Source organism: Erinaceus europaeus (assembly GCF_950295315.1).
Source record: "Erinaceus europaeus chromosome 6 unlocalized genomic scaffold, mEriEur2.1 SUPER_6_unloc_12, whole genome shotgun sequence".
Lineage (NCBI taxonomy): Eukaryota > Metazoa > Chordata > Mammalia > Eulipotyphla > Erinaceidae > Erinaceus > Erinaceus europaeus.
In genome coordinates this window covers 99,289-243,467 of record NW_026647117.1, presented here as the reverse complement: position 1 = coordinate 243,467, position 144,179 = coordinate 99,289, and the positions used below count along the sequence as shown (strand labels likewise).

General features: G+C 44.3%; 2 long non-coding RNA genes and 2 other non-coding genes across 4 annotated transcripts in view; all 4 read left to right on the top strand.

The window, feature by feature from the left end:
* The first annotated feature begins 52,571 nt into the window (after window positions 1–52,571).
* Window positions 52,572–52,678, top strand: LOC132536131 (U6 spliceosomal RNA). Its single transcript, XR_009547802.1, has one exon. It is a non-coding gene; the product is annotated as a U6 spliceosomal RNA (small nuclear RNA).
* Window positions 52,679–65,077: 12,399 nt separating this feature from the next.
* Window positions 65,078–65,184, top strand: LOC132536129 (U6 spliceosomal RNA). Its single transcript, XR_009547800.1, has one exon. It is a non-coding gene; the product is annotated as a U6 spliceosomal RNA (small nuclear RNA).
* Window positions 65,185–72,932: 7,748 nt separating this feature from the next.
* On the top strand, window positions 72,933–100,984 carry LOC132536120 (uncharacterized). The gene is made up of 3 exons (XR_009547792.1): window positions 72,933–72,991; window positions 99,613–99,745; window positions 100,871–100,984. It is a non-coding gene; the product is annotated as an uncharacterized LOC132536120 (long non-coding RNA).
* A 40,076-nt stretch (window positions 100,985–141,060) lies between these two features.
* LOC132536124 (uncharacterized) overlaps window positions 141,061–144,179 on the top strand; it is an 11,513-nt gene continuing 8,394 nt past the window's right edge. The window contains exon 1 of the long non-coding RNA XR_009547795.1: window positions 141,061–141,222. This is a non-coding gene — a long non-coding RNA (uncharacterized LOC132536124). The remainder of the gene's footprint in view (window positions 141,223–144,179) is intronic.

The following is a 144,179-nucleotide window of genomic DNA, read 5'->3' as shown; positions in this document are numbered from 1 at the left end:
GGTTCTTGCCCCTGTGCCCACCTAAAAAAAGGGAAAGCTTCAGGAGCTGGAAAGCAGATCTGTAGGCATCTCTCCTTCTCTCCCCTCTGTCTCTCCCTCTCATTTTAATTTGTCTCTAGCCATTAGGTAAATTGAATCATTATCAGGAGTGAAATATATTGAAACCTAGTCAGCACATAGTAGAAACCTTTCCTCTCAAATCAATACAGCAAAAATCTGCAGCCTCCACCAAGACTGTGCTGCCAGAAGAATGAAGTACTGCCATTGTTGGGATGTGATTCTCTTGTCCTGTTTTAAACAACCAGAACGCCATGTGTCTCACACAGACTGGTTGCTAGACTAATCTCACATGGCATAGGCTCACCCAGACTCATGGTGTAGATGAGCAGTGTCCAGGAGCCTGGTCGCCTTTGTACAACTGGCATCAGTGAGGAAGAATGCGCCTACCTCTAGCAGAACAGGGACCAGGATGGAGGGTCACACTCCTCCCTCTCCTCCTTGTTAATCCCTGTATGGTTGTGGGTGCACAGCACGGCCATGAAGCAGGAGAACTGAGTGCGGGTGGCCTCCTCCTTCTGGTGGACCAGATGGACACAGTCCCTGATATCCTACACTGCCAGGTTCACGGGGATGATGGGGTTGCCCAGGGCATAGTTGTAGAGTGACACCTTGTGGGTGGCCCTGTCCCCATAGCCCATCAGATAGTCAACCCTGAGCTCAGAGGCGGTGAGGTCCAGCAGAGGCAGCCATGAGAGGGCCCCGTGCAGACGGGTGGACACGGAGCTCTACCAGATGCTTTCCACATATTGCACGGCGGTGACAGTGTCACTCCTCTGGCCCACAGCCACGAAGATGCTCTTCTGGTGGCCTCTGCCAACAGAGCTGACCAGGGTCCAGATAGAGTCACCTCCAGCACAGATACCTGTGAACATAGCAGTGGGTTTAGCAATGGACAAAGGAGGCACTCCAGAGATCAGAGCAGAGGCAGTGAGAGGATGAAGGACTTGGAGAACCAAGGGGCTGAGGGTCCACTACCTCACTGACACCATTGCAGAGGGACTGATGGGGAGAGCAAACCCAGACTTAAATCTAGGAGACGATTCCCGCATATCAGCAGGAAAATGTTTAATGAGGAGTTGAGACAGGAGACCAGGAGTCCCTAATTTTTACTGAATTTGAAGGTGTGGGACTGGAGTTGCCTTTTTAATTGAGAACTTAAGAACTTAAGAGGTTTCTGTAAACTTGGCACTGGAAGTTATCATGCTGGGTCATTGTTAATTCTGGTGTATATTCTGATCCCATTTCCCCAGGGAGTTTGGTTTTCAGTGTCCTGAGCTTGTTTTCAGGAGGGGATAGATGGCCAGAGAGGTGGCACTTGCAACAAAGGGTGCAGTTCCCCTCTCCCCTGCTGACCTGACCTAGGGAACTGGGCTTGAGGAGGAGCTGACCTGGGGTGTCCTCTAGTAGCTGCTCCAAAAGGAAGGACTCCTGGCAGCTGGAAGCTGAGCTGGAGTCTTCCTGTTACTGTGACAGGTCCTCAGTCACGGGCGGTGGTGCCATTCCATTTTCATGGTGATAGTCACAGTCTGTGTGGAGAGAAATCCAAGCATAGATTCAGGCTGAGGTGCCGTGATGAGCCCATTGTGATCCCAGAATGTGCCCACAGCTTAGCAAGGGAGTTGTGTTTTTCTTGGAGACGTGCATGGTTTCTGGGGGCTACTGGGTTCCTTCCAGTCCTTTGTCCCCCATGGAACTGGTTTTCAGGGTTATGAGTTTGTTTCAGGAAGGAAGATCTGACCTGGTAGGAGGCATTTACAGGAACCCAGGGGGTCCCCTCTCCTCAGATGGTCTCCACATGCCAGGCTGGGGGAGTCATCGGCTTCTCGTGGAAGCTCCTCAGTGGCTGGCATTTGGCCCACTTCATGCTCCTGCAGATGTTTGCCATCTAGATGGAGAGAAACCTCAGTCTAGGTCCAGGCTGACCATGACCATGAAGAGACTCACCTCATGTAGAATATGACACATGGGCCTTCTCCTGGACCTTCTGTGCTAAGAAGGCTGTGTCTCTGTGTCCCTGAATCTGTCAGGAGACCCTGCCCTCCCATGTGCCCAAGAAAAGAGTTGACAAAATAAAGAGGAAGATGCTCTTATACATTCCTGTGCCTGGAATGCCATGAATTCCTCATGAGGAAGAGCTCTACAGAGCAGCCCAATCTGCCACAGAGAAAGAAGTAGAGAAGCAAGGACTATCCCTAGAGCCTGTTACAGAGCAGTGAGCTGGTCACTGTCTACTGAATGCACGGAGGCCTGTTGCCTGCGCTTTTCCCTGTCAGATGGTATTGAAGCGAAGCTGGAAACCATTTATTTACTCTGAGTCTTTGCAGTTACTATCTCACTCCAATAAGCTTCTTCTCAGATTGCTCTGACACTCACCGGCAGGTGGCTCTGTGGTTTCCTCCATCCTGGAACTCACAGGTCCCTGATCATCTTTCTCAGAGTCCTGGAAGAGAAAGAAGTCAGGGTCACAATAATCATTGCAGTGAGCAGTGGTAGAGCACATTTCCCAGCAGCTCTGTTTCCCCAGAGAGAGCCCTGTGTCAGTAGCAAAGCTACTTCACCCCCGGGGGGTGGTGGGGTGACTGGTTTAGAGTCTACACTGTAGATTTGAGTGAATCCTTGGGTTTTCAGTGCATTTTCAGAAGTTTATTGACAAGGATATGTAGATTTCTTCCTGCTTGCTCTCAAGTCTCCCTTGCTGCAAGTAGGACCCAGGGACTTGAACTCAGGTCCTCTTGCATGGTGACATGTGCACTCTACCAGGTACACCAGTGTCTCCCCCCACACCCTTTCTTGCTTTTTTCCAGTTAAATAAGGAAAACTGGGGTCAATATTTTCTCTTCACTTAAAAGTGTCACCCTGTCCAGGGATAAATAATCCACTGAAAACGACACAGACCACTCTGTATACACAACAGTCAATTGGGGAAAAAATCCATGTGAATAGAAAAGCTGTCTCCTGAAAACAGTTCAGTACAAGAGCCATCAAGTATTGACACAAGAAGCCTTCTGGAAAAAATTGTGACATTTCAGGTGCCATGGTCTCTCCATGTTTAAGTCAAATTAATTATTGTTGCATATAGTCCCAGCTTCCTTTTCTGTGTATACACAGACCTGTGTGTCTGCAGGAAAATACACTTTCCTGTCTGGTACATTCTGGATTCTTCCCTCAACTCTAGACCTCTTTCTGTCCAAGGCAGGAGCTTGGAATGTACGTTCTAGTCTTAGACACACTTACACTGATGTTGTCCTCCGCATACTCCAGGATGGCATCTTCATAGTCCATGTTCTCACTGTAAATGTTGCTAATCAAGTCCACAGTGACCCAAAACAAAAGAATACCTGTTAGGTTGTTTTCTAATCAACTTAAGTTTTAGCTGGTTACTTCAGTATTTTCCACTACTTTTTCAAGATAATCAACTTTTTAAAGATATATGCAAGATCTAATGAGAGAAACAGTATGCAAATGTATTTTTGGAGAATGGACAGATACCAGAAAAAGAATGAAAGCTATGTTGTCAGGCCTCTGAGACTTGGGCTGCAGATCCTGTCCTCACAGCTTTCCTGCCTGGAGTCCAGGCCAGACCCTCCCTGGCCTGTAGGGCTGGCAGATGCATTTGCTTTGAGAGCCACCCAGTGAAGAAAGCTGCCCTTAAGTCAGTGAAGTTTAATACATAGTCTTGGGTGATGTTAGCTCCCATCACAGCATGGAAAGAAGGGGGACGAGAGGGAGCGGCACTGACTGCTAGGACTCTGCATTCTGAGAACTTAAAGATTTGAAATACCATGGCCTGGGAAGTGGCACAATGGATAAAGTACTGGGCTCTCAAGCATGAGGTCCTGAGTTCAATCCCCAGAAGCACATGTACCAGAATGATATCTGGTTCTTTCTCTTTCTCTCTCTCTCTCCTCCTTTCTCATTAATAAAATAAAATATTCTTAAGAAATGATTTGAAATATGTAAACTAATGACATACCTACAAAGCTCTTTAAACCATTGCTCCATCCTCTCAACTGATCTGAAATGCAAGGGAAGAGGGGAAATCCAGTTAGAATGCATAAAATTCACACAAACATATTATGAGTGCTGGTCATTGATGTAAACATCAATGTCGGTCATTATTGGTGGGACTGTGTGAGTCAGGAGGACTGTCCTGGTCACTGGGTGTGAGGGAGCCCTGCGCTTTGACAGACAATTTGCTGGGTTGGCAAGGAAGTTATCTAGATGGAGGCTAATTGGGTTGGGGGGTAAGGCGGTTATGCTGGTGGTTACCTGCACATTTTACCAAGCACAAGGACACAGGTCCAAGCCCCTAGTCCCTATCTGCAGAGGGCTTAGCAGTTGCATGTGTTTGCCTGAATCAGAGCCACTAGGGGACAGTTGAGAGCACACAGATGTTTTTGAGGGGGTCAGAGCACGTTTGGCTAATAGATCCCCAGATGGAGCTGTGTTACCCCCTGAGAGTCATGAGGAGACAGGGCCGGGCTGCAGTCTTACTGAAAAGAGACAACGAATCGGTGTTCAGCCCAGCCCAAGACCAGCAATAGGCGGACTCTTGTGAATTTCTTGGCTTTCTTCAAGTTGCATATAACCCACATGTCCAGCAGGGGCACCGTGTACTTGATTCTGAAGTGACCCTTGAACCTGGAGAGGGAACAGAGCACACTGCAGTTAGCTTGTATCAACAGCATTCTGGGAGCAGCTGGGTTTCTCCTGGGGAGATGGTGGGTGTGTTTCTGTGGCTCCTTCCCCTCTGAGCTGAGCCTTGAGAGCACAGCAGAGGGAGGGCTGGAGCCTGAGAGCTGTGTGCTGACTGAAGCCCAGCCCAGGATGTCACTGAACACTCCTGACCAGTGGGAGGAAAGCAGCCATTTTCCTGAACATTGTAGAACAATTAGATACCCCCCTATATTTATGAGCTCGCTAAGAGAACCTTTCACTCAGTTAGAATCTTTCCATATAGTGTCTTCTTTGTTAATCATAATGATCCATGATCATATTTCCCTTATTAATCATATAAAAATTGTAATTAACTTATTAGGTAATTATTGTAACCCTGAAAGTGCTTGAGGATACTCATGAAATAAGTCATGCATTATAAGTTCCGTTAAATACATTTTCTATGAGAATGAAAGAAGTAAGATGTATTTTCTTTTTTTTTTTTTTAATTTTTTTTTTAAATATTTATTTTATTTATTTATTCCCTTTTGTTGCCCTTGTTGTTTTATTGTTGTAGTTATTATTGTAGTTGTCGTTGTTGGATAGGACAGAGAGAAATGGAGAGAGGAGGGGAAGACAGAGAGGGGGAGAGAAAGATAGACACCTGCAGACCTGCTTCACCGCCTGTGAAACGACTCCCCTGCAGGTGGGGAGCCGGGGTTCGAACCGGGATCCTTATGCCGGTCCTTGTGCTTTGCGCCACCTGCGCTTAACCCGCTGCGCTACAGCCCGACTCCCCAAAGATGTATTTTCTATGTCACTTTGTTTTAATTGCCACTGGGGTTATCACAGTGGCAGCCTGATGAATCCACTGTTCTTACTGATCATTCCCCTGTTTCTGTGTGTTTGTTTTTGAGAGGACCGAGAGAAATTGAGAGGGTGGGAGACTGAGTTGAAAAGAGGAATGAAATCTTTAGCCCTAGGGTGTTGCAGCAGGTTAAGTGCATGTGGCACAAAGTGCAAGGACTGGCATTAAGGATCCTGGTTTGAGGTCCTGGCTCCCCACCTGCAGGGGAGTCACTTCACAGACAGTGTAGGAGTTCTACAGGTGTCTACCTTTCTCTCCCCTTCTCTGTCTTCACCTCCTCTCTCCATTTCTTTTTCTCTTATCCTACAACGACGACAACAATAACTACAACAACAATAAAAAAACAAGGGCAACAAAAGGGAAAATAAATAAATATAAAAAAACAAAAAAAAAGAAAAAAATCTATAGCCCTCCTAACTGCTTCCCCTCTGCAAATGAGGAGTGGGGATTGAACCTGGAACCTTGGGCATGGTAATATGTATGCTCACTGAACCAGGTGTGCCACCAGCCAGCCACCCAATCTTACTTTCTAAGGGCTTTTCATACATTTTTATAAGTTACAGGAAAAATATATAGCTCAAATAAAAAGTGCACACATTTATAATGAGTCAATAAGTGCAGCAAGCAAGTAGAAAGAAAAAAAAAGACACCATAATCTATTTAATCAAATAGTTTATACTTAGACCTAGATACCTCTTCACCCACTTCCTATTTCACTTCCTCAATCACACTAAGGCTAAACTTGTCAGACAAAGTAAGGACAACAAAAGCTGAATAAGGGCAAGAGACCAGCAGACTTCAATGGCTCTTTTGGTCACCACCAGGCCACCCCATCATCTGGGGCCCATGTGGGGGAATAGTGGGATTCCCACATAGACAAGATGGGCCTTGACCGCTGACAGAGACCTCCCTGCACTATCACTGGTCACCTCCATCAGGAGCAACACCATAAACCCTCTTGTGGGCCTCTACAGGACCTTGCCCTCAAAAGGGAACAGCAGTGGTAGAGACTGCCCCGCTCTCCGAAGGGAGGCTGGGTCAACATACTCTGACACTGGAGGAAGACTGGTCCTGAAATGAGTGCAGCCTAGAAATGTAAAGGAATCATGTGAGATAAGCCAAAAGGGGAAGGATGAGTAGAGATGATCTCACTTGTAGGCAGAACATAAGGTTCAACAACAGAAAGGAGAAACACGTAACAAAACATTGACTTGTTTGGTATATTGAACCAAAGGGAAGGACTCTAGGGAAGGGAAGGGTAGGGAGAGGGCTAGGTTGGGGGTGGGATGATTGTGGAGTCCTGGAGCATGATGAGAAAGGACCTAAGTCGATGAAGAGAGTGTTTTCAGACACCTATTAAGATGCAATGAAAAAATTACCTTTGTGTCAAGAACTGTACCAAACCATAAACCTCAAATAAAATTATTTTAAAAGATAAAAAGTCAAGTTGTTCCCTGAAGACCCCACCAATGTGTCCTGGAGCTCCACTTCCCCAGAGACCCACCCTAGTAGGGAAAGAGAGAGGCAGACTGGGAATATGGATCGACCAGTCAACGTCCATGTTCAGCAGGGAAGCATTTACAGAAGCCAGACCTTCCACCTTCTGCAACCCACAACCCTGGGTCCATGCTCCCAGAGGGATAGAGAATGGGAAAGCTATCAGGGGAGGGGATAGGATATGGAGATTGGGTGGTGGGAATTATGTAGAGTTGTACCCCTCCTCCCCTATGGTTTTGTTAATTTATTCTTTCTTAAATAAAATATAAATTAAAAAAAAGAAAAAAAATTAACCACTCAAAAAGTCAAGTTATTTAAAACTTGCTTTCTTAGAGTTCTATTCATAATCTTTCACTTAGAGTTTGCAAAACCTAAACAGCTGATTATATACTGTGTCCATCATAAAACCGGCAGAGGCTCACAAGTACCGTGAGAAGGACCATGAACATGAGCAAAGGGAACTGCATGGTGGGAGCTGTCACTGGGTGTCTCTCCTCTCTGTTCCCTTCCCCATCTCCTTCTCTGTCTCTCAGGTACGTTAAAAGAAATTTGAGGGTGGTCTGTAGACACTGTAATGGTTATGCAAAGATACTCTCATGCCTGAAGCTCCAAAGTCCCAGGTCAATCCCCCACACCACATCAGCCAGAGCAGATCAGTGCTCTGTTTAAAAAAAAATTGAGGAAGACTTTGCTCAACAGTGTAGTCCACTCACTGAATTCATTGCCTCGTGTCACACAGAATAAATTCAGTTAATAAATCACTCATTCCCTCAGTCCCTGGTCCCTGTCACCATGTGCAGTCTGTGAATGCAAACACTTTGCAGAAATTTAGTGTGAGTGTCTGTGAGTTGTAGGAAGCAGGTTCTGGCTGTGGGTTGTCCTGTCTCCCTCGGGTTGAGCTGGAAGGGCAGACACATAAAGGAAGAGCAGGCTGGGGAGGGTCTTCCAGGCTGGGACCCCGCTGGCCTGTGTCTCTGCATCTCTTCTTCAGCCTCTCCACCCTGGGTGCCCTTCCCTAGGACTCAGGCCCTGCCCAGTCTCCCTGCTTCCCCTCTGCTGCCTGCCCAGTGCTGGACAGAAACCTTGCAGAAAAGCCACCTCTTCTGTCCTCAGGGCAGCAGAGAAGAGGCAGCTGTGGAGTCAGGAGGAGGGGGAGCAGGTACGCACTTAGTGTTGGAGATGAGCAGCACGTTGGAATATACGAACATTTGTCTTTTCTGCCACCTCCGACCCTTCTGGACTTTGGCAGGGCCGAAGAGCAGGATGCCTCCACGAGGCACCACTGGGATGTTCTCCTCTTGCGGGCTGCTCTCCTCTTGCGGGCTGCTCTCTTCCACAGAAGACATGCAACACAGAAGACACAGGGCAGTGTGTCACTGGGCAGGCAGGACACAGGGGCTCATGCTGATACCAGCACTCACAGCATGAGTCTCACAGAAGAGTCTTAGTCCCTCAGAAGGACTCAGCACCCCGATTCAGGAGTCCTGAGCTACACAGAACTATGATATTTGATATGATATTTGATATTTCCTATGATATTTGAGGTCACTCAGGGCCAGTGGAGATGGAGGGCAGCTTGAAGGACAGGGCACAGGGGCTGTCACTTTAGTGTCAGGGGACAAGGAAGCAGCAGAGTCTCCGGACCTGGGGAAAAGGAGACTCTAAGAGGGAGTGAGGGGGAATGAGGGTTGGGGTCCTGGTGCTTGGTGCTGGGGAGGGAGCTGAATGGGGGGTGAAAGTGTTCTGCAGACACCTCTCACAGGGAGATGAGAAATCTTACCCTGTGACAACAAACTGCACTGTATTGATTTAACACTGGCCCACAATATAAAAATCAAAATATATAAGGGGATGCTAAGAGGTCAAAGGAGAGAGGATGAGTAATATTTCAAAGAACCAGCTCAGGGCCAAGGCCTAAAGGCAGCACAGTGCCTAGAGTATTGTCAGGAAATCATCAACCCCAAGTATCATGTGTAGTTTTTGCCTCTGTGACTCTGCTTCACTCCCTACCCATTCCTACCCCCCTTTTCTTTCCTCTTCTCTACTTTTCTTTTCTCTTTTTCTCTCTTCCTCTGTCATAAAAATAACAGACCCATGTGGGATCTATAAAGGTCAGATTGCATTTGCATCCAAGAGTGTGAAGAGGTCATTCAATTGTGGTCTCACATTAACATACACACTTAAGATAACAGAATTATTGAAAACTGACTCTAATCTTTAAGTCAGTCTTCACTTTGGGGCTGAGGGGGGCAGGAATTCCACAATCAGCAAATAATAAATCAAACATCCAAATGTTTTTCAACTCAAGGAAGTACTAAGTTCTTCGTGGCTGTGCCCTGAGTAAGCCCACAGGACTCTGATCCTAGCAGTTCAAGTCTGCTCTCTGGCATCAGCAGGAGGGAATCTCATGAGCATAAGTAACCGTTCATGAGACCAGGGCTGAAGGTGAGGATTCTGTCAGTGGGCATCATACAGAGCACGTCCTGGGACTGCCCTCCTCCTGCTCTTCCGGTCACACAGGGCATGTGAACAGACTCTACCTGATGCAGGACAGACAGCCGAGACATGCTGAAAGCCTCGAAGACTTTCTGGTAGACGCAGACATCCTCTAATATTCACTCCTTGATGCTCAAGAGAGAGCTGGACACAGCACTGCTTTCACTGTCAGCTCAGTCACCAAGACTGGAGATTCTACTGTAGCCAAGGTCACTGGGCTGTGATGTCAGCAGTCAAAGGTCAGCTTCATAATTGACCAGCTGACAGCATGACTGACTCCCTAAGCATGTTGCACCACCCTCTCTTGATTATTAAAATAGTTTTCTTTTGAGATGACTATAGACTTCCAGGCTTTTACTGAAAATAATAGAATTGTCAGAAGCCTTGCCCCATTTCACACAGTAGTTATATAATTATATAATTCTAAACAGAGTATATATCACAGCAAGATATTTAAATGGGTGCTTTCAGAGACACACTATTTCCAGGAGCATAAGTGAGTGTGTGTGTTTGTGTTTGTGTGTCTCTGCACAACTACAATGTTATCTCCATAAAACCACTTTTAATATAAACAATCCAATAGCAAAGATCTCAATGGTGTTATGTTTGAATGAGCAGGAGTGTTCTCAGACAGTATCCTAGCAGAAGTGACTTTATGGGCCCAGCAGAAGAGCCCTCACACTGCACAGTCCCCTGCTTTTCCTGTGCCAGATCCAGGTTCAACTCAGCCCTTACCAGATAATGGAAATAAGGGTCAGTGCTGTTTTGTTGCCTTTCCCTCTCCCTCTCCCTTCCCCTCTCCCTCTCCCTCTCCCTCTCCCTCTCCCTCTACCTCTACCTCTACCTCTACCTCTCCTCCTCCTCCTCCTCCTCCTCCTCCTCTCTCTCTCTCTCTCTCATAGTCTGACATTCAGTGGAACTGGTTAATGGCACCATGAATTGACTGGTCCTGTCAGTCATTTTCCATTTGTTTTTCTCTTCTGTTTTATTAGATTGAGAGAAATTGGAGGGGGAAAGAGAGAAGAGAGAAAGATAGACACCAGCAGACATGTTTCATCAGTAGAAACTGTCCCCAAGCAGTTTGGGAGCTAGGGCTGTGCACTCAGGTTGGGAGCTAGTATGTGCACCCAGCCCTATACACCACCACCCAGCACCTTGTTGTTATTTGTGATCTGTCTCCCTCCTCTACTTAAAGAAAGGCAAACCCAGTGCAATGTCACCCCAGACATCACAGCATATGAATGCTCCATTGCACCAGGTACAAGGGATGTCTACATTCTAAGCAAGGGAACCTGGGAAGCCTGCTCCCACTGACTCAGCACATTCTGTGCCTGGGCACCTGCTTTCCGCAGGGTCTTCCTGCGTGACTGCAGTGATGCTCCCACAGACACAGAGGCTCCATCCTGAGGCCCAGAGGGAGGACCGTGGGCACCATGTGGGCAAAGCTCAAGGTGAGGTTGGCCTGATCCGGACCATTCATCAGCTTGCATCTGCATGTTGACTGTTATCCCTGTGGGGCATCAACAAGATTGTGGACAGGAAATGGGTGAGCTGCCACCCACTGAGCTGCTGCCCCAGAGACCACAAGACTCCACTTCTGTTGTTAAAATTTGGAGGCTCCAGCTGGCCGGGCTAGCTTCACGGGCGGGTAACAGAGATGACCAGAGACATACGGCTGGGCAGGGAAGCTGTATTTCTTTATTCAGAAACAACGATTTATAAACTAAACCAAGCTAATCAACAAACAGAACTCTGTTGCCTCTTTCCCCCGCGGCAGCGCCAAGCACTCTCGAACTCTGCAACTCTGGAACTATGGAACCCTCTTGGGGTTCCTTGGGGTGGGGACAAGCGGGCCCGTGAAACTAGAAGGACTGAACCAATTTTCTTGGAAGGGGGAGAGCTAGAACAAACCAATGTAAAGCATACAACAATTCCCCCTTTTCTTTTTAACTAAATGACCACAGTATCAAGGGTGTGGGGTGAACAGAAACCTATATCATACAGGCATTTTTTAAAAAGAAACTGGCACAAACATGGAGAAACATGTAAGCAAGTAACAAGAACCAGTGTGTTGCCAAGGGAAGGCCTGAGGGGGCCATTTTTTTTGCCTCTGTGGGCAAAACTTTATCAGCTTAAAAAAACATTTCTTGCCTCTGGGGGGTGTACATGTCTCGATGGGCATTTGTATGGGGGCGGGGAACGGCCTAGAGTCCCAAAGGCAGCTGGGTGCAATTTACTTACTATGAACCAAAACTTGTTATTAGCATATCCACAGCACAATCTAAAATTTCTAATAGAGAAGGAAGTTGAGACTTTTACATATCAACATCTTTTTAACCTTTTGTTACACCTATTCAAGATGGAGACACACCCTAGGTGTGCACAGGAAAGGAAACCTCAGGCATGATAATAATTAGCATAGCCATTGTGTAATCTACCATTTCTAATAGAGAAGGTAATCGAGAGTTTTACATATCAACAAGTCTATTTAAACTTTTGTTATACCCATTCAAGATGGAGACACACCCTAGGTTTGCGTAGGTCTTTAGACCAACTTAGTTAAAATATATTGATTGTTAACTAATTTTTACCTCAGACTTTAAATATAAGTTAATTTTATCTTTATGAGAATTACGTTGAAAACCTTTTTCATTTAACTTTGACTAGTAAGAATTTAGCCTTAAAGTTACTGTTTACCAAACTTTAAACATACACATAAACATGGTCATTAATGCACAAGGAGAGAAACCTTTGTTACAAAGACATGTCATTTCAAACACGAATTTAGATATGTACTGTCTTAGTTGTTGGGGGGGGTGCATTGTCCAGTGGTGGTCTCTTGGGCAGCTTCACTTCTAGTAATTGCAGGTTGCGATCTCTGTACAAATCTCTGTGTACTCCAGCTTGTCTGTTTTCAGACCAGACCAGCAGCTGGAGATCTCAGTCCAGTTTCGGCAGGGAGTCCGGGTGTCTGGGAGGTCCGGGATCATTCCAGAATTCATAGCACAAGGGTGGGCGGGCCAGCCTTGTAGAAGGCGCGGGCCGAGGTGCCCAGGGGTGGCGGCCATGATAGGCTGCCACGGCCCTGCCCCATGGCCCTGCCATGTCTGCTGCCCTGTTCGCAGTGGAAGAACAGCGTGAAGGGATCACATGTCCAGTGCCCTGCACCACGCGGTGGAGAGCTGGCTCCTGTGGGCTGACCTCAGGCTCCTGCGTGTTGGCATCAGGCTCCTATATGTTGGCATCGGGCTCTAGTGTGTTGGCATCGGGCTCCTGCGTGTTGGTGTTGGCCTCCTGCAGGCTGCAGGGCTGTGGGGCTGCGGGCGCGGTGCGCGGGGTTGTCTGGGCGCAGCCGGCTGGCTGGCTGTTCCACCAGGTGGAAAAGGCAGCTCCGTGCCTCGCCTCTTGCCCGCTGACTCTTCCCGACTCATCTGGCTGTTTTGAGTGTGCCCGAGTGCGTGGAAACCACAGAGTGGTCCAAACATAAATGTTCCAGAAACAGCAAAACAGTCTCGTGAAGAAAGAGCAGAGGCCTTTGGAGATCTCTTCACAAGCAGAAGAGAAGGCCATAGTACATAGGTAGCCAAATTGTCTTCACTTATCTGAGAGATGCGCAGGTCAGGTCCACATGGGCACCATTTGTTGTTAAAATTCGGAGGCTCCAGCTGGCTGGGCTAGCTTCAAGGGCGGGTAACAGAGATGACCAAAGACATACGGCTGGGCAGGGAAGCTGTATTTCTTTATTCAGAAACAACGATTTATAAACTAAACCAAGCTAATCACCAAACAGAACTCTGTTGCCTCTTTCCCCTGTGGCAGCGCCAAGCACTCTAGAACTCTGCAACTCTGGAACTATGGAACCCTCTCGGGGTTCCTTGGGGCAGGGACAAGCGGGCCCGCAAAACTAGAAGGACTGAACCAATTTTCTTGGCAGGGGGAGAGCTAGAACAAACCAATGTAAAGCATACAACACACTTCTGTCTCCATCATCACAGACCCCTGCCATCTCTGAGGAGAACCCAGATCAGTGTGTCCTCAGTTGAAGTGAAGCTGGAAACTCTTTACCATTTATGTCTCACTCTAGTCAGCCTCTTCTTAGATTGCCCTGACACTCACCTGCAGGTGGCTCTGTGGTTTCTTCCCTCCTGGAACATACAGGCCCCTGATCATCTTCCTCAGAGTCCTGGGAGAGAAAGAAGTCAGGGTCACAATAAGCCTTTGCAGTGAGCAGTGGTACAACACATTTCCCAGCAGCTCCGTTTCCCCAGAGAGAGATCCCTGTGTCCAGAATCAAAGCTACTTGACCCCTGGGTGTGACTGTGGTTCAGAGTCGACACTGTAGATTTGAGTGAATCCTTGTGTTTTCAGTGCATGTTCAGAAGAGTGTTGACAAGCATATATGGATTTCTTCCTGCTTGCTCTCTAGTCTCCGGATATACACACAGGTAACTCCCAGTTGAGTGAGTAATTTGTCATTTAAAATGTTAACTATCTAATCAAATGGTTTGAAAGAAAAAAAAACCCACACTCTCCCCCACTTGAGGAGAAGTATTGCCTGGTGTATGAAGAAGCAGTAAAATGTCATCAGTTCTGTAGATTCAAGGCCTACCCTGACATGATACAGATGCTCAAATTATGTGAAAGAAGAAATTAAATAAAGGAAAGTGGGCTAGGAGGTGGTTCAGCTGGTTGGGCACACACCTTACCAAGTACAAGAACCCAGGTTTGAACCCTCACTCCCTACCTGTAGTGGGGAAAACTGACTCTAATCTTTAATTCAGTCTGCACTTTGGGGTTGAGGGGGGCAGGAATCCCACAATCAACAAATAATAAATCAAACATCCAAATGTTTCTCAACTCAAGGAAGTACTAAGCTATTCGTGGCTGTGCCCTGAGTGAGCCCACAGGACTCTGATCCTAGCAGTTCAAGTCTGCACTCTGGCATCAGCAGGAGGGAATCTCATGAGCACAAGTAACTGTTCATGAGACCAGGGCTGAAGGTGAGGATTCTGTCAGTGGGCATCACACAGAGCACGTCCTGGGATTGCCCTCCTCCTGCTCTGCCGGTCACACAGGGCATGTGAACAGACTCTACCTGAAGCAGGGCAGCCAGCCCAGACAATCTGAAAGCTGCGAAAAATTTCTGGTAGAAGCAGATATCCTCTACTCTTCACTCCTTGATGCTAAAGAGAGAGCTGGACACAGCACTGCTTGCACTGTCAGCTCAGTCTCCAAGACTGGAGATTCCGCAGTAGCCAAGGCCTCAGGGAAGACCAGCATGCACTACACACCTGCACTGCCTCAGACCTTCTACACTTCTCAACCCTTCATTACAGTTACACATTTATTTATTTATTTATTTATTTATTTGTTTATTTATTTTGCTTTCAGGGTTATTGCTGGGTCTCAGTGCCTGCACCAAAAATCCACTGCTCCTGGTTGCCATTTTTTCCCTTTTGTTGCCCTTGTTGTTTATCAGTGTTATTATTGTTGTTGTCATTGCTGTCATCATTGTTGCTGGATAGGACAGAGAGAAATTGAGAGAGGAGGGGAACTCATAGAGGGGGAGAGAAAGACAGATACCTGCAGACATGCTTCAGTGACCATGAAGCAACCCCCGTGCACGTGGGGAGCTGGGGGCTCAAACCAGGATCCTTGTGCTTCATGCCATGTGTGCTTATCCTGCGTTGCTACTGCCTGGCCCCTATATTTTCAGTCTTTCCGGTATTGTGGCCCACTTACAAATGCATCAAAGGCAGATTATAAGCACAAACTACAAGCAGTGCAGGAACTAAAATCTGTGGACATTCCCCATCAGTGACTGCGAGGCTGACCTTGGCCCCTTCTGCCAACTTTGGGGCCCCAGACTGCCCCAAGCAGGTGCTGGACACTTGCATCTGGCTGAGCACAGACCCACGGCTTTTGTACATGCCTGGCTCTCGGGCTCCTGCTCTGGCCCCTTCCCCAAGACTCAGCCCTCAATGGGCGCCCAAAGAGGACTCTACAACCCGCGGCTTTGCCTGCAGGTCTCCAGAGATTCCCCTCTAACCCCCACTTCCTCACTGACAGGAGGCTCCAGGACTGGAGTTATGGGATTTGGGGACCTGAGCATGAGTCCACCAGGAGTCGCAGGGCACCGGGACAACCCATATCCCACGGGAGGATGAGGGGGTGTGCTCCAGGATGGGGTCTGTGACATCAGAACATGGCTGCCCTGATGACATCACTGCATCCCTCCTGGCTTCTGGCAGGTTCTAGGCGCCTGGGCTTCCTGAGAGCACAGACCAAAGGGCACCTGGTATGACCATGAAACATTTTCAGTTTATGGTGAGTTGTTGGAGTATTTCACTTGGGATCAGTCCAGATGATTTACGGGCATCTGTCAGTGACTATTTTTGTTCAGAGGATGGTAACATATCTAGTCAGGCTGTTGATGCCAAGATCTCCTATATTGTAAGGGAAAGAAGATGGTGAGGATAGTCATTTCTGAAACTCCAGCAAGTCAATTCGTGGTAATACCCCCATGCTCCACTTTTTTCTTTAGACTCAGAATCTCATACAGATACAAGTTCAGTTTCCAATAGCTCTTAATCCAGTTAGAGAGACACACAAAGAAAGAGAGGGAGAGGAAGAGATAGATTGAGAGAGAGAGACTTAGCACAGAACCAGAGCTTTCCCTGGGGCCATACTGTTACCATGGGGTGTTCAAGATTGAACCCAGGCTGCAAGCATGGCAAGGTATGTGCCCAATCTGTTGAGCTGTCTTTCTGTCTAACCCACCTCCTGTTCTTTCAAAAGATGTGGAAAGATGTGTGTAATCCTCAAAAAAAATTAAAAATATATGTTGTATATGGTCCTGTTATCCTCCTTCAGGTTTCTTACCTGAAAAAATGCATAAACAGTAATTCAAGAGCCACCTACATCTCCATGTTCATTTCAGCATTATTTACAATATGTGAGAACTGAAAACAAACGATTGCCTATAGAAAGGGGAGTGGATAATGAAAATGTAGTCTGCATACACAATATATATTCAGATCAAAGGAAAAGAAGGCCTGCTGGGAAGTCCTTCCCTGGGAAGATGACCTCATAAATGTATCCTGTAACCTCATCTCTCCTGAGCCCTAACCCACTAGGGAAAGATAGAAACAGGTTGGGAGCATGGATAAACATGTCAGTGTCCATGTCCAGCAGAGAACAATTACAGAAGCCAGAGTCCATGCCCAGCAGAGAAACAATTACAGAAGCCAGACTGTCCACATTCTGCACCCCAAAAAAGAATTTTGGTCCATACTCCCAGATGGAGAAACAATAGGAAAGTTTCCAATAGAGGGGATGGGACACAGAACTCTATTGATGGAAGCTGTATGGAATTATTCTCCTATTACAATTATACCTTTTACAATCTAGTAAATCTAATCACTAAAAAAACATAAAATATATAGTCAATCCATATCTGTGACTTTGAGAGAACTATTATAATTTCCACTGGAGGGCTGTGGGGACCCAGAACTCTGGTTGTAGGTAGGAACAGTGAGGAATTTTTACCTCTATTATCTTTTAATTTTGTAAATCACTATAAAATCATTGATAAGCATAAAAAAGCAAGTAGATGAGCTAAATAAAACAGCAATATACTTCTAGGCTCTGAAAAACAACTATATGGTAAAAGGAAAGTGTTGGTGAGTGATTGGAGAAGCACACCTTTGATTGTTTTTGTCTTTGTGGAAGAGAATACTCCTTGCTGTGGAGTAAGTGAAACAGGGAAATTGCAGGAGGGAGAGAGATAAGAACCTGCTGGCCACCTGTTCCAGAGCCTAGTGCCTTGAGGAGCTCAGGCCCTGATGCTTTTCTGCTGGTTGTGTTATTCCACAGGGCAGGGAGGGGTGGATCTGAAACCCTGGTCATACTCCTTTGCTTTATCCTTCAAGAATATGTCTCAAAGGAAAATATCCTTTTCTCTTGAAAAAAGAAACCAATAAGGGCAAATCAGCATTAGTTTTGCTGCATTGGGACCATGGGGCAGCTAGGAGACTCCCACCTAGTGGTACTGAGAAGAAGATGACCATCTCACACCGAGATTTGTTCCTCACATCATTTAACCCTAATTTGAATGACCTCGAATGTACACCTAAGTGAACAGCAAAGTAAAGAACAAACACCTCATCACAGACCCCTGCAAGTGTTAACCTGGCTTTGACCTAGCACGTTATGATTGGGCCTTCCTCAATCGCTATCGAACAGGCCATGGCCGGTGCGCCGCTATGTCCCATCGCTGGGGAGACAGAGACGATCTGAACTGCCCCTGCAGCTACAGACAGACTATGATCACATAGTCAACGACTGCCACATCTCCAGATTCAAAGGAGGTCTCGAAACTTTACATGAGGCTCAACCTGACGCTGTTGACTGGCTATGGAAGAAGGGCAAACGCTAGAAGAAGAAGTGAACAGCACAACTGTAGTGCATGGAACTCCATGAAATTACCTTTGTCTTTTTGGTACTTTTTTTCTTCCCTCAGAAGTGCGTTATATTTCCCTCATTTGTTATTCCAGTTTCTACATTGTGTTTCTAGAAGAATGGATTCACTGTGAGTCCTGACTTTATTGTGCATTTCAGTTCAGGACACTGATGTTTTACATGAGTTGCAAAAAGAGTCCTGATCCCATACACAACAATCCTGGTATCTTATTTTTACACTGATAGAATCAGAGAAGGTTGAAAGCAAAGCCACATGGCCCCTCACCTTCTAAAAGAATGAAGGCAGCAGAATCCATCTGCTTCTATAGATCCAGCATTCACTGAATGTGTGCAGTGCTCATGTCTCTACTAGAGACATAAATCGAAGGCAACCACAGCACATGAGAGAGTTGTCTGCAGGAGGAAGTAGCTACTGTGAAAAGAGGAAGTGTTCTGGCTGCTTGGGTTTATGAAGGCTCTTTCAAGAGGAGGCTGGTGGGTGGAAGGGCTTCCAGAAGAAAGTGCCTGGGACATAGCTGTCCCAGGTGGGAGAGGAGCTGCAAGCAGTGCTTTTGAAACAGCTCGACAAACACTGGGGGTTGGAGGAGCACGGGTGTCATGCTGAAATGAGTATTTTTCTAATTTCTAAATCAACTTTCCCACTGATTCTCCACCAAATAAAACCTCTCCCAGAACACAGAGGGGCTTCCCTCCAGTCACCACTAGTAGCTTGGGCCTTTTTTTTTTCTTTTTTATTTAAGAAAGGATTAATTAACAAAACCATAGGGTAGGAGGGGTACAATTCCACACAATTCCTACCACCCATTCTCCATTTCCCACCCCGTCCCGATAGCTTTCCCATTCTCCATCCCTCTAGGAGCATGGACCCAGGGTCATTGTGGGTTGCAGAAGGTAGAAGGTCTGGCTTCTGTAATTTCTTCCCTGCTGAACATGGGTGTTGACTGGTCGGTCCACACTCCCAGTCTGCCTATTTCCCTACTAGGGTGGGTCTCTGGGCAAGCGGAGCACCAGGACACATTGGTGGGGTCTTCAGTCTAGGGAAATGATTATAGTATGTTTACTTAACATCTTTCAATGGGATACCAAAATAATTTTTTTTCTCCTTGTGGTGAGAATACTGAAGATTTACTCTCCCAACAGCTCTGTTATCTTCCATACAACAGTGTTCACTGTGATCACCACAATGATCATCAGAATGTCTGATCTCAGACAGGAATCTTTATTTTTCGACCACTTTTCTCCTATTTTCCCTTGCCCTGTCTCTGGTACCAATAATTTTTTTTATCTATTTTTCTTTCTTTTCCATCACCTCTGGAGCTTTAACACTCTGGGGTGACTTTTTCAGATATAAAGAGCAAGTTGGTGGCCACATACTGAAGTTTCCTTTAATTCAGTGGGGCTGAGCTCAAACCTGGGTCTCACACATGATAAACAGCACAATATACAAATGAGCTACTGCCAAACAAATCTGATCTCTTCTCCTAAGAGTCTGGTGGTGGGTGGTGGTAGTGGGGTGTGTGTGTCTTAGATTCTAAATATAAATCAGATCATGCAATCACATAGAAACGTGCTTTTATATCTAAAGCTCTGGAAGGAACTGGTATCAGAGCCAGTTTTCATTTTTGTCATCTTCAGAGGACTAGGTTGTTCCATCTGTCTTCTCCACTAAATCCCCTAGGCCCTCTGTGTCACAGTGATCCGTATTCTTGCCACAGTCCTCCAGAAGCACCACTTTTTTGAGTCAGGCTTGGGGACTTCGTGCACTCCTCTTCTTCCTCTCTCCCTTTATAACCCAGCCAGAAAAAATAATAATAATACCATGTGTTTTACTTGCAACACTTCTCATTTCCAGTTTCTTTTTAAAAACTAATTTTATAAAATTATATATGTCAACAGCGGTTTAAATCCACACCATGCCTACCACCAGAGTTCTGAATCTTCAGTCTCTTCACTGCAATCCACTATAGTTCCCCTAAGGTTGTAGACATGCGCTAACCATCATCTCTACAACTATCTGTCTCCATTTATACACGATTTCTCCCATTTTCTCCTGATTCAAATCTCTGTTCCTCTCCAAGCCATTCATGACAAAATAACTACCTCCATATGCCCTTCTCCTTTTCCTTATTTCTCTCTGGGTGCTGATGGAGATGGAGATCAGAATCCTCTTATCTTCATCTTACCACTTCTCCCCCACTGGGAGTACAGATCAGGGTTGTTTTTGGGGTGCAGAAGGTAGGGGTTCTGGCTTCTGTAATTGCTTCTCTGCTGAACACAGTCACTGGCAGGTCGAACAATACTCCCAGCCTGTACCTATCTTTCCCTAGTGGACCAGAGCTCTGGAGGTGGGAGCATCCAGGACACATTGGTGAGGTCATCTGCCCAGAGAAGTCAGGATGAAGTCATGGTAGCATCTGTAACTTGGTATCTGGAAGGTGATGTGGCCTAAATTGAGACAAACTAGTTATTGAACAGGAACCAAAAAGATAGGATTAGAGCAGATGAGATTAGGAATTTTAGGGTAGAATAAAGCTAGGAAAACCATTTTAGGCATGTTCAGGGGGCACACAACTACGGTAGTTTTGCTTGAGTTTGATAGCTAGCCTGAAGTTAGAATGAATATTGTCTGAAAGAATGGTGTCAGGTTCTGGATGACAGCATGATGTCGACCAGACTTCCCTGGACTGAAGGAAGACCCCACCAATGTGTCCTGGAGCCTGCTTCCCCAGAGACCCACCCTACTAGGGAAAGAGAGAGGCAGACTGGGAGTATGGATCCACTAGTCAATGCCCATGTTCAGCAGGGAAGCAGTTACAGAAGCCAGACCTTCCACCTTCTGCACCCCATAGTGACCCTGAGTCCATATTCCCAGAGGGATAGAGAATGGGAAAGCTATCAGGGGAGGGAATGAGATATGGAGATTGGGTGGTGGGAATTGTGTGGAGTTGTACCCCTCCTATCCTATGATTTTCTTTATGTCTCCCTTTCTTAAATTAAAAAAAAGTAAATAAAAGAAGAAATCCCAGAAAAAAAAATGGTGTCAGAGTAGAGAAAAGGGCTAAAAAGTTGGATTAAGGCAAATGATGGATAAAATGAACTATCTCTATCCATCTGACCGAGGGCCCATACATATTTGTACTTATACTTTATATTTACATTTATACTTATATTTATAATATACTTATATTTATATTTAGCACCAGAACCTGTGTAACCTCTAAGTCCCTGTTGGTCTGAGATCACAGCTCATGGTCACAGCTGGGAACATTGCAGGCTGCACTCATTTCAGGACACAGTGTTTTTTGAGTGGCAGGGCAGGATACCCCAGCCTCCCTTCAGAGACTGGGGCTATCCCTACAGTCACTGCTTTATGGTGAAGACAAGGTCATAGGAGGGCCAACAAGATGCCCTTCTTGATGGATTTTTTCCAGGGGCTGGGCTCCAGGGCACTGTGGTGGAGGCCGTAGCCCCCGAGGGACATGCGCCCAGGGCCCTCTCCGGTCCCCATGTCCCCACTTGCCCTGTGGGTCCCCGTGCAGCAGTTGTCTGTTTGGAGGGACTCGGGGGGTGGGGTGAAGGAGGGCGGGCCAGGGGCCTGGGCTGGGGCGCAAGGTGGGAGGCAACAGGGGCTGAACGCCCCCCTAGGCGTGCAGGGGGCTGGCCCCTCTGGGTGGAGCTCGAACAGGCCGCCCCCAGTGCTCAGGTGCCTCCCTGGGCGCTGAGTGCGCAGGCGCCAACAGGCTGGCAGGACTGAAACCTGGCTAGAGACCGGTCAGAGTGCGTGGCGGCAGCAGCAGAGGCAGCGCTGGACCAACAGGAACCCTGACTGACTGACCAACGGAGGCTCGAGTCTCAGAGGCAACGGGACTACTACGCCCGCCTAGGGGCCCGCTAGCCATGTGGCCCAAAACCTGCTGAGCCTGGAGCACTCGAGGATGTCCGCGCTGAGGAAGGTGCGACTGTGGGGCCGGGTTGGTCTGGGCGCGGACGCCGTGGGGGGAGGGGATAGCGGGTGGCGGGGTAGGGTCCCCGCGGAGCGCGCGGTGTGGGCGGGGGACCCTGCGCTAGACTGCGTGGGGGCGGGAGCACGTAGGTCACTGCTCCTGAGCCAGAGCGAGGTTCCCCGGCACCTGTGCGTGGGACCCCGAGTTGGCAGCGTGGCCCCACGCCCTGGCAGCACTGAGTGCCCGGAGCCAGCGCGCGCATCCTGCACCTTGGCGGGTCCCTGGGTCCCGGGCTCTGGGGTGCACGGCGGGCGCCAAGTGGGGCGCCGCGTAGGTGCGATGGTCCCTCCTCAGCCCTGTGAGCCCAGTAGCAGGGAGACCCATGGAGGTGCTGACCAGCGAGAGGGCTACATGCTGACTGGGACTCCGGTTCTGGCACCTGAGGGGCAGCCACCATGGTGGTGGTGGGGCAGGCGGCACATTGCACCCCCCCCCCCACCTCCTTGGTCAATTCCCTGTGGTGACGCTCTCTGGGACCCGCGGGAAAGGAGAGGCATGGGGTCGCTGGTGCGGGTTGGCCTTGGCTGTGGCGACTGGGGTGGAGGGGGAAGGCGTGCGCCGACAGGGGGTGGCCAACGCCCTGCTCTCCAAGAGCAAGTGAGCCCGCTGGGCTTTTTTAGGGGTGGTTGCTAAGTGAAGACCTACCTGGCACAGGATTTTGTAACCAAGCCTCCCCTGGCAGCTGCTGTCACCTCTCGCGCCCCTTTGCTCTCTTGTGGGAGAAATAATGATGTGATGAGCACAGCCCTGCATGCAGAGGCCAGGGGGCGGCGGGTGCGGCCAGGTGGGCTGGCTGGGGTGTGTGTGTAGGGGGGCCACTGCCCACCGCCTCGCCCTACCCACCCGTGCTGCGCCAGGGGAGTCAGGACGAATTAGACTTGGGAAGCCTAAAGGAGAGAAGAGTTGCAAGAGGTGGGGAGGGGGTGGCGAGCTCTGGCGAGGTAGCAAGCAGAGGGGACCTGCCAGCAGTGGCCCAGGAAACTCTGGGCTCGTCCTGGATGGGGAACCCCACCAGCCTGTCGCTCTCCGTGAAGGTCTTGGGATTCGGAATCCATGATTTATCAGCGGTGGCAATCTTGTATGGATTAACAATACGGCCATTGCCTGCAGAACCGTCTTCAGTGTTGATTGATTCTGCCTGGGCTGCCTTAGGGAGATTGAAGTGCTGTAGAGTCTCCATCACCTTTGGCTGGAGTGCACAGGGGAGGCCACCTCACCTGCCACTGGACTGGGGGTGGGAGGGGTTGCGGGCTGGGGGACTTATCTGTTCTCACCCAGTCATCAATTTGGGGGTGGGGAGGCCTGTGCCTCTGATTGACACTCAGGGACTTTAGTCTCCTAAGTCTTGAAGACTCCTCTCAGCATAATCTGAGAGTGTCCCTGTGGCATATTCAGAGATTCCAAAGCCCAGTTAGCAACAAACCCCCTTTTAGCTCCACTTTCACCCCTGGGAGTGACATGTTTAGATTTGAGGTTGAGTTGCATTACAACACAATTTTCAGTTTACCTGCTTTATTTTCCTGGTGAAAGAAAGGTAATAGGTAACCAAGGCATAAAAAAGGTAAAATGATAAAAAAACATGCTAATATTTGGCAGGTCAAGTTGTTATTCTGGGTTTTCAAAAAATGTCATTAATCAGAATTTTCCAGTAGCCAAATTTTCTTGTACAGGTGACTCAGATTTTGACTCTAATAATACTTGTAGAGTGTGCACCATTTCCTTTAGATGGGGTGACTTTTCCATTGCCTGCAAGAGAACAAATGAGCATTATTTTGTACCCCACATCTGGCATTATGGCTAGTGGGATTCAGGGTGTATGGTGTACGTGGGTACATTTGGACTGAGAGATAGGGCCTTGCAGGCCTGCAGGGACAGGAACAGGAACTACATGCACCAAAGACACTATCTTCTCCACCAACATTTAGAGTCAATTTATCCTCTGTCAGTAGTTCAGCAGACCTGAGGGTTCTTCTCAGTAAAAGTTGTTCAAGGGAACTGGACTTTATACATGCAAATCACTCAGTTCCCTTTATTAACTCTTTCCTCCATGTTTCTCTGTTCTTGGTTAAGAGTTCATATAAGCCACAGATGTCATCGATGTCACTTGTCATGTCAAACTTGTGTATTGCACTTGAGACTAAGTGGTAACTTGAGTGAGCAAAATGAGTACTATGTCCAGTAACCAAGCAGATGAAATAAAGGTTCTCAGTTCAGCATTCTAAGTCATTGTTTCAAACTCTTAATCATTTATTCCTCCTTCTTCGAAAGAACTTTGCACTTATAGTATAATTATCCTAAGTGGTACTGTTTGAGACAAAAATAAACATGTATTCTACTTTCCAATATTTCTGAATGTTATAGGTTACTTGTGGTGGAAATGAAATTTAACATGTAAAACCCTTCTATAGAATTCAGATTACATTGGTATTTCCCCCCTTTGACATATATATCCTGTATAGCTCTCTGTTGTTAGGTTTTATAAAATGGTATAAGTTACAAAATAAATAATAGCAATTAATAATAATACTCAATAGAAAAAGTCCTTTGGGGGGCCGGCAGTAGTGCTTCAGGTTAAGCATACATGGTACGAAGTGCAAGGACCTGTGAAAGTATCCCAGTTCAAGCCCCAGCTCCCTACCTACAGGGGAGTTGCTTCACAGGTAGTGAACCAGGTCTGCAATCATCTATTTCTCTTCCCCTATCTTCCCTTCCTCTCTCAATTTCACTCTGTCCTGGGACCAGATGGTGGCACACCTGGTTGAGTGCATATGTCACAATGTGCAAGGATCCAGGTTCGAGCCTGGTCCCCACCTGCAGGGGGAAAGCTTCACAAGTGTTGAAGAAGGGCTGCAGGTATCTCTCTGTCTCTCTCCCTCTCTATCACCCTCTTCCCTCTTGATTTCTGGCTGTCTCTATCCAATAAATAAATCAATAAAGGTAAAAAAGGGAGTTGGGTGGTAGAGCAGCGTGTTAAGCACATGTGGTGTAAAGTGCAAGGACTGGCATAAGAATCCCGGTTCGAGTCCCTGGCTCCTCACCTGAAGAAGAGTCACTTCACAAGTGGTGAAGCAGGTCTGCAGGTGTCTCTTTTTCTCTTCCCCCTCTCTGTCTTCCCCTTCTCTCACCATATTTGTCTGTCCTATCTAACAACGATGACATCAATAACAACAATAATAAAAACCAACAAGGGCAACAAAAAGGAAAAATAAATATTAAAAAAAGAAAAAAATTCACTCTGTCCTATCCTATAAAAAAGTGCTTTACAGAATTAAAATACATTGTATTCCAGGTACCTAGAACCTGACCAGTTTTGAAAATAAAGAATTATAATGGGGCTTTTCATTTATTGTTAGAGGATCTGTTATTGCTCTTAACAGAGTATCTTTCATGAAATGCACATAGGGTGCAGAGATGCCTTGATGCTTTTGTTATTTAAAACAACATATTGAGGTGACAACTAGGAGATAGCTCACTTAGTAGAGCACACACTTTGCCATGCTAAGTATTCATAGGAGCACAATGCAGTGGGGAAACTCCATGAGTGGTAAAGTAGTGCTGTGGTGTTTCTCCTCCCTCTCTCCCCCTCTCTTTCTGTCTCTTTCTCACCCTCTCTCTCTCTCTCAACCCCTTTCTTTCCATCCTCTGTATGAAAAAAAAAAGAGAAAATAGTCTACTTGGAGTGGTTGATTGTTGCAGACACTGGTGGCAAAAAAGTAAGTATATAATATTGATTTAAGAAAACATGGAAGTCATAGTTTCTCAGTTGCCCAAGTTATTGAATAATAGGCACTTTGACTACAGATTTTAAAGGAGTGTTAATTAAATATATTTTATTGACACACAGAATAGATATGCCCTGGTCTTTCACTGGACACAATAAAAATAACTATGCCTTTGTGCCTTGGGCAGAAGGGAGTCCTGTGTCAGCACTGCCAGTACATTGGTTATGAAGAGTTGTGTTCAGGAAGTCAGTCGTAAGGACAAGATGACTCAGTGGGCAGCACATATACCTTACCATGAGTTTTAGTCTTGGAACCACATGGGAGTACCATGGATAGCACTGGGGTAGCTCCCCTGATGAAGTAGAATGATGATGTGATACTCCTGTCCCCAAGATAGTGAAGAAAGAAAAAGGGCCAAAGAGGTCTCTCAGTAGTGTTATCTGCCACACATGAAGCCATAAATTGATGTTGCATATGTCCAAGGCTCAGAGCTCATTTCTGGCACTACATTAAAACAAATAAATAAGCAGGAAGTCAGCAAGCAGAGTGTTCTCGTGCAGTTAAATCACTTGTAAGGACTGACAAAGTTGCTCACTTGGATAATGCAGAACTTTGCCACATGTGTGACCCAAGTTTGAGCCCGGCCCCCATAGCATTGAAGAAAGCCTAAGTTCTCCGGTCTCTCTCACTCTTTCTACTTCTGCCCATTAAAAAGAAAAGTTATTCTTCATCCACCATAGTTTTACTTAATGCTGTATTTATCAAACAGTCCATTCCCAGAAGACTGGCATTTTCTTTGTCTGGGCTCCGGAGTGTATAAGATGGTGTGTGTGTGTGTGTGTGTGTGTGTGTGTGTGTGTGTGTGTGTGTGTGTGGTGTCAGGGCTCTCCTTTTGAAAGGCCAAGTCTCAGCTCTGTCTTGTGGTGTGCCAGACACAGATAGGTGCACTTACCCTGCCTTCTAGCCTGAACAGTAGTGATAAGGAATGGACTGAGCTGTCCATGGCAGCTGGAGTTCAGTAACCACTGCTCTGCTTTTTCAGCCATTACTTTCTGCCCCTATGCTGTGGAGATGCTTCTCAGTCAGTAGCTCCTGGTCCTCTCATTCAGTCCCTTGGAGTGACAGTCCTCTTGGGCTGATCTGTCATTTCTCAGAGAGAATATTATAGGGCTCACTCTTGAGAAAATGTGCGTCTCCTGAATTATTCCCAGTCATTTTTCCATGATGGATGCCTCCAGCTTTTATTCTTAAACTCTCTTTCCTGCTAGAAGAAGTTGTCCTGCACTCTTGCCCTTGTGATTGGACCTCCATAGACATTTGCATGTAAATTTCCTTGGACTATTATATTTGCCTTTCTGAGAGTCTTGCTATTTTCAAAATGGGTTCTGCTTTGTCTAATGAGAACCCTTCCTGTTTGAGAATTTTGGTATCCAGGGATAAGATAACATGACATTTATTTATTTATTTTTGAGCTGAGACAGAAACATGCCTTTTGAGCAGAGGGAATCCTTGGGAGGAAGGCTGAAAGGAAGTGGGGCCTAGAATTGTTGCTGGGTGTCAACAGCTTAGGTGGTGGCTGTACACAGAGCAACATGGCCACTTTAATGTGAATTCAGGCAAGAATCTGGTTGTCTATCCATGGCAACCACAGTAAAGTATGAGTTTTTCTAAAAATAATAATAATAATTACATGAAAACTACTGAAGAGCAAGATTTTCAGTCTTCAGCGGATATTCTCATCTGGTGTAGTCATAGAATAACAAAAAAGAAAACTTTTAATGAGTCATTGCTAAAAAGGAACATTTGCAACCAGCCTTTCCTTAAAATCATAGAAAATATGTTAACAGTAACTTTGTATGTAAGTTTAGGTAGGCATTACCTTTAAAATGATGTACTATACTCTGCACAAAAGAAAAAAAGTACTGAACTAATCCACCAGAACCTGTAACTATATATGTTAAGCCAGCCAAGATGTCATTATCCCCTTGTCTGTCATGAAAAGTTGTCCTGCTCTCCTGGATGAGGATGAATAGGAGCCCCTCTGGGGTGACAGTTCAAGTGGTATCACTGAGTTCTGATCCTAATACTCAAAAGGGGACAGAATCTATGCTGATTTGATAGGATTGTCACAAGGATGAAGTGAAACTGTGGCTGTACAGCATACAGCAATAGAGAAGCTCCAGAGGTGACTCAGCAGGTAGAACACAGAGCCTGTGTGTGAGAGTCCCAAGTTCAATCCCTGGTATGTACATGCTAGAGTTGTTACTGATTCTCTCTTTCTTCTAAATAAGTACATACATACACAATGAACTTTTCCCCCTTTTTATTTGATAGGACAGAGAGAAATTGAGAGGAGGGTGAGGAGACAGCCAAAGAGAAAGAGGAAACACTTGCAGTACTGTGTCACTGCACATGAAGCTTTTCTCCTGCAGATGGGGACCTGGGACTTCAACACCAGTTCCACTACAACATGTGTGCTCAACTGGGTGCACCACTGCCCAGTCTCCATATTTTAAAAATAAAGCATTTAGCATAGTGCTCACAGTCATTCTCAATGAAGCTGGTTCATTGGGACCCATTTGCAGCCATCTTGCATAGTTTGTGACCAGGCCATCTTCATATTACCATCCACCCAGAAAATAATGATTTACAGGACAGTTCTTACATGGGTTACTTGTTCATCCTTCCATGATAGGTATCTACACACCATTCCCACCATCAATTTTGCTCCACCACTGTGCATTGGGTCCCTGATAGCCACTCAACTCCCTTCCGTGGGCTTTCTGCAATGGAGAACATCTAGTCTGGTTTTCACCCAGTGTTTTATCTTTCTTTCTTTTTAAAAAATTTTATTTATTCCCTTTTGTTGCTCTTTTTTAATTGTTGTAGTTACTACTGTTGTTGTTGTATAGGACAGAGAGAAATGGAGAAAGTAGGGGAAGACAGAGAGGTGGGAGAGAAAGACAGACACCAGCAGACCTGATTCACTGCCTGTGAAGCGACTCCCCTGCAGGTGGGGAGCTGGGGGCTCAAACAGGGATCCTTACACCAGTCCTTGCGCTTTGTGCCACGTGCGCTTAACCCACTGTGCTACCGCCTGACTCCCTGTGTTTTATCTTTCTTAAGTTCCACTTATAAGTGAGGTCATATAGTGTTCATTCTTCTCCTTTTGATTGATCTCACTTAACATGATTTCTTCAAGTTCCGTTCAAGATGGGGCAAAAGAGATTGTTACATCATTTTAAATAACTGAATAGTATTCCATTATGAATATAGACCACAATTACCTTTCTCTTCTATTCCCTTCTTCTTCCTCCTCCTCCTTCTCTTCTCTTCTCTTCTCTTCTCCCCTCCCACCACCTCCCCTCCCCTCCTCTCTCTCTCCCCCCCTCTCCGAACAGGGGCTTAAATCCAGGTCTTTAACATGGTAATATGTGTGTTTAATTGGATGCACCACTGCCTACCCCTAGACGTTAAATTTCTTAACCACCTGTCTGTTGTTGGGCATTTAGCATGGTCTGTTGTTGACCTATTTTCCCAGAGAATTATGGCTGCTGTTCTGAATGTGAAACCATGTGGGTGAAGTCTTAAGCTTTTGTCTCCAAATCCAAGCTACTTTTCTGTGCCCCCCCCCAACACTTGGGAAGCAGGGTGAGTGTCCCAATGAGAACTTAGATGTGATATCAGTACCGCTTTCTGATCCATAGGGTGGGCCAAGTAACACTCTGCACCTTCTATGGAATAGCATCTCACCATCAAAATTTCCCCATCCCCCCAGACCCCCTGCCCCTGGCACCTTTCTTCTGGAGAGACAGCTCTTAAAAAACAGTGCCCCGGGGAGTTGGGCGGTGGCGCAGTGGGTTAAGTGCACGTGGCACAAATCACAAGGACAGGCTTAAGGATTCCTGTTTGAGCCCCCAGCTCTCCACATGCAGGGGAGTCACTTCACAAGTGTTGAAGCAGGTCTGCAGGTGTCTGTCTTTCTCTCCACCTCTCTGTCTTCCCCTCCTCTCTCCATTTCTCTCTATCCAATCCAACAACAATGACATCTTAGGACAAAAGAATGGAAAATAATGACCTCCAGGAGCAGTGGACTGTAGTGAAGGCACCAAGCCACAGCTGTAACCCTGGAGGAAAAAAAAAAAAGAAATCTTTGGTCCATTCTCGCAGAGGGATAAAGATTATGGAACCTTCCAATGGAGGGGAGGGTATAGGGAACTCTGGTGACTGGAATTGTATGGGATTGTGCTTCTCTTATCCCACAATCTTGTTAATCATTATTAAATGACTGATTTAAAAAAAAGATAAAATAATCTATAAAAACAAAGAAGCACACTATCTGCTAGCTACCTTCTTAGTAACCTTCTGAAGCACCACATCCATTCTGTAGTATTTTAGAAAAGAGTTTATTGTAGCTAGCTTAACACAAATACTAAAGAAAACATGTTCTTTATGCACTTGTTGCTGGAGGAACATTGCTTGGTTTTTTTTTCCTATATTTATTAGTGATTTAATAATGGGCTTAATTGTTTTGTTGTTATTGTTGAGTCATATGATTGATTGTCATTTGTGATCAGTGTCTTGTCAGTTTTGTGACTTCCAGGTATCTTCTCCCAATTTCCACGTTACCTTTGTGTGTGTGTGTGTGTCTGTATGAAATTTTCTTTTAATGTGAAGAAGCTGTTAAATTTGATGTAGTCCCAGTAATTTAACCTTGTTTTAGTTTTGCTTACCCATAGTGTGACAAGTCTCCAAATAGAGCCTGATGTTAAATTGTGGACGTGTTTCACCAATGTTTTCTTCTCTATAATTTTTAGTCTCAGTTCCAATAACCAGATCTTTGATCCATCTTGAGTTATTTGGCATATGGTGTTAAGGGCTGGTGCCATTTCATTTTTCATTGACTACCCAGCATCAGCTATTGAAGAGGTCTTTTTTCCTCCCACCCCCCACTGAAAAGGTTTTAGTCCTTTATTATGTACACATGGGTTTATTTATGAAATTTCAATTTTGTTTTGTTGGTCTATAAATTTTTTTTTTCCAGTACAGTATGTAACATTAACTACTATTGCTTTGTATCATCAATGGAAGTCAGGAATGTTATGTATGCATTGTTTGGTTTTTGCTAGACTGCTATGGTGCTGACTCCCCTCTGGACATCTTTAGTAAAATATTTTCAATAAATGTGAAAACGCATACCTTGGGATTCATAGTGTGATTATTAATACATGATTGTTAGTTCCAATAATTAGCATATTTAATAAATATTAAAGTAGATTTTTAAATTAACTCATCTCTATATAATTAAATTATATGGCAAAGTTAGTAAAAATGTAAAACCAAGGTCTCTTTTGCAATCTTCTCCTTGGGCAACAGAAGATGACTTGTCATTTATAAGCCAGGTTCTAGTAGGAATGAACATGTCTGGCTCCACTCTGAAACATTTCTTTTTAATATTTACTATGGCTTTCAATTTCCCATCATTTTCCTTCCAAGTTCAGCTCATTAGCAAATCCAGTAGCAAGTCTAGAATGAAATTTTCAAGAGAAAATGATCTTGTCTTTTACTTCCAAAAGCCTGAAGATTCAGTGAAAAGATAGAGGTATTTATTTCTTCTAGTGTAGGTGATTATTTTTCTTATGATTAATGAAGAAATAGCTACAATTCAACGCCAGAGGGTAAGCTGTTGCCCAGGGGTTCTTTTCAACCTTTTGTTAATTAGGAAATTCTTGAGCCCAATTATTCAAGTAATGCTTTGACTACTTTCTTTTTTATTATTTATTTATTATTCCCTTTTGTTGCCCTTGTTTTTGTTATTGTAATTGTTGTTATTGGTGCCATCTTTGTTGGATAGGACAGAGGGAAATGGAGAGAGGAGGGGAAGACAGAGAGGCAGAGAGAAAGATAGACACCTGCAGACCTGCTTCACCTCCTGTCAAGCGACTCCCCTGCAGGTGGGGAGCCAGGGGCTTGAACCGGGATCCTTACACTGGTCTTTAAGCTTTGCGCCACCTGCGCTTAATCCGTTGTGCTACCACCTGACTCGCTATTTGACTACTTTCTTTGTAAATAGATTTAGGTAAATTAGTTCTCCTCCAGGACCATATTTAAAGCTGACTCTCCATCAAAATCCAAAGGCACACACCTGTGAAAAATGGCAAAAAGGCACTGAAGTTCCAGGTTCAATCTGCCATACCACCATAAGCCACAGTTGAGCAGTGTTATGGTAAAATAAAAATAAAATGAAACAAAATAAAGAATTTAAATAAAAAATAAATCTACCACCCTCAAAAGTATGTCTTTGGGGGAAAAATAATTTCAAGGGATGAGAATAATGGAGATTCCTTTTTAGAGATAAGGCCAACTTCTTGGGAAAAGTTGACCAGTGAGGAAAGCAGAATTTTATGTGTAGTGATGCCTTTTATTCACCATGTCTCCTCTTGCTAAGCTTACTAGCTGGCCTTCTGTTACCACTCTGACAGGAGGCTTCAGGACTGGAGTTCTGGGATTTGGGGACCTGAGCATGAGTCCACCAGGAGTCACATGGCACCGGGACACCACATATCCCACTGGAGGATGAGGCGGTCTGCTCTGGAATGGGGTCTGTGACATCAGAACATGGCTGCCCCGATGAGATCACTGCATCCCTCCTGGCTTCCGGCAGGTTCTAGGCACCTGGGCTTCCTGAGGGGAGAGACCAAAGGGCACCTGGTAGGGAAGCAGCGGTGTGCGTGGCCTTGTGCCTGTAGACTTCAGGAAATGCCCCGGGTGGGCCGTGCACTGGTGCACCTTCCTCAGCACTCACGGAACCACAAGCAAGGACCTGGGTTCAATCCCAGGACCCCACCTGTGGGGAGAGGTGGGTCAGCTTCAATAAATACATAAATGCACACGTGCCTTCAGAGAACACCCAGGAGACTCTTAACTAAAATGTCACTGTTGCTACTATTTGGGAGGAACTCTCTTAAAAAAATCTGGGCTCTGAGTGCACACTTTACAGTGTTCAGGGACCTGGGTTCGAGCCCCTGCTCCCCACCTACAGGGAGAAAGTTTCTTGAGTGATGAAGCAATGATGCAGGTGTCTGTCTGTCTCTACCTCACCTTTTCCTATCTGTCTCTTTTTTGTTCACTATTCCCGTTACCAAAGGTGTGTGTCCCCATCCTCACCCCCATAGATAACCACTAGAGTTCACACACAGTCTTAGAAATAGGTCAACATTTTGTTTTTTTGTCACATTTATAGACTCAATAGTCCATATCCCACATATGAGTGAAACCATTCAGTGGTTGTCCTTACTCCTAACTTGCATCATTGAACATCATCTTCTCCAGTTTCAGCCACTTTATCCCAAAGTACACAATGTCATCCCCCTTTGACAGCTGCATAATACTCTCTTTTTATCTAGGCATCTGTCAAAAGGGCATTTTGCCTGTTTCCAGGTCTTTGCTATTGTGACTAAAGCCACTATGAACACGGAGGTGCACATATCCCTCTGAGTCAGTGCTTTTATATCTTTTGGGTATATGCCTAGGAGTGGAATTGCTGGGTCATGTGGCATTTCCATTGTTATTTGTTTAAGGAGTCTCCATCCTGTTCTCCAGACTGAGTTCACCAGTTTGCATCCCACCAGCAGTGCAGTAGACTTCCCCTCTCTCCATATCCTCTCCAACAGTTATCTTCTCTTGTTTGACTGATGGAGCCTGTTCTCACAGGTGTGAGATGGCATCTCAAAGTGGTTGTGATTTGCACGTCTCTGATGATGGGTGAACTGGAGCATTTCCCCCTGTGTCTGTGGGCCATGTGTATCTCTTCTTTAGAGAGCCACCTACTCATATATCCTGACCACGTTTTATTGTGTTCATTTTGTTGAGGTTTCATCCTACCTTTCTCAATTTCTCTCTCTATATATCCAAAATAAAATTAAAATGACCACTAACTAGTAGGGTAACAAAGGGAAAATAAATATTTAAAGAATTTATTTAAAAACACCACTAGCAGCCTTTGAGTCATCATTCACGCAGACACCAAGTCCTGGTGGTAATCCTGGTAAAAATAAAGAAATAAATGCCTTCAGAGAAAATCCTGGAGACTTTGCACTAAAATCATTATTCCTACTATGCAGGAAGATCTCACTTAATAAAATGCAGGATGCTGGGTGGGTCTGAGCCCTTCTCCATGTGAGGGTGATGGTGGGCTGCAGTCCCCGCCCCTGGCCTGCCCCTTGGACCCAGAGCAGAGTCCCCAATGCCCTTCGTGTGGGTCACACACCCGACTCTTGGTCATCCTCACCCGGTAACAACCTTTCCCTCCATCCACAGCCTGCAGTGACCACACCAGCAGGACCCAGGACAGAAGCATATCCATAGCCAGGCATGCGCAGTGCTGGGAGACTTGAGCCCAGAGAAGAGGCTTCAGACAGGTTAGGCAGACAGGTTTGCAGATGTGGCAGTGCTAATTCATGTGCTTGAACTGATGTCTCCTTAGTATCCTGCCTGTGAACAACCAGACCAGCGAGGTCAGTGAACCTGCTGGAACCTTTCGGGGACTGCTGTTTTCCCTGAAGTGACCCCAGGAAGGCAGGGCCTCAGTCTGCTGGGGGAGGAAGCCGCTCGGCCATGTGGCAGATGGGCACTGAGATGTTGTGGAAAGCAGAAAGTTTAGTCCTTAAGGAAAGAAGCTGCTGGCAGCGGGTTCCTTTTTGGTGGCAGGAGCACTGAGCTGGATGGTTGAGGACTGAGATGGATTTGGGCAGTTGGGCGAGAACGGCCTTTGAGAGTCGCAGGCAGCAGAGCAGGAAACTGGAGGGTGTGAGAAGAGACAACTGACGTCCCCAGGGCAGTGTGAAGGGGTGGGTTGAAAGGGGGTTCTGGTGGGGTTGTCCTTGTGACTGGGCAGTGGCTCAGCGGTAATGGCCCTGGGCTTGCCTTTGTGACACTGAACTTGAGTGCATGAGGTCTTGGTTTCTGTGCCAGCACTGCTAGTGTGAGAGATGAGTGGTGCTCTCTCCCTGTCCTATAAAATACAAGGGGGGGATGGCATCTGGGAATGGTGCGTTCATAGTCCAGGCACCAAGCCCCAGCTTGCTTAAAAAATTAAAAATAGGGTACAGGCTGTGGTGCACTGGGTTAAGCACACATATAACCATGTGTAAGAATATGGGTTTGAGACCCACTCCTCACCTGGATAGAGAAAGTTTCATGAGCGATGAAGATATTTTTCTCTCTCCCTTTCTATCTACCCTTCTCTTTCAGTTTCAATCTGTCCTCTCAAATAAACAAAAAACAGAAAAAATTAGTTGCAAGGAACCATGGATTCCTAGTGTTGGCAGGGAGCCCAGCGATAACCCTGGTAGCAAAAAAATAAATAAAAAGAATAAATTAAAAATAAAATAAAAATGTTTAGGCTCAATTTGTGGCATATATATTAGACATCTTGTAGTTTTCACCACATTTACAGTCATATGTGGAACACTTCAGTTCTGTCATATTGTGACAATGTTGTGACCTCAGGTTTTCTGTAATGAGAGAGTTGATAGACGTCAGACTAGATGATTTGCTTGATGCTGCTTTGCCAAGATTTATGTGGAATTTTGGAACATTATGACATATAGAAAATGTTTACTTGACGTTGCTGATATAATCTCTAGTTCTTTCCTAATGAAAAACAAAAGAATTCCGGGGCCAGGTAGTGGTGTTCCTGATTGAGTGCACATGTTATGATGTGGAAGGATCCAGGTTCAAGGCTCCAGTCTCCACCTGCAGAGGGAAAGCTTTGTGAGTGGTGAAGCAGTGTGGCAGGTGTCTCTCTTCCTATCACACTTCACTCTCAATTTCTGACTCTTTCTATCCAGTAAATAAAGATTATAATTAAAAATTTTAAAAAAGACAATTCCTTCCAACAGTTTGCTTTATAGCATGTAGCAGCTCCCTATCAGTCATAGAGAAAAATAGAGGAGAATTAGAAATTCCTGTAAGCTCACTGATAACTTTTCTTGGGTCTTACTTAGAAACATTGCTCAGCTCTGCCTGATAGTTTAAACATGTAAGTAGAGTTTTCCTTCATCAGTCTTTGGTGCATATAATTTAACTCTGATCTAAATTGCATAGAGTAGAAATAAGAAGATGTGAAGTCTAATCATTTAGTAATCACAATGGCATTTTTGGTGCAGAGGAATAGGGAGTGGTGTCAGGAAATACTAGCACCACGCAAGCACTAAGGATTGCCAACTGACTACCCTGATACACAGGGTGCTCTCTGCTGGTCTTTTAGGCTCATATTCTTCTTTTTATTTTATATTTTAAATAAATATTTATTGGTTCCCTTTTGTTGCCCTTTTTGTTTTATTGTTGTCCTTATAGATGCGGTTTGTTGTTGGATAGGACAGAGTGAAATGGAGACAGAAGCGGAAGACAGAGAGGGGGAGAGAAAGATAGACACCTGCAGACCTGCTTCACCTCTTCTGAAGCGACTCCCAGGATCCTTACACTGGTTCTTGTGCTTTGAGCCATGTGTGCTTAACCTGCTGTGCCACTGCCCAGTTCCCTTAGGCTCATATTCTAAGAGAACTGGTACATTGACTTGATCCACCTCAGGGATCCTGAAACACTCTAGTCAACTTTAAAAAGAGTCCAATTTTGTTTTGTGGGCTGGGTGTTGTGCAGTGGTAGAGTACAGGACTTGTGAGCATGAGATTCTAAATTAGATTCTAACACCATATGAATCAGATTAATGCACTGATCCTCTTTTCTTAAATAAATTAAAAATACAATTATTAATTAGAAATTGAGTTTATCTGTTTGTAGGAATAATTATACCCATCAAAAGTGCTAAATTGTCATATTCCTCTGTTTTAAGCTCCCTTATTTATGACAGTACATGAAAAATCAGATATTTATTAAATTGCATGACTAAGCTAGAAATTGACTTGTGAGAATTTCCCTATAAGCTTAATGGCATTGGGTTCAGTCTTCATGGATTAAAAAGGCAGTATGGTGAAACTAGGTATCTGCATCAGCATCTTAATGTGTTCTTACTCCTGGAAACAGCTAGAGAACTAGAAAGTTTGTGCTGCTTTCTCCACCAAACCTACTCAAACCTGCCCTTTGTGTGTGTTCAGGTTTAATGTATTTCACATGCATTAACCTCTTTACATATTAGTGCCACATTGTAGTATAGTAACAACCCCTTTCTTTTTTTGTTTGTTTCTTTTTTTAATATTTATTTTTATTATTCCCTTTTGTTGCCCTTGTTTTATTGTTGTAGCTATTATTGATGTTGTTGTTGTTGGATAGGAAAGAGAGAAATGGAGAGAGAAGGAGAGAAAGATAGACACTTGCAGACCTGCTTCACCGCTTGTGAAGCTATTCCTCTGCAGGTGAGGAGCTGGGGGCTCGAGCCAAGATCCTTACACAGGTCCTTGCGCTTTGCGCCAAGTGCGCTTAACCCGCTGCGCTACTGGCCGACTCCCAACAACCCCTTTCTTTGTCTGAAAGTTATTTTATCTACAAAATCTTACTTCTTTACTTAGTAACTGTCTATCCATCTAGCTGGTGTTATAAAGTAACTTGAACATGTGGAGTGTTTTATTATGTCACTTCTTTATCAGTAATGCTACTACTAAGACAAAGTAAGTGTGGATCACTTGTTAAAAATATACCCCTGGAAGTTGGGCAGTAGCACAGAGGGTTAAGCTCAGGTGGCGCAAGGCACAAATACCAGTGTAAGGATCCTGGTTCAAGCCCTGGGCTTCCCACCTGCAGGGGAGTAGCTTCACAGGCAGTGAAGCAGGTTTGCAGTGTCTCTTTCTCTCTCCTCCTCTCTGTCTTCCCCTCCTATCTCCATTTCTATCCAGCAATGGCTACAACAATAACTATTAAAAAACATCTAGGGCAACAAAGGAATAAATAAATAAGTAAATAAATAAATAAATAAAATATCCCTCTGAGCTTTCCTATAGAGGTTGCTTAGAGACAGAATAGAAGCTTTTGCCAAAGGCTACTTCTAGGTGGGATCTTCCTGGGCGGAGGTCTACCCCTAGACACCTCGGCATTATAGTGGACTAAGCTGTTTGAAGTGCTGTGTCCAGGTGTGTCATGTTCTGAAAGGGAAGGTCTGTCACCTCTCAGTGTGGATAAATCCTCTCAGTTTTCTTCTATTGTGATAGTAAGATTTCTTTGGAAATATTGAGGTGAAAACATAATAAAACCAACCTATGACAAACCCACAGTTAGTATGGTGGAAGTCACACACTCACCATTTGCAGATAATATGATAGTATTCATAGAAAAACCTAAAGAATCCAGCAGTAATCTCTTGGAAATTATCAAGTAATATAGTAAGATGTCAGGCTACAAAATTAACATATAAAAGGCAGTGGCATACCTCTATGGAAACACTAAATTAACAGAAGAAGAAATCAATCCCTTTTACTATAGCAATAAGAACAATAGAATATGTAGGAATAAACCTAACAAAGGAAGTGAAGGATTTGTATACTTAAAATTATGAGTCACTATTCAAGGAAGTAGAAAAATAATAGGAAGAATTAGCATCATCAAAATGAATATGTTATCCAGGACCAAGTACAATTTATTTTTATTTTTAAAAGTTTTTTATAATCTTTATTACTGCATAGAGACAGAAATTGAGAGGGGAGGGGGATGTAGAGAGGGAGACAGAGACAGAGAGACACCCTCAGCCATGTTTCACCACCTGTGAAGCTTGCCCCCTGCAGGTGGGGGCCAGGAGCTTGAACCTGTGTCCTTGTGCACTGTAATGTGTGCTCTCAACTGGCTGTGCCATCACCCTGCCGTTCATTTTTAGTACTTTGAGGAACTTCCCATTTGCTTTATCTAGAGCCTGGACCAGTTTACATATCTCTGCATAAGGGATCCTTTTTTTTCATACCCTCACCAATAACTGCTGTTTCTGGTCTTTTTGATGTTGTGGATTTGGTAGTGTGATTTCACTTATTTATTAAATTTATTTTAATAAATAAGTGGAGATATGAAGAGAAAGATATGAAGAGAAAGACTGCTCAGGTCTGGCTTATGAAGGTGATAAGGAAATGAAACTTAGACCTTGAATCCTCAAAATATCAGTCTTTTTTATAACCATTATGCCCTCTCCCCTATTCAAGATTTTTAAAAATAGTAATTAAATGAAAAAAGTGATCTATTTCTGATTTTATTTTACATGTGTTAAGGATAAGAATAATGGAGCTATAGAAATTTCCTTAGGTGATCTTAATTATTTTAAATGAAAAATATCATTTGACCTAAAAAATAATTGAGATGTAGTTGTAGTCTTACTTTGTTTGATTTATAGTACCATTCATTCTCATTATTTGCCCGAGATAGCTCAGATTCAAAATGAAGTATCTTATGCCTTATAAGTTACATACAGACATGCACAAAAACCTACAGTTACCTATAAGATGTATGTAAATTTTCTACCATAAGAAAAATCAAAATAATTGTGGAGTTTGGGGCTGTTGGGTTGGGTTATCTTCTGCCTTATAAGTTACATACACACATGCACAAAAATCCATAGATACCTATAAGATGTATGTGAATTTATCACCTTATGAAAAATCAAAATAATTGTGGAATTTGGGGCTGTTGGCCAAGACTAAGGTTGTTCAGTTTAGGAAATTTTTTCCCCCAGTGCTAAGAGAGGAGCTGCCACTCGAGGGCACTTAGCACTTTTTTTTTTTATTGTTTGACAATTAAAAAAATATCAGAGTCTAGTTTCCTTGCCTTTCTTTTAAAGAGAAGACATTTTTCCCCCTCCTCCAGAGTTATTGCTGGGTTTGGTGCCTGCACCATGAATCCACCACTCCTGGAGGCCATTTTTTTCCCACTTTTTTGTTGTCCTTGTTGTTGTAGCCTCATTGTGGTTATTATTATTACCATTGTTGATGTTGTTCATTGTTGGACAGGAAAGAGAAATGGAGAGAGGAGGGGAAGACAGAAAGGGGGACTCCCCTGCAGATGGGGAGCCGGGGGCTCCAACTGGGATCTTTATGCTGGTCCTTGCACTTTGCGCCACCTTTGCTTAACCCACTGCACCACCACCCGACCCCCAGAGAGAAGACATTTTACCAACAGTACAGATACAGTTATCTTCTCATTCAACTGCATGAGTTTGACCTCAGGTTATTTACCACTTTTGTCTCTAGTCTTTGCAGTCCGTAGAACTCAGCTCTTCTAAACACCCCCCACCCCGGGGAGCCCCAGTGATTTCACCTACAGGTTATTTAGGAAACCGGAGTCTATGTATCTGCTGCTTTCTGACTTGAACTGCCTTGTCTTCAGCACTCAGATAATTAATAAAGTAATGCTGCCTCAGGTGTTACTGTGAGTCTGGTTTTGAGAGGCTTCCTTGTGCCCGTATGAATGAGATACTCTTTCTAGAGAGCTTACACAACAAGATTTCTTTCACTGCCCACGATGACATCTTTGGATTGCTCCCAAATCTTTCCTGCATCCTAAAATTGTCTATTTCTCCCACCTTGAATATATGTGGATATATATATATCCAGGGTTATTGCTGGGGCTCGGTGCCTGCGCTATGAATCCACTGCTTCTGGAAACCATTTCCCCCATTTTTGCTGCCTTTGTTGATGCCCTTGTTGTTGGTATTTTTATTGTTGCCATTGCTATTGTTGTTGCTGCTGCACAGGACAGAGAGAAATCAAGAAAGGAGGGGAAGATAGGGGGAGAGAAAGACAGATACCTGAAGACCTACTTCCCTGACTGTGAAGCAACTCCCCTATAAGTGGGGAGCTGGGGGCTTGAACTGGGGTCCTTACGCGGGTCCTGGCGTTTCATACCATGTGTGCTTAACCCACTGCACTGCTACCACCTAGCTCTCTATTTTCTAGTTTTAAGGTCTTCCTTGAAAGTATATGGGTATGCTTACATGCTGTTTTTACAATGAGTGGTAATTTTAGGAATATACAATGTCTCATCTTAAAATACATTTTCAATTTAAAACTCATCCCTGGAGATGATTAATACGTGTATTTATATACTATTTGCATTTATGTTTCGTTTGTCTCTTACTTTTTTTTTGCCTCCAGTGTTGTTGCTGGGGCTCAGTGCCTGCACCATGGATCCACTGCTCCTGCAGGCATTTTTTCTGTTATTAGACAGGACAGAGAGAAATTGAGAGAGCAGGGGGAGATAGAGAGGAAGAGAGAAAGATAGACACCTGCAGACTAGCTGATTGTGAAGTGCAGTGACCCCCCCCTGCAGGAGGGGAGCCAGGGGCTTGAACTGGGAACCTTGTGCAGGTCCTTGCACTTTGTACTATGTGCGCTTAACCTGGTGAAGCACCGCCTGGCCTGGCCTTTACTCTTTAACTAATATTAAAGTATGGTTTTCATTATGATTGCCACTGTCCAGTCAGTAAGGTGGTCCTGACTTTAATCTTGTAATACAGGTATTATCACTATCATTCAAATTAACAGTTGAAATTGCAGCACGAGATATGTTTTTAACCAATCAGACACTGAAGAAATGTGACCACTAGCTAATTACAGATTGTGTTCATGTAATTGGCAGAGCTGCTCTTGCTGACACTGAAGTTGATTTCACTCAACTCTTAGACTTTCTGTAGATTCTGACTTAGAAAGGTACATCAAAACTCTGGTGACTGGTATGTGCCAAATAGGTATTCATAGGCTTATTAATATTTTCTAAGTAGTGTAAAGCCACCTGTATTCTAAGGCTCATTGGATCAGTCAGTCAGATGTGTACCATACTGGTAGGATCTGAAGGTTCACAAATGAGTAGGAGCACAGCACAGCGTCTGCTTGATGACTTAGCTTCCTACCCACCGCAGCATGTCCTGCTTAAGAAAGGCAACTCCCCAACCTGCAACATCCTGCTGACCAGGCAGAAGGGAAGATAACCAAAAGTCGCAACCCCTACCCCCCTGCTTCCTCCTGCTATGGCTTGGGAACACTTTTTTTTAACTAAACTAACACGATGCTTGTCACGTAGCCCCCCTGCCCTAAACCCTATATAATCTCAATAGAAACTATAGAGGGGGTCAAGCATTTCTGACCACCACTGCGTGGTCTCTCAGGGTGTTCGTCCCTGGCGCCAGCTAATAAAAACTCTGTTGATTTTACATCGCTCTGGTCTCTTGGTAAATTCTGTGGATTACCGGACCCTAACACACGGAGGGCACCTAGTGGGGTGCCGCGGAGGTGCGACGGTCCCTCCTCGGCCCTGTGAGCCCAGTAGCCGGGAGACCCATGGAGGGGCTGACCAGCAAGAGGACTACATGCTGACTGGGACTCGGGTTCTGGCGCCGGAGGGGCAGCCGCGGTGGTGGTGGCAGTGGCAGCACATTGCATCCCCCCAACCTCCCTGGTCAATTCCCTGTGGTGACGCTCTCTGGGACCCGCGGGAAAGGTGTGGGGTCACTGGTGTAGGGTGGCCTCGGCTGCAGCTGCTGGGGTGGGGGGAAGGCGTGCGCCAACAGGGGGTGGCTGATGCCCTGCTCTCCAAGTGCCAGCTAGCGGGCCAGGCTTTCTTAGGGGTGGTTGCTAATCGAGGCGCTACCAGGCGCAGGATTTTATAACCAAGCCTTTTGTAACAAGCAAATTAATATGTAAAATATGATAGATTCCTTGTGCAGGCACCAATACCCAGAAATAACCCTGGTGAGGAAAACAAAACACAGAACGTAAAAAAAAAATAAATAAATAAATAAACAATGATGTTGAGAGAAAAAAGTTAAAAGAATCTGGAGGAGCTGGGCGGTAGTGCAGCAGGTTAAACGCAGGTGGCACTAAGCACAAGGACCGGCCTAAGGATCCCTGTTCGAGCCCCAGGTTCCCCACCTGCAGGGGAGTCCTTCACAGATGGTGCAGCAGGTCTGCAGGTGTCTATCTTTATCCCCACCCCCGCTGTCTTCCCCTCCTCTGTCCATTTCTCTCTGTCCTTTTTAACAATGACGACATCAATAATTACAGTAATAACTTACAATAATTACAGTAATAACTGCAACAATAAAAATGAACAAAAAAGGGGAAAAAAAGGGCAAAAAAGGGCAAAAAAGGGAAAATAAAAAACATATATTTTTAAAAAGCACATTTAAAGAATCTTGGAGTTGGGCGGTAGCCCAGTGGGTTTAGCACACATGGCACAAAGCATAAGGACTGGCCTAAGGATCCCGGTTTGAGCCCCCAACTCCCCACCTACAGTGGACTTGCTTCACGGGCTGTGAAATAGGTCTGCAGGTGTCTATCTTTCTCTCCCCTCTCTGTCTTTCCCTCCTCTCTCTATTTCTCTGTCCTATCCAACAAGGGCAACAATAACAACAACAATAGTAACTACAACAATTAAACAAGGGCAACAAAAGGGAATAAATATTTTTTAAAAAGAAGTTAAAAGAATCTTTAAATCTGTAGCAAACAGGTAAACAGTAACAATTCAGTGTACATATCCTTGTAGACACTATATGGAAGCCAATGTGCAGACATCAGAGGAAACAACACTGCTGTTTGGGGATGGTCTAGATGTGAAGTGATATAGTCCCAGAATGAAAAAAATGTTTCTGGACTGAGGTTAGTAGTCTTTCTTAGTTACGTAGCCTTTCCTCTCTTTGTACACATTTGAGAATATTAATAATAGGGTCAGTTATTATTAAGAACTTGAAACAACAAGGGCAACAAAAGGATAAATGAATAAATAAAAATTTAATAGAAGAATTTGAAGGCATCTTGTAAATAATTAACAAGTGTTATACATATATATATATATATATATATATATATATATATATATATATATATAAGATTTATATAAATATAAAGCAAATTCAGGGCCTGGCGGTAGTGCAGTGGATTATGTGTACACAGTACAAGGCGCAAAGACTGGCCTAAGGATCCTGATTGGAACCCCTGGATCCCCACCTGTGGGAGGGGGTCACTTCACAAGTGGTGAAGCAGGACTGTAGGTGTTGCTCTCCTTTTCAGTCTCTGTCTTTCTGTCCTCTCTGTTTCTCTCTGTCCTATCCAACAGCAATAGCAATGGCAACAATAACCACAGCAGTAACAACTAGGACAAAAGAATGGGAAATAATGACCTCCAGGAGCAGTGGACTGTAGTGCAGGCACCAAGCCCCAGCTATAAGCCTGGAGGCAAAAAGAAGAAATCTTTTGTCCATTCTCCCAGAGGGATAAGGATTAGGGAACCTTCCAGTGGAGGGGAGTGTATAGGGAACTCTGGTGACTGGAATTGTATGGGATTGTACTCCTCTTATCCCACAATCTTCTTAATCATTATTAAATCACTAATTTAAAGAAAGCAAGAGAAAAAAAATCTATAAAAACACAGAAGCACACTATCTGCTAGCTACCTTCTTAGTAACTTTCTGAAGCTCCACATTCATTCTGTAGTATATTTAGAAAAGAGTTTAGCTTAGCTAGCTTAACAAAAATACTAAAGAAAACATGTTCTCTATACACTTGGTGAGGGAGGAACATTGCTTGTTTTTTTTCCTATTTTTATTAGTGATTTAATAATGGGTTTAATTGTTTTGTTGTTATTGTTGAGTCATATGATTGATTTATTGTCATTTGTGATCAGTCTCTTGTCAGTTTTGTGACATCCAGGTATCTTCTCCCAATTTCCGGGTTACCTTTGTGTGTGTGTGTGTGTGTGTGTGTGTGTGTGTGTGTGTAGTTTTCTTTTAATGTGTAGAAGCTGTTAAATTTGATATAGTCCCAGTAATTTAACCTTATTTTAGTTTTGCTTACCCATAGTGTGATGAGTCTCCATATAGAGCCTGATGTTAAATTGTGGATGTGTTTCACCAATGTTTTCTTCTCTATATTTTTTAGTCTCAGTTCTAACAACAAGGTCGTTGGTCCATTTTGAGTTAATTTGGCATATGGCGTTAAAGGCTGGTGCAGATTCATTTTTCTGCAATTGACTACCCAGTATCAGCTATTGAAGAGGCCTTCTTTTCCCCCACTGAAAAGGTTTTAGTCCTTTATTAGTACACACATAGGGGTTTATTTATGGAATTTCAATTTTGTTTTGTTGGTCTATAAATTGGTTTTGTTACAGTACTATAACTTTTTAATTACTATTGTTTTATAGCATCAATGGAAGTCAGGAATGTTATGTATGCATTGTTTGGTTTTTGCTAGACTGCTATGGTGCTGACTCCCCTCTGGACATCTTTAATAAAATATTTTCGGGGGTCGGGCGGTGGCGCAGTGGGTTAAGCGCACGTGGCGCAAAGCGCAGGGACCGGCGTAAGGATCCCGGTTCGAGCCCCCGGCTCCCCACCTGCAGGGCAGTCGCTTCACAGGTGGTGAAGCAGGTCTGCAGGTGTCTATCTTTCTCTCCCCCTCTCTCTGTCTTCCCCTCCTCTCTCCATTTCTCTCTGTCCTATCCAAAAACAAAGCAACGTCAACAATGGCAATAATAACCGCAACGAGGCTGCAACAACTAGGGCAACAAAAAGAGGGAAAAAATGGCCTCCAGGAGCGGTGGATTCATGGTGCAGGCACCGAGCCCAGCAATAACCCTGGAGGAGAAAAAAAGAAAAAATAAATAAAATAAAATATTTTCAATAAATGTGAAAACACATACTTTGGGATTCATAGTGTGATTATTAATACATGATTTTTAGTTTCTATACTTAGCATATTTAAGATTAAAGTAAATTTTAAATTAATTCATCTATATATAATTAAATGTTTATATGGCAAATTTAGTAAAAATGTAAAACCAAGGTCTCTTTTGCAGTCTTCTCCTTGGGAAACAGAAGATGGCTTGTCATTTTTTAATTTTTTTATTTAAGACCTTTATTAACAGATGCTTGCAGCTTGTTGCCTTTTTTTTTTTAAAATAAAGTTGTAAACTTTTATTACAAATTCAAAATGAGGTTCTTAAAAATCTCAACTTGACCAGATATGAAACAATTTAAAAACCTTTAAAGGTGTATTGAGAAAAACCAGGCCTTTTTTAAAAAAAAAATATGTTTGACATTACCAAAAAGAGACATCTTTAGGTAAAAATAATAAAAAACCCCTTGCTGCATAGATAATGCAGATAGTTCTGGTTATCTGGTCAAGGGGCAAAAAGCAAGCACTTAAGGTCTTCAGCTCATACCTGTTGTTGAAACCATATCTGCTCCTTACATTGACCATTTTACTGTTCCCATAACCTTCATTGCCTTGATCTTCTTGTCCCTGCCAGCAGACGCCACCGATATGAGGCTGCCTGGGCAGCCGCTCCCTGTGCCACTACCCGTGGCACCAGGCTTGGTGTCGGTGGTGCTGAGGGCGGGGGCGGCCTGCGGCTGCTGGGTCTAGGCCACTCTGCTCATGGTTGCCATGATGGTGACTGGGGCCAGCTGCTGCAGCTGCAGCTCCTCCCAGGGTGTGATGGTAACTAGGAGGCGGTGGCGCTGGGGCTGCTCAGGGCTCTCTGGGGTCCGCTCTCAGCTTGTCATTTTTAAGCCAGGTTCTAGTAGGAATGAACATGTCTGGCTCCACTCAGAAACATTTCTTTTTAATATTTACTATGGTTTTCAATTTCTCATCCTTTCCCATCCAAGTTCAGATCATTAGCAAATCTTAGCAAAGATCTTGTTTAATATTTTGGCATCTATGTTCATCAGAGATATTGGTCTGTAGTTTTCCTTTTTTGTTCTGTCCCTATCAGCTTTTGGTATCAGGGTGATGTTGGCTTCATAGAAGGTGGAAGGGAGTATACCTGTTTCTTCAATCTTATGGAAAAGCTTAAGAAGTATGGGTACTAACTGTTTCCTGAAAGTTTTAAGGAGAATGTTGTTTAGTTTCCAACTTCTGTGACTTTTAATAATCTTCGGTTTGTTGTTAAATGTTAGTTTTACTCCACTGTGGTCTGAAAGATACGTGGCATGATTTTGATGCTCTTGAATTTATTGATCCTGTCTTTGTGGCCTAATATGTGGTCTATCCTTGAGTATGTATTATGTGGATTTGAAAAGAAGGTGTATGCCAGTTTTTTGGGGTGAAGGACTCTGAAAATGTCCAAGAGGTCTAGTCTGTCTATCTCTTCATTCAATTCTCTTGTATCTTTGTTGGTTCTCTGCTTTGTTGATCTGTCTAAGTGTGAGAGTGGTGTATTGAAGTTTCCCACTATTACTGTATTATTATTGATGTATTATTGAAATTCTTTCAGTAAGCGCTTGACATATTTAGATGGCCCCTCACTGGGTACATAGATGTTAATAATTGTTATGTCTTCTTGGCTGATTGATCCTCTAATCATTATGTAATGTCCTTGCCTATCTTTTGTTACTTTTTTTAACCTAAAATCTATAGTGTCTGAGATGAGAATGGCAGTTCCTGCCCTTTTTTGTAGTCCGTTAGCCTGTATGATAGTTTTCCATCCTTTCACTTTAAGCCTGTGTTTATCTTGTTGTGACAGATGTGATTCTTGCTAGCAGCATATGGTTGGGTTATGCTTTCTGATCCATCCCCCACTCTGTGCCTTTTGATGGGTGAGTTTAAACCATTGACATTTATTGATATTATGGATTTAATGTATTGTAGTGCCATTGTTCAAATAAAAATTTTTGTTTGCTCTGATATATTGCAAGTATTTATAGTGATGTTCTTGTTTATAAGAGGTCTTTTAGAACCTCTTTCAGGGCCGGCTTGGTGATGGTTGCCTCCTTTAACTGTTGTTTGTCTAAGAAGGTTTTGATCCCTCCATCTAGTTTGAATGAAAGTCCAGCAGGATATATTATCCTTGGTTGAAACCCTTTTTCATTCAGGGCTCGATAGATATCTTGCCATTCTCTTCTGGCTTTTAGAGTTTGATTGGAGAAGTCTGCAGATAATCTTATGGCATTTCCCCTGTATGTGACTTTTTGTTTCTCTCTTGCAGCCTTTAGGATCCTTTGTTTATCCTTACTTATTCTCATAGTGACTATGATGTGTCTTAGTGTCTTCAGGTCTGGGTTGTATCTGTTTGGAACTCTCTGGGCCTCTTGAATCTCGATGTCCTTTCTGTTATTCAGGTCTGGGAAGTTTTCTTCTATTATTTCCTCTAGAATGTTTGCTTCCCCTTCCTCTCTTTCTTCCTCTGGCAGGCCAATTAAACGAATGTTACTTCTTTTGAGATCATCCCATATGTCTCTGTTGTTGTTTCCAGTGTCTCTCAGTCTCTTTTTGAGCTCTTTCACCTCTTTCCTAATTTTCTCTAACTTATCCTCTGTCTGACTAATTCTGTTTTCTGCTTCTGTTAGTCTGCTTTCCCTTGCCTCAGCTTTTTTTTTCATTAGAGCTATTTGAGGTTTCAGTTCTCTAATTGCCTCAAGATAATCAGTATTTTCCTTGGGGGTCTCAATTGTTGTTTCCCTAATACTGCCATTCCTTTCCTCCAAAGTTGTTTTCATTTCTGTCATTAATAAGTTTATTAATGCTTGTATCCTTTTCTTATCTATGGTTACTTCTGGCTGATTTGTAGTTTCTTCTGGGCTCTTGTCTTCATTCATTGGAGTAGCAGTTTTATTTGTTTTTGATCTACCCATTTTTAATGTGTTTCTTTTTTTATGCTCTGTTATTCCTCTTTTGTTGTGTCTTCAGTACAATTAACACTGTACTAAATACCTTTATGACAATTGCACTCACCAACCTCAGGAATTACAATAGCAACTGTAGCAAGTATTGAAGCAGTTTAATCACTACCAGTTAGCCAAACAATATCTCCAGTCTGTGAAAAAATAGTAACCAAATCCCAGTGAAGAAGAAAGAGTAAAAAAAAGGGATAGCAAGAATAGACAGTTATGCAAATCTACTATCCACTGTATATTCTAGGGGTAACAAGAGGGGAAAGGGAACTAGAGCAGAGATAGACACATAGAGAGTCCACTCTGAGTCAGATTTCTTCCCCAAAATAATCCACAAATTCATAAAGGCAAAGAAGAAGGAAGGAAGAAGTGTATGACAAGATAAAAAAGAAACAAGAGAGAGAAAAGAGAAAAGATAAAAAAGAGCTGTAATTAAAGAGCAGTGAAAGGAAAGTTTTTTTGATTACTTTATTTTTAATTTAATTTTTTAATTAGCTAGGAGGAGGAAGGCGAGAGTCTGTAGAGGAGGTAGGAGTAATGAGACAAGTTCCTCCCACAATAGATAAGATGCCCACTACCCTAGCAATGAAAGATACCCTAAGAGTTAATTCTGATCAACCTAAAGGGGGGGGGAAGATATATGCCTTTACATAATATTAATAATAAAATAGAGCAGGGTAAAAAAACACCCTGTCCCAGATTACCTCAAACCTCGTGAGCAGAGGTAGCTGATTGTTAAGAAAGAAGAAGAAAAATAATAATTAAAAAAACCTCAGGACTAGACAAGGATAGCTGGGATAGACAGTTATACAAATCTATTATCCACTGTATATTCTAGGGGTAGCTAAAGGAGTAAGGGAAGTTGATCAGAGATACTCATAGTGAGAGTCCACTCTGAGTCAGATTTCATCCCAAAAATAATTCCCAAACGTGTATCAGTGAATTCAGTGAAAGCACACTGTTTGGTGATGTAGGGGATGGGGTATGTGGCTTTGGAAGCCACAAAAAAAAAGAGAGAGAGAGAGAAAAAAGAAAAAGACAAGAAAAAGAACAGTAATAAAAGAGCAGTTAAAGGAAAGAGATTTTTATTTGTTTATTTTTTATTATTTAATTATCTATGTGGGGGAGGGGTGGCTACTTAGAAAGAAAAAAGGCCAGAGGTTTCAGAAGGGAATAGACTTAGAATGAATGGTACTCCCTGGTGGGACAGGAATCTTGGTAAAGAAAGAAGCTCAGCAGAGGAGCCTGCTAGGAGGTGGTCCCCCAGGATTGGTTATGGGGGGGGGTGAGGGGGAGGAGGTTTGCTTTGGGAATAATAATTTAAAAGAAAAAATTTTTTTTCCTTTTTTTCTACTCTATTTTTAACCCAAATTAAGTTATAGTCACCTCCTTGGTAGGCCTATTTTAGTTGTATTCCAAAGGGATATATATTCCAAAGGGATATTATATTCCAAGGGATATATATTCCAAAGGGATATTATATTCCTACTGCTTTGTCCTCCTCTCACGCAGTCTCATCGTGCAGGTAGCAGGGATGGGTCTGGGCAAAGCCCTATTTCTTTTTCTGGCTCTGAGATTTTGAACTTTACATCCTGTCTCTAGATTTTATTCAAACTTAAGTCTGTCTCTAAACCCTAACACCATCAACACAAAATGAATTGAGTTAGATTCTTAAAATTTATTTTGGATTTGAGTCCCCACCACACCTGCAGAGGAAAAGATTTGTGAATGGTGAAGCAGTGCTGCAGGTTTCTCTCTCTCTCTCTTTCTCTCTCTTCTCCCTCTTTACTTCCCATTTCCTTTTTTATTTCTTCTGTTACTATCTAATAAACAAAGATAATGAAAATATTTTTATTTTTTAATTTTTAAAATATTTATTTCCCTTTTGTTACCCTTGTTGTTTTATTGTTGTAGTTATTATTGTTGTTATTGATGTCCTTGTAGTTGGATAGGACAGAGAAAAATGGAGAGAGGAGGGGAAGACAGAGGGGGAGAGAAAGATAGGCAGTGAAGCAGGTCTGCAGGTGTCTATCTTTCTCTCACCCTGTGTTCCATTCTTCTCTTCTTCCCTTTGTCCCAGCTGCATCCACAGCAGCACCATGGAGCCCTGAGGCCCGCGCCCTGAGACCCTGTCGCCCCCTGTCACATTGAGTAGCATAGCATCGCATCACCCCCAGGCAGCATTGAGCCATGCCGCGTTCTGTTGCACCCATAGGCCCCACCGCTGAGGCCTGGGCCCTGCGCCCTGAGCGCCCAGCAAGAACTGTGCGGAGTCCCCGTGTGGAAGTACTGCTGGGGACTCCCCAAGGTGCTGTGCCAGACAGCAGCCAGTGGCCAGGTCCATAGTGCTGGAGCCCATCTAGTGAGATTCCTCCAATTGCAAGTAAGTGGCCCCTGGTTCCTGTGCCTTTGAAGGCTGGGTTGTTGTGCCCACCTGGGAAGTTGCTGGGTGGGGTGAGGGGTGAAGTCGGGGTACAGCCGCAGAGGGGCCAGCACCCCTGGACCCAGTACCCCGGGACAGGCGCACCCCTTAGAGGTGGCTGCGAACCCCCCCAAACCTCCAGCATCCAGCAGCCTTGAGCAGGGCACTCCCCGAGATGGAGCCATGCGCACCCCGGGCAGGGGCACACCCAGGGGAGGTGTCCGCGAGCCCCCAGACCCTGCACCCCTGGCAGGGACACCCTGGAAGGGTGGCTGTGCGCCCCCAGATCGTGCTGCTTTTGGCTTCCGTGAGCGCGAGCGTAGGGACCCTGCCGGAGAGTCTGGGCAGCCGGCCTTCCCTTTCCTTCCTGCCGGGAGAGGGGTCCTAGGTCCCTGGGCCTCACCCAGCATGTCAGTGCTGGTGGCTCCAAGTGCCCCGAGGGTGAGGACCCGCCAGTGCAGCTGGAGTCCAGGCAGTGTGCCTCCCGCCCACCCCAAACGCCCTGGCAGGAGGGGACCCCAGAACCCACCGACCTGGCTTCAGGGGCAGCCAGGTCCAGAAAACTTTCCGTGTGTCCGCCCACCCGAAATGTGCACCCGCTATCCTTCCTCTCGGTGTGGCCCACGAAGAGGTCCTCGGGGGACGGCTGTTTGGAATCCTGAACTTCGAGTTTGGTCTGGGGAAACATGGCGAGCCAAGCTCCCAAATTAGGGTGAAGGAGGCTGGGGCACGGGGTGCGGGTCCAGGTTGGGGGTCTCCTCGCACTACTAGAACTGGAGTGTTTTCTCTGCCTCTGTCTCTCTCAGAAGAGACATGCATTTCAGAGGGGTGCCCCAAGCCAGCTGGCTCCAACCCTTGTTGAGCCCTGGGCCCGGGCTGTGGATTGGGTCTGGGCTGAAGGTCTGGCACTTTGCAACCTGCTGGTCCTGGAGGGTACTGCCAACACCCACCCCCAACCCCCCTCGTCCCGGTGGCCTGGGTCTGGCAGGGCTCCTTGTGTGGTGGGGGGTGGGCAGGGGTCGCCTGGGGTTCTTGTGTCTGTGGGGACAGTCCTGGGGAGACTGCAGTCTTCCCACTCACACAATGGGGCAGCCAGGATGCTGGCAGGTGGGAGCTGCACTAGGAGCCCTACAGAGCCAGGCAGCAGCCGATCTTGGAGATGGGTAGGAACCGGGCAGGAACCGCGTTTTTTTTTAAAAAAATGAAATTAAAAAAAGGAAATTAAAAAAAGGAAAAATGTTATTTATTAATACAAAAAAGAGAAGCAGAGCATGAATATGGCACATGCAAATCTGGGGATTGAATTCAGGACTTAATTCGTACAGAGCCATTGCCCTGGCCATTCTGCAATTCTAAAGTATAAATAGGTTATTTTATTTTTGTTGTTGTTGTTGTCACCAAGGTCTCATTGTCTCCCTTTCTTTTTTTTTCTTGTCTATTCTTTTCCACTCTTTTTTATTTTTATTTATTTTTCCATTTTGTTGCCCTTGTTGCTTAACATTGTGTGGTGATTAATGTCGTTGTTGTTGGATAGGACAGAGAGAAATGGAGAGAAGAGGGGAAGACATAGAGGGGGAGAGAAAGACAGACACCTGCAGACCTGCTTCACCACCTGTGAAGGGACTCCCGGGCAGGTGGGGAGCCAGGGGCTAGAACCGCGATCTTTCCTCTGGTCCATGAGCTTTGCGCCATATGCGCTTAACCTGCTGTGCCACTGCCTGACTCCAACTGTCTCCATCTCTTAACACTTTTTAAATAAGATTATAATATAGTCCTAGCTTAGGTAGTACATATACTAAAATTGGCATGATACATAGAAGATTAGCATGGCCCCTGCTCAAGGATTACACACAGATTCATGAGGCATACCATATTTTTTCAAAAAAAGGATTATAAAATATATGTACACACATATAAATAATCATAATCTTTTAAAGAGCCAGTTAATGCAACCTGGGAGGCGGTTCAGTGGCAAGAGATCTGGATTTGTATGTGTGGGATCCCAGGTCTGTCTGAACTCTGGTTCTACATATGCTGAAGCTCTTTTAAAAGATTTATTAATCAGTGAGGGAGAAAGGGAGGAGAGAGAGAGAGGAAAAGCACTATAGCATCAGTCTGGAACATGTGATGCTGGAGGTAGAATTCAGGACCTCATGCTTGAGTCCAAAACTCCAACCACTCTGCCAGCCTCCAGGACTGCAGATTGGCTTTTTTGAATAAAATCATGGTAATATTGTTCTCTTAACTGTAAATCTTTTAAATAATACAAAGTCTTTTTAAAATTTTTTCTCAAATAGTGTGCCTGGGGATCAATCCCACCCAGAACCTTGCACCTGCATGGGACAGCTGAGAGGCCTCCCTGCCAGTCTCCATTCTGTATCCTTTAAGAGAGGGAGACATGCAAAGCACTGCTCCTCTATGCAAGGAGTCCCGCCCATTGCCTGCCTGTGTTTTCACTTGCAGTGTGGAGGATCAGACCCCCAGCCACATGCTATGCTATGTTTTCTTTTTAAGAAACAGACAACCTGCGCCTAGATTTAGGCGGGTAACTGGACTCAACAGTAGGCCAGGCCCATTTAAAATCCAAATTCAACAAATTTAGAACCAAGGCAAAGGAAAGAACAGTCACTATAATTTTTTTAAGACACTGGGTAGCTTCTTTGCATTGGTCTCTCTATATAAACATGTTATTTTCAATATCTCTGTATTGATGATTGAAGTGGGTCAAGCTGACTTAGTTCTCCTTGAGACAGACAACGTGTGTATCTACATTTGGGTCACAATACCCTGCTGTATGTTGATCTTTGAAAGTAAATGAATGTGCTGGGGTGGGATTGGGAGGCAGAACTTGGAGAAAGAATCATCCTCATCAATAGGTGTTGCTACATTCAGCCTTCATATAGGAAACACCTCAAGATATCAGTATCAGAGCAACCATTTACAAATATTTTTTCAAGATTTATTTTACTTTACTTGTTTATTGAATAAAGACAGAGAAACTGAGATCGTAGGGGGAGGTAGAGAGAAAGACACCAACAGCACTGCTTAACCACCTGTGAAGCTTCCTTCTTTACAGGTGAGTCAACAGTTATTACATCTTAAGCTAGGTATCATTTCTTCCTTTCTTTCTCTCTTTTTCTTTTTAATTTCTTTATTGGGGAATTAATGTTTTACATTCCACATTAAATACAATAGTTTGTATTTGCAGAACAATTTCCAGTTTTCCATATAGCAATCTATGTATCATTTTTCTTTCTTTCTTTCTTTTTTTGTTGTTATTGGATAGCGACAAAGAGAAATTGAGAGAGAAGGGGGAGATAGAGAGGAATAGAGACAGAGAGACACCTGCAGACCTGCTTTACTACCTGTGAAGTGACTCCACTGCAGCTGGGGAGCAGGGGGCTTGAACCAGGATCCTAAACGGTCCTTGCTCTTTGTGCCATGTGGGCTTAGCCCACTGTGCTACCTTCTGGCTCCCTTAGGTATCATTTCTAAAGCCAGTTAAATCTAAAATGTTCTTAACCTTTTGTAGTAATTTCCTGATTCATGTTTGCTTGTCGTAAATATCTTGGTTCTGTTTTGTTTGCCTTGTGGGAACTCCCATCTGTCTTTGGTCTTGGTAATTTTCCAGGGCTTGTAGTTGAATGCCAGCAAGGACGCTCCCAGATAAAAAAAAACAAAGAAATCACTCTGCATGTGCTTCGAGATAGGCTTTACCAGAAGATTATAGAGAAAGACGTGTCGACAGCAAAATACCAGAAGAATGCAGGTAATATATATATATATGTACATTTAAATAAAAGAAAAAAAGAAAGGTGAGGGTCAGGTGGTAGTGCAGGAGGTTGAGTGCAGGTGGTGCAAATCACAAGGATTGGTGCGAGGAACCTGGGTTGAGTTCGTGGCTCCCCACCTGCAGGTTGTCTCTTCATAAGTGGTGAATCAGGTTTGCAGAAGTCTTATCTTTCTCTCACCCTCTATCTTCCCCTCCTCTCTCGATTTCTGTCTGTCCTATCCACAATGACATCAATAACAATAATAATAACCATAATAATGATAAAACAACAAGGGCAACAAAATGGAAAGGAAAAAAAATGATTTATTTATTAATGAGAAGGTGTGAGGGAAGAACTAGAGCATCACTGTGACCTATGGAATGCCAGAGATTAAACTCAGAACTTCATGCTTGAGAGTCCAATGTCTTATTCACTGCACCACCTGTCAGGACACTGCAGATAAGATTTATTTAGTAGAATAACTTAACAACTGTTCGAAGAGTCATTCTGCACATGCCTTACATATGGGAGTCCCTCGGATTGATTCCTGGCACCACTGAACAGCAACACAGACACAGCAAGCCAAGTTCAGTGGATGGTAGATCTATGCTTAGGTCTCTATCTCAAAATCATAAGCATTGAACTGAGAGGTAGCTTATTGGTAAATTGCATACTGCACATGCATAAGGCCCCAAGATTGATCCCCAGCATACAGAAGTTCTGAGTGGTGCTCTATCCATAAAAATAAATAAACGAAGGGGTCCAGAGCTTGCTCCCCCAGTAGAGTGCACATCACATCACCATGCTTGCAGACCTGGTGTTGAGCCCTAACACAACATGGGAGCACCAGGCATGATGACAGGTACTGTGATGTTTTTCACATGCTCTTTATTCCACTTTTTCTATTTCATTTTTTAAAAATTTTAAAGTCAATTTTCATTTATATATATTAATATATTTATTTATTATTGGACAGAGACAGAGAAATAGGGAGGGGAGGGGGAGATAGAACAGGAGAGAGACAGAGAACCACCTACAGCCTTGCTTTACCACTTGTGAAGCTTCCCCTACCCCCTGCAGCTTAGGACCAAGGGCTTGAACCTGGTTCCTTATGCACTGTAATTTGTGTGCTTAACCAGATGCACCACTGCTGGCCCCCTGTATATTTTATTCATTTATTATTTCCTGGATAGAAATTGAGAGGGAACAGAAGATCTAGAAGGGGAGACAAAGAGAGACACCTGCAGTGCTACCTCACCACTTGTGAAGCTTCTCCTCAGCTGGTTGTATCTTGGGCTTGAACCTTAGTCCTTGTGCATTGTATCATGTGCACTCCACTGGTTACACCACCTCCTGGAACCCATTTTTTCATTTTTAAATTTAAAAGGAGAAAACAACTGTTGACAACAGTAGAATTATGTAAGTATGAAACTCTGGTGTAAGTATGAAACTCTGGCGTACTAAAATACATCAATATATTCATCTTTTTGTAAAGGTCACTTTGTGAGTGCACATGTTATAGTGTGAGAGGACCAAGGTTCAAGCCCCTGATCCCCACTTGCAGGTGGAAGCTTCACAAGCAGTGAAACAGTATCTTAATGTGTCTCACTTTCTTTTGCCACTCTATCTCCCCTTTCCATCTCCATTTCTTTCTTTCTTACCAAGCAAAAAGAAAAAAAAAACTTTTTAAAAGGTTTCTTTATATTAAAAATGTTTTTTCATTATTCTTGACCAAGTAAAAATCTCAGGACATATAGAAAATATACTCCTCTGTGAATAAGAAATAACTTGAATGTTTAGGCTCTCTGTGTCTGTGCCAGAAGGGGTTTGCTAAGAAGTAGTGGTTTTTAAATGCAAATTCCTATCTTCAAGTCTACCTACTGATGCTCCTCTGCAATCTGAGACCATCGCAGGCAAGGGATAAATATATTATTTGCACTGTCACTTACACTACGGCAGGCTAAAACAAGCGTAGGGAAAGTGGAAAGGCCAAAAGTAGGGAAAACTAAGATATCTAAATCAAAGTGACTTGTGACAGTTATTATAATGCTTACTGTTATGCAGCCCACTTTTTCTAAAATGCTACAAGGTTTACTGCAAATAACTCAAAAACATGGCTATTTTGGGCTTCCAACTCCAAAATTCTCTTTCAACCCCATTCAGGTTTTACTTTTGTTTGTAAAGATATATTTATTAGTGAGAGAGATAGGGGAGAGGAAGAAGGAGAACCGCAGCATCACTCTGACACATCTGATGCCGGAGATCAATCTTGAGACCTCACACCTAAGAACCCCAAAGCTTTATCCACTGCACAATCTCCCAGACAGTGGCAGCATTTATTTTTATTTTTTATATTTATTTTATTTATTTATTCCCTTTTGTTGCCATTGTTGTTTTATTGTTGTAGTTATTATTGTTGTTGTCATTGTTGGATAGGACAGAGAGAAATGGAGAGAGGAGGAGAGATAGACACCTGGAGATCTGCTTCACCGCCTGTGAAGCGACTCCCCTGCAGGTGGGGAGGCGGGGTTCGAACCGGGATCCTTATGCCTGTCCTTGTGCTTTGCGCCACCTGCGCTTAACCTGCTGCGCTACAGCCCGACTCCCGGCAGCCTTTACTTTTTTATAATTTAAAATATTATGATACTTTGCTCACTTAAGAGGCAAAAGATTTATACAATCTGAAGAGAACAAGAGTATACATACTTTGCTTATTTAAATGATACATACACTTTAGTAGAACTTATACATTTGAATAAAACTACATACATATGTAATTCAAAATCTAGGAAATAGAGAAAAATGAAGTGGGGGGGAAACCCTTTCCTGACCCTCGACCTTAGACTCTATCAGTAGTATGGTGTTTTAAAATGAATTAATTTATTTTCCCTTTTTAGTTGCCCTTGTTTAACATTGTTGTAGTTATTGATGTTGTTGTTGTTGGATAGGACAGAGAGAAATGGAGATAGCAGGGGAAGACAGAGGGGGAGAGAAAGACAGATACCTGCAGACCTGCTTCACTGCTTGTGAAGTACCTATCCTGCAGGTCCGGGGAGCTGGGGCCAGAACCAGGATCCTTCCACTGGTCCTTGCACTTTGCAAGGACCAGTATGGTTTTGGCAGAGATATTTATTTCTGAACCCATAGGGATTTGTAATAAATTTTTGTAATAATATGTTTCATTTTAAAACTTAAAAGTATCTTAATTTCCATAAAAATGACCTTTAAACCAATTTTCTCTTTAGACAGTTATGATACAAATCCTGAATAGAAATAGCTTGAGGAAAAAATTTGAGTTAACACATTAGTAAACTTGCTGGAGAACGGACTGATGAGGGTAAAATATAGTTTTTTATTTATTTTAATTTCATGAATTACAAAAGGTGGTAGAGGGGCACAGAAGCAGCACTCTAGCATATGCAGTGCTTGGGATTGGACTCAGGACCTAAAATTTAGAAGCTCTAAGTTCTTCCATGGTGCAACCTACCCATCTTCAGAGATATTTTTCTTTTGTTTTGTTCTAAAGATCTTATTTATTCATTAATGAGAGAGAGAGAGGAGCAGGGAGGATCTGCACGTTACTCTGGTATATGTGGCACCAGGGATTGAACTTGGGACCTCATGCCTGAGAATCCTATACTTTATCCACTCTACCTCTTCCTCCCAGTACCACTGATAATTTGGCTTTGATTGGAATTGGAACTACTGAAGAAGCACTATTGGGTGCTGGGTGGTAGTACAGCGAGCAGGTTAAGCGCACATGGCACAAAGCTCAAGGATAGGGGTTGGGATCCCAGTTTGAGCTCCCCACCTGCAGGGATGTCACTTCACAAGTGGTGAAGCAGGTCTGCAGGTGTCTGTCTTTCTCTCCCACTCATTGTCTCCCCCCCACCCTCAATTTCTCTGTCCTATCCAGCAACAATGATAAACAAAAAGAACAACAAAAGGCAGGGGGAGGGGTGATGGCCTGCAGGAGCAGTGTATTTGTAGTTCAGGTAGAAAAAAAAATAGAAAAAGAAACACTCTTACTCCATAAGTAAACCTGAGATAACAAGAGTCTTAAACAATTAAATTCCTTCCACTCTTGCTCTTTGTCAATTGTATGTGCCTGACGTTCAGAAATAGAAATCCTTAGAAAAGAATTTGCGGTGCCTTTTCCATTGTAGTAAAGATAGTAATTATATTAAAATGTGAATTCCTTTCTATCTCTGCACAGGTTGGAACAAGAACCTAGTCAGAAAGAATCCAGACCTACAATTTCACCCAGAATAGTGTCACTGACCACAGGGTAGGATATGAAGTCCATGATATTAAGGTAATATTACTGAATGTGCTTACTGTATCTTTGATTTATTAAGGAATCAAATTTTGGGGCCTGGTTTATTAAGGAATCAAATTTGGGGGCCTGGTTTATTAAGGAATTCGGGGGGCTGGTTTATTAAGGAATCAAATTTGGGGGCTCTAGCCGGTATCCTTAGGCTGATCCTTGTGCTTTGCACCACCTGTGCTTAACCCACTGTGCTACAGCCCAACCCCTGTTAATATTCTATTATCTTCCTTTCCTTCTTGGCTTGGTCCCTTTATCTTGCTTGTAAATCTGTCATCTGAACTGAGAAGGTTGAAAGAGGAGGGGAGGGGGCACACTGAGGTGGAAGGATCCAGGGCCACATGTATGCCCTGCCCACTTCACTCCCAGGTCAGACTGGCTTCCTCTGCCCCCTGGAGCCTGTCTGTGCATGTGTGTGTGGGGGGCTGGGGTGTTTACAAGTGTTTCCTGATGCTAGAACAGTCTCGTTGGAGTGTGACTGCTAACTGCTTTTTGGCAAGATACTATTTTAAATAGTCCTGGGGTCCTGATTGTGGTACACCTGGTTGAGCACACATGTTACAGTGCACAAGGATCCAAGTTCAAGCCCCTGGCCCCCATCTGCAAGGGGAAAACTTTTTGAGTGGTGAAGCCGTGTTGCAGGTGTCTCTGTCTCTCTCCCTATCACCTACCTTCCCTCTGAATTTATGGCTGTTTCTATCCATTAAATAAATAAAGATAATAATAGAAAAATTAATTTACATGACAGAAGTCTACATCAAATTGGCATTTGAAATAAGAAAGCTCTTTTTTGAGGTCCCCTGTTACAGAGCACATGAGTGGAAACAAACTGCTTCTGGAAAGCCTGTTTTTAGTAACTTAACTTTTTCCTTTCTTTAATTTTCTTTTCTTTTTAAACTATCTTTATTTATTGGATAGAGACAGCCAGAACTTGAGATGTGATGGAAGGGGGAGAGAGAGGGAGGGAGAGACAGAGACACTTGCAGCCCTGCTTAGTCACTTTTGAAGCTTTCCTCCTGCAGTGAGGATCAGGGGCTTGAATCCATGTCCCTGTGCATTGTTGTGTGTTTAACCAAGTATACCACTGCCTGACTCCCCCCTTTTTTCTCTTGGATTTTCTTTCTTTGTTTATTTTTCCTTTCTTTCTTTCTTTCTTTCTTTCTTTCTTCCTTTCTTTCTTTCTTTCTTTCTTTCTTTCTTTCTTTCTTTCTTGCTTTTGGGCTTATCACCAGGTTTCAGGGCCAGCACTATGAATCCACTGGTGCTGGCAGCCATATATTTATTGATTCATTTATTTATTTATTTTGGCTAAGACAGAGAGAAACTGAGAGGGGAGGGGGTATATAGAGAGGGATAGAGACCTGTTTCTCTGCTTGTGAAGTGTCCCTCTGCAGGTGAGGAGCCAGGGCTTCCAACCAAGATCCTTGCATGGGTCTGTGCTTTTATACTATGTGCACTAAACCCAGTGCACCCCCACCTACCCCACCCTCCCATTTGCATTCCTTTATAGGTGAGAGGAAATACAAAATAAGAGGCAAAATCTTCACCCAGCACTTTGTTTAGGCCAGAAGAAACTCTGAAAATGTCTCCCCTCAGCTTAGAGGGAGAGGGGAGTTTCTCTGCATGTGATGCCTCTTTTTTTTTAATTATCTATGTCTGGATTGACTGATTGATTAGATAGAAAGAGAAATTGATAAGGGAGGAACATATAGAAAGGGAAAGAGATAGAAACACCTGTAGCTATATTTCACCACTTGTGAAGTTTTCCCCCTGCAGGTAGGGGGCCAGGGGCTTGAGCCCAGGTCCTTGTGCACTATGATGTATGCACTTAACCAGGTGCACCACCACCTGCCCCTATTTTTTTGCTTTTAAAGAAGCTTCCACTGATTTTTTTGCATACAACTATCTATATATGCTATTCTTTTTTAAAGGTTTATTTATAAAATGGAAACATTGACAAGGCCATAGGATAAGAGGGGTATAATTCCCACCACCAGAACTCAGTATCCCATCCCCTCCCAATGGCTTTCCTATTCTTTAACCCTCTGGGAGTATGGACTCAGGGACATTATGGTGTGCAGAGGTAGAAGGTCTGGCTTCTGTAACTGCTTCCATGCTGAACATGGGTGTTTACAGGTGGATCCATATTCTCAGTCTGTCTTTCTCTTTCCCTAGTGGGGCAGAGTTCTGGAGAAGTGGGGCTCCAGGACACATTGGTGGAGTCTTCTGTCCAGGGAAGTCCAGTAGGCATCTTGGTAGCATCTGAAACCTGGTGGCTAAAAAAAGAGTTGACATATAAAGCCAAACAAATTGTTGACCCATCATGAACCTAAAGGCTGGAATATTGCAGATGAAGATTTGGGGTCTCTGTTTTGAAGATAGCTAGTAGGCCTATTTTTAAAATGTTATATTCCAAAGGGATATATATTCCAAAGGGATATTATATTCCAAGGGATATATATTCCAAAGGGACATTATATTCCTACTGCTTTGTCCTCCTCTCACGCAGTCTCATCCTGCAGGTAGCAGGGATGGGTCTGGGCAAAGCCCTATTTCTTTTTCTGGCTCTGAGATTTTGAACTTTACATCCTGTCTCTAGATTTTATTCAAACTTAAGTCTGTCGCTAAACCCTAACACCATCAACACAAAATGAGTTGAGTTAGATTCTTAAAATTTATTTTGGATTTAAGTCGCCACCACACCTGCAGAGGAAAATCTTTGTGAATGGTGAAGCAGTGCTGCAGGTCTCTCTCTCTCTCTTCTCCCTCTTTACTTCCCCTTTCCCTTTTGATTTCTGCTGTTACTATGCAATAAATAAAGATAATAAAAATATTTTTAAATTTTTAAAATATTCATTTTCCCTTTTGTTGCCCTTGTTATTTTATTGTTGTAGTTATTGTTGTTCTTATTGATGTCCTTGTAGTTGGATAGGACAGAGAGAAATGGAGAGAGGAGGAGAAAACAGAGAGGGGGAGAGAAAGATAGACACCTGCAGACCTGCTTCACTGCCTGTGAAGGAAACCCTCTGTAGTTTGAGAGCCAGTGTACTTAACCCACTGTGCTACCTCCTGACTTCGCTTAGATTATTTTTAAGGAATTTTTATTTACAATTAAATTTTGATTTGATAGAACAAGGCAATTCATACAAGGAAGGGAGATAATGGAGAGAGAGAAAGACACGTACAGCTCTGCTTGCTTGTCAAGCTTAACCCCACCCCCTAGCAGGTAGGCACTGGGGCCTTGAACCTGGGTTCTTAGTCATGGTTATGTGCATGCTCAACTGAGATCACCACCACCTGTGCCTATTTTAAAATTATTAAAGAATTTCTTAAGAATCCCCTCAACACTATATCTGTTCTATTCCAGCTTAGGTCCATGATTGGTCAACAATTTGTTCGGCTTTGTATATTAACTCTTTTCAACCACCAGGTTCCAGATGCTAGCATAATGCTGACCAGACTTCCCTGGACAGACAACACCACCAATGTGTCCTGGAGCTCTGCTTCCCCAGAGCCCTTGCCCACTAGGACAAGGGAGAGAGGCTGGGAGTATGGATCAACCAGTCAACGCCGATGTTCAGCGGGGAAGCAATTGCAGAAGCCAGACCTTCCGTCTTCTGCATCCCACAATGACCTTGGGTCCATACTCCCAGGGTTAAAAAACAAGAAAGCTATCAGGGGAGGGGAGGGGATACAGAGTTCTGGTGGTGGGAATTGTGTGGAGTTGTACCCCTCTTTTTTAAAAAAATATTTTATTTTATTTATTTATTCCCTTTTGTTGCCCTTGTTGATTTATTGTTGTAGTTATTATTGTTGTTGTCGTTGTTGGAAGTTGTACCCCTCTTATCCTATGGTTTACTCAATGTTTCCTTTTTATAAATAAAACATTAAAAAAAAGGGAGTTCGGAGGTGGCGCAGCGGGTTTATCGCAGGTCGCACAGCCTAAGGATCCTGGTTCGAGCCCCCAGCTCCCCACCTGCAGGGGCCTGGCCTCACAGTAGGTGAAGCAGGTCTGCAGGTGTGTCTATCTTTCTCTCCCCCTGTCTTCCCTTCTTCTCTTTGTCCCAGCTGCGTCCAGCTCAGCGCCATGGAGCCCTGCGGCCCTCTCCTTGAGGCCCCGTCGCCCCCAGGCTGCATTGCTTAGCGTCGCATCGCGTCACTTCACCTCCACGCCGCATTGCGTTGAGTTGCGTCGCACCCATAGGCCCCAGCGCTGGGGCCCGGGTCTGAGACTTGAGCGCCAGGCCACGACTGTGTGGAGGCTCCCGGCGTGGAAGTACTGCTGGGGAGTCATGACGGTGCTGTGCTGGACAGCAGCGGCCATGCCCATCGTGCTCGGCACATCTACTGCCATTCCTCCAATTCCAAGTAAGTGGCCCCCGGTGCCACCCGTCCTGGAAGGCTCGGGTGTCGCGCCCGCCCAGGAAGGTGCTGGGTGGGGGGAGGGGCGAAGTCGGGGTACAGCCACAGTGGCGCCAGCGCCGCTGGACCCCTTACCCCGGGCCAGGCACACCCCGAAGAGGTGGCTGCGCCCCCCCCCCCAACCCTCAGGATCCAGCGGCCTTGAGCGGGGCAGTCCCCGGATAAGGGCCATGCGCACCCCCGGCAGGGGCGCACCCGGGGGAGGTGTGCGCGAGACCCCAGACCCCACACCCCGGGCAGGGACACCCTGGAAGGGTGGCTGCGCGCCCCAGATCCCGCTGTTTTCGGCTTCCAGGAGCGCAAGCACAGGGACCCCATCGGAGAGTCTGGGAAGCCGGCCTTCCCTTTCCTTCCAGCCAGGAGAGGGGTCCTGGGGTCCCAGGGCCTCGCCCAGCATGTCCATGCCTGCGGCTCGGCTCCGAGCGCCCTGAGGGTGAGGACCCGCCCGGGCAGCTCGAGGCCGGGCAGTGAGCCTCCCGCCCACCCCAACCGCCCTGGCAGGAGGGGACCCCGGTGGAACCCACCAGCCTGCCTTGGCTTCGGGAGTGGCCAGGCCCAGAGAACTTTCCGCGTGCCCGCCCATCGAAATGTGCGCCCGCTGTCCTTCCTCGGTGTGGCCCACGACGAGGTCCTCGGGGGACTGCTGTTTGGAATCCTGAACCTGGAGTTTGGCCTGGGGCAACATGGCGAGCCGGGCTCCCAGACTAAGGTGAAGGCCTGGGCGCGGGGTGTGGGTCCAGGTTGGGGGGTCTCCTCACACTTCTAGAACTGGAGTGTTTTCTCTGCCTCTGTCTCTCTCGAAGAGACATGCATTTCAGAGCTGTGCCCCATGCTGGCTGGCTGGAACCCCTGTTGAGCCATTTGCCAGGCTGCGGGTTGGGTCTGGGATGAGGGTCTGGCACTTTGCAAACTGCTGGTCCGGGGAGGCCACTCCCAGCGCCCCCCCACCTCCTACCCCTTTCAGGAGGCCTGGGCCTGGCTGGGCTCCTTGTGCCATGGGGGGTGGGCGGGGGGCGCCTGTGGCTCTTGTGTCTGCAAGGATAGTCCTGGGGGGACTGCAGTCCGCCTGCGCACAACAGGGCAGCCAGGGCACTGGCAGGTGGGAGCTGCAATAGGAGCTGGGCAGAGCCAGGCAGGAGCCAATCTTGGAGCTGGGTAGGAACCGGACAGGAACTGTGGTTTAAAAAAAAAGGAAATTTAAAAAAAGGAAAAAAATGTTACTTATTAATACCAAAAAGAGAAGCAGAGCATGACTATGGCACATGCAATGCTGGGGATTGAATTCAGGACTTAATGCCTACAGATCCACTGCCCTATCCATTTTGCAATTCTAGAGTATAAATAGGTTATTTTATTTTTTTGTTGTTGTTGTCACCAAGATCTCATTGTCTCCCTTTCTTTTTTTTTCTTTTCTATTCTTTTCCACTCTTTTTTAATTTTTATTTATTTTTCCTTTTGGTTTCCCTGGTTGCTTAACATTGTTGTGGTTATTAATGTCCTTGTTGTTGGATAGGACAGAGAGAAATGGAGAGAGGAGGGGAAGACAGAGAGGGGGAGAGAAAGACAGACACCTGCAGACCTGCTTCACCACCTGTAAAGGGACTCCCCGGCAGGTGGGGAGCCAGGAGCTCGAACCACGAACAGCGACCTTTCCTCCGGTCCTTGAGCTTTGCGCCATGTGCGCTTAACCCGCTGTGCCACCACCCGACTCCAACTGTCTCCATCTCTTAACATTTTAAATAAGATTATAATATAGTCCTAGCTTTGGTAGTACATATACTGAAATTGGCATGATACAGAGAAGATTAGCATGGCCCCTGCTCAAGGATTACCCACAAATTCATGAAGTGTACCATATTTTTTCAAAAAAAAGTTTATAAAATATATGTACACATATAAATAATTAAAATCTTTTAAAGAACCAGTTAATGCAAGCTGGGAGGTGGTTCAGTGGTAAGAGGTCAGGATTTGCATGTGTTGGATCCTAGGTCTGTCTGAACCCTTTTTCTACATATGCTGGAGCTCTTTTAAAAGATTTATTAGTGAGGGAGAAAGGGAGAAGAAAGAGAGAGAGATAGAGAGAGAGAGAAAACACTGTAGCATCAGTCTGTAACATGTGATGCTGGTGGTAGAATTCAGGACCTCATGCTTGAGTCCAAAGCTCCAACCATTGTGCCAGCCTCCAGGGCTGCAGATTGGCTTTTTTGAAAAAAATCATGGTAATATTGTTCTCTTAACTGTACATCTTTTAAGTAATACAAAGACTTTAAAATTTTTTTTTCTCAAATATTGTGCCTGGGGATCAATCCCACCCAGAACCTTGCACCTGCATGGGACAGCTGAGAAGCCTCCCCGCCAGTCTCCATTCTGTATCCTTTAAGAGAGGGAGACATGCAAAGCACTGCTCCTCTATGCACAGAGTCCCTCCCATTGCCTGCCTGTGGTGTGCACTTGCGGTGTCCAGGATCAGACCCCCAGCCACATGCTACGTAAAGCATGTGCTTTACCCCCTGAGCTGCCTTCTGGTCCTGAGTTTGATTCCTGGCATTGCATGTACCATAATGATGCTCTCATTCTCTTTTATGAATAAAAAAGTTATGTATGTACTTGCATAACAATTCCCAGTTTTCCATAAAGCAATCTATGTATCTTTTTTTTGTTTGTTATTGGATAGCGACAGAGAGAAATTGAGAGAGAAGGGGGAGATAGAGAGGAATAGAGACAGAGAGACACCTGCAGACCTGCTTTACTACCTGTGAAGCGACTCCTCTGCAGGTGGAGAGCGGGGGGCTTGAACCAGGATCCTAAACGGTCCTTGCTCTTTGTGCCATGTGGGCTTAGCCCACTGTGCTACCTTCTGGCTCCCTTAGGTATCATTTCTAAAGCCTGTTAAATATAAAATGTTCTTAATCTTTTGTAGTAATTTCCTGATTCATGTTTCCTTGTCTTAAACATCTTTCTTCTGTTTAAGTTTGCCTTGTGGGAAGTCCCATCTGTCTTTGGTCTTGGTAATTTTCCAGGGCTTGCAGTTGAATGCCAGCAAGAACGCTCCCAGATAAAAAACAAAGAAATTGCTCTGCATGTGCTTCAAGGTAGGCTTTACCAGAAGATTATAGAGAAAGGTGTGAGGGAAGAACCAGAGTATCACTGTGACCTATGCAATGCCAGAGATTAAAATGAGAACTTCATGCTTTAGAGTCCAATGTCTTATTCACTGTACCACCTCTCAGGACACTGCAGATAAGATTTATTTAGTAGAATCACTTAACAACTGTTCGAAGAGTCACTCTGCACATGCCTTACATATGGGAGTCCCTGGGCTTGATTCCTGGCCCCACTGAACAGCAACACAGATACAGAAAGCCAAGTTCAGTGGATAGTAGATCTGTGCTTAGGTCTCTATCTCAAAATTGTAAGCATTTAACTGAGAGATAGGTTAGTGGTAAACTGCATACTACACATGCAGGAGGCCCCAAGTTTGATCCCCAGCATACAGAAGTTCTGAGGAGTGCTCTATCCATAAAAATAAATAAAAGAAGGGGTCCAGAGCTTGCTCCCCCAGTAGAGTGCACATCACATCACCATGCTTGCAGACTTGGTGTTGAGCCCTAACACAACATGGGAGCACCAGGCATGATGGCAGGTACTGTGATGTTTCTCACATGCTCTTTATCCCACTTTTTCTATTTCATTTTTAAAAATATTTAAAGTCAATTTTCTTTTATATATATTAATATATTTATTTATTATTGGACCGAGACAGAGGAATTGGGAGGAGAGGAGGAGTTAGAAAAGAGAGAGACAGAGAAACACCTGCAGCCTTGCTTTACCACTTGTGAAGCTTCCCCTACCCCCTGAAGCTGGGGACCAGGGACTTGAACATGATTCCTTATGCACTGAAATTTCTGTGCTTAAACAGATGCACCACGGCTGGCCCCCTGTATATTTTATTCATTAATTATTTCCTGGATAGAAGTTAAGAGGGAACAGAAGATGTAGAGGGGGAGACACAGAGAGACACCTGCAGCGTTGCCTCACCACTTGTGAAGCTTCTCCTCAGCTGGTTGTATCTTGGGCTTGAACCTTAGTCCTTGTGAATTGTAACATGTTCACTCCACTGGTTACATCACCTCCCGGACCCCATTTTTTTCATTTTAAAGTTAAAAGGAGAAAACATCTGTTGGCAATAGTAGAATTATGTAGTATTAAACTGTTGTACTAAAATACATCGATATATTCATCTTTTTTTAAAGGTCATTTTGTGAGTGCACATGTATAGTGTGGGAGGACCAATGTTCAAGCCCTTCATCCCCACTTGCAGGCAGAAGCTTCACAAGCAGTGAAACACCATCTTAATGTGTCTCACTTTCTTTTTTCCACTCTATCTCCCCTTTCCATCTCTATTTCTTTCTCTCTTACCAAACAAAAAAAAAGACTTTTTAAAGGTTACTTTATATTAAAAATGTTATTTCATTATTCTTGACCAAGTAAAAATATCTCAGGACATATAGAAAATATATTCCATTGAGAATAAGAAATAACTTGAATGTTTAGGCTCTCTGTGTCTGTGCCAGAAGGGGTTTGCTAAGAAGTAATGGTTGGGAAATGTGAATTCCTAGCTTCAAGTTTACCTACTGATGCTCCTCTGCAATCTGAGACCATCGCAGGCAAGGGAATAATATATCATTTGCACTGTCACTTACACTACTGCAGGCTAAAACAAGGGTAGGGAAAGTGGAAAGGACAAGAGTAGGGAAAACTAAGATATCTAAATCAAAGTGACTAGTGACAGTTATTATAATGCTTACTGTTATGCAACCCACTTTTCCTAAAATGCTACAAGGTTTACTGCAAATAACTCAAAAACATGTCTATTTTGGGCTTCCACATTCTCTTTCAACCCCATTCAGGTTTTACTTTTGTTTGTAAAGATTTATTTATTAATGAGAGAAATAGGGGAGAGGAAGAAGGAGAACCACAGCATCACTCTGACTCATGTGATGCCGGAGATCAAACTTGAGAACTCACACCTAAGAACTCCAAAGCTTTATCCACTGCACAACCTCCCAGACAGTGGCAGCCTTTATTTTTTTAAAATTTAAAATATTATGATACTTTGCTTACTTAAGAGGCAAAAGATTTATACAATCTGAAGAGAACAAGAGTATACATACTTTGCTTATTTAAATGATACATACACTTTAGTAGAACTTACACATTTGAATAAAACTACATACATATGTAATTCAAAATCTAGGAAATATCGAAAAATGTAGTGGGGGAAAAACCCTTTCTTGCCCCTTGACCTTAGACTCTATAAGCAGAAAATATTAGAGTATGTTTTTTTTAATGAATTAATTTATTTTCCCTTTTTTGTTGCCCTTGTTTAACATTGTTGTAGTTATTGATGTTGTTGTTGGATAGGACAGATAGAAATGGAGAGAGGAGGGGAAGACAGGGGGAGAGAAAGACAGATACCTGCAGACCTGCTTCACTGCTTGTGAAGTACCTTTCCTGCAGGTGGAGAGCTGGGGGCCAGAACCAGGATCCTTCTGCTGGTCCTTGTGCTTTGCAGTATGGTTTTGGCAGAGCTATTTATTTCTGAACCCACAGGGAGTCGTAATAAATTTATGTAATAATATGTTTTATTTTACAACTTGAAAGTATCTTAATTTCCATAAAAAATTTCATAAAAATGACCTTTAAACCAATTTTCTCTTTAGAGAGTTATGGTACAAATCCTGAATAGAAACAGCTTGAGAAAGAAGTTTGAGTTAACACATTAGTAAACTTGCTGGAGAACGGACTGATGTGGGTAAAATATAGCTTTTTAATTATTTTTAATTTCATTAACTACAGAAGGGGGTAGAGGGGCCCAGAAGCAGCACTCTAGCATATGCAGTGCTTGGGATTGGACTCAGGACCTACAATTTAGAAGCTCTAATTTCTTCCATGGTGCAACCTACCCATCTTCAGAGATATTTTTCTTTTGTTCTAAAGATCTAATTTATTCATTAATGAGAGAGAGAGGAGCAGGGAGAATCTGCACGTTACTCTGGTATATGTGGCACTGGGGATTGAACTTGGGACCTCATGCCTGAGAATCCTGTACTTTATCCACTCTGCCTCCTTCTCTCAGACCACTGATAATTTGGCTTTGAATGGAACTGGAACTACTGAAGAAGCACTCTTGGGGGCTGGGTGGTAGTGCAGCGCTTCAGCACCCATGGCACAAAGCTTAAGATTAGGGGTTGGGATCCTGGTTTGAGCTCCCCACCTGCAGGGATGTAACTCCACAAGAAGTGAAGCAGGTCTGCAGGTGTCTGTATTTCTCTCCTACTCCTTGTCTCCCCCCCACCCTTAATTTCTCTGTCCTGTCCAGCAACAATGATAAACAAAAAGAACAACAAAGGGGGGGGGATGGCCTCCAGGAGCAGTGGATTTGTAGTGCAGGAGGCAAAAGAAAAAGAAACACTCTTACTCCATAAGTAAACCTGAGATAACAAGAGTCTTAAACAATTAAGTTCCTTCTGCTCTTGCTCTTGTCAATTGTATGTGTCTGACCTTCAGAAATATAAATCCTTAGAAGAAAATTTACAAGTGCCTTTTCCATTGTAGTAAAGATAGTGATTGTGTTAAAATGTGAATTCCTTTCTATCTCTGCACAGGTTGGAACAGGAGCCCAGTCAGAAAGAATTCGGACCTACAATTTTACCCAGAATAGAGTCATTGACCACAGGGTAGGATATGAAGTCCAAGATATTAAGGTAATATTACTGAATGTGCTTACTGTATCTTTGATTTATTAAGGAATCAAATTTCGGGGCCTGGTGGTAGCACAACAGGTTAAGCATACATGGTGCAAAGAAGCCACCTGGCAGCGGTCCCAGTTCATGCAGATGCATGTGGTCCTGGTGATACTGCGGGGCCCATCCATGCTGGCTCTGGGCACAGCTCAGTGCCCCCCATCTGTGCAGTACTTAGGGGCCGGGGAGCCCACAGTTGACCACAGGACAGCAGCAAGGCCCCTGTGTCGTCCTAGTTACAACATCTTCACTGGAGTGACTGTCAGTATCACCTAGAGATGCCTGCTAGCCATATGCTGCTGGGCATTTCAGTGTTTGTTTTGCCTTTCTTTTATATTATTTTTTATATAGTCTCTTTTGTTGCCCTTTTTTATTGTTGTTGTATTTATTAGTATTGATGTCATCCTTGTTAGACAGGACAGAGAAAAATTGAGAAAGGAGGGGAAGGCAGACGGGGAGAGAAAGACAACTGTAGATCTGCCTCACTGCCTGTGAAGCAACTCCCCTACAAGCAGGGAGCTGGGGGCTCGAACTGTGATCCTTCAGAAGGCCTTGCGTTTTTGCCCCACTTGGCTTAACTGGCTGAGCTACTGCTCAGTTCCCTTTTTCCCCGCTTTTTAAAAAAATATTTATTTATTCCCTTTTGTTGCCCTTGTTTTATTGTTGTTATTATTTTATTTTTAAATATCTATTCAGTTTTGTTGCCCTTTGGTTTTTTTTTGTTGTTGTTGTTGTAGTTATTGTTGTTTTGTTGGGTGGGACAGAGAGAAATGGAGAGAGGAGGGGAAGACAGAGAGGGGGAGAGAAAGATAGACACCTGCAGACCTGCTTCACTGCCTGTGAAGCGACTCCCCTGCAGGTGGGGAGCCGGGGGCTGAAACCGGGATCCACATGGTGATCCTTCTGCTTGTGCACTTGTGCTTAACCTGCTGCACTACCAACCAAATCCCCTGTTGTAGTTGTTGTTACTGATGTCATCATTGTTGGATAGGACAGACAGAAATGAGGAGAGGAGGGGGTCGGGCGGTGGCGCAGTGGGTTAAGCGCACGTGGCGCAAAGCGCAGGGACTGGCGTAAGGATCCTGGTTCGAGCCCCCGGCCCCCCACCTGCAGGGGAGTCGCTTCACGGGCGGTGTTGTAGGTCTGCAGGTGTCTATCTTTCTCTCCCCCTCTCTCTGTCTTCCCCTTCTCTCTCCATTTCTCTCTGTCCTATCCAAGAACAAAGCAATGTCAACAATGGCAATAATAACCACAATGAGGCTGCAACAACTAGGGCAACAAAAAGGGGGAAAAATGGCCTCCAGGAGCGGTGGATTCATGGTGCAGGCACCGAGCACAGCAATAACCATGGAGGAAAAAAAAAAGAAATGAGGAGAGGAGGGGAAGACAGAGAGGGGAGAGAAACATAGACACCTACAGACCTGCTTCACTGCTTGTGAAGCAACTCCCCTACAGGTGGGAAGCCAGGGGCTCCAACCTGGATCATTACCCCCATCCTTGCACTTTGAGCCATGGGCGCATAATCAGCTGCACTACCACCCAAGTCTCCTCTTTTCCCTTTCTATATGCACTGAGTATGTGCTTGTCTCTGAAGGTCATGTATACCCTATGAGTTTTAGTCTTTTTTTTTTTTTTTACCTCCATAGTTATCATTGGGCTTGGTGGCAGCACTAGGAATCCACTGCTCCTGGAGGCTATTTTTACCATTTCATTGCCCTTGTTGTTGTTGTTGTTGTTGTTGCTATACCTGTTGTTGTTGGACAGGACAGAAAGAAACTGAGAGAGGACAGGAAGACAGAGGGGGAGAGAAAGACAGAAACCTGCAGACCTACTTCACTGCTAGTGAAGCGACCTTCCCCACACACATAAGGAAGTGGGGGCTCAAACTGGGATCTTTATGCCCATCCTAGTGCTTTGAGCCATGTGTGCTTCTCCCACTGTGTACGGCCCAGCCCCCGGTATTTGCCTTTAATGACTTTGGTGTACCTTACTAATAATGAGACTATTTCTCATATAGACTCAGAATAATACTTTGATCGGACTTTTCAGGAAGCATTTCTTTAGATCATGTTCAGAGATATACTTCTCTTTTTAAATATTTTTCATGACATGCCCGATTTTATATATATGGAGACAGAGATAGAGGCAAAGGCAGGGACTGAGAGACAGACAGACAGCGTCCCAGCATATACAGAACCTATCTGGCTGGAATGATCACCTAATCTGGCACTCTCTCCGTCTCAGGAGATGTTCTCATCACTACTCCCAGCCTGTCCTGGGACCCTCTTCCTAGTAATTGCTACCTCTGCATTTTTCCTAGTTAACATTAATTTTTGATCATTTGAGAGTTGGTCTCTATTCTTGTAAGTTGCTCACACTTTCAAGGTGTTTCTCTCCTCCCCCCTACATTAAGGAGCACTTTAACTGCTATGTGGATACAATATATTTCCTTGCAAGGGAGTATTTGAAACTATGATCTGTATTTAAAGTTGATTTACAAAGTGCTGAGTTTGCTAGAATATATATCTGTCATTTACAAGGAAACAGTCACTGTGCAAGAAGAAATACAGTGTTGACAGTAGTGTTTCAAATATATAGTGTTCTTATGCACTCTGTCCAAGAGTTACTGAAATCAACAATGTTTACTCTCAAACTGTAGTCAAGTCTGTGGAGCTAAGAGAATTTACATTTTTACTTGATTCATTTTTTGTGAACCTTTGGGAAGCTAAAGACAAGTTTTCTTCAAGTAGATCCTGTGAAACATGGGTTGTAACCCCAGTTTTTTAAAAATTATTATTCAAGGTTGCACAGCATCAGATGTGTCTGACTTCTAAGGAAAATGAGACCCCAGACACATTGATGGGTGAGTGTGAAGATATTTAAGTTGGGATGGTTGGATTTAAAATAGCAGTTCCAAACTCTCTCAATAGCAGCTGTTTAGTATTAAGCTTAATTGTCTTCACAGATTTCATCCATCCTGACCAGCCCTTACTGTGGCACAAAACTCAGACCTGCCTTGCTAAAAGTTTTCTTTAATACACTAAAGAATATACTGATTTGTACATCTGGGGAACAATATAGTTGCTGGGTCTTTCTATTTGTTTTGTCATCTCAGTGTAATTTGTTTTAGGTAAAATACTTAATTAAAATAATGAAAATAGAAAACAGGCATTGTACAATGTAAAGGCATCAATACCCCTGTCCCAAACTCACCTGTTCCCAGTGTCTTTTTCATCCCATTTTCCATGTTTTCAGCTACATGTTCTCAGGGAAAAAAAAAAAACTCGGACCTGCTCCTCTGCACCTCTAACCACACTTGATGGTGTTGTTAGCCAGAGAGGTGAAGTCTCCTATTTTTTTCACCAAGAAGTGCTGTCTTGAAAAAAATATTTTGAGGGAGAGGCTAGGTGGTGGCTCACCTAGTTGAGAGCACATGTTACAGTGCTAAAGGACTCAGGTTCAAGCCCCTGTTCCCCACCTGCAGGGGGAAAGCTTCATGAGTGGTGAAGCTGTGCTGCAGGTGTCTCCCTCCCTATCACCCCCATTCCTTCTCAATTTTAGGCTGTCTATCCCATCAATAAATATATAAAGATAATAAAATATTTGTAAATATGTATATTGAAGGGGCTGGCAGTGTACCTGGTTAAGCACACATAGTACTCAGAACAAGGACCCATGCAAGGATCAAGTTTCAAACCCCACTCCCCACCTTCAGGGGGGTCGCTTCACAAGAGTCGAAGCAGGTCTGCTAGTGTGTCCTTCGTTCTCCCTCCTCTCACCTCTCAATTTCTTTTTTTTTATTTTTTTTTATATTTACTTATTTATTCCCTTTTGTTGCCCTTGATGTTTTATTGTTGTAGTTATTATCAATGTCATTGTTGGATAGGACAGAGAGAAATGGAGAGAGGAGGGAAAGACAGAGAAGAGGAGAGAAAGATAGACACCTGCAGACCTGCTTCACCACCTGTGAAGCAAGTCCCTTGCAGGTGGGGAGTCGGGGCTCAAACCGGGATCCTTTCGCTGGTCCTTGCATTTGGAGCCACATGCGCTTAACCCACTGTGCTACCGCCCGACTCCCACCTCTCAATTTCTGTATTATCCAATAAAATGAAAAAATAGGCCACCAGGAAAAGTGGATTCTTATTGAGCCCCAGCAATAAATAACCCTGGAGGCAAAAAAAGGAAAAATCTGTTAATTGATTTATTCATTTACTTCACTAATCATATATTTCTCTCCCCCCTCTGTCTTCCCCTCCTCTCAATTTCTCTCTGTCCTGTCCAACAACAATGACAGAAATAAAAATCAATAATAACTACAACAAAGATAAAAAACAAGGTCAAAAAAAAAGGAAAAAATACCCTCCAGGAGCAGTGGATTTGTAGCATAGGCACTGAGCCACAGCAATTCCACGGGGGGGGGAATTAAAGAAAAAAAGAAAAATAGAGAGAGGGGGACTTTTAAACCTACTTCACCACTCATTAAAAATCCTTCCTGCTGGTGGGGAGTAGGGGCTCAAACCCAGGTCCCTGTGTATGGTAAGAGCACTCTCAGCTATGTGCATCACCAGCCATGCCCCATTCTAACATAGTTATCTAGTTGTCTGTGTTTAGGTTGCTTCCATATTTTGACTTACCAACTATATATCTATATAAACATAGCTGTGCATATGTCTTGGGACTAGCATACAATTAAATATTAGAAATTAAAGTACATATATATGTTTTTTAACAGACTATTATTATTGGAAAGGGCAGAGAGAAATTTAGAAGGGAGGGGGAGGTGGAGAAGGCGAGAGACACATATGCACCTGCAGCCCTGCTTCACCACTCTTGAAGCTTTCTCCAACTCAGGCGGAGATCAGAGGCCTCAACCTGGGTCGCTGTGCACTGTAACATGTGGGCTCAACCAGATGTGTCACTGCCCGGACCCTAAAATATATATATATTCTTTATATATTTTAAAAATATTTTAATTAATATTTCTGCATTCCCTTTTGTTGCCCTTGTTTTATTGCTGTAGTTATTACCGTTGTAGCCGTTGTTGGAAAGAACAGAGCGAAATGGAGAGAGGAGGGGAATACGGGGGAGAGAAAGACACCTGCAGATGTGCTTCACACCTGTGAAGCAAACCCCCTGCAGGTGGGGAGCCTGAGGCTCTAACTGGGATCCTGATGCCTGTCCTTGTGCTTTGCACCACGTACACTTAACCAGATGCACTACCAGCGGACTCCCAATTCTTTATATTTTAATGAGAGAGATACAAAAAGAGAAAGATCAGAGCACTGCTCAGCTCTGGGTTATGGTGGAGCTGAAAATTGATCCTGGGACTTCAGAGCCTCAGGCATGGAAGCCTTTGACATACAGAACCATTATGCTGGCTCCCCAGCAGGGTCAGTGGAAGATAAGGAAGTTAGATGAGTGACATGCCTGGAGACAATCTGAGTATTCAAGACTATCGGAAGTTCTCAAAAATTGAGAAAAGTGGGCAGTTAGTGTGTCACCCAGTAGAGCACTTAAGTTGCCATGTTGGTGACCCGGGTTCCAGCTCCAGTCCCCACTCACTAGGTGGGGATGGCGGAAAGTTTTAGAAATAGTAGAACAGTTCCGCATCTCGGTTCTTCATCTTTGTCTCTACATACATTCAAAATGAATAAATAAAATAAAGACAGCTGATGATGATGTTAGAGTCCTGTAGGTAATAATAAACATAACATAAATGATATATTTATTATATATGAATAAAATAAATTAAATTAAATGAAGACAGCTGATAATGATGATAGAGTCCTATAGCTAATGAGCAGGAGCTGTAGCATTAGCAACAACAATGAAACATCAAAAAGAAAACGACACATGGGCCTTTAGAGTTTTTCAAATATTATGAATAGGGTACAGAAAAAGTACAGGTAGTCAATAAATACATAAAAAGTACAGGTAGTCAATAAATACATAAAAATATTACACTTGTTATTAGGGAGGTGCAAAAGAAACTATAATGTTTATTGTATTTATAAGTAGCTTAAAAAAGTGGGTCACTATTGAAAAGTTACTGTTTTTATTGTTGTTGTAATTATTGTTGTCTTCGTTATTAGATAGAATAGAGAGAAAAGGAGAGAGGAGGGGAAGACAGGGGTGGAGAGAAAGATAGACACCTGCAGACTTGCTTCACCGCCTGTGAAGTGACTCCCCTGCATGTGGGTAGCTGGGGATCCTTACGCCACTCCTTGCATTTCACGCCATGTGCCCTTAACCCTTGCGCTATTGCCCAACTCCCTGTTTCTATCTTTTTTTTTCCTTTCAGAGAGTTTAAACTTTTAAAAATGTATTTATTCCCATTATTGCACTTTTTAATTTTTTATAGTTATTGTTGTTGTTGACCTTGTCAGATAGGATAGAGAGAAATGGAGAGAGGAGGGGAAGACAGAGACGTGAAGGGAAAGATAGACACCTGCAGACCTGCTTCACCAATTGTGAATCAACTCCCCTGCAGGTGGGGAGCTGGCAGGTCTAACCGGGATCCTTACCCCGGTCCTTCTGCTTTGTGCCACCTGTGCTTTACCAGCTGTGCTACTGACCAACTCCTGACCTTAAACTTTTATAATTATCAGGTGTGGTCCGAGTGTACACAGGTTTTCATTTTTTAAATTTTGACAAAAGCATACTCTGATATTTTAGAAAATGTGTGCTTTTTATTTTGGAAATGCGTACTTGCTTGTTTAAAAATGTCACTTCTCTTGAAAGAATGTTGGGTGTTATATTTTCTAAAGTTCTTAGTAGGCAGTGTAGTACTAAGTTTTCCTAAAAAGAGAAAGGGCAGTCAGGTCGAACAGTGACCTTCGTTTCCCCAGGATGCCAGTTTTGACCTGTGACCTTCTGATCTACATGTGGTGTTCAGATGCCAGTGTCAGCATAATGAGTGGCTATTCCATGACCATTTGTCCCCACAATTGGTGACTATCTGGGAAGTGCTGGGCTAAGGAGTCTTTAAAAGGCTAGTAGCTGAGGGCCTATGGCAGTAGAGGTGTCACCTTGAACTTTTCAGTGAAATGTGCTGATCACAGTAACAGCCATCCAGAAGCCCGAAGTGCGCCATCTTTAGTCTCTGCTACTGTCTCCTCCTGGGCTGACTGTAGACTCAGCCATGTCCTTGCTCTGGCCCATGGAACATGGACAAATGGGAAGCAGGCAGAGACCTCAGTGGCTGTCTGGCTATGGTATGGGAGCCCTTCTTCGGCACTGAAGAAGCTAGGTGCCACCCTGTGGAGATTTGGGGAACAGGCAACACACAGAAAATAGATCCAGTTGAGCTATGAGCTGCCTGCAGACACATGGGACCTCAGCTAATGCAGAGCTGCCCAGAGGAGCCCACCAAGGTTTCATCTGAGCCCTGAGCAAAGAGAGGGGCCATATAAGGTACAGAGTCAGGGAGTGATATTTATTATAGTAATACAATCAACAAGAAAATACAATAAAAGACTCTATAACTACATACATACAGTGAAAGGAATAAGAGAGAGATTTCTGTGAAAAGACCTTCAAAGCAGGATGTAAGAAGGGATCAAGGAAGATGCCTCAAATGAAATGAGCTGGATGTGAAATGTTGACATTTTTCATTGTGACCCCACTAGACAAAAAGTTTAAAAGAACTAACTTAGTCAGAGGGCTTCATGTCTTCCACCAGGAAGTTTACACATAGATGGCAGGACTGAGAACTAACTCAAAATCCTGCAAAGGATTAAGAAAATAATTGTTCTCAGTTGGATATCATAAAGTAACAGGGAAAAGAAAGGGTCAGTTCTAGAAAGGGGAAGCTGTCTGTCGGCATTTCAGCAGACACCCAGGTGGCCTCACTGATTATAGATTTGCCAGGGGAGCCCTGAGCCATTATCAGCTGAGTAGGTTGTAGGTAGGGGGCTCTCTGAATCCTATTTGGAGAGACCTGAGATGTTCCATCACTGAGCCTTTCTGGAGGTGTCACTCTCCCAGATTGGAATTAGCAGTCTGTCTTACTGTCATGCCTGAAATGAAAAACAGAGAGCTGTCTTAGTTAAATCACATTGTCATATACTAGCTTCTTCTTGATTCCTGAAGAAATAAGTTAAGCCAAAGAGAGTATTTCTCCATGGAGATAAATATATGAAAGGGCTAAATATATGAAAGGGCTAAGTGGTGCCCACCTGGTGAGCACACATGCCACAGTGAACAAGGACCTAGGTTTTTGCCCCTATCCCCACCTGCAGGGGGGAAGCTTCAGGAGCCGAAAAGCAAAGCTGTAGGTATCTCTCAATTTCTCCCCCACTGTCTCTCCCTCCCATCTGAATTTCTATCACTAGCAATTAGGTAAATTGAATTATTATCAGAAGAGTTAAATATATTAAAACCTAGTCAACATTTCCTCTCAACACAGCAAGATTCTGCAGCCTCCACCCAGAATGTGCTGTCACCAGGAGAATGAGTCAAGTCCTGCCATTTATGGGATGAGATTCTCTTGTCCTGTTTTAATCAGCCAGAAACCTTTGTCTCACACAGACTAGTTGCTCGAATTAATCTCACATGGCCTAAGCTCACCCAGACTCATGGTGTAGATGAGGTGTGTCCAGGAGCCTGGTCACCTTTGTACCACTGGCATCAGTCAGGAAGGAGTTGCCTACCTCTAGCAGGATCAGGGGACTTGGATGGAGGGCCTCACTCCTCCCTGTCTTCCTTGTTAAGCTCTGTGTGGCTGCTGGTGCACAACACGGACATGATGCAGGAGAACTGAGTGATGGTGGCCTTATCCTTCTGGTGTAGCAGATAGACACAGTCCATGATGTCCTCCACTGCCAGATTCACGGGGATGATGGGGTGGCTCAGGGCATAGCTGTAGAGTGACAGCTTGTGGGTGGCTCTGTCTCCACAGCCCATCAGGTATTCAGTACTGAGCTCAGAGGCAGTGAGATCTAGCAGAGGCAGCCATGAGGGGGCACTGTGCAGACGGTTGAACACAGAGCTCTGCCTGATACTTTCCACATCATGGAGGGTGGTGTCAGAGTCATCCCTCTGGTCCACAGCAACCAAGATGCTCTTGTGGTGGCCTCTGTAAACAGAGCTGCCCAGGGTCCACGTAGAGTCACCCCCAGTGCAGAGACCTGTGATCATAGCAGTGGGATTAGCAATGGACAAATAGGGGCCCTAGGGAGCAGAGCAGAGGCAGTGAGAGCATGAAGGATGTGGAAAACCAAGGGGTCGAGCGTCCACTTTCTAACTGAAACCTTTGTAGAGGGACAGATGGAGGTAGCAAACCCAGTTATAAGAGTATGACATGATTCCTGCATATTAGCAGGAAAATCTTTGAGGATTTGAGAAAGGAGACCTGGACTCCCTACTTTTGATTGAATTTGAAGGTGTATATAACTGGCCTTGGCTTTTTATTGGAGAACTTAAGAGGTTTCTAGAAACTTGGAAGTAGAAGTTATCATGCTGTGTCACTATTAGTTCTGGTGTATATTCTGATCCCATTTCCATAGTGAGGCTGGTTTTCAGTATCATGAGCTTGATTTCAAGAGGGGAGAAATGTCCAGAGAGGTGGCACTGGCAGCAAAGTGTTCAATTTCCCTCTCCTCTGCTGGCCCTGACCTGAGGTCTGGGCTTGTGGAGGAACTAACCTGGGGTGTCATCAAATAGCTGCTCCAAAAGGAAGGACTCCTGGTGGCTGGAAGCCAAGCCAGAGATTTCCTGATCCTGTGACTGGTCCTTGGTCACCTGTAGTGGAGCCATTCCATTTTCATAGTGATATTCTCTGTCTGTATGGAGAGGAATCCAAAATAGGTTCAGGCTGAAGTGGTCGTGATGAGCCCATCGTGACCACAGGATGTAGCTAGAGCATGGCAAGGGAGCTGTGTCTTCCTTGGAGATGTGCATGTTTTTCTGTGGGACTACTGGGTCCCTGCCAATCTCCCCACCCCCTTGGGATTGATTTTCAGTGTCATGAGCTTGTTTCAAAAAGGAGGTATGACTCGGCAGGAGGCATGTACAGGAACCCAGCTGGTCTCCACATGTGAGGCTGTGGGAGTCATCTGCTTCTAGTGGAAGCCCCTCAGTGGCTGGCGTTTGACCCCCTTCATGTTTATGCAGATGTTTGACACCTACATGTAGAGGAACTCCCATCTAGGTCCAGGCTGACCATGAAGAGACTCACCTCACTGTAGAAGATGACACATGGGCCTTCTTTGGACCTTCTGTGCAAAGAAGGCTGTGTCTCTGTGTCTCTGTGTCCAAGAGTCTGACAGGAAACCCTGCCCTAATATTTGCTCAAGAAAAGAGTTGACAAAGTAAAGAGGAAGATGCTCTTATACATCCCTGTGCCTGGAATGCAATGAATTCCTCATGAGGAAGAGCTTTATATAGCAGTCCTGTCTGCCACAGAGAAGTAGAGAAGCAAGGACTGTCATTAGAGCCTGTTAGAGTAGTAGTTGGTCAGTGTCTGTTGAATTCATGGAGGCCTACTGCCTGCACTTTTCCCTGTCAGAAGGTATTGAAGCTAAGCTGGAACCCATTCTCCCTGAGCCTTTGTAGTTAATGTCTCACTCCAGTCAGCCTCTTAGATTGCCCTGACACTCACCTGCAGGTGGCTCTGTGGTTTCTTCCATCCTTGAACTCACAGACCCCTGACCAGTTTCTGCAGAGTCCTGGGAGAGAAAGAAGTCAGGGTCACAATAAGCCTTTGGAGTGAGAAGTGGAAGAATACATTTCCCAGCAGCTCTGTTTCCCCCAGAGAGAGAGACAGAGAGAGAGAGAGAGAGCCCCGTGTCCAGTATCAAACTACTTGACCCCTGGGGGTGACTGTGGTTTAGAATCACCACTGTAGATTTACATGAATACTTGGATTTTCAGTGCATGTTTAGAAGTGTGATGACAAGGGTATTTGGATTCGTTCCTGCATGCTCTCTAGTCTCAGGATACGCACACAGGGAACTCTCAGTTGAGAGTAATTTGTAATTTAAAATGTCAGCTATCTAATCAAATACTTTTAAAAAAATATATCTTCCCCCCACTAGAGGAGAAGAATTTCCTGGTGTTTGAAGAGGCAGGAAACTGGCATCAATGCTGCAGAGTGAAGGCCAACCCTGACATGATGCAGATTTCAAATTATGCAAAAGAAGAAATAAAAAAAAGAGAGAGGGCTAGGCAGTGTTGCAGCTGTTTTGGCACACACCTTACCAAGTGCAAGAACCAAGGATTGGGTGCCACTACCCTGTCAGAAAGCCTTATTATTGACATACTAAGCTGATAATGAAGATGAAAATTAAGGAGGAATTGGTTTGAGATAGGTCATTAAAAATGATCCCATTCTAATGCAGTAAAGAATTGTAAAAAGAGCACACAGTATACAAGGGAAATGCAGACAGTATCCATAGGTCAAGTATATATGTAAGTGGATCTTATGAGAATATCATAGTGGGATCTCCTAGCATAATGGTCATGCAAAGAGACTGTCATGCCTGAGGCTCCAAAATCCCAGGTACAACACCCTGGATGACCATAAGCATTAAGCCAAAGCTGAGCAGTGCTCTGGAAAAAAAAAAGAGAAAGAAAGAAAGAAAGAAAGAAAGAAAGAAAGAAAGAAAGAAAGAATCAATCCTCCTCAGGGCCAGGCAAGGCAGTACACCTAGTTAAGTACACACATTACTATGGACAAGGACTCATGTTCTAACCCTGGGCCCCACCTGTAGGGTGACAGCTTCATGAGTAGTTAAGCAGTGCTGTAGGTGACTCTGTCTCTTTCCTTCTCTATCTCCCCTCCCCTCTCAGTTTCTTTCTGTATCTATCCATAGTAAAACAAAGAAAAAAACTCCAAGGGAAGAATATGGTGTCCCATATCTGAAAATGGGGAAAGATTTAAGATGGGAAAGAAAAGATATCCGAGGTCACATGATGGAAAGACTCTAACTGAATGAAAAGTGCATTTACAAATTTGAGAAGATACTCAGAATTACTTTGTTCAAATTCACATGACTCAGTTCTTTAGCCCTCACCTCCTCAATTCATTAAGCATAATCAGCTCCAGGCCCTGCCCCCAAATGGAAGCTCCAATGTACCTCAAGGTTTGTGAGAACTATGAAGTTATCTCTTATGGGAGACACAGGGATTTGGAGTGGGGTGAGCATGGAACTCTACCCGTATACTTGGATAAGCTTATTAACCATTATTCAGTCACTGCTGAAAATGTGGTTAAGAGAATGTCTTAGTTCTCCATAGTAAATGTCTTAGCTATTGTACTGCAATTCCAGAAACCAAATGATATGCAGAGCTCCTGGCTGTCATTCTCTTCTTTTTCGTTTTCTTTGATAGCGGGGAAACGGGGGAGAAAGGGGCAAAGAAAGAGAGAGAAACCTGAAGTACTGCCTCACCACTCATGAAGCTCCCCTGCCACAAGTAGGTCTCAGAGACTTGAACCCAGGTCCTCTTGCATGGTAATGTGCACTCTACCAGGTACACCAATGCCTGGTACTTCCTAGCTTGCTTTTGGTCCAGTAGCATAAAAGTGAGGTTGTTATTTTTTCTTTAATTAGTAGAGTCACCCATTCCAGGAGGAAAAAATCCACAGGGAGCAATGCAAACCACTCTGTATATGCAAGATAGGGTTGCATCCAGTCTCTGCTCCCTTTTTTGTGTCTATAGAGAAGTGTGTGTAAATAGGAAAATACATCCTTCCGGGTGGTATGTGCTTAATTCTTCCCGCATCTCTAGACCACTTTCTGTGTAAAGCAGGAACTTGAAATGTAAGTTATAGTCTTAGAAACACTCACACAGGTGCGTTCTGCCTCCTTTTGGTTGATATCTAGGTAGTCCAGAATGGCGGTATAAATTTTGCTAATAGATTCCACAGTGACCCAAAAGAGAGAAGGAGAAATGAGCTGTTAGACGGTTATCAAATGAACTTGTGTTTTGGCTAATCATTTCAGCATTTTTCAATGCTTTTTCAAGATATCAAGTTTTTTAAGATACATGCAAGACTTAATGAGAATAACAGTATGCAAATGTATTTCTGGAGAATGAGACAGATCCCAGAAAACATGTCTGTGGTGTCAGGTCTCTGAGACCAGGGCTGAACACCCCATCCAGAGTCCAGGCTAGAACCTCCCTGGGCTGTAGCTCTGGCAGGTTCATTTTCTTTGAGAACCAGCCCATGGAGAAACCTGCCCTTAAGTCAGGGCCATTTAATACATGGTGCAGGGTGATGTTAGCTCCCATCACAGCATGAAGAGAAGGGGGACAAGAGGGAGGGGCATTGACTGCTTGGACTCTGCATTCTCAGAACTTGAAAATTTGAAATACATGAAATAAGGACATACTCAGAAAGCTCGTTATACCATTGCTCCATCTTCTCAACTGATCTAAAATCCAAGAGAAGGGGAGAAAAACAGTTAAAATGCACATTCACACAAACATATTATGAGTGTTGGCCAGTGTAAACAGCATCATTGATTGTTATTGGTGGGACTGTGTGATCCAGGAGTCCTGTCCTGGTCACGGTGCTGAGGGGCCCTGCTCTTTGACAGTTTGCTGGGTTGGCAAGGAATTCTTCTAAATGGAGGAGAAATTGTGTTTAGGGCCCTTTGGTGGTGCTGGTGGTTAACTGCACATGCTACCATGCACAAGGACCCGGGTTCAAGCCCCTGGCCCCCACCTGCAAAGGGCTTAGCAGCTACATGTGTTTGCCTGTATCAGAGCCAGTGGGAGCCAATGGAGAGCACAGAGCTGTCCTTGTGGGGGTCAGAGCACCTGTGGCTAATAGACCCCCAGATAGAGCTGTGCTCCCCCTAAGAGTCATGAGGAGACAGGCAGGGCTTGGCTGCAGTCTTACTGAAAAGAGACCACGAAGCTGAGGTCAGCCCAGCCTAAGACCAGTGATGTGCGGGCTCTTGCGGCTTTCCTCATGTTGGGTTCCACCCACATGTCCATCAGGGGTGCCAAGTACTTGATTCGGAAGTGACTCTTGTACCTGGAGAGGGAATAGAGCACAGCACTGTTAGCTTGCATCCCAGCAATCTGGGAGTAGCTGGGTTTCTCCTGAGGAGATGGTGGGTGTGTTTCTTTCTTTAATTTTTTTATTGGGGAATTAATGTTTTACAGTTGACAATAACTACAATAGTTTGTACATGCATAACATTTATCAGTTTACCCTGAGATTTTTTCACATAACAATACAACCCCCACTAGGTCCTCTGTCATCCTTTTCCAGGATGTGTACTCCCCCCACTCCTCCACCCCAGAGTCTTTGACTTTGGTGCATTATACCAACTCCTTGGAGGGAGGTACATACTTTGTATTGGAGATGAGCAGCACGTTGGAATATAGGATCAGCTGCCTTTTCTGCCACTTCCAACCCTTCTGGAATTTGCCAGTGCCCATGAACTGGATATGGCCATAAGGCAACACTAGGATGTTCTCTTCCAAACTGCCCTCCTCCATAGAAGAGCTGCAACACAGCAGACCCACAGAGCAGTTTGTCTCTGGCAGGCAGGACACGGGCTCATTCTGATGTCAGCCCTCACAGAGCATTACAGAGGAGTCTCAGTCCCCCAGAAGGGCTCAGTAGCCAAATTCAGGAGTCTTGAGCTAGACAGAGCTCCAGTGATAGTTGAGGTCACTCAGAGCTGGTGGTAATGGAGGGCTGCTTCAAGGAGAGGGCACAGGGCCTGTCACTTCAGTGTCAGGGGACAAGAAAGTAGCAGAGTCTCAGGACCTGGTAGAAAGGAGACACTAAAGGGAGTGAGGGGGAATGAGGGTATTGGGGCCCTGGTGCTTGGTGCTGGGAGAGGACCTGAGTGGGGGTGAGAGTATTCTGCAGACACCCTGTGTCAACAAATCACACTGTAGTAAATTAACACTGACCCCCAATATAAGGATAAAAATGTAAGGGGACACTAAGAGGTCAAAGGAGAGAGGATGAGAAATGTTTTAAAGAACCAACTCAGGGACACAGGGCCAAGGCCTGAAGGCAGCACAGTGTCTAAAGCGTTGTCAGAGCATAATCAACCACAGTATCATCTGCGGTTTTAGCCTTTGTGACTCTGCTTCTTTCCCTACCCATTCTTCTACCCCTTTCTTTCCTCTTTTCTCTTCTTTTTTATTCACTCTTCCTCTCTCATAAAAATAATTTTAAACAGATCTATGTGTGACCTATAGGGGTCAGATAGCATCGATCCAAGAGTGTGAAGAAGTCATTCCATTGTGGTCTCAGGTTAACATACACACTTAGATAACAGGATTCTGGAAAACTGACTCTAATCTTCTTTAAACCAGTCATCACTTTGGGGTGGAGGGGGGCAGGAATCCCATGATCAGCCGAGAATAAACCAAACATTCAAATGTTTCTCAACTCAAGAAGTACTAAGCTATTCCTTGGCTGTGCCCGGAGTAAGCCCACAAGACTCTGATGCTAAGGGGTCAAGCCTGCTCTCTGTCATCAGCAGAAGGGAATCTCATGAGCACAAGTAACTGTTGATGACTAGGGCTGAAGCTGAGATTCTGTCAGTGGGAATCACACAGAGCACCTCCTGGGACCACCCTCCTCCTCCTCTGCTGGTCACACAGGGCATGTGAACAGACTCTACCTTAAGCAGGGCAGCCAGCACAGACACGCTGAAAGCCTCGAAGACTTTCTGGTAGACGCAGACATCCTCTACTCTTCACTCCTTGACACGAAAGTGAGAGCTGGGCACAGCACTTTGTGCACTGTTCATCTCAGTCTCCAAGACTGAAGATTCCACTGTAGCCAGGGATCCTGGCCTGTGATGTCAGTGGTCAAAGGTCAGCATCATAACTGACAGCTGACAGAGTGCCCCTCTAAAGCCACTTACACCTACAGCTTTGAGTCTTTTAATCTTTTCCTTTTGAGATGACTATAGACTTCCAGGCTTTTATTGGAAATAATAGAGATGCTACAAGCCTAGCCCCTATTTCATGCAGTGGTCATCTAATTATATAATTCTAAACAGAGTAAATATCACTGTAGGATATTCACATGGATGCTGTCAGAGACACACTATTTCCAGGAGCATGTGTGTGTGTGTATGTGTGTGTGTGTGTGTGTGTGTGTGTGTGCGCACACACACAAAGGCAATGTTATCCTCATAAAACCATTTTTGAAAGAATGAATCCATTGGCAAATGAGTTGTAGACATTCTTTGATGTCCTTCAACTCTAGTGTAAAAGACCCACATTCAAGGAACCATTGGAAGACTTGATGTAGCCTAGAATAGATGCTTTAGCTTCTTGGTATGTTTTCTCTTTTATTAATTAATTTATTTATCTTAATGAGAAAGATAAGTGCAATGCTCAGCTCTTGCCTTTGGCAATGGGATTGAACCTCTGAAAGGACCCCAGATCCTCACACATGAAAGTCTTTCACTTTCTTTTTTTATTATTTTATTCATAGTTCACTAGACAGAGATAGAAAAAGTAGAGTGACGGAGATGGAGGGAGAGAGGAGAGACATCTGCAGCCCTGCTTCAACTGCTTGTGAAGCTCTTCCTCTTTAGGGTGGACCCGTGTCTGGAACACAGCATGTTGTAACTAGTGCTCTGAGCTAGGTGCATCCCAGCCTTCTATTACTTCTTGTCTTAAACAGCTCTGTAGGATGCACTCCATCTGATCACAGACAAGAAACATCCAGATTAACATCAGTGAGAGAATCACTGTTCAGAAAAAACAGGGTGTTGAGCACCAGACAGTGTGCTTGTGTCTGTGTCTGCTTGTGTGGAGAGAGAGGTGGGGAGAAGCCTGTTCTCACTGTCCTGCTGCATCATCTGAGTGCTTGACCAGGCTGAGTGGTTCCTCAGACTTTTCTTTCTTTCTTACCTTCCCTTAATATAAACTGTTTGAAGGAAAATATGACATTCTTACTAATGATGTGATGGTTGAACAATGCTTTTCCTCACTCAGTCCAGGGAAAGTGAGACCGATGTTTGTCTTTGCCATAAGGAACAATTAAAAGATTAAGGAAGCAATGGATCACAAGATTTCCCTCATGCTGCTGGCACACTGGTAAAGTACAGTCAGGTGGCCGTGATGTCATTCACTTCCCTTGTCTGTCAGAGACTCATTGGCACTTCACCTCTAAAAGGTTCAGGCAGATTGGCTTTAGCTGCAGTTTTGGAATTCAGCCTCTTGAAGGCACTCATCACACCTACACAGGGAAGCAAAATGAACAAAACTCACTCAGTTTTTTTCTTCAAGTACTTACTTAGAAAGGAGATTCTTCTAACAGATCCATTCACATAATTTAATTGTGAATGATCAACTTATAACAGTGCATAATGTTGAATAAGAATCAGAAATTCAACATACATGTAGATTGATATTAACTGTCTGATGAAGGCAGTCCACAATATTTTGTAAAATGATTTTTTCTATGGATTATGCTTTTCAGAACTTTGGAATTATCCCATTCCATACTTTAGATATGCATGTGGATCTAAATTTACACAACACTTTTTTGGTTTTTTTTTATATTTGTTTTCTCTTGTTTTGCCCTTGTTTTTTATTGTTGTTGTAGTTATTATTATTGTTGTTATTGATACTGTTGTTGTTAGGACAGAGAGAATGTATAGAGGAGAGGAAGACAAAGAGGGGAGAAGAAAGATAGACACCTGCAGACCTGTTTCACCGCCTGTGAAGTGTCTCCAGCAGTGAGGAGCTGGGGCTTGAACTGGGATCCTTAGCCAGTCTTTGCGCTTTGTGCCACATGAGCTGAACCCACTGTGCTCTCACCTGACTCCCTACACCACACTTTTTATGTGTCCAGCATTAACTACCACAATAATAGTTTGAGTTTCCTTAGGACATTTGGGGTCAATTCTCTTCCTTGTGTCCAGGGTTATAACCGCTGGGGCTTATTGCAGGCACAGGAATCCACTGCAGCTGGTTGCCATTTTTTTACCTTTTTTTTTTTTTTTTTACTAATTCACTATTTTTTTTTGGATAGGACAGAAAGAAATTCAGAAGAGAAAGGAAGGATATATATGTATATGTATATGTAGAGAGAGAGAGAGAGACCTACAGACATGCTTCTCCACTTGTGAAGCCTCCTTGCTGCAGGGATGAGCAGGACCTGGAAGGACCTTGACCATGTACTGTGTGTGCTTATCTGGGTGCACTACTGCCAGCCCCATAATGAAGTGATAAAATGCACATCTTTTTACCCTACAGCCTAGAGAAACACCAGTAAGTGCTCTCTTACATCTTAATATGTCATTCATATAGCCATTGAGTAATAACTTTGTCTCATACATTTGGGGCCAAGATTGGAACATGCATTTTTCTTTACATAGTTCTGTCTGCAAAGGAGATTCTGCAGATGAGAAAGAGGGAAAGGATCCAGCAGGAGGCAGCCTTTTCTGGCCTCAAGTTTCAAGATTGAGCCCCAGGGGCTGGTCAGCTCCTGACAGCCAACTCCAGAGAATCTCCACAGGGGTGCTGGGTGGTGGCTCACCCTGATGAGAGCACATGTTTTCATGCCCAGGAACCTATAACAAGTTAGGACAGTAAATATCCAGGAGTCTGGAGTTGGGCTGTAGCACAGCAGGTTAAGCACATGTGGCAGGAAGTACAAGAACTGGCATAAGAATCCTGGTTCAAGCCCCTGGCTCCCCATCGTGAAGTGACAGGGGAGTCACTTCACAATTGGTGAAGTAGGTCTGCAGGTGTCTGTCTTTGTCTTCCCCCTCTGTCTTCTTCTCTCTCCATTTCTTTCTGTCCTATCCAACAACAAGGACATCAACAACAACAACAATAGTAACTACAACAATACAAGAAGGGCAACAAAAGAGAATAAGTAAATATAAAAAAAAAGACAGTAAATGTCCAGGAGCACTGGCTTCCCTGTGGCTCTGGTTTTTACAGTTATGTGTGAGAAATAGTCAGATAGCTTGCTGGAAACAGTCTTTCAGGTACTGGCTTAGATAGCAATCCTAAACTCTTGGACATCTGATGTGATGTTCCCCCAAGTTTGAAGGTAGACAGTCTACAGGGCCTGATACCTGCTACACTGCTTCTCCTCTCATGAAACCTCCCCAGAGGTGGGGACCTGGGCCTTGAACCCAGGTCACTGTACATGGTAACCTGTGTGCTCAACTGGCTGCACCACCCACCATGCTCTGCTCCATATAATATTTAAATATCTTTGCTAGGGGCTGAGAGAGGTCGGATGCATACCTAGTAGGGTGCTCCTGGCCCAGATGAACCCTGGTACCACATAGGAGTACCATAGAACCAGGGGCTGGGCAGAGGTACACCCAGTAGAGTGTATATGTTACCATGTGCAAGGACCCTAGTTCAAGCCCTCAGCCCCTACCTGCAGGGGTTAAAGCTTTAGGAGTGGTGAAGCAGTGCTATAGGTGTGTTTCTGTCTCTCCCCTCTCTATTTCTCCTTCCTTCTTAATTTCTCTCTGTGCTATTAAATCAAATACATTTATTAAAAAATGAGAGTCACAGCACCAAGGGGGAGTGCCTGTCTCTCTGAGTGAAATTGGGGGGACTACTTAGTAGTTCATGCAGAAGACTTTAGTGCTTGAGGCACCAAAGATTCCAGATTCAGTCTCCAACAGCATAAGCCAGAGTTAAGCAGTGGTCAGCTAAAGAAGGAAAAGGAAGGGAAGGGAAATACAGAAAAGGAGAGGAAGGAGAAGGAGAGATATATGGAGTATAGTGGTGCTTTTGTATGACCATTATGCTATCTCCTCAGTCTTTTTTTTCAGTTTTTTTTTACCACTTATAGACCAAATTAGAAAAAACCACAAATCCACCCTCCAAATATAAACAATAATCGTACTCTGTCTCTCACAGTTTGTCTGTTCTTTCCTACTCCTATTTTTTTTGGAAAAAAAACTATTTTCTCTGTTGTTGTTATTGTTGTTGGATAGGACAGAGAGAAATGCATAGAGGAGGGGATGGAAGAGGGGGGGATAGAAAGATAGACAACTGTTAACCTGCTTCACTGCCTGTGAAGTGACCCCCCCTGCAGGTGGGGAGTTAGGGGCTTGGACCAGGATCCTTATGCTGGTACTTGTGCTTTGTGCCATGTGTGCTTAACCCACTGTGCTACCGCTGACTCCCCAGATGTCTTTTCTTAACATAATGGCGTTACGACTATAATCGATTTTACTTTTTTTTCTTCTTAATATTGTGTTCAGGATCTTTGCCAGTTAATAACATCTAAACTTGGAGGCTGGGGAGCTAACTTAAAGTTTACATAGAAAGCTTTCATGCTTCAGGTTCCAAGGCTTCAGGTTGAATCCCCAGCTCTCCAGCATAAGTCTGAGCTGAGCAGTGCTGTGCTTTCACTCTGATACACACACACACACACACACACACACACACACACACACACACACACTTATTTATTAAGTATTTATTTTTTTACCAGAGCCTTGCTCAGCTCTGCATCATGGTGAGGCAGGAACCCTAGAGCTTCCAGTATGAGTCTCTTTCCATCAGCATTATGTTATTTAACCCTGCCCATTCTCACACTTTTTGTATCATTCCATTTCTCTAGCTTTCATTACTAAACATAACAATAAAATAAAATGTGATAAAGTAGTAAATAAATAAGTAGGGCTTGGGCAGAAGTGACTGCCTAGTTATCATCTTTCTGTCTTTATACCTATCTCTCATTAGTAAAGCTATTTAAGAAAGTAATGGAAAATAAAAATATTTTTCAAAGAAGCCCTTCGACTGGAAGAGCATTGACATCTTTCTCTCTCCCCATAACTAAATATAATAATACAATAAAATACAACTATTTAAAATAAAAGAGAGTGGGGGTAGAGAGCATAGTGGTTATGCAAAAATACTTTCATGCCTGAAGTTCCAAGGTCCCATTTTCAATCCCTAAGACTACCATAGTCCAGAGCTGATCAGTGTTCTGGTTAAAAAGAAGAAGAAGAAGAAGAAGAGGAGGAGGAGGAGGAGGAGGAGGAGGAGGAGGAGGAGGAGGAAGGAGGAGGAGGATGGAGGAGGAGGAGGAAGGAGGAGGAGGAGGAAGGAGGAAGAGGAGGAGGAGAAGCAACATACCTTGTGTGACCCATATTTGAATGTGGTATAAAACTTTGTGAGTTCTTTAAATAAAATAAAATAAGAAGAACTTGTGCTTAGGAGTTCTGCTGAAGCCTGTCATACCTGTGGCTTTAAGAGCCCAGTTTCAGTTCCCCCGCACCCCTTGAGCTTGAGCTGACAGTGTTCTGGTGTTTCTCTGTATGTTTTTCTCCCTGGATCTGTGTCTGGAAAAGAAAGTGAAGAGAAATTTGGGAGAAATATGGGAGCCCTTTGGTTGGCTGTAAGGTGCATTCTGCTCTGTGACCACAAGGTGGCAACATAACATAGCAGGGCCCCTCCTGGGCTGGCCTTGCTCTCATTGCACTGCCCCTTGGTCTGGAATAGTTGTTACTTTGGGCAGGGTGTTTGCAGTCTGTTCCCAGGATCTGTTCCTGGGAGCTTCCTTCCCAGGAGCTAGAGAGAGGTAAAAGACGGTTCACTGGGCATGGCACCAGGTTTACGAGGCTGAGGCGCCAAGTTCCCTGTCCTGGTGAGGTGGCCACAGAGACAGAAGGGTCCTGGAGCTCTGCCTTTGCTCCCCCTGTGTTTGTGTCATGGGTGTATCCCCTTCCATTTCTTGCACTGCTCCAACCCCTTCCTGGAAAAATGATCTGAACACCTGTGCTGGGCTGCTGGGCTGTGAGGAACCTGCTGGAGTTCCCAGACTTCCCTGCACAAGGACCAGGGTTGGAGGCCTGGTGGTTCCCCACCTGCATGGGGAGGAGAGGTGAGGCAGGTCTGTGGGGGTCTCTTTCTCTCCACATCTCTATCTCTCCCCTTCCTCTCAATTTCTCAGTAGACTTTAAATTCAGAGAGAAAGAACAAATGGGATGTTGTTAGGTGGCAGGAGTGGGGTGAGCCATCAGCATCCCTGGGTTCCTAGTGTTGGAAATGATGTCCAATTAAAAATAGTTGTCAAGGCAAAAATAGGAATTGAAGCAAGGCATTTATTTATTCTTTTGCAAAAGGGCGTGCCACCCACAGTGGCCTACAGGCAGCAGCATGTCCCCCTCAGCCTTCTCCCATCTTTTATATCTGAAGCAGAACTGTCTCCCCACCCCTGGGCTGGGCTTCAGAGCTCACAATCTCTCCATTGTCTAAAGGAGGAAAGGAGGAAGGGAGTATGAGGGTCTCTGCTGGAGGATTGGGAGGCACTGCAGGGAACTGACCTAAAGAATACAAAACTACTGGCCACAGGTGGTCACAGATAACAATTTATAAAAAGAATGTTTGTACTAAACAGTTGTTCTATTCGTGTTCTTTTGAAGAGAAGACCTAACCATCTCTCACAGTCGATTGACTTTTTCTCTGCATGTTCTTTCTTTGATAGCCACAGGAAGGCTCCCTTAACCTCCATGAAAATAAAGAGGGAAAAAATGTAGATGGGAAAGAGCTGCAGTTCAAGTCACAGCAATTCTGCTGATCCTCAGATTCCTTAGAATAAAGCAGAAGTGTCTAAACTTCTAGTTCAAAAATGTATTAGAAGTACAAGACATAAAGTTTCTGAAATATGTTTCCCTAGTAGATAAATAACGACATAGTATTGCTTTAACGTTCCCTATTTCTACATGTCTCTATACATACAAATGCAGTTATTTCTCTACCTCTCTGCCCATTTGTGTACTACAAGAGAGAAATTGAGTAATGAACATCAAGGTAGGAAGCAAACTCTCACAATAATATACTAAAAAGTTACGTGTCACACTGTTTATTTGGAGTTATTCATGAATTTAATCATAAAAGAGGACTGGAAAAAAAAGCAATGGATGGGACTTGGGTGGTATAGTGTAGTGGGTTAAGTACAGGTGGCATGAAGCATGAGGACCTGCGTAAGGATCCTGCTTTGACCACCACCGCCTGCCAGGTTCCCCACCTGCAGGGGAGTCCCTTCACAAGCTTTGAAGCTGGTCTGCAGGTGTGTATCTTTCTCTGCCACTCTCTGTCTTCCACTCATCTCTCCATTTCTATCTTATCCAACAATGACAACATCAATAACAACAACAACTAGAACAAGGGCAATAAAAAGGGAAAATAAATAAAAAGGGAAAATATAAAATAAACATAAATAAATTTTAAAAATTGAAGAAAAAAAAGAAAAAAGCACTTGATACCAGGTCTCACTATTAGATATTTTCACTATTAGGCCAGATTTCACTATTAAACATCCATGATCAATGTTGGTAAGTTTGCTTGATAACCCAGTGGACCAGAAGTCATTCTGCTTGTGTTCCTACATTAATGACTGGAAACAACACTATTCATTGTTTCCAGTAAAAAAAAGATTCATTTAATTCTACAGAACTTTCAAGAATGATTAATACATATTCCCATAACTTCTTATTCAGTGATCTGTTATTGGCTATTTGCTTTCCTGTTTGGCTACTGTAAGCAGTGCAGCTGAGAACATGGGGCTCAGATACCTTTTTTTTTTAATGTGTTTGCCTCCAGGGTTATCTGTGGGGCTGGGTGCCTGCACTACAAATCCACTGCTCCTGGAGGACATTTTTCCAACTTTGATGCCATTGTTGCATTGCTGTTGTTGGAAAGGACAAAGAGAAATTGAGAGAGGAGGGGGAAGAGAGAGTGGAGAGAGAAAGACAGACACCAGCAGACCAGCTTCACCCCCAGTGAAGCGACCCCTCCCGGCATGTGTGGAGCAGGGGGCTTGGGGCTCAAGCCAGGATCCTTGTGCTGCCATGTGCAGTTAAGCTGCTGCAATACCACCTGGCCCCCAGGCTCAGATATCTTTGAGAACCAGTGCTTCCATGTATTTGGATAGAAGCCTAGGGATGGTATTGCTGGATCTTAAGGCACTGCCCTTTTTGTTTGTTTGAGGACTCTCCCTGCAGCTTTCCAAAGGGGCTGCACCAGTTTGCATTCCCAACAGCAGTGTCACTTCTCAGGGCTCCCTTTGCCCACACCTTCCCAGACCCCAGATCTTAAAGGTATGTTGATGTATGAGCTGGGAGTCTCACTGTGATCCCAATCTGCATTGCCAATGTCCCTGTAATGGGTTGGCCAGTCAGCAGAATTGTTGTGCAAATGACTTGAAAGCCTGGGGCTCTGAGATCCCAAATCCTGTTTCAGCACCAGAATCAGCCAGAGCTGAGCAGGGAGTGAGCAGCTGAGAAAAAAAAATCAAAGGCCCCTGTAACCTCTGAGTCATGACCTTGGTGTCTTCCTGGCCCTTGACTTGGGCCAGTGCTGGTTGGGGACCTGGGTCTCCCCTTCACAGGAGCTCTTGGGGGAGCTGCTGGGCTTTGACACAAGACCTGCCCCTGCTTGCAGCAGCCCCTCAGTCTTCCCTGTGATGGTGGCCAGGAGGACACAGTCCAGGTCACCTGAGTGAAGTGACACTGCTTGGCCTTTATTGGGGATCCAAACACTGACTCACAGCCCCTCCATCCCACACAATTGTTAAAGAGATAATGGGGGGGGCATCTGCCCCCATTCTGAAAGTGCCTCACGCCAATCTCAAAAATGAATTAAAAAGAGAGCATGATTATCCAAGTAAACTAAACTGTAGAGAAAACGAAACATGTTAGTGTACAAGAGAGGGAAAGGGAGAGGAATGAACTCACTCACTTTCTCCTTGATCACATGGTATTCCCCAGAAAGAGAGCAAGCCCCACAAGGTTCACCACTTTTAAAGCCAAAGGCCCCACCTACAGCTGTAACCACTCCCATTTCTGGGTTGTGCCTTCTCTCCCTCAACACCATGACTCATCCAGGAAAGACTCACCCCTGCTCTCTCTATGCCCTGAGCCTCTGCCTCCTGCTCCTGCTCCCACTCCTGCTCCTGCCTGATTTCATGGTTCCACATGGGTCTGCACTTCTGCTCTGAGAGGAGGCACCGGGACCCGGGTTGGAGACCACACCCCAAGTCCACCAGGAGTCACAGTGCACAGGGGGATCCCGTCCTGCTGGATGGTAAGAAGGGGTGCACTCAGTGATGTGGGTCTGAGACCTCAGCCACATGCCTATGACCTTGACGTCACTGCTTCCCACCTGGAGCGTCCAGAAGCTTCTTCAAAGGCGCTTCTGCTTACTGAGGGCAGGAGACCGGGTGTCTCCATAGGTTACAGAGACAGTGATTGGGATTGTGCCCTTATGTCAACTCTCCCATAAACCTGGAGGCCCCCATTAAGATGATGGCAAAAGGAAAACAGACAAACAGCAAAAGCTAGAAGGAAGGCAACAGTGAGGTGAACACTGAACCTTTGAAAGTTCACGGAAATGTTTAGTGTGAGACGGCCTTTACTCTGTGCTTCATTTTGTCCCTCCAGGACTGGGACTCCACACCTGCCCAACTCCACCATTCCTAGAGGCCGTTCTTTATCTTCTTCTTTTCCCATTTTTCATTCGATGGAGCACCCAGATGGATGGGGGAAACAGTGTCACACACTATAGAGCTCAGCTAAGATAATGTACAAGGACCCAGGTTTAAGCCTCCGGTCCTCACCCGGGGGGAAAGGAGGCTTCACAGAGCAGTTAAGCAGAGCAGCAGGTGTCTCTCCCTTTCTATAATATCTCTTTCCACTTTCAGTTTCTCTCTCTATTCAAAATAAAGAGAGAAGATGATCGCATGCAACACTGGTCACCTGCTCCTGAGTTATTACCCCTTCAAGAGGGAACCAGGGACTTGAACCCAGGTCCTCTACTATGGTATCATGTGCTCTCTACCAGATGAGCTAGCACCTGAGCCATGGCTTTTGCCCTGAGCCCTCTCATCACACATGCCAGGGGTAGTGATGTGTGGATGAAGACACACACATACGCACACACAGAGCCCAAACCTTTTGATTCCTACTGAGTTAGCTTCTGATGTTGGAGTCCTACAGGCCTTACCTATGAACATGACACAGCATAGCCAGGACTGAACATGTTAGGGAAATAACTGAACAGTCTGGGGCCTGGGATTCAGCATCCAAGATACACGCAGATGCACTTGCATTTTCCCAGCAGCTGTTAGAAGTTCTCTTCCGTCAGAATGAACTGCATATTAGAATTTAAACATACTTCTGAAGGAAGCTCAGAGTTACTATTATTGAGGTGAGGGAGCAGAGATTAGTGCAGAGCACAGCGTTCTTAGCACATCATTGTGCAGAGATGAAGCCTGGCTGCAGGTGGGCACCATCTGAGGAGTTTTTAGACCCCAGAGATTCTGTTCTGTCACAGGATGGACTTCCTCTGGGGGGCCGAGCTCAGTGCTGAATAGCTCCAGGTGAAACTCCCTGTGCTGCACATTTATTTGGAGGGACAGACTCGGGGCTTCAGGGACATTGACATCAACTTAGAGAAGTAGGGTCAGTTAGTCCTGTGAGTGCCCACACACATCTGGTTTGGTAAGAGCATGCTCAGTGAATATGAAGATAAGATTAAGACAGAGCATTGCCTGTGGTGGTGGCCAGGCTGGTGAGGAAGCCGAGATGTGGAGATCGGCACCACAGTAACTGTGTGGATTGTTGTTCTGGGGACCCTTCTGAGCAGCTCATGTTCTTTGGAAGCACATGTCAGGCTGTTCTGTAACTTAGAGTCTTTCCATTTTTCCTTTAAAAACAGAACCTGATGTGACTGACTTGAACCATGTCTAAATGAAGGAGTGGGGCTTGTCTCACTGACACTGTGGACATAAACATGTTCATGTCTGGGTCCAGGACGTAACACCAATTTTAGCTAAAAATATCAGTGAGAAGTGTAATTTTCCCCCTCAATTTTATATCGTTCCTGCAGTTATTCACAGTGGCATTTTAGATGAATTCAAAGTGTGTTTACATTTTGGTGACTGGAGATAGCTCATCTCTTAAGAGTGCATGCCTCCCATGTTTGAATCCCTGCATTTGAGCATCAGCACCATACATGGCCTCAGTCTCGTCATGGGTGGTGACAGGTGCTGTGATGATTCTGTCTCTCTTTCTCCAACTGCTCTCTCTAAAAAATTATTTTAAATATTATACAGTTGGGCATTAGGGCCATTCAGTGGCACTGTGCAGATGGCAGGGCCAGGATTATTCCCTGCAGTGATTAAAATAAATCAAGAGCCAGGGAGAGAGCATAATGGCTATGCAAATGACATTTATGTCAGAAGCTTCAGGGTCCCAGGTTCAAACCCTGCTACCACCATAAGCCAGATCTGAGCAGAGCTCTGAAAAAAAAAAGAAATTAAATTCAAATAAGTCTCCTTTCAAATGAGCTCTTCCAAGGAGCCTTCCTTGTTTGTCCTCTCCACAGTGTCAGTCAGGTTTCATCTTTCACCTTTACTCCCTCACTTCCCTCTTTGTTTTTTTCTGGGTAATATTTCCAGGAGTCTAGAATCACATTGTGATTGGTAGTCTCTTCTGTTGAATTTCTGTCTTCCCCATTCAAAAGTTGGTTGCATGAGAATTGGGCCTTTTTTCTTTTCTTTTCTTTTCTTTTCTTTTCTTTTTTTTTTTTTTTTTTTTTTTTTAGTTCTTACTATAGGACACTATTTCATTTCCTCAGGAAAATAACTTAAATATGTAGGCCAATCTGAAGATGCAGATAAGAATTCATTAGTAGCCACTTGTGGTGGACGGTCATTAGCACCTAGGGGTCAAGGACCTGGACAGTGTTGGAAACTTCCCCTGGAAGCTGCATGGACATGTCTGAAACATATAGTCTTGCAAACCAAGGTCTCATCCAAAACTGTGAATGATGCCTGGCAGAGGCATAATGTTGAGGTGGTTGTGTGTCTAGTGTAAATAAAAGATAGGCGTCCATCAAGCTTCCTGAACAACTAGAAAAACCACACCCCACATTTCTCCAGTTTAGGACCTATATAGCCCCCATTTGGAAGCAACCCAAATGCCCTTTGACAGATGACTGGATAAAAAAGTTATGGGACAGGGGTCGGGCGGTGGCGCAGTGGGTTAAGCGCATGTGGCACAAAGCGCAGGAACCGGCGCAAGGATCCCAGTTCGAGCCCCCGGCTCCCCACCTGCAGGGGAGTCGCTTCACAGGCGGTGAAGCAGGTCTGCAGGTGTCTATCTTTCTCTCCCCTTCTCTGTCTTCCCCTCCTCTCTCCATTTCTCTCTGTCCTATCCAACAACGAATTGCGTCAACAAGGGCAATAATAATAACCACAACGAAGCTACAACAAGGGCAACAAAAGGGGGAAAAAATGGCCTCCAGGAGCGGTGGATTCATGGTGCAGGCACCGAGCCCAGCAATAACCCTGAGGAGGGGAAAAAAAAGTTATGGGACATATACTCAATGAAGTATCCCCTAGGAAAGTAAAGATGATGTTGTATCCTTTGGGATAAATAGGATTATGCTTGGTGGATAAGTAAAGAGGTAAGTGACAGCTACAGAATGGTTTTTGGCACTGGGTAGAAACAACTCAGCAACATAAATCTCAGGTCTGGTCTGTGGCACTGTATACGCTTGTGTCATGTGTCATTCTATCTCTTGTCTCTCTCATCAATCAACAAATGGAGCTTTGAAGTAGGCTACTTGGTGATCTATTCCTCTCATCCTAAATAAATACTTGAAAGAAACTCTAAATAAATTTATTTATTTCATTCTTTTAGAAAAAGCTATTGAAATCTTTTTTTCAATCATGTGTTCTTTTCTGTGAAGGCCTGAAATAATTTAGAAGGCCCAAATTAAAAAGTTCATCATTTCTACTAATGTATGAGGTTTAGTAATGTAGTATATACATTAAGTGTAACAAAGTATAAATATCAGAAATTCAGCAACAGGAAAGGAACGCTCAGCATTCTCTGAATGGCATTTGTAAACCCAGAAGTGAAGAGTGCAGCCACACTGGAGCCTCAGCTCTGAGGGCAGGACCTTCCTGCCTGTGGTGTGGTGTTTCCAGGGTCAGTCAGCACACACAATGCTCAGGCCCCTCTCCCCACCCTTGCTGAGCTGCCAGATGAGGACAGAGCTGCAGAAGCTCATGGGTTGGGCTAAGAGCAGAGGGGAGAATGACAGAGTGCTTCTCTCTGTCTCTCCGAGTTTGAAAGGAGCTTCAGGATCAAGCACTCAGTGCCTCTGCTTAGCCTGTGGGTGTCTGCCTACTTGCAAAGATCCAGGAGAGCCACCAGCAGAGACAAGAAGTCACTGGTTCTAGGCTGGCCCAGGAACAGCTTCGTGGTTACTTTCTCCTAAGACCTCCATCTTGGTTTTCCATGTGGTCGTGACTTTTACATTTAAAACCTTTTCATCTACTTGTCTGTAAAGCCAATGGCTCAAGCATGAAGCTTTAGTCTTTGTTATTCTCTCTCGTTCTCTTCTGAACATTAAAAGGGAAAAACAAAAGAAAAAACTCGTCATCTGGCACAGTGTAATCATGCACAGGAGGCCCACAGATAAAAAAAGGAAATATGGACATCAGTATTTTGTGGAGTTGAACTTATTTCTTCCCAATTTCTTGCACTGCAGGTCAGTTCAGCAAAAACAAGAGTGGCATTCCTGTCTGGAGAGGGTGGAGAGGAAGAGAGTCAGACACCTATAGCACCGCATCATAGCCCATGAAGCTTCTCCAGAGCAGGTGGAAGCAGGGAACGGAACCCAGGTCCTTGCTCTTGATAACATTTGTACTCTAATGGGTATACCACCTGCATGCTGTGCAGTTGGTTTACTAGGGAAACTACAGATATTTATGTTTATGGGAAACTGTAAAGGCATAGGAAGCAAAAGGAATTCTTAGTGGCTCTACAGCCTAAATATAGAAATAATGTTGCTTATTAAATTCCATAATGTTGATCAGGCTCTTCCTGATGTCAGTCATCATACTCCTTGTAAGGAAGTGAGTTTGAGGGCCAGGTGGCCATGTCCTGAAAAAGCACACACATTACAGTGCACAAGCACACAGGTTCAAGCCCCTGTTGAAGCTTCTGGAGTAGTGAAGCAGGCCTGCAAATGTCTCTGGCTCTCTCCTTCTCTGTATCCCCTCCTCTCTCAATTTATCTCTGTCTCTATCCAATGATACATATTTTTTTTAAAAAGGGAGTGATGTTTACTAACTGGAAATTCCTACAAGAATCAAAGAAATTTTCTAAAAGCAGGGGAGAGGCCCAAAGCCCTGTGTTCAAGGGAGATAGCATATGGCTCAGGGTGAGAGTTTCTACACGTAGTTTAGGGAGATATGAATGTGAACCCATCAGATGACTACAGTCTTGCAAAACATCATTCCTGGGGGCCAAGAGGTAGCACAGCAGGTTAAGCGCACATGGTAAGAAGTGCAAGGACCAGGTTAAGGATCCAGGTTCTAGTTGCAGGCTCCCCACCTGCAGGGGCCACGCTTCACAGGCAGTGAAGCAGGTCTGCAGGTGTCTTTCTTTCTCTCCCCCTCTGTCTTCCCCTCCTCTCTTGATTTCTCTATGTCCTATCCAACAACAGCAACTATAACAACTACAACAATGGGAAAAATGGCCTCTAGGAACAATGGATTCATAGTGCAGGCACCAAGCCCCAGCAACAGCACTTGGGGGAAAAAATAAAAAGTTCCTCAGCATAAACAAATAACAGTTTCCCTCAGTTAATTGTCATCCTTACAAATGGTGTTTTCACAGGTCCCTGTCCCTTATGATTTACTGAGGTAACCTAGAAAAAAATGGTAAATGTAAAAGGATCATTCAGAATCCCCTCAGGTACTGTATCTGGACTCACCATTTCATGGTCTTTTCCCACCCTCAAGGAGCCCTTCCATCTGGAGCAGATGACTTCAGAGATCCCAGGGCAGCAGGTCTGCAAGGCCAGGCAGTAGAGAAGGAGCCAGCAGGGGAGAGGTGAGCCCCAGCCTTCCCAAAGTGCCTCCTCTGGGATGTCTCCCTTTCTGAAGCAGAATCATGACACAGGACCATTCGCATGTGGGGGGTGCGGGGATTCAGGGAAGGTTACAGGCAGGGACCCAATTCTCATCCCAAGTCATTTCTAGAAAGGTATTTTATTTTGGGAATTGCTCTAGGTCAGTGTGACCAACCCTTTTTCTGCCAGGGGTGACATGGATATTTAAGAGATAATTACAGGCCCTACAATTATCAGCTTGAACATGAGCATTGGATGCTATGTGCTGATTTTGATTCCCAGATGAAATGACTCCCTGGGTCTCATGTTGTCCACAGGCTAGAGGTGGCTTTTATTCCAGATGCCCAGATCCTGTCCTCCATGAGCTTCTCTGTAGGTGCATTGTTCTGTCATTAGAGCAGGACCTTTAGGGCCTGGGAAGAGGCCTTCCCCACCCCAGTGTGTGTCCAGTATCCTGGCCACCCTGGGAGCAGATGCACTGCCAGGCCTGTCAATCCATACTTGTAGTGGGGAACTCCCATGCACAGAGAGTATTGGGGGGGTGAAATGGACTGAGCACAGCCTGGGCTGAAGTGGCCTTGACTCAGCTAGAATGTGGCTCTGACCTCACTCTACTGACTTACTTCTCACATATTGACTGGATGTTGATTGTCAGGACTATTTGTTTTTAATTCAACAGCTTCATATTCCCCCATGATTCCATGTTATGCTTCTAATATTCCTACTACAGAAAAAAAAAAAGATTTGATAAGCTTTTGCATCAGTGGAAGGGCAAAAGGCTCTCTTAGATAAAGCACTACCTTGCTTTTGTATGACAAAGCCTCAAGCCTAGACCCTCCATGTTGAAAAAAGCTTTGGCACCATCACTCTCTCTGTCTGTCTATTTGTCTGTCTCTTCGCCCCTCTGTTTTTCTGTCTCTATCTTGAGAAAAAAGATCTTACACCAAGAATGAAAATCGTATAACATACCTTTTATTAAGATGACTCTTACTTTATTAACATATAGTTCAGCTTTTTGTTCTTGTTGTTGTTGTCAATAATATTCTTACTTCACTGAAACCTGAGGAAACTGTACTTGAATCTTGCCTTAAGAGATGATGAAGGATGAAGTTGCATTAAATTAACTTGTTTAATCATCTCCATTTGCCCTGCCCCCGCAAAAATAAAATAGACCATCTATTGTCATCAGTCACAGAAAATCAGAGTCTACACCAGGGCATGTCTATCTGTAATTAACAATACAGCTGAGCCTGACAGTCCTTCTTGGGATGAGACTCCTTTTCTGACTGTCTGTGTTCTGGAGTCACTATTGTAAGATTGCACAAAGGCTCTGTTCCATCAAGGAATAGAGCGTTCTTGCCGAAAGCCTTTGTAAGGGACTATATTTGGGTTCCATTTTAGAAGTCTTGGGTGTCAGGTAGGAAAACCAGGATGCGTGTATCAACTCATCTATAAACAAATATTCCCATGATGATGTAGGAGAATCCCCGGATGTATTAAATAGGAGTTTGCTGTCCCCTCCTGTCTGTCCTACTGAGCCTCAGTAGGAAGTGGACCTGCCCCAGGCCCCATATTTAGCTGTCCTCCATTCTCTCCAAGCCTCTACTGAGCAGACAGGAACCTCCTCCTCTGCTCCTCCCAGAGCTCAGTGTCTTGTTCACAGGTGTCCTTGCTGATGGGCGAGTCCCCTGGTTGGGATTCCATGGCATTACCAGGAACTCCCAGGCCCTGGGAACCCTGTTGGATGAGCAGAACTTCTCCCCTTGTATCAGCAAGAAGCCACCTGGCAGCAATCCCTGTTCATGCAGATGCGCGTGGCCCTGGTGATACTGCGGTGCCCGTCCATGCTGGCCCTGGGTGCAGCTCAGTGTCCCCCATCCGTGCGGGTCTGTAGTAGCCTGGGTGCCGCAGTGCACCACAGTACAGCGGGATGGCCCTGCATCGCCCCAGTTACATCTTCATTGCAGTGACTGGCCTCATAATATGTGTCAGTATCCCCTAGAGATGCCCGCTAGCCATATGCTGCTGGGCATTTCAGTGTATCTTTTCCCATTTGTTTTTATTATTTTTTTTATATTTTCCCTTTGATTGCCCTTTTTTATTGTTGTTGTAGTTATTAGTATTGATGTCGTCATTGTTACACAGGACAGAGAGAAACAGAGGAGGGGAACAGACGGGGAAAGACACCTGGAGATCTGCTTCACCACCTGTGAAGCGACTCCCCTACAGGCAGGGAGCTGGGGGCTCGAACTGGGATCCTTCAGTAGGTCCTTGCATTTTGCGCCACATTGGTATAGATTGTGCTGCATCCTGCATGAATAAAGAGATACTGCATACAGCTCAACCATGAGTCCCTTGTCATCTGTTACAAATCCACTGCTCCTGGAAGCTGTTTTTCACATTTCATTGCCCTTGTTGTTGTTGTTGTTATTGTTATAGCTGTTGTTGTTAGATAAGACAAGAGAATCTTAAAGAGGACAGGAAGCGGAAAGGGGGAGAGAAAGACACCTGCAGACCTGCTTCACTGTTTGTGAAGTGACCTTCCACATACACAGGTTGTTGTTTTCGACGGGCTGGCTTCACGGGCGGGTAACAGATGACAAGGGACTCATGGTTGAGCTGTATGCAGTATCTCTTTATTCATGCAGGATGCAGCGGAATCTATACCAAGCTAAGCTAAACTAACACAACTACCAACTCACAACTCACTAAAACGAACAATGTTGTCTTTATATACTTTCCAAGTAGGGTGTAAACAAGATGTGACATACAGAGGCGGCAGAAAGGAGGAAAATGATAGTTATAACTAAATATCTTTTTCAACATTTGTATTAGGGATTTAGTAATGCTTTATAAGATTATAAGATGCACAGCCATGATGTGACACCAAACCTATTGCCAAAGTTCTGTACTGCTGTCCACAAGAGGAACAACCATAGTTTTCACAAAATCTTAGAAGTTAGCTTGGCTGCTGCTGTTTCTTTCACTTTTTTCCAAGTTCATTTGTTTCAGTTTTCTATATTCCTTGTCCAAAAGGACATGGTGCTATCTCTTTTTTTAAATTAGAAAATATTTTTCTATTAACTATATACCTGAAATTATTATTATTATTTATTATCACCATGTTTATCAGTGGTGTGGTAGAATGAGTAATGGTCATTATTTTTCTGTTTTATGGGTTAGAACAGAGAGAAATTAAGAGGTGATTGGGAAGAAAAAAAGGAAGGGGACAGGTATAGTGGGTTAAGAGCCCATGGTAGGAAGTTCATGGACCAGTTTAGGAATCTACGTTGGTGCCACCCACTCCCAACCTACAGAAGGGTCACTTTACATGGGGATGAAGCAGGTCTGCATGTGTCTTGTTTCTTTCCCCCTCTCTGTCTTCTCCTCTCAATTTCTCTTTGTCCTGTCCAAAAACAATGACAGAAATAACAATAATATTAACTACAACAAAGATAAACAACAAGGGCAACAAAAGGAAAAAATAGCCTCCAGGAACAGTGGATTTGTAGTACAGGCACTGAGCCCCAGCAATTATCTTGGGGGGGTAATTAAATAAAAAGAGAAAAAAGAGAGAGATGGACTTTTAAACGTACTTCACCACTCATTAAACATTCTTCTTGCTGGTGGGGAGCAGGGGCTAAAACCCAGGTCCCTGTGTATGGTAAGAGCAGTGTCAGCTGTGTGCATCACCAGCCATACCCCATTCTAACATAGTTATCTAGTTGTCTGTTTTAGGTTGGTTCCATATTTTGACTTACCAACTATATAGCTATATAAGCATAGCTGTGTGTCTTGAGATTAGCATAAATTTAATATTAGAAATTAAAGTGCATATATATGTTTTTAACAGACTATTTACTTATTATTGGACAGGGCAGAGAGAAATCTAGAGGGGTGGGGGAGATGGAGAAGGCGAGAGACAGAGAGGCACCTGCAGCCCCGCTTCACTGCTCTTTAAGCTTTCCCCACCTCAGGCAGAGACCAGAGGCTTGCATCTGGGTCATTGTGCACTGTAACATATGCACTCAACCAGGTGTGCCACTGCCTGCACCCTAAAAATATAAATATGTAATTTATATTTTTAATGAGAGAGAAAGAAAAAGAAAAAAACAGAGTACTGCTCAGCTCCAGGTTATGGTGGAGCTGATAATTGAACCAGGGACTTCAGAGCCTCAGGCATGAAAGCCTGTGACATGCAGAACCATTATGCTGGCTCCCCAGCAGGGACAGTGAAAGATAAGGAAGTCAGATGAGTGACATGCCTGGAGACAATCTGAGTATTCAAGACTATGGGAAGTTCTTAAAAATTGAGAAAAGTGGGCAGTTTGTGTATCACCCAGTAGAGCACTTAAGTTGCCATGTTGGTAACTTTGGTTCCAACCCCAGTCTCCACCCACGAGGCGGGGAGGGGGGAAAGTTTTAGAAATAGTAGAACAGTTCTGCACCTCGGTTCTTCATCTTTGTCTCTACATACATTCAAAATGAATAAATAAAGTAAAGACAGCTGATTATGATGTTAGAGTCCTGTAGCTAATAAAAAATGACATAAATGATATATAAATTATATATGAATAAAATAAATAAAATTAAATGAAGACAGCTGATAATGATGATAGAGTCCTATAGCTAATGAGCAGAAGCCATAGCATTAACAACAACAATGAAACATCAAGAAGAAAATGACACATTGGCCTCTAGAGGATTTCAAATATTATGAATAGGGTACAGAAAAAGTACAGTTAGTCAATAAATACATAAAAATATTACACTTGTTCATTTACTATCTAGGAGGTGCAAAAGAAACTCTAATGTTGATTGTATTTATAAGTAGCATAAAAATGTGCGTCACTATTGAAAAATATTAAAAAAAAAAACTCCCATGCTCAGTGATTTGGGACTGAAATAATTGTTTCCATCTTTTTTAAAAGAAGATTTTTTAAGGTGCATTTAAAAATTTTTTATTTATTTTCCCTTTTGTTGCCTTTGTTGTGTTTACTTTTGTAGTTATTATTGTTGTTGTCCTTGTTAGATAGGTTAGAGAGAAATGGACAGAGAAGGGGAAGACAGAGAGGGGGACAGAAAGACACCTGCAGACTTGCTTCACCGCCTGTGAAGTGATTCCCCTGCAGGTGGGGAGCTGGGGTCTAGAACCCAGATCATTACGCCACTCCTTGCATTTCAGCCACATGCCCTTAACCCACTGCTCTACTACCCATCTCCCTGTTTCTATCTTTTTATTGCCTTTCTGAGCTTTTTAACTTTTTATTTATTTATTCTTTTGTGCCCATGTTCAGTTGTAGTTGGTATTCTTGTTGATGTTGGATAGGACAGAGAGAAATGGAGAGAAGAGGGGAAGACAGAGATGAGGAGGGAAAGATAGACATCTGCAGACCTGCTTCACCACTTGTGAATAGACTCCACTGCACGTGGGGAGCTGGGATCCTTACACTCGTCCTTCTGCTTTGTGCCACCTGTGCTTTACCCACTGTGCTACCGCCCGACTCCCGACCTTAAACTTGTATAATTTTCAGGTGTGGTAGTAGTGTACACAGGTTTTCATTTTTTAACTATGATAAAAGCATATTCTGACATTTTAGAAATTTTGTACTTTTTATTTTGGAAAATGTGCACTTGCTTGTTTAAAAATGTCACTTCTCTTTGAAAGACCATTCATTGAATGTTATATTTTCTGAAGTTCTTAGTAGACAGTGTAGCACTAAATCATCCTAAAAAGAGAAAGGGCAGTCAGGTTGAACAGTGACCTTCATTTCCCCAGGAGGCCAGTTTTGACCTGTGACCTTCTGACGTGCACATGTTGCACAGATACCAGTGTCAGCATAATGAGTGGCTATTCCATGACCATTTGTCCCCACACTTGGCATCTGTCTGGGAAGTGCTGGTCTAAGGAGTAAAAGGCTAGTAGCTGAGGTCCTATGGTAGTAGAGGTGCCACCTTGAATTTTGCAGTGAAATGTGCTGATCACAGTAATAGCCATCCAGAAATCGGAAATGCGCCATCTTTAGTCTCTGCTACTGTCTCCTCCTGGGCTGACAGCAGACTCAGCCATATCCTTGCTCTGGCCCATGGAACATGGACAAATGGGAAGGAGGTAGAGACCTCAGTGGCTGTCTGGCTGTGGGAACTCTTCTTCCAGCATTGAAGAAGCTCAGTGCCACCCTGTAGAGGCTTGGGGAACAGGCAACACACAGAAAGTAGATCCAGTTGAGCTGTTAGCTGCCTGCAGACACATGGGACCTCAGCTAATGTAGAGCTGCCCAGAGGAGGCCACCAAGGTTTCATCTGAGCCCTGAGCAAAGAGAGGGGTCATATAAGGCACAGAGTCAGGGATTGATATTTATTACAGCAATACAATCAACAAGAAGATACATTAAAAGATTCTATAACTACATACATACAGTGAAAGGAATAAGAGAGAGATTTCTGTGAAAAGACTCTCAAACTAGGATGTAAGAAGGCATCAGGGAAGATGACTCAAATGAAATGAGCTGGATGTGGAATGTTGACATTTTTCATATTGACCCCACTAGACAAAAAGTTTAAAAGAACTGCCTAGTCAGAGGGCTTCATGTCTTCCACCAGGAAGTTTACACATAGATGCCAGGACTGAGAACTAAGTCAAAATCCTGCAAAGGATTAGGAAAATAATAGTTGTCAGTTGGATATCATAAACTGACAGGGAAAAGAAAGGGTCAGTTCTTCAAAGGGGAAGGCTGGCTGTAGGCATTCCAGCAGACACCCAGGTGGCCTCACTGATTGCAGACTTCCCAGGGGAGCCCCCAGCAAGGTGCTGAGAGGAGCCCTGAGCCCTTATCAGCTGAGCAGGGTGTAGACAGGGGGCTGTCTGGATCCTGCTCAGAGAGGCCTGAGATGGTCCATCCGTGAGCCTTTCTGTAGGGGTCACTCTCCTGGCTTGGAATTAGGAGGCTGTCTTCTTTTCATGCCTGAAATGAAACACAGAGAACTGTTTTAGTCAAATCAGAATCTCATATACTAGCTACCTCTTGATTCCTGAAGAAGTAAGCCAAAGAGTGAATTTCTCCAAGGAGATAAATACATGAAGGGTCTAAGTGGTGCCCACCTGGTGAGCACACATGCCACAGTGAGCAAGGACATGGGTTCTCGCCCCAGTTCCCACCTTCAAGGGGGAGGCTTCAGGAGCTGAAAAGCAGAGCTGTAGGTGTCTCTCCCCCTCTGTCTCTCCCTCCTGTCTTAATTTCTGTGTCTAGCAATTAGGTAAATTGAATTATTATGAAAAGAATTAAATATATTAAAGCCTAGTCAGCATATAGTAGAAACCTTTCCTCTCTATACAGCAAAAATCTGCAGTCTCCACCCAGACTGTGCTGCCACCAGGAGAATGAGTAAAGTCCTGCCATTGTTGGGATGTGATTCTCTTCTCCTGTTTTAATCAGCCAGAACACCTTGTGTCTCACACAGACTAGTTGCTCGAATTAATCTCACATGGCCTAGGTTCATCCAGACTCATGGTGTAGATGAGGTGTGTCCAGGAGCCTGGTCACCTTTTAACCACTGGCATCAGTCAGGAAGGAGGCACCTACATCTAGCAGGAAGGGGACCAGGATGGAGGGCCTCACTTCTCCGTGTCTTCCTTGTTAAGCTCTTTGTGGTTGCCAGTACAAAGCATGGACATGATGCAGGAGAACTGAGTGCTGGTGGCCTTCTCTTTCTGGTGGAGCAGTGGCACAGTCCATGATGTCCTCCACTGCCAGGTTCACAGGGATGATGGGGTGGCTCAGGGCATAGTTGTAGAGTGACAGCTTGTGGGTGGCCCTGTCCCCACAACCCATCAAGTATTCAATTATGAGCTCAGAGGCAGTGAGGTCCAGCAAAGGTGGCCATGAGGGGCCCCCGTGCAGATAATTGAACACGGAGCTCTGCCTGATGCTTTCCACATCATGGAGGGTGGAGACAGTGTCATCCCTCTGGTCCACAGCCACCAAGATGCTCTTGTGGTGGCATCTGTCAACAGAGATGCCCAGGGTCCTGGTAGAGTCACCCCCAGTGCAGAGACCTGTGAACATAGTAGTGGGATTAGCAATGGACAAAGGAGGGGCCCTAGGGAGCTGAGTCAGTGAGAGGATGAAGGACATAGAGAACCAAGGGGCGGAGGGTCTACTTCCTAACTGAAACCTTTGTAGAGGGACAGATGAAGAAAGCAAATCGAGTCTTTAGTGTAGGAGATGATTCCTGCATATCAGCAGGAAAATCTTTGAGGATTTGAGAAAGGAGACCTGGACTCCCTACTTTTTATTGATTTGAAGGTGTTAACTGGCCTTGTCTTTTTTTTTTTTTTTTTTTTTTTTTTTGAGAAATAAGATGTTTCTAGAAACTTGGAAGTAGAATTTATGCTAGGTCACTATTCTGATGTATATTCTGGTCCCATTTCCCCCGTGAGGCTGGTTTTCAGTGTCATGAGCTTGTTTTCAGGAGGGGAGAAATTTCCAGAGAGGTGGCACTTGCAGCAAAGTGTTCAATTTCCCTCTCCTTTGCTGGTCCTGACCTGGGATCTGGGCTTGAGGAGGAACTAACCTGGGGTGTCTTCAAATAGCTGCTCCAACAGGAAGGACTCCTGGCAGCTGGAATCCAAGCCAGAGACTTCCTGTTCCTTTGACTGGTCCTCAGTTACAGGCAGTGGAGCCATTCCATTGTCATGGTGGTATTCACCATCTGTATGGAGAGAAATCCAAGCATATGTTTAGGCTGAGGTGGTTGGGATGAGCCCATCATGACCACAGGATTTAGCTAGAGTATGGCAAGGAAGCAGTGTCTTCCGGGGAGACGTGCATGGCTTTCTCTGGGGCTACTGGGTCCTTGCCAATCCTGCCCCCCACTCCCTCCTTGAGATTGATTTTCAGTGTCATGAGCTTGTTTCATGAAGGAGATATGACATGGCAGGAGGCATATGCAGGAACCCAGCAGGTCCCCTCTCCCCTGCTGGTCTCCACATTCGAGGCTGCAGGAGTCATGTGCTTCTAATGGAAGCCCCTCCGTGGCTGGCATTTGGCCCACTTCGTGTTCATTCAGATGTTTGCCACCTACATGGAGAGAAACTGAATCTAGGTCCAGGATGACCATGAAGAGACTCACCTCACTGTAGAAGATGACAGAAGGGCCTTCTTTGGACCATCTGTGCAAAGAAGGCTGTGTTTCTGTGTCCATGAATCTGACAGGAGACCCTGCCCTAGCATGTGCCCAAGAGAAGAGTTGACAAAGTAAAGAGGAAGATTCTCTTATACATTCCTATGCCTAGAATGCAATGAATTCCTCATGAGGAAGACCTCTATAGAGCAGCCCTGTCTGCCACAGAGAAGTAAAGAAGCAAGGGCTGTCATTAGAGCCTGTTACAGAGCAGTGAGTTGGTCAGTGTCTGCTGAATGCATGGAGGCCTATTGCCTGCACTTTTCCCTGTCAGAAGGTATTGAAGCTAAGCTGGAAACCATTTTCCCTGAGCCTTTGCAGTTAATGTCTCACTCCAGTCAGCCTCTTTGTAGATTGCCCTGACACTCACCTGCAGGTGGCTCTGTGGTTTCTTCCATCCTGGAACTCACAGACCTGTGATCAGGTTCCTCAAACTCCTGGGAGAGAAAGAAGTCAGGGTCACAATAAGCCTATGGAGTGAGCAGTGGAACAGCATATTTCCCAGCAGCTCTGTTTCCCTAGAGAGAGATAGAGCCCTGTGTCCAGTAACAAAGCTACTTGACCCCTGGGAGTGACTGTGGTTTTGTGTTGGTATGCATGAGACCCATTCTGTTTCATTTGGCTTAAATCCCCCCTGCTTAACACTATTCTATTTACATAACCACTTCATTCTATTTACATAACTGCTGTTAACAAGCACCTCCCTCCAGGGCATTGGTTCAATCCCCACTGTTTCATGATATGTTTTTGCTCCACCCCCCCTCCTTGTCACACCCTGATCCCCTCTTTGTCACACTCTGATTTTCACCAGTCACTTTTCTCTCCCCCCTCTCTATGTCACATCCTGTTTCCACCCTACTTGGCAAGTATATATAAAGACAGCATTGTGAGTTTTAGAGTACTGTACTTTGAGTTTAACTTAGCTCGTCTTAGATTGTGCTGCGTCCTGCATGAATAAAGAGATACTGCCTACAACCCAGCCACGAGTCCCGGGTCCTCTGTTACCTGCCCGTGAAGCCAGCCCGGCGAAAACAACATAACCCGTCGAAAACAACAGTTTTGAGTCAACACTGTAGATTTTAGTGAATCCTTGGATTTTCAGTGCATGTTTAGAAGTGTGTTGACAAGGATATGTGGATTTCTTCCTGCTTGCTTTCTAGACTCGGTATATACACACAGGTAACTCCCAGCTGATTAAATACTTTTTAATTTAAAATGTCAACTATCTAATCAAATGCTTTGAACTGCCCCCTCCACGTGAGAAGCATTGGCTGGTGTATGAAGAAGCAGGAAAATGGCATCAATGCTGCAGAGTGAAGGCCAACCCTGATATGATGCAGTTTTCAAATTATGCAAAAGAAGAAATAAAAAAAGAGGGTTAGGCAGTTGTGCTGCTAGTTCGGCACACACCTTACCAAGTTCAGAAGCCAGGATTGGGTGCCACTGCCCTGCCAGAAAACCTTATTGACATACTAAGCTGTTAATGAAGATGAGAAATTAAGGAGGAATTGGTTTGTGATAGATCATTAAAAATGATCCCATCCTAATGCAATAAAGAATTGTAAAAAGAGCACACAGTATCCAAGGGACATGCAGACAGAATCCATAGGTGTAGTATATCTGTAAGTGGGATCTCATGAGAATCACATAGTGGGACCTCTTAGCATAATGTTTTCGCAAAGAGACTGTCATGCCTGAGGCTCCAAAGTCCCTGGTTCAATCCCCCAGACCACTATAAGCCATAAGTCAAAGCTGATCAGTGCTCTGGAAAAAAGAAAGAAAGATAGAAAGGAAGAAAGAACCCTCCTCAGGGCCAGGCAAGGCAGTATACCTAATTAAGCACACACATTACCATGGACAAGGACCCACATTCAACACTTAGGCCCCAGCTGTAAGGGGAAAACTTCATGAGTAGTTAAGCAGTGCTCTAGGTGACTCTGTGTCTTTCCTTTTCTATCTCCCCATCCCACTCAATTTCTTTCTGTATTTATCAATAGTAAAACAAACAAAAGAACTCCAAGGGAAGAAGATGGTGTCCATACCTGAAAATGGGGAAAGATTTAAGATGGGAAAGAAAAAATATCCAAGGTCACATGACTGAAAGATTCTAACTTAATGAAAGAAGTACATTTACAAATTGGAGATGATGAGCATGGAACTCTACCCCTATAGTTGTATAAGCTTATTAACCATTATTCAGTCACTACTGAAATTGTGGGTAAGAGAGTGTCTTAGTTCCCCATACTAAATATCTTAGCTATTGTACTGCAATTCCAGAAAACAAATGATACTCAGTGTACTTTCTTTTGCCACTGGGCTTGGTGGCTGCATCATGACTCCACAGCTCCTGGCTGTCATTGTCTTCTTTTTTTCATATTATTTGATAAAGGGGAAGCAGAAGGGGGAGAAAGGGGCATAGACGTAGAGAGACACCTGCAGTACTGCCTCACCACTAATGAAGCTCCCCCTGCCACAAGTAGGACTCAGAGACTTGAACCCAGGTCACCTTGCATGGTAACATGTGCACTCTACCAGATACACCACTGCCTGGTCCCTCCTAGCTTTCTTTTGATCCAGTAGCATAAAGAAAACTGAGCTTGTTATTTTCTCTTTAATTAGTAGAGTCACCCATTCTAGGGGGAAATAATCCACAGGGAGCAATGCAAACCACTCTGTATATGCAAGAGAATGTTGCATACAGTTTCGACTCCCTTTTCTTGTGTCTATAGAGATGTCTGTAAGTAGGAAAACACATCTTTCTGGAATGTAAGTGTTGGATTCTTCCGTCATCTCTAGAGCACTTTCTATGTAAAGCAGGAACATGGGATGTGAGTTCCAGTGTTAGAAACACTCACACAGTTGCCTTCTGCCTCCTCTAGGATGGTGTCCAGGTAGTCGAGAACAGCAGTGTAAATTTTTCTAATGGATTCCACAGTGACCCAAAAGAGAGAAGGAAAAATGATCTGTTAAACTATTTTCAAATGAACTTGTGTTTGGCTAATCATTTCAGCATTTTTCAATGCTTTTTCAACATAGCAACTTTTTGAAGATATATGCAAGATCTAATGAGAGAAACAGTATGCAAATGTATTTCCAGAGAATGAGACAGATCCAAGAAAACATGTCTATGGTGTCAGGTCTCTGAGACCAGGGCTGCAGATCCCATCCTCCTGGCAGCTTTCCTGCCTGGAGTCCAGGCCAGAACCTCCCTGGGCTGTAGGGCTGGCATGTATATTTCCTTTGAGAACCAGCCCATGAAGAAATCTGCCCTTAAGTCAGGGCCATTTAATACATGGTGCAGGGTGATGTTAGCTCCCATCACAGCGTGGAGAGAAGGGGGACAAGAGCGATGGGCATTGACTGCTAGGACTCTGCATTCTGAGAACTTTAAGATTTGAAATACATGAAATAAGGACATACTCATAAAGCTTGTTGTACCATTGCTCCATCTTCTCAACTGACCTGAAATCAAAGAGATGGGGAGAAAAAAAGTTAAAATGCACAAAATTCAAACAAACATATTATAATGCCGGCCAATATAAACAGCATCATTGATTATTATCGGTGGGACTGTGTGATCCAGGAGGCCTGTCCTGGTCACTGGGTGCTGAGGGGCCCTGCTCTTTAACAGTTTGCTGGGATGACGAGGAAATCTTCTAAATGGAGGAGAGATTGGGTTTGGGATCAGTTGGTGGTGCGGATGGTTAACTGCACATGCTACCATACACAAGGACCTGGTTTCAATCCCCGGGTCCCTACTTGCAGAGATCTTAGCAGCTACATGTGTTTGCCTGAATCAGAGCCATTGGAGGACAATGGAGAGCACAGAGCTGTCCTTGTGGGGGTCAGAGCACATGTGGCTAATAGACCCCCTGATGGAGCTGTGCTACCCCTAAGAGTCATGAGGAGACAGGCAGGGCCTGGCTGCAGTCTTACTGAAAAGAGACCACGAAGCTGCGCTCAGCCCACCCCAGGACCAGTGATGTGTGGGCTCTCGCGGCTTTCTTCATGCTGGTTCCACCCTCATGTCCATCAGGGGCACCAAGTACTTGATTCTGAAGTGATTCTTGTACCTGGAGAGGGAATAGAGCACAGCACTGTAAGCTTCTATCCCAGCGATCTGCGAGCATCTGGGTTTCTCCTAAGGAGATGGTGGGTGTGTTTCTTGCTTTTAGTCATTTTTTATTGGGGGATTAATGCTGTATAGTCAACAGTAACTACAATAGTTTGTACATATATAATATTTCTCAGTTTTCCCTGAGAGTTCCCCATAATAATACAACCCCCACTAGGTCCTCTGCCATCCTTTTCCAGGACCTGTATTCCCCCCCCCACTCCTCCACCCCAGAGTTTTTTACTTTGGTGCATTACACCAACTTCAGGTTGAGCAAGTACATACTTTGTGTTGGAGATGAGCAAAACCTTGGAATATAAGATCAGTTGCCTTTTCTGCCACCTCCGACCCTTCTGGAATTTGCCGGAGCCGAAGAACTGGATATGGCTATGAGGCAACACTAGGTTCTTCTCTTCTGGACTTCCCTCCTCCACAGAAGAGCTGCAACACAGCAGACCCACAAGGCAGTTTGTCACTGGCAGGTGGAACACAGGGGCTCCTGCTGATGTCAGCACTCACAGAGCATTACAGAGGAGTCTAGTTCCCCAGAAGGGCTCAGCAACCCAATTCAGGAGTCTTGAGCTAGACAGAGCTCCTGTGAGAGTTGAGGTCACTCAGGGCTTGGTGGTAATGGAGGGAAGCTTAAAGGACAGGGCACAGGGCCTGTCATTTCAGTGTCAGGGGACAAGGAAGTAGCAGAGTCTCAGGACCTGGTAGAAAGGAGACACTGAGAGGGAGTGAGGGGGAGTGAGGGTATAGGGGCCCTGGTGCTTGGTGCTGGGAGAGGACCTGAGTGGGGGTGAGAGTATTGTGCAGACACCCCATGTCAACAAATCACACTGTAGTGAATTAACACTGACCCCAAAATATAAGGATAAAAAAATGTAAGGGGAAACTAGGAGGTCAAAGGAGAGAGGATGAGAAATGTTTCAAAGAACCAATTCAGGGACACAGGGCCAAGGCCTGAAGGCAGCACAGTGTCTAGAGTGTTGTGGAGCATAATCAACCCCAAGTATCATTTGCAGTTTTTGCCTCAGTGACTCTGCCTCTCTCCCTACCCATTCCTCTCCCCTTTTCATTTCTCTCTGCTTCTTTTTTCTTATTTTTTGTTCTCTCTCTATTCCTTTCTAATAAAAATAATTTTAAACAGATCTATGTGTGACCTATAGGGGTCAGATTGCATAGATCCAAGAGTGTGAAGAAGTCATTCCATTGTGGTCTCAGGTTAACATACACACTTAGATAACAGGATTCTGGAAAACTGACTCTAATCTTCTTTAAGTCAGTCATCACTTTGGGGTTGAGGGGAGCAGGAATCCCATGATCAGCTGAGAATAAACCAAACATTCAAATGTTTCTCAACTCAAGGAAGTACTAAGCTATTCCTTGGCTGTGCCCATAGTAAGCCCACAGGACTCAGATGCTAACAGTTCAAGCCTGCTCTCTGGCATCAGCAGAAGGGAATCTCATGAGCACAATTAACTGTTGATAACTATGGCTGAAGCTGAGTATTCTGTCCGTGGGCATCACACAGAGCACGTCCTGGGACCACCCTCCTCCTCCTCTGCTGGTCACACAGGCCATGTGAACAGACTATACCTTAAGCAGGGCAGCCATCCCAGACACCCTGAAAGCCTGGAAGACTTTCTGATAGACACAGACATCCTCTACTCTTCACTCCTTGATGCGAAAGAGAAAGCTGGGCACAGCACTGTGCGCACTGTTCAGCTCAGTCTCCGAGACTGAAGATTCCGCTGTAGCCAAGGAAGCTGGGCTGTGATGTCAGTGGTCAAAGGTCAGTGTCATAACTGAGAGTTGACAGAGTTACCCTCTGAAGCCAGTCGCACCTACAGCTTTGAGTCTTTTAATCTTTTTCTTTAGAGATGACTATAGACTTCCAGGCTGTTATTGGAAATAATAGAGATTGCACAAGCCTTGCCCCTATTTCATGCAGTGGTCATTGTCATCTAATTATATAATTCTAAACAGTAAATATCACTGTAGGATATCCACATGGATGCTGTCACAGACACACTATTTCCAGGAGCATAAGTGTGTGTGTGTGTCTGTGTGTACATACACAAAGGCAATGTTATCCTCATAAAACCATTTTTGAAAGAATGAATCCATAGGCACCATAGGCAAATGAGTTGTGGACATTCTTTGATGACCTGTGTGCTGAGAGGAGGTGGAGAGCCAGGAGGCCACCTGGCCCACTTTCTAGTTGAGAGCATTATAGAAGGAGAGAAGGAAGAAAGCCCAACCAGTCTTACGTCCAGGAGGAGAATGATGTATGTCACCATGGAAATGTTTCCTTTACATACAGTCCTACATCAAGGATGCCTCTATGAGCAAAGACAGAAAGCAGAGAGGGCACTGAGTCTTGTCACATACTGTCTGTCAGACTTCTGCCTTTTATTGGACAGTATTTGTTTTAAGAGTCACCAGGGGCCTGGCAGTGGTGCACCTGGTAGCGCACACAAGGAGCCAGGGGCAGGACCTTGTTTTAAGTCCCTGGACCCTATTCCTGGGTGGGGAAGGGAGTGGAGAACACCTCCCAAGTGGTGGAGCAGTGCTGCTGATGTCTGCCTTTATCCTTCTCTCCCCATGTCTATATCTCTCTGGCGTGGCAAATTAGAAAAGGAAAAAGTGACTGCGGAGAGCAATGGAATCATAGTGCAAGCATGAGCCCCAGCAATAACACTGGTGGTTAAAAAATAAAAAAGTCAGAATAATAAAATTATTTAACTAGACATCCTAGTCTGGTCATACTACATAGCAAGCTAATACAGTTTCTCAATATGTAATTATTGATGGGAGAGTATTAGAATGGTATGGAGAAAATGGCTACTAAGAAATTAAAAAAAAAAAGAAACTGGTCAAAAACATCCCTGTCGGGAGTCGGGCGGTGGCGCAGTGGGTTAAGTGCAGGTGGCGCAAAGCGCAGGGACCGGCGTAAGGATCCCGGTTCGAGCCCCCGGCTCCCCACCTGCAGGGGAGTCGCTTCACAGGCGGTGAAGCAGGTCTGCAGGTGTCTATCTTTCTCTCCCCTTCTCTGTCTTCCCCTCCTCTCTCCATTTCTCTCTGTCCTATCCAACAACAAATTGCGTCAACAAGGGCAATAATAATAGCTACAACAAGGGCAACAAAAGGGGGAAAAAATAAATGGCCTCCAGGAGCGGTGGATTCATGCTGCAGGCACCGAGCCCAGCAATAACCCTGGAGGAGGGAAAAAAATCCCTGTCTTCTTTCAAAATAACCTGGTTTTGAAGCAGGTATTCATGGTTAGGCACTGTGGGATGAAACAGAGAGTTTCTTTCAAATGGGAATTTGAATCCTACCTCATCCCAGTCTCAGAATAGAGTCCATGCCTAATACATACACTTACTGCATCACTTCCTGGATTGCCTCAGACAATAGAGAAATCTAAAAACATCCCCGATCCATCCAGCAACATATCCAGCATCATTGTACATAGTTTGAGTCTTCTTTTAAGGTCAGTCTTCCAGCGTTTTCTCTCCTTTTTCTTACCACTCTCTTTTTCCTTCCCTTAGGCTCTCAGTCTTCCCCAATATATTCTAAGATAGTAATAATATAAGTGAATGAAAACAGATGTACAAAAATTTACAGATCTACTTATATCCCTCTATATAACACACTTGTGCTTGTACTGCATGAACAATCTCTATACATTTAGAAATAAGTAATATTATAAGTCATTATCAAGACAATATATTAGATTCACTAAAACAGGTTATTTCAGTTTTTCTAGAAAGGAAAGGTATCTCAGGTATGTTATCTTTTTGTTTATCTGGTACTATTATTTAAATTCTAGACACCACTTTTTTGTGTGTGCATTAAGTATCTGAGTGTCAAAGGAACTGAAAGGACTAGTTTATACCCCTTTGCCTTCATTATTTCTTTCTTCTCTTTCCTTTCAGGAAATATTTTCCTTTAAGCAAAATGTACTCTTGGTTATCACAAATATAGTAATGAGAAAATGAATACATAGTATCTGGACAGAAAAGTCAATATTTTTATGCATGGTGTGTGTGTGTGTGTGTGTGTGTGGTGTAATAGAGAGAGGGAGAGAAACATGGAAAAGGCCTGTGAGTTTCCTGAGTCATAATCAGCTCTAATAATGATGCCTGATGACCCTGTCCCCAGAAAGGTTGCAAACCTGGCTCTAGACTAGCCAAGTTGGATTCATGTCTTGCTGTCCTGGTGTCAGACCAGTTCCTCTATAGGCCTCCAGCTTTATAAAGGCAAAGCCCTTCACAGAGATTGAACCCATTCTTCCAGGCCCTGGCAAATATGAAGAGGGCTGCACCCTAGTGTTTGAATTAAAACACCAGCCTTAATCCTGTTTCCCAAATCCAGAGGCCGGAATCTCATAGTAGGTCTTCTGTGGCGGCTCACCCTTGCTTCTGAACACTGAGACCAACAGGCCAACAACTTTCAATCCCACAGACAGTTCTGTCCTAGTTAGTTTCTGGCTCAGATATGTTCCTTGTAGAAGGAATGGTAACTGGAGCTTCAGAGGCATGTGGCCATCAGTCCCCCTGGGCATTGCTGGGCTCCTACCTCTCCTCCCATGAGTGTTATGCCTGGACATTTCAGGACCCAGTGGGAGGCTGAGGACAGAGTTGTCCAGCAGCAGGGAAGGAGAGGAAAGAGCAGAACATGCTCAGTGTGGCCATGTCTGAGGTTTCTCAAGTGGTCCTTGTTACAGTGCACACAGGCAGAGACATCATGAGCAGTGAGGCTGCAGCTCTGTGGGCTGCATCAAGGGTGCCATCACGGCCACCCATCCTGGAGCCCAGCCCCTCCCTGGGCCATGTCCCCCATGACAGTAGAGTTGTGCTGTAGGTCTGTGGATTGAACTAGAGTGAGGTTGCTGAGGAACACTATTAATAATCAAGATAACTGAAGTCGAGGTGGGTGGAGGAGGAAAGGAGCCTTTTATTTATGCTTGAACCAGGGTCTCAGGTCTTTCTCATAAGTCTGGCACAAGACAAAGGGGCGGTACAGCCTTATATCAGGGCACAGGCTGGAGAACAAAAGGAGTCATCCCAGAAGCAGAGGCTGCAAGGTTAAGGGGTGGGACTTGGACCCACTGCTCAAGGTCTGTTTGCCTTAGTTATTATTGTCTTTCAGCAGAGCTGTGCCTGGGAAAGAAAGTTTAGCCTCCACAAGAGAGAACCCACTGGTGGTGGGGGAGGGTGTCTAGTTGGGCGGGAGTTAGTGGGGTTATTGAAGCCTCTTCTTAGCAAACATTCAGTCTGTGTCCCCATCCCCACACCCATAGATAAACCACTAGAGTGCTCACACAGTCTTAGAAATAGGTTTACAGTTTGTTTTTTTCCCCACACATTTAGACTCAATATCCCATGTATGAGTGAAACCATTCTGTAGTTGTCCTTACTCCTAACTTGCTTCACTGAGCATCATCTTCTCCAGTTTCAGCCACTTTATCCCAAGGGACACAAGGATATCCTTTTTGATTACTGCATGATACTCTTTTTTTAATCTAGGCATCTGTCAAAAGGACATTTTGGTTGTTTCCAGGTCTTTGCTATTGTGACTAAAGCAGCTGTGAACATGGGGGTGCACATATCCCTCTGAACCAGTGCTTTTCTGTCTTTGGGGTGTATACCTAAGAGTGGAATTGCTGTGTCATGTGGTATTTCCTTTTTTATTTAAGGATTCTCCATACTTAGTTCACCAGTTTGCATCCCACAGGCAGTGCAGTAGAGTTCCCCTCTCTCCACATCCTCTCTAACACTTACCTTCTGTTGTTTTACTTATGGAGTCCATATCAAAGGTGTGATGGGGTATCTCAAAGTGGTTTTGATTTGCACATTTCTGATGATGAGTGAACTGGAGCATTTCTGCCTATGTCTGTGGGCCAGGGGTATCTCTAGAGAGTCACCTACTTGTATATTCTGACCACATTTTATTGTGTTCTTTTTGTTGAGTTTTCATCTCACCTTTCTCAATTTCTCTCTATATATATCAAAAATAAAACAAAAATGACCACTAGTAGGGCAACAAAATTGAAAATAAGCAAGTAAATATATTTTTTTTAAAATAAGACCACTAGCAGCTATGGATTCGTCATTCATGCAGTTACCAAGTCCTAGTGGTAATCCTGGTGTTAAAATAAATAAATGCCTTTAGAGAAAATCCTGGAGTCCTTGCATGCCGCCGACAACCCAACTGGGGGCTCAGCAGGCCGATCCAAGGAGAATGAGACTTATAGGTGGGAGGTGGATTCGGCGCGACAGACAACACTGAGACACATGAGTTTCAATGCTGCTGCAATCTTTTACTGATATAGAGATTCTTTTTATAATAGCATAACAAAGAAGCATAAATCAAAAGCTGGCCAAGTCAGTTGACCACAAAGTACGCAGGGTACATTTTTTATAAGTAACACAGACAGGAGGAACTGAAGGCATACAACTACCATCAAAACGAAAGCACAGCCATACTGTTCTTTCATGGGTTATTAACCACATCCCTTTGGTTTCAGACAAAAGTCAATTTATCAGTAAGAACTAAATGCTTTCACTGCTCTCATTTATCCAAAGGGCTATTCTTTCTCCTTCCAAGCACTGGACCTTAATACCCAGAATAGGGGGGACACTAGTGGGAACACGGCGTCTTGCTCTGATCCTTATGCCAAGCTCCCTTTCCTGTAATCTACCTAAGACAATATGCAGGTACATTTCAGGGTTGCTATGTAACATGTTTCCTGGGAAAGCTAAAGGACCATTGTCTGTATGATTGAATGTAATATTTCTGAGAATAGTGCTCAGTCCTTGCTCAACCTGGATAGCCAAGTCATTGGGGCTTGAAGTGCTGGGATTTACTGTTGTAAGGGGCTTTTCATCCAGTGGGGTCCCATCTGGAATGTCCAGACTAGACTTGGGGGGTTGCACTGTAAGCGTCTCCGGAGTCTCCTGGACATTCCCTGGGTGGCCTGCATAAAGCATGATAAACAACAACAGTAAGCTTGCAGAAGCGAAACCAAGTCCACCTAGCCCTCCAAGGCCTTTCCGCCAACCGGGAGACCCAGGGATCCGTCCACACAAATATCCAGGCTTCTGTCCACCACCTATCTTGGGTACGGTCTTCCGTACAGGAGCTTGTAAGGCCCCTGTCCGGTTCCCTAACCAGGTCACCCGCACTGTTTTGTCACACCGCGGTCGTGGCCTGCCTGTCTGGCCAGACAGGTGTGGCAGTTCCCGGTTTTTTGTTTTTAAGACGGAATTCCTCTAGGTCCCTCCGGGTGGTTTTGATGGCCAATAGGAGAGCTCTGAAAAGACAAGGAAACACCATGAAAACCACTATGATTATTATTAGGTCAACAGCTGCCACTATTGCATAATGCCACCAAGTGAAAGGATTGAGAGCAGAGACATTCTCATAGAGCTGCTGAGCTAGGGATTCGAATCCAAAATCATTTAAATGAGCAGTGCTGGTAGCAGTGATATAATCTTGCACCTCCTGAAAATCATGAGTTAAATCATTATCTTTCCAGATTCCTAGTAAATGTGCTTTTGTCTTATTCCAATTTTCTGTATCATTATATTTAGCTGGGGTGACACAAATGTACTTAAAGGAGACGTGACACTTTGTTGCCATTCTAGCTTTTATGTTAGCTACATCCTGCCCCAGGGCTATAACCACTTCCTCAAGAGCGTTGAGTTTTGCTTCTAACTTTTTATCTATAATATGCTGTTCAGCAAGTATTAAGGAATTGTTCCTATGCATGTCATTCACAAAATGGGCTGTCTGGATGTTTTTTTACTAAAGCTGTCGTCGAAACGGCGAAAGAGGTAAGGATAGCTATTAAGGCTGAAATTCCTAGGATAAGTGCTGCCACAAATCTTTTTGGCCGCAATAATTCATTTAGTCTTTGTACAACCATGAGTCCTGTATCCTCAAACCATGCTTCCTGTTCAAGGTCTACAGGCATCATAACATAAGCAGGTCTTTTTACTAACAGCATAACATCAAACTCCTTTTTAAAATCATTTTCCATGCAATTTGTTAGAACACATTGTAGACATTTAATATGATATGAGTTACTTGAAATGGGGCAGACTGAGAAGAAAGAGCGTTTCGCCATCAAAATGCCAAAGGGATACCCAACACATGCCCTAGCTCCTATTGGCTCAGGGTGTGTAGCTTTTGGTTTGGTCCATAAAATCATATCTGCTGCAGCAGCCAATCTGAACAGATCCATTTGCATTAAGGAGGAACCGTCGGTGTTCTTAGTTATCCAAACAGGTTCCACAAAGCCTGCTGTAAAAAATCTATGAATAACTTTGTCTTTGGAGTTATAATTATTAAACTTTTCACTATTATTTTTAAAATAACCAGCTTGATTATAATTAGGAGATGAGACCGAAAAGTCCCATACTGTAGTGTTAGTTCCTGTAACCACATAGGGGATTCCCTTTTTCTGGAATCCACACGAGAGCCAATTAGGGGTCTGATCATCATATATCCACTGAGAGTCTTGATTTTTATATTTATGCAGACAGTCAGTGATGGGTAATGTCTCTGTGGTACTCGCAGTCTCATTTTCTGTATACCATCCCAAAGTTTCAATCTGTAATTCCCAAACCAACCTTTTTTCAGGTGTTGGTTTTTCCACAGACTCCGGGGCGTCAGTCACAAAGGTCCTATATGCCACTGGTAAGCAACCAGAAATTGAGAAGCCTAAGAGGCTGAAGCATATAGGGGCGGAGTCTGCTCTGCCCTCGTAAGTTAATGTGGAAGACTTTATTGGGCCCACAGAGAATATTGGAGTTCCCCCTAGAATATCAGACACATTAGTCATAACCTTTATATGCTCTCTTTCCTGCCACGTAACGGGATGAATTAATGGAGGTTTTGGAACATATGCCCAATATGAATCACCTTGTGTTGGAACTGCTGAAAGTAAAAGCATGCAAGCAAGGAAAATATTAGCCATAGAAGGGGGTTTCCCCTCCTCATGCACTGCCCGCGTGGCCACTTGGATCAACCGCTGTATCTGGCTCATGGTTGGGAGCGATCCTGCCATCGGCTGCGGCGTCAGTGTGCACCTCTGCAGTTTCCTCTGTAGCTGCTTCATCTTCTTTCGGTTTCGGTTGGGGCGTCGCGACGTGCCTGATGAGTCGATCTGGGATCCAGATGGGAGATTCTCCATCCTGTGGAAAGACACAAGCATACCCTCGCCCTGAAGTTATAAGAGGGTCTGGCCCTTTCCACAGTCCTGTAAGTTGATCTTTCCATTTTACCAAGGGTTTGGGATTATCCTGGGAAGGATTCCAATGTCTCTCCATTCTTGACTGACCTGTGTCATTGAGATTCAAATGGTTAAGAGTAAACAAGGCATGAGACAAAACATGGTGGGGGGTTAAATAAGGGCTGGTTTCTCGTAATTTCTTTATCTGTGCTTTCACATCCTGATGAGTTCTTTCAATTATAGCCTGTCCCTGAGGATTATATGGTATCCCTGTCACATGTCGAATTTTCCAGGTATTGCAGAATTTGGCAAACCGTTTGGAAATGTAGGCCGGACCATTATCTGTTTTCACCCTCAGAGGCTGTCCAAGGACGGCCATGGCCGCAACCATGTGTTGAATAACATCCTTTACAGCTTCTCCAGTCCTAGCGGTGGCTAGCACAGCATGTGAGAAGGTATCAACACATATGTGCACATAGCACAGCCTCCCATATTCTGGAACATGAGTAACATCCATTTGCCATAATTGATTTGGCTTTAGCCCTCTGGGATTTACTCCCATTTTATGTACTTGCCTAGCGGGCGGACAAGCCCCACAGGTCCGCACAATGTGCCTGGCTTGTTCTCTAGTAATTTTAAATTGATATCTTAAGGCATTAGCATTTTGATGATGTAAAGCATGACTGTCCTCAGCCTCTTGTATAGTGAGGCAAAGGTTGGCCCTTGTGAAGTGGTCAGCCATGGCATTGCCAAAAGCCAAGGCCCCTGGCAAATTTGTATGCCCTCTAATGTGCCCTATAAAAAACTTATGCTTTCTTTGCAGGATTAAATCCTGGATTACTTTTAACTGCTCTTTGATAGTTGACTTACCCGTGATGAGGGCAGTTTCAATAGTGGGAAAGAGGCTCACTATATATTTAGAATCGGTGTAAAGGTTAAATGTCTGGGGGAAGTGTCGAAAGGCTAGCGTGACAGCCGCCAGTTCCGTCTGCTGAGCAGATGTCTTTCCTGTGTGGGATATTATAGGGGGTTCCCCTTCAGTCCAGACAACCGCTACTCCATTACTAGAACCATCAGTAAAAATAGTTTGTGCTTCTGTAAGCGGTTCTATGGAACACTGCTGGGGAAAAATCAATGCTGTTTCTTTTACAAATTCTATTATAGGGTGCTTGGGCAGATGATACTTAATCTGTCCTGTATATCCCGTCAAGGCCAAACCCCAATCATCACTTTCTTGTAACAATTGTTCAAATTGTAACCTAGAGTAAGGAATTACTATTTCTTGCATATCTCTTCCAAATATTTCTTTTGATCTTGTCCTTCCCTTGACTATCAATTGGGCTACCAGGCTCGGATATGAGATGAGACCTTTTGATGGAGAGTGGGGCAGATGGACCCATTCTAGCAGAGCATCTTGCCACAGGCATCCTGTGGGTGTATAAGCAGTTTTCATTATGAGCAATGCCCAAGGTATGGCGTAATTCACTTGATGCAGTCTAGCCTGTTCTAGCCTTTCCTCCACCAATTGTAGTGCAGCTGTGGCCTCAGGGGTCAGCTGTCTTTTTGACTTAGGATGTGAATCCCCATGTAATATATCAAATAGGGGGCTTAATTCTCCGGTTGTGATTTTCAAATATGGTCTAACCCAATTAATGTTTCCCAGCAATTTCTGGAAGTCATTTAAAGTATTTAATTTGTCCCTACGAATGTGGGCATGCTGAGACGTTAAATATCCTTCATGTATCTTGTGTCCCAAATACTGAATTGGTCTATTTTCTTGTATCTTGTCTGGGGCTAGACTTAGCCCAAACTTTTCTAGAGACACAGTCATTTCTCTTAATATTTGTCTAGCCTGATTAATGTCTTCATGCCCAATCAAAATATCGTCCATAAAATGTATGATATATGCCTCTGGATATCCATGCCTAAGGGGGGACACAGCCATATCTACAAATTGCTGGCACAACGTAGGACTGTTTTTCATGCCTTGAGGCAACACCTGCCATTCATATCTTTTACAAGGCTCTTTATGATCAACTGAGGGAACAGAGAATGCAAACCTTTTACAATCTATGGGATTTAATTTGATAGTAAAGAAACAATCTTGCAAGTCTATAACTATAATATGATAATTTCTAGGAATAGCCACAGGAGAAGGAAGCCCCGGCTGCAGGGCTCCCATGTCTTCCATAGTGGCATTAACTGCTCTTAAGTCTTGCAGCAATCTCCATTTGCCTGATTTCTTTTTAATTACAAAAACCGGTGTATTCCAAGGACTATTGCTTTCTTTCAAATGTCCCTTATCCACTTGTTCTTTCACAATTTGTTGTATGGCTTCTATTTTTTCCATGGTGAGGGGCCATTGATTTTGCCATACAGGTTCAGATGACTTCCATGGAATGCTATCTGCATATAAATTATCAATGGCCCCTATGAAAAATATTGGTCCTCTACATTGTCAGTGGTCAGGGCGAGATTTAAGTCCTGCATAATGTCTCGCCCCCACAAAGAAAAAGGCAATGAGGGAATTACATAGGGCTGTATATGCCCTGTCCTTTTTCCATGTCTCCAGGGAATGATCCCAGAGCTTTTGGCCACATTAGCTGCCATCCCTAGACCCATTAAGGTTGAATCTGTTCTGATGACTGGCCATGCCTGAGGCCAGTCTTTTCCTGCTATACAGGTTTTATCTGCTCCTGTATCCAACAACCCTTTTATAAGTTTTCCCTGAATGTGTATTTCAAGAAACGGCCTTGCTGCAGTAATTTCCTGAGTCCATGCCACAACGTCAGAGGAGCCAAACTGCCCCTCTCTGGACTGCATCAAAATTGGATTGGGCAAATTTACATAGGGGAGCAATATGATCTGTGCAATCCTTTGTCCTTTTCTGATGATTACAGCCTCTCTCAGGGCTCTACACAAAATTTTTATATCATCCTGGGTATCTGCGTCTATCACTCCTGGTATGACTTCTACAGCTTTGTCCTTTCCAGAGCTTCTGCCTAAAATCAACCCAAACAGCCCTGGTGGTAAGGAGCCCTTAACCCAAGTCTCTATTACCACTATTCCATCCAGGGGTGACAACACATAGTCCTTCTGTGCTGCGAGATCAAGCCCTGCACTACCCGGGGTGGCTCGAGGAAGGTCATGAATAGTTTTAGAGGGGGGCTCAATCTGTGTCCCTGTGTCTGGACATTCTGTCCCTTTTGGATCCTCTCTTGGCGTGGGGCTGAGAGGAAGCCCCTCAATTAGTTTTTTGTCTCTGTTTCCTTTAAAGTGGTCCCATCTTTGTGGAACTTTGACCTTTATTACATCGGGGACATATTCCTGGTGCCACACCCTTACTGGCCGACTCTCTGTTCTGGCCTTTATTGGGACATGCTGCTCTTTTATGACCAGGCTTACAGCAACCAAAGCAGTTCAGGTCTTTGTCTGACCGCCCACCCCCATAAGTAGTCTTGATAAATTTGGTAATGGGGGTACGATGCATTGCAGCTGCATATGCCATTCCCTGTACCACCGCAGGTGAGGCATCAGCACAGGCTCGTATGTAATCCTGTAGGGACCCTGTCCTACGTATGGGACGAATTACGTCCCGACACAGCTGATTGGCATTTTCCCAAGCCAATTGCTTTAATAATATGGCTGTCCCTTCACTTTGGGGCATCATCCTATTTATGGCTTCTTCTAACCTAGCAATAAAACTCTGATAAGGTTCCTCAAGTGACTGCTGGATACCTGCTAAGGCAGTACTTGTTGTTCCCGCAGGTGGAATGGCTCTCCATGCCAAAACAGCATTTGTAGTGATTTCCTTCAATACCTGTTTTGGTATTTTCACTTGTGCCTGCTGTTTTATGAAGTCTCCTGTACCCAACATCATGTCCATTGTGGGAGATTTACCTCTCCTGCCTGATATGCTCTTTTTTACTGAGTCTTTACATCTTTCCTCATAATCAGTGCGCCACAAAACATAATCTCCTGGGCTAAGCACCGATCTGGCTGTTTGATGCCAATCTCTCGGGGTTAGCCATTGGCTAGCCACCAAATCTACCAGTTGCAATGTAAACGGCGCGGACGGCCCTGAGGCTTTGACGGCAGCTTGCAACTCCTTTAAGGTTTTCAATGCCAATGGTTCCCATTCAGCTTCCCCTCCGTCCTCATCAAAATCAGGGGCAACAACAGGGAAACTGAAAGTAAGATCACCTGTCCTGCGAGCCTCCTGAACAGCAGCCTGAAACCCGACAGGAGGAAGTAGCTTCCTTCGTGGTTTAGGTACGGGTGGCTGTTTACTTTTTCTGGGTAATGGGACCATCGCCACCACCTCATGATCCCTCTCATCAGCTGTTCATTATATTCCTGTTCTTCCTCAGCTAGATCATCCCAATCATCAAACACCTCAGTGTAAAGTGGCGCAGTGGGGTGCTTGCCCTTTTCTTCCTTTCCCAGAACCGTCCCGTACCTGTTTTCACCTTCTGAGTCAATTAGTGGCTGACCCTCTTCGAGGGACATTACTTCCTCTGCAAGGAGTTCCAAGTCTGACTTTTCTGTCAATGTGTCCCTGATTTGTAACCATATAGGAAACATCTGTTTGGTCACAGGAGTATCCTCATGCACAGTGGCATACCTTTTTAAGTCTTTCCCAAGTCTTTTCCAATCTGGGAGAGTCAATATTCCCTCCTGTGGAAACCAGGGGGCCGCCTTCATCATATATTCATAAAATTCTGCGGCAGTGTCTTCTGACACTCGGAGCCCACGCTCTAACAGCATGTGCCGCAATACTGAGAGGAACATACGTTTTCCCTTTGATCCTGACAATCCCATACTGTTAATGATTACCTGCCCTTAACCAAATACTTCTGGCGGGTCTGCAGCACCCTCCGGCAGGAACCGATCCCCTCCTGACAATATACTCACCTGTCTTCAAGTCCCTGTTCAAGGCGCCAGGTGCCGCCGACCACCCAACTGGGGGCTCAGCAGGCCGATCCAAGGAGAATGAGACTTATAGGTGGGAGGTGGATTCGGCGCGACAGACAACACTGAGACACATGAGTTTCAATGCTGCTGCAATCTTTTACTGATATAGAGATTCTTTTTATAATAGCATAACAAAGAAGCATAAATCAAAAGCTGGCCAAGTCAGTTGACCACAAAGTACGCAGGGTACATTTTTTATAAGTAACACAGACAGGAGGAACTGAAGGCATACAACTACCATCAAAACGAAAGCACAGCCATACTGTTCTTTCATGGGTTATTAACCACATCCCTTTGGTTTCAGACAAAAGTCAATTTATCAGTAAGAACTAAATACTTTCACTGCTCTCATTTATCCAAAGGGCTATTCTTTCTCCTTCCAAGCACTGGACCTTAATACCCAGAATAGGGGGGACACTAGTGGGAACACGGCGTCTTGCTCTGATCCTTATGCCAAGCTCCCTTTCCTGTAATCTACCTAAGACAATATGCAGGTACATTTCAGGGTTGCTATGTAACATGTTTCCTGGGAAAGCTAAAGGACCATTGTCTGTATGATTGAATGTAATATTTCTGAGAATAGTGCTCAGTCCTTGCTCAACCTGGATAGCCAAGTCATTGGGGCTTGAAGTGCTGGGATTTACTGTTGTAAGGGGCTTTTCATCCAGTGGGGTCCCATCTGGAATGTCCAGACTAGACTTGGGGGGTTGCACTGTAAGCGTCTCCGGAGTCTCCTGGACATTCCCTGGGTGGCCTGCATAAAGCATGATAAACAACAACAGTAAGCTTGCAGAAGCGAAACCAAGTCCACCTAGCCCTCCAAGGCCTTTCCGCCAACCGGGAGACCCAGGGATCCGTCCACACAAATATCCAGGCTTCTGTCCACCACCTATCTTGGGTACGGTCTTCCGTACAGGAGCTTGTAAGGCCCCTGTCCGGTTCCCTAACCAGGTCACCCGCACTGTTTTGTCACACCGCGGTCGTGGCCTGCCTATCTGGCCAGACAGGTGTGGCACTTGCACTTAAACATCATTATTCCTACTATGCAGGAAGAGCGCACCTAATAAAATTCAGGGCGCTGGGTGGAGATGGGCCCTTCTCCATGTGAGGGTAATGGACAACTGCAGCCCCTGTCCCTGTCCTGCCCCTTGGGCTCAGAGCAGATTCGCCACTGCCCTTGGCGTGGGTCACACTCCCAGCTCATGCTCATCCTCACCCAGAGACAACTTTTCCCTCAATCCACAGCCCGCAGTGACCATGTTCAGCAGGGTCTCGAGACAGAAGTGCATCCTTAGCCAGGCCAGCTCAGCGCTGGGGAGAAGCAAGCCCAGAGAAGATGCTGCAGACAAGGTAGGCAGACAGGCTTCTCCCTGCCTGGTAGAGACATCCTGGCTTTGTCCAGTTTGCAGATGTGGTGGTGCTCATTCATGCACTTGAAATGCTGTCTCCTAAGTATTCGTTCCAATGACTGGCGAGGTCAGTGAACCTGCCAGAACCCTGCAGGGACTGTTGTTTTCCCAGATTTGACCCCATGAAAGCAGGACCTTAGTCTGCTAGGGGAGGAAACCTCTCAGCCGTGTGGCAGATGTGCACTGAGGTGTTGTGAAAAGTAGAAAGCTTACACCTTGAGGAGAGAAGCTGCTGGCAGTGGGTTCCTTTTTGGCGACAAGAACACTGAGGTGGATGGTTGAGGACTGAGATGGATTTGGGCATTTGGGCAAGAGCTATCCCTCAGAAGTCATAGGCAGCAAATGCAGATTCAGCAAGGCATGCAACTGGATGGTGTGAGAAGAGACAACTGACATCCTGAGGACAGTGTGAAGGGGTCAGCTGAAAGGGGGTTAGGGTGGGGTTGTCCTTGTGCCTTGGCAGTAACTCAGCAAGAAGAGCCTCAGGCTTGCCTTTGTGACACTGAACTTGGATGTGTGAGGTCTTCTAATCCAGCACTGCTTGTGTGAGAGATGAGTTGCTTTGCCAGAGGATGTCTTTCTCCTTAAGTAAGTGCTTAAAACTGGAAAACAGAGTTTTTTTAAATGAACTGTAATTCAGGGAGCCTGTGGCCATTGGAAGGTGTGTAAGATAAGAAGGATGTTGTAGCTGTGAATCTCAATGTTATGTGTATTTTTCTCCCTTTTAAAATGATTTAATTATGAAGGTCAAGTCCATTGGATAAGAGGGGTACAATTCCACACACAATTCCCAACACCAGATATCTCCAAACTACCCCCTCTCTTGGAAGTTTTCCTATTCTTTATTCCTCTTGGAGTATGGGCCCAGGATCATTTTGGGGTGCAGAAGGTGGAACGTCTGGCTTCTGTAATTGCTTCTCTGCTGGACATGGGCATTGACAGTTGGATCCATACTCCCAGCCTGTCTCTCTCTTTCCCTGGTGGAACAGGGATATGGGGATTTGGGGCTCCAGGACACATTGGTAGAGTTGTCTGCCCAGGGAAGTGAGGTTGGCATCATGGTGTGTGTATTTTTTTTAATGAAATGATACATATAGTAGTGCCTGTGGATAGTAAGTTGTATCTTTACACCTCCATGTGGATGGGTTTAGCACTGTATCAGATCACTCTGAGTGTTGAACCTAGTTATTTTAAGCATCTAAACAGAGGCTGTGGTAGAAAAGCCAACCATAACAGGATTCATTCAGAAATATCCAGAAGATAATTGCAAAAGAATAGAGAGTGTGTCAGGCTGGAGAGAGAGATGGCACTAGAATTAAAGCTCCAGACTTTCAGTCCCAAGATACATTAAGGCACTTAATTCCATGGTGAATGGGTGAACAGCCCCACAGCCCTGGCACAGTAGTTAGTGCTCAGACTACCTCTGGGCCTCTTACTCCTTTCTCACCAAGGCACATCCACAGTGGGGATTTGTGGTGCAGGCACTGAATCCCAGCAGTAAACGTGTCATTTATGACAAAGAGATGATACAGACACATGGGAAAGCTCCTTTTCCCTAAACACAGATTCCCTCCCCCATTTTATTTAATAGGAGTGAGAAAAATTGAGAGGTTAGGGGATATAGAAAGGGAGAAAGATTGACACCTGTAGACCTGCCTTGCCACTTGTGAAGCATTCCCCCCTACAGGTGGAGAGTGGGGGCTAGAAACTGGATTCTTTAATTTAGTTTAATTAATTTATTTATTCCCTTTTGTTGCCCTTGTTGTTTTATTGTTGTAGTTATTATTGTTGTCATTCTTGTTGGATAGGACAGAGAGAAATGGAGAGAGGAGGGGAAGACAGAGGGGGAGAGAGAGAGATACCTGCAGACCTGTTTTACTGCCTTGAAGTGACTCCCCTGAAGGTAGGGAACTGCGGGCTTGAACTGGAATCCTTATGCAGGTCCTTGGGCTTTGCACCACCTGCATTTAACCCACTGTGCTACAGCCCGACTGCCAGGACATTGATTCTTGCGTGGGCCTTGTGCTTAGTAATATGTGCGCTAAACTAGGTGCACCACCGCCAAATCCTGACTTTTTTTTTATTGTCAACTTAATACTTATTTACAAAATTGTATGATAATAGGGGTATAATTCCATGCTGTTTCAACCACCAGAGGTCTGTGTCCCATTCCCTGCATTGAAAACTGCAGTCTCCCAAAGTTACCGATATGGGCTGATTCTACTACTTACCATCTGCCTGTCTGTCTGTCTATCTAAGATCTATCTTTATCTATGTATATATATTTTTCTCCATTATTTTTGTGGTCCTACCTTCACTTCCTTTCTAGGTCAGCCCTACACCTATTACCACTTAGAAGGTCTCTCCTTGTCACACCCTGATCTTCCACCAGTCACTTTTCGCTCCACCCTCTCTATGTCATATCCTGTTTCCACCCTACTTGGAGAGTATAAAAACAGCTGCTCTTCTGATTAAAGACACTTGGAAATTGTTTTCCGGCTCCGAGAGTTCCAGAGTGTATCTCCTGCGAAGTTAGTGTGGCAAGAGTTCCTGATCCCTCTCCCACGCAGCAGCCTAGATCGGCTCCAGTTGAGATCTCTCCAAGCCAGAGAGCACTAGCTCCAGAAGAAGCACCCTCAGGCTATCTCGGCAGGTGTTGGTCGGTCAGTCTCTACCCCTGGACTGTTCTAGTAGAGTAGGGCTCTGGAGAGGTGAAGTTCTGGGAAGCATTGGTGAGATCATCTTCCCAGGGAAGTCAGGATGGAATCACAGTAGCACCTGCAATTTGGTGGCTGAAAGGCAGTAAGATGGAAAACAGGACAAAATGTTTAGTTAACAGGAACCATAAAGTAAGTATAATGCAGATGAAAGTACAGAGCTTAGGATAGAAGGGAGCTAGGAAGTCTATTTTAGGAGTGTTCCTAGGAACTTATGTCTTAGTAATCTTTGCTTGAGCTTATTAGCTAACATGGAGGTGGACTAACAATATTGTCTGAAAAGATGGTGTCAGAGTTGAGAGTAGTACTAGAAATCAGGATTAGGGTAGAGAGTTGCTTGCAAATTTAACAAAAAATATATAAATACAATTAACTGTTTACCTCAGTGAGCTAACCTGGGGCTCATATCTATTCATGTTTAGCACTAGAGCCTCTGCAACCTCCAAGTCCCTGTCAGGCTTAGCTCACAGTTGATAATCACATCTGAGAACATTCTAGGATACACTCACTTCAGAATCAGTCTTCTTTGAGTGGCAGAATAGGATAATCCAGCCTCCCTTTGGAGAGTAGTTCATAGTGAAGGTATGGTCCTGAGAAGCCCACAGAAGGGCTTATGATGTTGTTCCTAATAGATATGACCAGTGATAATAGAGAGAGGTCTAGGGGAGAATCTATGGGGTATTCAAGGATTCCCTGTCTAGGACTCCAGGTGATGATAACATGGCCTAATGGTGGCCAAAAAGGTCATAGATAAGTGAGCTAGTCTCTTGCCCTTATTTGTAGTCCCTTTATCTGATAAGATTAGACTTTCTCCCCATGTTGAGTGTAATTTGTTGTATCCAAACCAGTATTGGATTTATGGAATAGGGCCTCATGTTGGGGAGGAAATAGACCTAGGATTTTAGTGAGGTCTTAGTTAGCCTCAAGTTTTTCTTCAGTTACTTGATTAATGATTTTTTTTTTTAATACCAGAGCAGTGCTCAGTTTTGGCTTATGGTGGTATGGGGGGTTGATCTTTGGTCATTGGAGCCTCAGGCATAGAGTCTGATTACGTAACCATTATGCTATCTCCCCCTCGTTTTTTAATGATTCTAATAATGGTAGTCATAGGGACAGTACTTGTCCTTTACTTGATGTGTAATTTTTGCCTGTATATCTCTTGGCCAGTTGTATAGTGTCTCTTCTAAAATTAACCTAAGGGTAACAATAATGCTGATGCTCTGTCAGAAGAGATTTAAAAAGATGGAAGACTATATCGTACTTAAATTATTTTTGAGTTATTTGATACTCAACTATATAAAGTGATTGAGAGAAGTGAAGTAAGGGGTAGGAGAGGATGGTGTATAAGCCTAAATAATAAATATGTGATTGGAGAATTTATGATGCCTTCTTTAGGACATTATACTAGAATACCAGGCTTATGCTATCTAAGTGTAATCATAAAGGGCTATTTATTAAGCGCTTTTACATTGAGGTATATAATTGTCCCTTGCTTATACTAGGTACATGTAGGCCCTTGCCTGTATTTAATATCTGTAATTTTGTTAGAATATGTGCCATCTGGAAACGAACTAGGTAGTCCCATGCAAACACAGACTTTCAAAGTTTTACTTTGCTTATTAAATGCAAGAAGCAATGGCTACTACTCAGATGGAGAACCTTAGTCATATGCCAGGACCCTGAGTTCCCACCCATACAAATAGCTAGCCTGAGGAAGTCTGGAGGGATGTTCCCAGATACCTCGAGATGGGAGACTATCCAGTGTATCACTGATCAGAACTCCAGCAAAGATTTTATGGATAAAACCACATGTAAAGGAACAAGAAGATCAAAGATGTTTTTAGTTGAACATACATCAGGAACAATTGTCAAGGTACAAATTACTTTCAAGGTAGGAGAGACACCAAGAATGTGCTGGCCTTACTTATGATAGTCTTCTCTTACTATGCACTTTTTTGATGCTCCAAGAAATATTTGTTTATTCTTAGGTCATTTTCTGCACAAACCCCAAAGCCCTCATGGAAGGAGTCAAACATCAGAGTTACAGATAGTTAATATTTTTTTTTAAATTTAAAATTCATTTATTTATTAATAGTGAATTTTCTTCCTTTTATTTTATTTCTTTAACGTAATTTTTACCAGAGCATTATTCAGCTCTTGCTTACAGTGGGGCGGGGGATTGAACTTGGGTCATTGGAGCCTCAGGCATGAGAGTGATTGCATAACCGTTATGCTATCTACCCTTTGCCCTTTTAATCTTTATTTATTGGGTAGAGACAACCAGAAGTCAAGAGGGAAGGGGGTGATAGAGAGGGAGAGAGACAGAGAGACACCTGCAGCACTGCTTCACCACTCCCAAAGCTCTCCCCCTGCAGGTGGGGACTGGGGGCTCAAACTGGGTCCTTGCACATTGTAATACATGTGCCCAACCAGGTGCACCACCACCTGGCCTCGTGAGAAAGAAAAGAAAGCTTCATGGAACTCATTGTGACACCTGTGTCAGTACCCCTAGCCATTGGTACTGACCAGGAGTGGGAATATTACCTGCTCAGAGGATTCCAATGCACTGACATCATTGTTTCTTAACCAGGAGGAACAGGGGCTCCCACAGCACCCATTCCACCAACTGAGAAAGAGACCACAGGCACAGAAGAGGGCACCACAGCAGGACAGTCCAATCAGGGCTCTAGGACCACTTGACCAGGCTCTCCAGGCAGTGCCAGTGGCTCCACTGTGTCTGGATCATCTGTGGCAGGGCAACACACCAAGGCTCCATCATCCCAGGGCTCTGGCACCACTGGACCAGCACCTAATGACTCTGGAAAAACAGGGCCACCTGCAGAAAGCTCTGGGACCTCAGGCAAGCCTCAGTAAGGATGTCAGTCCACAAGCTCATCTGTCCATCGACCTGGCACCTATCAACCAGCTGCAGTGCAGACTAGAACCACTGGGCTATCTGTCATGGAGGCAGGAACCACAGGGTAATCCGTGCAAGACTCCAGGACCACCCGGCCTGGCTCAGCAGGCAGTAGCAGTGGATCCACTGGGGCTGGAACAGCAGGAGCAGGGCGCGAGACCACGGCTCCATCATCCCAGGGCTCTGGCACCACTGCACCATCTTCTGTTGTCTCTCAGACTTCAAGCCAGTCTAAGGAAGGATCTGAATCCACAGGCTCATCTGTCATAGGATCTGATTCCACTTCAACCTCCTTGGTGTACCCATGGGCACCACTGGATTCTCTTCTACCCTGCTGGGCACTACTGCTTCCTCGGTGGGCATTGTCACAACCACAAGAGTTTTTCCTCAGGGATCCTCTGCTGACACAGCTCCAGCAGGTAAGCCTACACACAGTATATACAAACGTCTTTTTTTTCCTTTACATTCTCTCTTAGGTATTTTCAGGCCATTTTGAGCTGTTAATGGCTACCTGAGTCTTCTTAAAATAATGAAGCTTTCATATTCTAAGTCAGGTCATCATATATTCATCATTTATACATCATGTTCTGTTTAGTCTTTTTTTAAATTTCATTATTAGAAACAGAAAGAAATTGAGATGGGAGAGGGCCATAGAGGAGAGAGACACCTGCAGTTCTACTTCACCACTCGTGAAGCTTCCCTACTGTAGGTATGGACTAAAGGTTTGAACCTGGGTCTTGGAGCACTGTAATATGTGTGCTCAACCAGGTGCACCACGACCTGGCTCATCAGGTTCTGGTTTTTTAATTTATCAATATATTATTTAGAATTGTGCTAGTTGTTCTTATTTAACCCAACATTACAATGAAATTATTTTAAATGCTTGCAGATAATTCATCTACATAACAAGTTTATTTTTACCCTAACCCTTGTGATACATGCTCTTTAGTTTCCCCCCTCTTTCAAATGGAATTCTCGAGAAATAATATTTTTAGGTTTAATGAGGACTGAAGCTTAGGCTGTCTAGTCTCCAGTCCTGTTCTCAGCCCCTACCCTCCTCACTCCAGTGGCTATAGGAACAATCTGTGTATAGCACATACATCCAACCACACTCTGCCTCTGGAACTTGCAGTGCAAAAGCAATGATTATTAAATGTGACTCAGTTATTCTTCCATAAGTAGAATGTACTATCCACTCTGTTTTATGCTTAATAATAATAAGATGTAGCACAGACCTCACTTAGTAGCTTGGTTCACTGTGTTATCAATACTGCAGGCTTTATTTCCCCTTTTCACTTGTGATTAATGGTGGTTACAATCTATTAAGATTACAATATGTAGGTCCATGACATACTCCTTATCACTGGTTTTTTTTTTTTCACCTATTTCAAACAATTAATCACTTCTGGCCTTTCCACTGCTACTCAGTGATGGTGGAGTATAGCCAAGTTTGTTACCTACATGAGTGTAGATTTGTCACACATAAACGCAACCAAGAATTAGAAATTTCAAGCTTTTTTAAAAAAGTATTTATATTTTTATTCCCTTTTATTGCCCTTGTTGTTTTATTGTTGTATTTTTATTGATGTAATTATTGTTGGATAGGACAGAGAGAAATGGGGAGAGGAGGGGAAGACAGAGGGGGGGGAGAGAGACACCTGCAGACCTGCTTCACTGCTTGTGAAGTGACTCCCGTGCAGATGGGGAACCTGGACTGGAACTGGGATCCTTACGCTGGACCTTGCACTTGGCGTCACGTGTCCTTAACCCACTGTGCTACTGCCCAACTCCTGAAATTTCAAGCTTTATTCAGGAAAATTGAGAACAGACATTTTAGAGTACATGTGTGGAGAGAAAGAGAGAGAGAGAGAAAGAAAGAGAGAGAGAGATCGAGAAATGAGTGTGGGAGTAAGTTACTGATATGTTGAGGGCCCCATGATAGCAGAGCTAGAAAGGGCCTGTAACAGAGCCTTATCAACTCCCAAGCCCTGCCTCCACCCTCTTTCTAAGCCATGCCCATACCTGTTGCCACTCCCATTTCCTGTGCATTCTTTACTTTTTTAACAATTTTATTTATTCATTTATTTTCCCTTTTGTTGTCCTTGATTTTATTGTTGTAGTTACTATTGTTGTTGATATCATCGTTGTTAGATAGGACAGAGAGAAATGGAGAGAGGAGGGGAAGACAGAGGGGGAGGGAAAGATAGACTCCTGCAGACCTGCTTCACCACCTGGGAAGGGACTCCCCAGCAGGTGGGGAGCTGGGGGCTGGAACAGGGATCCTGACACTAATCCTTGAGCTTTGTACCACCTGTGCTTAACGTGCTGCACTACTGCCAGACTCCCCCATTCTTTCCTTTCTTCCCCACTGGCTTGGAAAACATGTTCTGGCAGTGGTGCTCCAGGGAGTGTCTATACTCCCCAGGTTCTCCCTATCCATTCTCTGACCTGAGCAGCTCTAAGGGGCAGCACACCTGAAGACACAAAGTCTGTTAATTCCCCTCCCAGAAAGTGAGAGTATCAAGGATGTAACACGGGAAGCCTCTCCTTAAAACAGGGCTGTGGTCCAGGAGTGGGTGTGGTGGGTGGAGCATCTCACCTGTGGACCTGAGGTCCTAGTTTATTCCTGCCATCTCGGGTGCTACAGGGATACTGTGCCCTCTGTATCTGTCCCTTGAGGTCCCCTTCATTAATACATATGTCACTGTAACCACAGGACTGTCATTTATACTTAAGGCTCAGTTACCATTGCTATTAGAGCTGCTTCTGACCTCTGTATACTCCAGGAATCTGAGCTGTGGATGCTAGGATAGAGAGTCAGTATTCAGGGGCTGGGTGATGGTGCCTGTGGTAGAGTGCATATGTTGCTATGAACAAGGACCCCACCTGCAGGGGAAGCTTCACGAGTGGTGAAGCAGGTCTGCAGGTGACTCTTGGTCTGTCTCACTCTCTATCTCCCCATCCTCTCAATTTCTCCTTATCTATCTGCTAGCAGAGGAAATATATATATTATATCTATATAATATAGATATAATATATATATTATATATATATATATGTCCTATAGCAAGGGCAACAAAAGGAAATAAATAATTTTTTTTAATTTCGAAAAAAAAGGTGTAAAAAAAGAAAAAGTGGACAGGGGTAGATGGCATAATGGTTATACCAAGAGACTCATGCTTGAGGCTCACAGGTCCCAGGTTCAATCCCCCACACCACCATCAGCCAGAGCTGAGCAGGGTTATCTATAGTCCTATGTTTTCTAGTCAGACAAAAGAAGTGGGTTTCATGACTTGAGTGAAAATGCAGCTCAACTACTGCTTCATGAAATCAGATGCTATCGACAAAAATCTTGAAAAAAAATCTCAGTGATATATATATATATATATATATATATATATATATATATATATATATATATATATATATATATTTTCCTCCTCCAGGGTTATTGCTGGGCTCGGTGCCTGCACCATGAATCCACCGCTCCTGGAGGCCATTTTTTTTTCCGCCTTTTGTTGCCCTTGTTGTAGCTTCGTTGTGGTTATTATTATTGCCCTTGTTGATGCAATTCGTTGTTGGATAGGACAGAGAGAAATGGAGAGAGGAGGGGAAGACAGAGAAGGGGAGAGAAAGATAGACACCTGCAGACCTGCTTCACCGCCTGTGAAGCGACTCCCCTGCAGGTGGGGAGCCGGGGGCTCGAACCGGGATCCTTACGCCGGTCCCTGCGCATTGCGCCACATGCGCTTAACCCACTGTGCCACCGCCCGACCCCCAGTGATATTTTTAAAACTAGGTAACTTATCCCCCCCCCCTTTTTAAGCCCTGAATTGTAGCAAGACACATTTGTATGGTCAGAATTTAGTTAGAAAAGACAGACACCTGCAGCCCTGCTTTACCATTCACAAAGCTTTTCCCTGCAGGTGGAGACCAGGGCCTTGAACCCAGGTCCTTGCGCACAGTAGTGTGTGTGCTTAACCAGGTGGACCACTGCCTGTCCCCCTAAAGAGGACAGTTTCAACATAAGTGTTTAAAATTCACTGCTTGCCCAGAATTTGAAAACTGAGAAAGCCCTTGGAACTGATCCTTAAGAAGTCTTGGGTGACCTGTAGGTTTACAGAGGCAGAATTTGGATTGTAAAACAGTAAGTGGTAGCTAGAAGATCTAGTGACCACTCCCAGAAGCAACCAAGAATTACCCTTTACTTAAAATTATAGAATAAGACATGGGGGCCAGGCAGTGGTGCGCCTGGTTAAACACACATTACAGTGCACAATGATCTGGCTCCAAGCCCCTGGTCCCCACCTGCAGGGGGGAAGCTTCACAAGTGGTGAAGCAGGGCTGCAGGTGTCTCTCTGTCTCTGTCTCTCTCTATCTCCCTCCCTCTCCCTTCTCATTTTTTCTCTGTCCAATAGTAAATAAATAAATAAAGTGGAAAAAAAAGGAAGTATAAAAATAAGACATGAGGGGCCAGGTGTTGGTGCACCTGGTTAAGCACACACATTATAATTTACATGGATCTGGTCCCCACCTGCATGGGGAAAGCTTTGCCAGTGCTGCAGGTGCCTCTCTAACTCTCTCTCCCTTTTTATCTCTCCCTCCCCTCAATTTCTCTGTCTCTATTCAATAATAAAAATATTTTTAAAACTGATTTTTAAAAAGATAAAGGAAAATAATAAAGGGGCCTGGGCAGTAGTACACCTGGTTAAGTGCACATAGTACTAAGTATAAGAACCCAGTGAAGGATCTGGGATTGAACCCCTGGCTCCCCACTTGCAGGGGGAAGCTTCACAAGCAGTGAGGCAGGTCTGCTGGTCTCTTCCTCTCCTCTCAGTCTCTCTGTTCTTTTTTATTTTTTATTTATTTAAGAAAGGAGACATTAACAAAACCATAGAATGATAGGGGTACAATTCCCATAACCTAATCTCCACATCCCACCCCCTCCCCTGATAGCCTTCCCACTCTCTATCTCTCTGGGAGTATGGATCCAGGGTCCTTGTGGGTTGCAGAGGGTGGAAGGTCTGGTTTCTGTAATTGCTTCCCCGCTGAACATGGGCCTTGACATGGGTTGATCCATACTCCCAGTCTCTCTGTTCTATCAAATAAAAATGGCCACTAGGAGCAGTGGATTTGTAGTGCAGGCAGAGAGCCCTAGCAATAACCCTGGAGGTAAAATTAAAAGAAAATTAATTAAAATAAGACATGTGCTCATGCATGCTGACTAGGATGGTTTCTTCCTGGTAGATGGGTATCATTTATGCACCTGTGGGAGCACATACTCAGGGACTCTGAAAGCCAAGGCCATTGGCCACTATCGCTGCCTGATCATTATCCACAAATAACCTGTTGCATGTTGCCAGATGTAACCTCCATTTTATTAACTTCATATTAACAGTGTGCCTTGGTCCACTGGGAGAAGAAAAAGTGGTGAGTATCCCATTTCTCTTTGCTTGAGTCCACACTTGCTGTCACCCCTCACTTGAATAACATGTGTCCACCTGACATGACCCATAGCCTGGAGACACATGGACGGCCAACTGCCACCAGTGCACCTGCATGGCTGCCAGGTCTGTGGACTGCAGACCCCGGGAGTGCCCCGCCCCACCCACATGTGGAGCCGGAGAGAAGGTGGTCACCTTCTCATCTAGTGATACATACCTGCTGTGACATTGGACACTATGGTGAGTCATACCAGCATGTTTAAAAAATATTAATAAAAACTTCAGAGGGTCATATAGCATAATGGTTCAGCAAAAAGACTTATTCCTGAGGCTCCTAGGTCCCAGGTTCAAAACCCCACACCAACATAAGCCAGAACTGAACAGTTCTCTGGTAAAACAGAAAAAGGAGGGGGCTGGTGGTGACACACTTGGTTGAGCGCACATGTTACAAGGTGCAAGGATGTGGTTCAAGTCCCCATCCCCCACCTGCAGGGGGAAAGCTTTGTGTCTCTGTCTCTTTCCCTCTCTACCTCTCCTTACCCTCTCGACTTCCAGCTGCCTCTATCCAATAAATAAAAGTAATAAAAAATTAGAAATATTAAACCAGCATGTTTGAACTGAAGGGCCTAGTTTACTTTTGCATACCTAGGAGATATTTATTGAGCTACTTGTACGCGGTGCTTATGTGATGTTTACCGTCCTAAGAGATGCTAATAGATGCTCTGTTTACTGGGCTCAAGACCCTGTTCCCACCTGCACAAGTGGTGGAGCTGTGCTGCTGGTGTCTCTTTCTCTCTCCCTCTCTTCTTCTGTGGCTCACCTCAAAGGGCACCAGTAGGGTTGATCACTAAGTACTGGGCATGGAGGTTCTGAGCCAGTGTCCCAAAAAGACATGCTTTATGACATTCAGATCTGTGAGCTGGAAATCTGTGGTTGTGACTAGAGGAAATAGGTGGCCCAATTCTCAGAGATCAGAGAAGAAAACCCAGAGAGACCAGAACCTCATGTTATGTAAATAACAGCACAACATCTTCAGGATTGGATTCTGACAACTGATTTGTCATCTTGGAAAGTTGTTTCATGTTTTTTTTTTGCAGTTAAAATCAGATTCCTTTATTGTATCAAAGTAGAATCTGAGTTTTACAAAGTATTTTCCATATATATATGTTTTTTTCTTTCTTCCCATTTTTTTTTTACCAGAGCACTGCTCAGTTCTGGATGATACTGCTGCAGGAGATTTAACCTGGTACTTTAGTGTCTCAGACATGAGAGTCTCTTTACATAACCATTAATCCATCTACCCCACCTGTATTTTACATTTCTTAGAGGAGAAATACAATTTAACATGTTGTATAAAGGTAATATAATCTTCTAATTAATTAATTAATATTGAAAGCATATAGTTGTGAGGGAAAACATTTAATTTTTTAAGGACCACTATCAAGCAATCCTAAAAAACAGATGATTCTCAAGTTGATACCACTATAATTTAACTCTTGATACTATCAAAACATCTAAAAGGTATGTGGTGGAGCTGGGAAGACAGTTAAGTGGTTTTGCTAAAAGACTTTCACTCCTGAGGCTCCAAAGTTCCAGGTTCAGTTCCCAGCAGCAATATCAGCCAGAACTAAACAGTATTCTAGTAATCAACAAACAAATTAAATGAAAAATAATAGCATATAAAGAAAAAAAAAAGAGTGGGTGTCGGGCGGTAGCGCAGTGGGTTAAGCACACATGGCCCAAAGTGCAAGGACTGGCAGAAGGATTCCTGTTCCAGCCTCCGGCTCCCCACCTACAGGAGAGTCGCTTCACAGGTGGTGAAGCAGGTCTGCAGGTGTCTCTCTTTCTGTCCCCCTCTCTGTCTTCCCTCCTCTCTCCATTTCTCTCTGTCCTATCCAACAATGACGAGATCATCAACAACAACAATAATAACTACAACAACAGTAAAACAAGGACAAAAAATGGGAAAATCAATAATAAAAAATAAAAATGGAAAATGGAAAAAATAGCCACCAGGAGCAGTGGATATGTAGTGCCAGCACCCAGCCTGGGGGCAAAAAAAAATTTTTTTTAACTGTGAAAAAAAACATTAAGAATCGGGAGTCAGGCAGTAGCACAGTGAGTGAAGTGGAAGCGGAGCAAAACCCAAGGACCAGCTTAAGGATCCTGGTTTGTGCCCCCAGCTCCCCACCTGCAGGGGAGTCGCTCCACAGGCAATGAAGCAGATCTGTAGGTGTCTATCTTTCTCTCCCCCTCTCTGTCTTCCCCTCCTCTCTCCCTTTCTCTCTGTCCTATCCAACAACTATGACATCAATAACAACAACAATAATAATAACAACAAAAAACAAGGGCAGCAAAAGAGAATACATAAATAAATATTTTAAAAATTAAAACTATAACCCCTTGGATTTTAAATTGACAACTTATTTATCACACTGAAATTATCATCTACCCTTCCTAATTTTTAGTTTCCAAAGGTGATCTGACTGGAGAATAGATGAGTTTGGTTTTTTATAAAATCTTTTTAATATATATATATTTATTTTCCATTTGTTGCCCTTTTTTGTAGTTATTTGTTATTATTGATGTCATTGTTGTTGGATAGGACAGAGAGAAATGGAGAGAGGAGGGAAAGACAGAGTGAGGAGAGAAAGAGAGACACCTGCAGAACCTGCTTCACTGCCTGTGAAGCATCCCCACTACAGGTGGGGAACCACGGGCTCCAACTTGGATCCTTATGCCACTCTTGTGCTTTGCGCTGCCTGTGTTTAACCCACTGTGTAACAGCTAGACTCTCTGCTTTTTTTTTAACATAAACCTATGGTGATGTTTAGAAACTATGGAAACAGTAGGAGGTGGCTTGCAACACTGCATAGAACTTGCTGGCAGGAAACTTGATCCTAGATGCCATGTATGCCAGAGTGATGACCTGCTTCTTACTCTCACTAATAAATATAGAAGTGCATCTACTAAAAAAGAAAATGTTTTACCTCAAGTCATTTATATGAAAAAAAAAGTTCAGATAAATAAATGTCAGTTTATTAGTCATCTTATGGTTTGAGACCCAGAAATAAATACAACTTTGATTTTCAAACAAAAATTAATAATAGGGGTCAGGTGCTGGTTCACCCAGTGAAGTGCATAGTACTATGTGCAAGGACCCAGGTTTGAGCCCCTGCTCTGTGACCCTGCTCCCC